Below are 144,179 nucleotides of genomic sequence, written 5' to 3'. Positions count from 1 at the left end.
CTTCGTTTTCGGGGCTCCTGCTTTTAGTTTGCTATTATCTAGAAAGCTGAGAACAGCCCCCCCCCTCCATACCTAATCGCGTGTAAACGACTGGAGAGGACCACAGCCGGTTAGGGTGGCGGAGGCGTGAAATAAATGGACGGGGCGCCCTCTGATCAGACGCTGCCTCACGGGTTGCTCCCTCCTGAATCCGTAAATAGAAACATTTTTTTTAAAAAAGTAGCAGGATTTGGTGCTTTTATAACGTACAGGACACTTTAAAATTGGTAAAGGGCCGTGGCTCAATAGTAGAGCATGTGTTTTGCACGTAAAGGTGCCCAATTCAATTCTCGGCATCTCCAGGTAGAGGTGGGAAAACCTCTCACCTGAAATCCTGGACAGTCGCTGCCCGTCAGTGTCGACAACACTGCCCTAGATGGACCAATGGTCTGACTCGGTACAAAGCAGCTTCCTGTGCTCCCAGACCCTAGTGAGGCTGATCTGAGGACCACTCCGTGAGATGGCTCCATCCTTTCCACAGACGAGAACCCAGGAAGGATACTTACTAGCTTGCAAGTCCCATTGGATTTAGCAGGGCTTGCTTCGAAGGAAGCCAGCGAAGTTCGGGTCGCTCTGCTTGCAAAACCAGGACAGGCCGTTCTTAACGTAAACTCCAGCGAGTGAGTCACGTTGCACGGATTGTGACTTTCTTCCGAGGAAACGGGAAGGGATTTTCCTCCAAGTGAAAGCGCCTACGATCGTGCTGGAAGACATTAACAGAAAGGGGGACTCTAGTTCCCCTTCCCCCCCTTTTTTTTAAACCCACTTTTATTCTCCTACACAAAGATCAGTATTGTTTCGGTGAAGCCCAGCAGGATCCTGTGCTTGTAGTGGCTGTGCGAAGAAGAAATTCTGTGCCTGTAGCAGCTCCCCAGAATGCGCAGGGATATTTATTGTTGTTGTTGTTGTTGTTGTTGTTGTTGTTGTTATTATTATTATTAACTGCTGAATAACCCTCTCCCCCCTCTTCTCCTATACAGCTAGGCAAGGCACCTCTCCTCTGGCACCAGATCATCCACAGTCCTCGGTGAGGTCGACACCTTAGGTCTGCGATCCTATGCAGCCTGACTTGGGCCGCATGCCCTTTGATCGCGGTGGGATTTAACTTCCAAGTCAATATGGACAGGCTTGGGCCCTTCTGCCTGGCTAGGTGTCCGCAAGCCAACGACACCCCCCCCCCCGTCACGAGAACCGGGGCTGGATGTAAACCCCTCTGGTTATTCTGGGAGAAGGGGCTTGCTTTCCCCTAGTGCACAGATGTTTTTTGTATGTCTTCTCAAACTGAAGTGTTGAGAACGGTTGTCAATGCTGCAGAAAGTTTAAATAGCCAGACTGCAGGGAAGGGCTCTTTCCTTTCCTTTTTTTTTTTTTTTACAGCCCCTTTATAGCAGGGCCAATAAAACCACCCGGGAGACAGGCGCAGGCTGGTTCAAGGCGCAAATGCAAAAGCGCCGCGAGGTGCCTTGGCAACTATCTGTGGGCGTTGTGAGCCGGGAGGAGCCGCCCAATCTTCGCTTGAGAGTGTCTCGACACGAAGGGAAACAACCATCTCACGATCCCAAGGATCGAGAAAGGCCCCGCCCGAGCAGGGAAGGTCGGGAAGCCAACAGAAAAGCGACGCCCGCGGTAGTGGCGCTTGTCCCTCCCTTGGAAACAGTCGCGCGAAGGACTAGTTTCTTTCTCCGTTAAAGAACGGGGAAAATAACACCCACGGCTTCTTCTTAGCCACGTGCAAGATTAGGGAAATCATTCCAGGAGGACGACGGGTTTTCCTGGATGCTGGGGTCAGGAGTTAGTCCCATTGAGTTCAATGGGGGCTTACTGCCAAGAGAGCGTGTATACAGCGACCTGCAGCCCAGGAGCCCCGCCTCGACCGAATGGCTCACCCGCAATTGCCAACAGACTGAAGAAAAGAGATCGTCCCGTCGCACTGACTGACGTGACTCTTCCCAGCCAACGGGACGAGACTCCAGCTGGAAATGGGATTGCTAGCCTCCTGCCAGTCAGAAAACACATGTGCTTATTTATTACACAGGATGGGAAGGTAGACGCAGGGGACAGCATTTCATACTTTTCAGTTGGGGGAGAGAGATGTTGAGCTCTCCCCTCTCGGCTAACCAAAACATCCACCTACCCATACACCTAAACTAGCCCAACTACGAGTGAGATTTCGCATATTGCTCTTCCTGGTGTGCTAGATTACTACGTGCAGGGAGCAAGCGATGGTTCTATTCTGGTTTTGTTTGGTTGTTCGGGACAGAGCTTGGAAAAGTTACTTTTTAAAACTACAACTCCCATCAGCCCCAGCCAGCATGGCCATTGGCTGATGGGAGTTGTAGTTCAAAAACGTAACTTTTCCAAGCTCTGGTTCAGGAGGAGCTTTCAAACAGACGATTGCTCCTCTCGCGTTCTGAAGTAATACAGTCCAAAATTCTACATCCCTGTTTTCTGTCATGTGAACCCTTGCAAATAAATCTGCATTGCTTCAAGTGGCTTTGACTTCCATGCAAGAGTGTTGTGGGATCACAGGTGTGTGTGCATATGTATGAGGAAGGGTGGGATATAACAACAACAACAACAATAATTTGAGTTTAGATAAAACAGATCAATGACATGATCCTAGTCAGGTCTCCTCAGAAGTAAGTCCCTTTGGGTATGGGATTTTTTTTTAACTGGGTTGCAGGTTGATCTATCAGTGTAAACCATGTGCCAAGTCCCATCCATTGGAACCAGTAGGACCAGCAATTTCTAATTTAAACTAATACTGATCAGAACAGAAATTTGTGCACAAGACTATAATACTGGATACAAAATATTTTAGTATGGATGGTGAGATACCTTCTCCAGAACTTTTTAAACATTTGTGTGATGTATTGGATGGAACTCTTACATTTGTTTTCCATCAGTGGCGGAGGGAAAGAGCTTGCCTCAGGCTGCAATCCTATACTTACCTGGGAGCAAGTCCCATTGAACTCAGTAGGCTTACTTCTGAGTAGATAGTCTAGACTTGCACTGTCAATTTCTTAAAGACCTTGGAAGATGTAACTGTCCTGAGGCAGTTGATCATCCTCAAAATACTAAGTTCAATTGCAACAATATGGAAAAGAAATATCCCAGGACAATACCCAGACATCAAGGGTATTTGGAAACCTAGCCATGCCATCTAGTGGACCTTGTGGGAAATGGCAAGTCAGCTTTTTTAAAGTGCCCATCATTAGGCCGCATTGCTAACCATTCTCAGATACCCATCACTAGCTTGCATATTCAAATGGCAATAATGTTTCTTAGAATGCACAGTTCCTGTCAGTCACATTTTATTCTTCACTGTTTATAAGGTGTGTGATAGAAGAGTGCAGCCAGATCGTATGAATTAAGCCCCACTGAACTCAATGAGGCTTACTGTGACGTAAGAGCACATACAATTGCAGCGTTAAAGCATGATCCTATGCACTTGGCTTATTTTTGAATAAATAGGCCAGGATCACACTACACAAGCTGAAAACACAGTGGCAATGCAGTATCAAAAAGGTACAAACCCGCTTGGACATATTCACCTGTAATTTGGCAGGCTTTCTCCACTCTGGAGGGGGTACCATGCCTGCTAATTTCATTCACTTCTGTCAAAAGGAGGGGAGGGGAAAAGGATATATATGCTTTTTTGTTTTCCCAATAGTGTTTTCCCAAACTGGCCTGTTTTAGAAAGCAGAGAATCAGAGTTCTAAGTGAATCTTGTGGTCAGTGTACACCCCAAGCCTATACAATATGAGCTGGTGCATGTTTGTACAGCTGGCTGGATGATGCAGCCTCACTTCTAGGCAGTTTAAAATCTGCACATGCATACCAATGAATTAACACAGGCCAATGTGTGATGCCCCCCTTTCCTTCTGGGGAGGTGGAAATCTGACACGGATATTCTTAATTTAAAAATAACAATATACTTGCAATTCTTAAGGCACCCATTGCAATTTAAAGGAACCTCAGGCCCAGGTGCCAGACTCAGCCCTTGAGACCTCTAGGTCCAGTCCTCAGAGCTCTCCCCAGGACACCCCTCTCTGGTCCTGCTCTGTACTCTCCTTTGGTGCTTTTGCCTGCCTGGCATGTCTTTTTGAACTGTGCCAATGCCTCTTGCTCGCCTGGATGAAGGGATGTGTGTAGAAAGTTATTCCATCAGTTCAAGGATTTCTGCTTGTGCAATAAAACTTCCCCCTCTCCTCCCCCTGCACCCTCTAAATCTGTTATAGGGGTTTCCCCATCCCCCTGGAGCAGATTTGGGAAGGGTGATGGGGGGAAGAGAGGGAGGAAGGTCCCGTTGTGCTAGTGGTAATCCTTACGCTGACAGGAAGGGTTAGTTAAGCATCGCCCTCTGTCTTTTGTGTGGCTGGAATGTAACCTACTGTACACAGGTCAGAGTCACATCCATTGCTCTGCCCGTTTCTGACCTCTGGTCATGCCCATTTTTGCCTCTGGCCATGCCCACCACTGGCATGTGGCCCCAGAGGGTTGCCTAGGAGAGAATGTGGTCCTCAGGATGAAAAAAATGCCCCCCCCTGATTTAAAGGATACACACAAAAACAGCAGGGGAGAAAGAAGGGTAGGCCAAGCCCATCTCCAAGCCATGGGGGGGTATGCCATTTGAAGTGGTACAGTCCAGAAAAAGCTTTACCACTTGCTTTTGCCGAACATAATATGGCTCCCAGGAATCATATGCAGCATCCCTAAAGCTGTAAGATGTGAAACCAGCAAACATGTACCACATAATACATACCATACATTGATTGCATTCTTCATCGCAAGATCTCCCTGAGCATTGTGATCAGGAGGACAATAGCCCATCCCCAATACTAAGTTACCATTGTGGCCTAGCATCACCAGCCACAACTATTTTGTGGAGGGTAGTCTGCCTCTTTCATGTATAGATCGACACCACCTCCAATATGACTGCTTTTTTTATATTGTTTATATCCAGAGATAACTGTGTCCCGCTGGCTTTTCCCATTCCACCAGGTTTCCATTATGCTCACTATATTAGTGCTGTCTTCTAAGACCAAGCACTTCAGTTCACCCATCTTGGCTCAGATGCATAAGCACATGGACACTTGTATACAGTGTCTCTCTTCAAGTGTCTTTGGCACTTTTGTTGTGATCTGTGATGCTTTGGCTTCTCTGAATTGCTATCCTGTGGCCTTGCACTTACAGTGCCTAGTTCAATGCCTACCCCATTTAAATTTTCATTCATTTTCTTTGTCTTCATCCCAGGGTGGAACTTCCTCCACTCCTGTTGGCTCCCTGCCCCCCAATCAGTTTAAACACTGGTCTGCTACCTTTTTTATTTTAAGCGCCAATGGTCTGGTTCCATCCCAGTTCAGGTGGAGCCTGTCCCATTTGTACAGGCCCGGCTTGTCCCCAAATGTTTCCCAGTGCAAATCCAAACTCCTCCTGACAACATCATCAGCTCATTAATCCTGCACAGGGATGTAGCTGAGTAGGGTCTCAGGGGGTCTTAGATCCTTTACTTTTTAGGGAACAGGGTCCCAGTAGGGTCCCTATGTTTCCAGCATCCTACTAGCCAATCAGCATGAAATGGAGTGTGTTGGTTACTGAGAAGAGTCTTCTAACATGCTTCTTTCCTGCTGATTACAGCCAATCTGAGTAAAAGGAGGCAAAGCGCTCTCCTCTTCCATGCTTATTGGTTCCTAGGCATTAACAAGGATCTCATTCTCAACCCCACAAGCAGAGAGGGGGCATGGCTGTGATCAACATGAAGGGATCCTGCACTTTAGAATTTGCCACTACACTATGGTTCACGCCTTGAGATTACCAAGCTGCACCTCTTTTGCTGGCCCTGCACATGGAAGCAGTAGCATTCCAGCTGCCTTGGAGGTCCTGACTCTTTTTTTAAAAAGTTGCAAACTAGTGTGGAAATGAAGACAACTTAACTTCAGATTGGGAAAAAAACAAGAAACTGAAAGAAACTGAAATTGACAGATCCTAAATAGTCAGTTTTCCTACCCATGGTACCTCCATCTTGTCTTGATTGAGCTTCAGCTTGTTCACCTTCTCCAACCCCCAAATAGCCCTGCCTTCCATGGGGCAATGAAAATAAATTTTGCAGCAACAAATTAATTTAAAACTGAGGGCATAGGAATAAAATGCACAAAACACTGAAACACCCATACACCATAACTTCATTTAAAAGGCATGGGAAAATACAAAGGCTGATGCTGGAAAGATATTAAGATAGGCTTCAGGCAAGCTTCTCTCGGGAAGACATTCTACAGCTGAGGGGCCACAACTGAAAAGGCCATTTACCTCACTAGGCATTCAGAAAATGTCATATTTAGCAGGTTCTTAAGTTTGAAAAAGATCTAGATGTATGTTAAGTTCATGAAAACTCTGAAAATGAGAACTCTGAGCCACTCTTTATTAAAACACTGCTGAAGTGCCCATCAATTTAACAGGCTCAGTTGGTTTTCTCCACGGTTGCACCTCCCACCATTTCAGTGGAGGGAAAGTAAACTTTATCTACTGCAGTCTTCTCCACCCTTCCTTCATGGCTCAAGGTGGTATACATGCTTCTTCCTCATTTTATCCTGACAACAACCTGATGAGGTAGGCTAGGATGAGAGACAGTCAGTGGTCCAAGATTACCCATGGAGCTTCATGGCAGAGTGGGTCTTCAGACCTAGGTTTCCCCTTCTACTATGACAAATCTAACCACTACACCACACTGGTTCCTGGTGTGTGTTACTGGGAACACAGCTAGCTGTGGGGGAGCAAATCCCATCTCTGCCTCAGGTACTGTGACCTCATTGTCAAAGCTTACACACACACACACACACACACACACACACACATCATCATCATCATCATCACTCAGCATTCAGTGGCCACTAAGCATACCCAATCTTCATTGGGGCATTTTAGGGGGCTCCCCCCCTCAGGATTTTGTTTTTAAAAGATTTATTTGTACTTTCCAGAACATGCTGGAAAAGGTCATTGCTGGCTGACAGGAGCCCTGAACAGCAGCACTCCATCCTGCCACATTGTTTTTGCAGGTCCACTAGGGCAGTGAAAGCCAGTGTGGTGTAGTGGTTAGAGTGTTGGACTACAACCTGGGAGACCAGGGTTCGAATCCCCACACAGCCGTGAAGCTCACTGGGTGATCTTGGGCCAGTCACTGCCTCTCAGCCTCAGAGGGAGGCAATGGTAAACCCCCTCTGAATACTGCTTACCATGAAAACCCTATTCATAGTGTTGTCATAAGATGGAATCGACTTGAAGGCAGTCCATAGTATAGTTGGGCAGCGGAAGGATGTAACAGAATAGATTCTTCCATTTCAGATAGCTGGTGGAGGAGACTATTTTTGAAAATTATGCAATAGTCCTTGTGAGCAGAAAACTGGCAGGGAGTGAGCTGGGTTTATCTCTTTTGTATTAGCTTACAGGGTTAAGTGAAAATAGCACCCTTTCCCCCTGCAACCTAGAATGGTACAGTCCACCACCTGAGGATTCTACCACCTAATCCTGTGGTATGATCAGTTTAAGAGTATTTGGCATAAATCCCATGATGACAAGCCCTTAAGGATGACAGGTTGATATAAGTCAACTATGAAGTATTTTATCGGCTAGTGCGCCCTTCAAGTAGTTATCCATATATGTAGCCAATAGTGTATTTGACAGAGGAAGGGAAAAGAGGATGTTATTTCTTCCAACCAACACAAGATGGCAATATAAGCTTTAAATTCTTGCCCCAGCAAAAATCTGTTAATAGGAAGACACTGATTAAAAAAAACCCCTCAATCTATATAAATAAAAAACAAACCACATTAGAAAATGTCACTGATTGTAGATATAAGAATTATACAGCTTCTCTGATCAGATGAATGTTTATTAGAGCATGTTGCTCGGTTGCTGATAGAAGAGGCAAACCACTGTGATGGCTCGAGATGCATATATGAGATAGTGCCAGAATGCAACCAAGACATCAGAGTGGACCTGAAGGTAGAAATTAAACCCACCTTCTCTCACATGAACCCACCAATTAAGATCTTCTCCAGAAGATCTTAGGCAGATAGCTCTTCCAGCACCACATCCATGTCCCAAGTCAAGACAAGTAGTATTCAAGACTGATCAAACTGTTTAGGGACCTGGGGCAGAAATTCCACAAATGTCTTTCTTTCTCCCTGGTAGTAAAATACAATAACAACACATTAAATAACTAGCAATTTGCTGGCCTTTCATGACACTCAAAATCAGCTACTTGAGACATCCAGTTCACTCTGCCTAATAGTAGGGCCGATCCACTTTCAGAGATTGGGGGATTGACCATAGAGATGGCCTTTTTAAGGGGTTTGCTGAAACTGTGGAATACCCTTCTTAGGTATGTTCATCTGGGGCTTTCTTTCCTTTATCTCAGGGACCAGGCAAAGTCTGTTGTTCTCTTGGGCGTTTAATAATGTTTGACCTGCTGGTCTTGTTTCATTATACTTATATCTTGCATTTGCTCCATGAAGCACAAGACAGCATCCATGGGCCTTCCTCTCATTTTATCTTCACAACAACGCTGTGAAGTTAGACTGAGAGATGGTGACTGGCCCAAGGTCACCCAGATGCCTTCATGGCTAAGTGAGGGTTTGAACCAGGCTCTCCTCATTGGCCAGGGTTGCTAGAGATGATGAGAGTTGTAGTTCAGCAACATCTAGAGAGCCAAAAGCTTCCCTGCTCCGTCCTAATCTAACACTCTAGCCACTACACAATCATACTGTTTCAGTTGCCCACTGTGTGCATGCATGCATATGTGTGTGTGGGGGGGGGATGATGAGTTTGTCTGCTGTTTTATTTGGCTCTTTTATTTTTGTTAATGTTTATATTTTATTGTAAGATGCCTTGAGGCTGTGGAGAAAAGTGGGTTAAAGACAGCTTACATAACTAACTAACTAAATATATAGCATAAAAAAAGTCAGGAAGAAGAGATGTTAACAACAGATTGCCCATAGTAGAGAGAATGTTGAGAGGATCTAATGCGGACAAAACCACCCATATGCGCATGGCTGATGGGGATTCATCTTGGCTTCCTCTGAGTACCTAGAATAACTAAAAGGGGTCAGTAAACCTCCTTGAGGGTAAGAAAAAAGGTGACGTTTGACCTACAGAGAAGAACGAATGAAAAAACCAAATGCACAGGAAAAAGGAGTTAAAAATAAGGGTGGCTGTCTCTGAGGGGAAGAAAGCAATGAAGCATATATTTTAAAAATTCCTAACTCTGAGAGAGTAAATATGGGTAGAAACCACTGCAAACCCAGTGCTCAGTCTGAGACAGGGCTTAAAACAGGCCCTGTTTTTTTTTCTATCGCACCTCAGCCATAGAAGATATATATGAGTGAAGAAACTCCCTTTGAGCATGTACAGAATGCCTTCTCTAGACAGGACTGAGTGCAGGAATGTCAGGTCTGATGGTATGGCCTTAAAGTTTCAGCCCTCTGTGCAAGTTAATATTGTTTGTCACTATGTTTAAACAAGTGTTCAGCATGGCAAGAACACAAAATCCTAATTGGGACTTCAAAAACATGTTCAGTGAATATCAAGGGGAGACCTGATTACTCTTCATGGCCCTGTTCTCAGCCTCTGAAATTCAGTGCAAGGTGTGAATGGCACCTTACATGCAGACAACTATCCACACATAGGGTGACATTCAATATTAGTCAAACTCAGTGTAGACCTATAAAATCAACATCCATTGATTTCAATGGGTCTGCTCCGAGTATGATTTAGTTGGATGTCACACATAAGCTGTTCCATGTTCTTGGGACCTCTTCTGGGTCAGGATCCCTACTAGCACAGGGAGAACCTATGCACATCAAGTTGTAATGTGTATAAAGCCCAATTCACAGCTCCCATCAAAATGCTGAGTTAGTATTTTGGGGCAAAATACTAACCTCCTCCTCCATACATTATGTGAATATGTTTTCAGAGTATGAACTGAGCTTATATATTAGAGTTGAACCCAGCTTGAGAACTTGTTTACAATACCAGAGTCTCCTATGTCAGGTTGAGTCTGGAAGTCAGCTACCATTTTAATTACCCTGACTTAGCATTACTCCAGGGTATTGTGGGAAATTTAAATGGTGGGTGTCAAAACTGCTCAATACAGATCACAGTGTTGCTGCTGCTGCCACAATGGGAGGGGGGAGCCCACCAGGGGCCACTTTGCCAGGGGGTAGGGTGCAAAGTGTAAGACTCAAAACACCAGGAGCTTAAACAACATCAGGAGCTCTGAACAAGCAAATCTCATTTTAGAAATGAAGTAGTGAGAATGAAATTTCTTGCGTTAGCTGTGCTTTGGAGTTTTCCCAGTAGTGAAAATTGTTGTCTTGCATCTCCTGCTTTTGCTATAATTATAGAAGGAAGCATCAGAAAATCCAATTTTGTGGGGTTTAAACTGTTCAAGACTGACTTACACTGTTTGGTTGCTCTGAAAAGTAAATGTCCCCAAAGTTTTACTGAATAAATCCCTTTAATAATAACCTTTTAAAAATGGGAAATCACAGTGTTTGTGCGCCAAAAAAGTAATTTTAAGGCTTATCTTAACACCGTGACATAGTAAATGTGAGATAGAAATCTAATAAATAAATAAAAATAAAATAAATAAAATCCAAAGCTTTTTGTCCCCTTCACTCTTGACCAAGGAATCAAAGCAGAAAGACTGTATTTCAACAAGCAGAGGCTTGGACAAGTCTTCTACTGTGAATTTAATTGCAAAATGTAGGGACAAGCCCTCTTTTAGTGGTGTTTTTAGAAACTGTATACACACATACAAAACCTCTTATTTATGAGCCTATGGTTAAGGCTGTGAGTGACACAGTTTCCACAATTAATGTAATGTGTGCACTGAGGCCCTTTCCTCTGCAACTTGTTCAGGGGAAAAAACATTGCTATGGGGGAACTTTCTTTTACCAGCTAACTACTTGTTACACACAAATGTGTGCAACTGAGATACAGTGCTAGGGTGGCTGTATGTGTCCTGCTTTTCAGAAGACAGTCCTCTCTTTGAAGGGCTGTGAGAAGACAGACATCTGTTTGAAGGAACCCTCTGCTATCCAGTCCAAGTCTGGTTTAAAGATGAAGAACTGTAAGGAGGGAGAGCAGGAGAAGCCCTGAAGTTTCCCATTGACAGTTGACACCTGGGCCCCATTTGCATATACATTTTAAGCAGCATCATACCACTTTAAACAGCCATGGCTTCCCTCAAAGAATCCTGGGAAGGGTGCTGTTAGGAAGCCTCTGTCCCCCTCACAACAGCTGGTATAGCACAGTGGGGAAGAGAGCCTGGCTGGGAGTCCAGAGTCTGTGAGTTCAAATCCCCACTTGTGTCTCCTGGGTGTAAAGGGCCAACTAAAGATCACCCCCACAGTGAGTGGCTCAGGGGTTACATGCCCTGCCACCTGTGCAGCCGTGGGGAAGCTGCATCATCCCAAGGAGCCCAGTTGCCCCCCGGTGGCAGTTACAGACAAGGAAGGGGCTGGCTTGTACAGGTGTGGCAAGCTGAGCAGGCCCTAGGCAGCTGGGGAGGACTAATCTCAGAGGGAGGCAATGGTAAACCCCCTCTGAATACCGCTTACCATGAAAACTCTATCCATTGGGTAGCCATAAGTCAGGATTGACTTGAAGGCTGTCCATTTCCATTTTCCATTCCCCTCACAGAGCTATAGTTCTCAAAGTTCCCTGAGAAGAAGGATGGACTGATAAACTGCTCTGAGAATTGTAGCTCTGTGAGAAGGATAAGGGTCTCCTAACAACTCTCAGCACCCTTAACAAACTACATTTCCCAGGATTATTTGGGGGAAGACATGACTGTTTAAAGTGGTATAATACTGCTTGAAATGTAGAGACCAGATGGCTCCCTGGACAGCAGATTGACCCGGTACACAGGTCATCTGGTTTTCCTCATTAGGGCAAAATGCACTGTATTTCTATTTAATAATAGTAATTCTTTCTAATTTTGTGTCTATACATATAAATTAGCATATGCAATTTTTATGGAAATCTATGCCCATTTTTGGTCACACATTTCACCCTATACACTAGGGGTAACAAGTCATTTTCAGGCCAAGGGCCAAATGTCTTTTTGGGCAAATTCCAGAGACCACATGCTTGCAGTGGACAGGGTCAGAGGCAAAAGTGGGCAAAGCAATAAATGCAGATTTTACCTTTGTACAATATGCTTGGTTACACACACACACACTCCTCTGTCCATGCAACCAAGAAGAGATCTAGGACATTCCAGCCAGGCAAAAACAGTCAAGGAGGGTGCACATCAGGGCTGTTGAAATACGTGGCTCAGAAGAGAATATGATCTGTGGAGAGTCCCAGTGGAGGCTGATGGCTTCGATGAAAGTGGGGCAGTGAATTTGTGCCAGGTTTTAGTCCAAACTTTCAAGGATCTGTCCAAGGTGCTGCAAGCACTTGTCTTGTCAGGCAGCGGAGGCTGGTGGCTCTGATGTCAAAGTTCAGACAAAAACCCAGAGCGGATTCACTGCCCCACTGACATCGGAACCATGAGGCTCCACCAGAAAATCTCAAGGGCCGAACAGAGAGGCCTGGAGGGGCACATAAGACCCCTGGACCTGAGGTTCCACATCTGTGCTATACAATGTCATCAGGTGTAGGGAATTAAGAGTGGAGAAGTGGTATAGGGAAGTGCGTGGACTGCTTACCCATTTTCCTGCCTGCTGTTTTTCTGCTCAAAATCCTCCTCCCCAATGACTTTTCCAAAGGTTCCAAAGATCTCACAGAATCTAGCAGAGGTGAAGGCCTGATTCTAATAGAGGTGAAGGCCTGTGCCCTTGTATCAAATTTGGTAATTCAACTAGGCCCTCATCCTCTTTTTTCTCTATATTTTCTTTAATTCCCATTTGTGCAGTTTCAAGTGTGTCAATGAGGCCATTTCATGTGTACAACAGGAGTGCACATTCAGAGCCTTTTTGGCAAAATGCTTCTTAAATGAAAAATTACAAAGGAAAAGCAGAGCATAAACCTTACTGAGTATAATGTAAAATATTGTTTATACTTTAAAAGATTGCCTCCCTACACATGGGGAGGAACAAAAAGCACACCTTACATCCCTCTCTACTCAGCACACCTGTCCTGCCCCTGATGCTGTTGGCCATTCAGGTGAGAGCATATTATCTGACTGGCATCTCCACACACACAATTCAACCCACAAAGGCTCAAATCATGTGGTTGATTTCTGTGATGAAAATCCAGAAATCAGCTACAGAATGTAACCTTACATGCATTAGGTTCCTTTTTAGAGACTGTATGGATTAGAAAGTTTTGCCCTTGGCTTCCTTTTTAGACTGCTTGCTGGATTGTGTGCTAATGCAGAGAAGCTGAAGTTACTCTGGTGCACTTCCACAACAAGGTCTAGAGGTTGTATTGTCATAACCAATGGAGCTCAAGTTCCTTACGGTGGTGAAAATGCAGGCATCCCACTACTGGATGTCTGAATTGTGTCTGGGGAAGAAGTAGTGAATAGAACAGCTGGGGAATCAAAGTTTATGCACAAATAAGCTCTACAGCAGACATGAGGAATCCGTGGCACTCCACATGTTGTTGAGCTCCAACTTCCATCAACTCTTGCTAGAATGGTCAACATTTGGGACAATGGGAGTTGGAGTCAAGCAACATCTGGAGGGCCATAGATTCCCCCACCCGACCCCTGCTCTGTGAAAAAGATCTGCAGGTGCACAGGCCTCCATAAGGCTTAAGGGACCTTGACCTTTTACTTCTGGGTCAGGCAAACTCTGTACATGCAGTTTTTGATAGGGAAGCAACCCAGCAAATGTAAAAGTTCATTCCGTCTTACCTTGCTTGTGCATCTCCTTTACAGCCACAAAATAAATCTCATAAAGAGAAAAGGCAATAAGCTAGAGCACTCGTGATCATTTTACAGCTTGCCTACTGGTATAAAGGCTAGCGGTTGCTGTTGCAAGCATTTTAATATCCACACATCTTTATATACTATTGTATTTCACGGACTATAATGAACATTAAACTTCTGATGTCTTATTATCATGACAAGAACAGAAAATAGTACCAAACTGAGGCAATCCATTCTTGTGACAGTTTTGCAGCGTGCATGAGGAATAGCAAACATAACCCATTTTCATTACAGTTTGAAGACTGTAATCTCGTTGTCCTCCATGGATGTCATTCCTGGGGCAATCATCACAGAGGTGCGGGATTTTTCTCTCCAAAGGATCGTATTTCATTGTTCTAGAAGTTCTTGAACAGTCCAGTTATCTGTTCCAGCTACTTCCTAAAATGAATGTAAATTATTGCTGCCAAGGCAGTTCAAGAAATGCTTGTCAACAATGAAAAATAGCTATGAATATTTATGAAACATAAATACTTCAAAAACATTAACACCTTTCTTGTAAAAAGTCAGGTTATCCCAGTCTGACGTGCATGCAAATAAGTCTGTTGTAGAAAAACTATAAAGACTTCTTTTTTCTAGAATTGGAAAGTATGTGCACATATATGCACACTCCATGTTCCATTAGATCTGGTGCACATGATTATGCATAAAAGATCCAGTGTGCATAGAAAGTTCTGCAGACTTGGGTCATGCTTCATATGCTATTGCAATTTGTGGGATGTCTTCTGGAAGAAGAGACTTTTATTCGAGACCATAAGCTTTATTAAGACTCTTGGATGCTACAGGATTTAAGATCTCTTTTGAGAAATATCACCAGATGGTAGGGTGAAACATCGATCAAAGAAGCTGAAATGAGTTTAGGAGAGCTGTATTTACACTGCAGTTTCTATAATCATGTCTTCACGGGTAGAAGTCTTCAAGGGAGAAAACCAGGAGGTGAAGCCCACTCAATAATAGCAATGCTCTGCCATCTTATTTATGGACTCGTGCCCACTCATTTCACCAAGCAGGCTTCAGCAGAAATCCTTCCACCAAGCAAGAAGTTGCCTGCACTGTGGCCATAGGAGAATTTACACTTTGCCGAAAACATCCATTTATGGTGTCATGAAAAGGAAAACTGAAGCACGGCTTAGCAGACAAGTGGCAAACCCGTGGACTGTGGACTGATCAAGTCTGTGAAGCACGAAGATGCCCATGCCCTCTGACCCTTCCAGTGGAACAATTCCTAAGAAACTTTGCCTCTCCGTGTTCCTGCAGTGTGATCATGATACATAAACAGAGGCCATCCATTAACAATGAAGCTGATTTTGACTGAGCTTATAGATCTGGGAAGAGAAGATATATGATATGGGGTACAAATAATTTAGGATTTTCCCAGAGAACATATTTATTTATTAAAAAAATTATTATTAAATTTATATCTCGCCCATTCTCCCGGAAGGAGTCAACAACAGCAATCAAAAACACCAAAAACATTCTTAAAACATCTTAAAAACAAAACATTCCTAAAAAAAATCTTTAAAACATCTTTGAAACATCTTTAAAACAAAAAACAACTAAAAATAGTTGCAACACAGACAGAGACTGGGATAAGGTCTCTACTTAAAAGGCTTGTTCAAATCAAATATTTATTTACAGTCATAGACCCATATTTAAGAACAGTACACAATATATATATAAACAGAAGGGAAAATACAGTACGAACAGCAAAAATTAAGTACATGTATGAGAAATGCGTTTCTGCTGAGCCGCATAAACAAACTTGGCAACTTGGAAGGTGATTTCTTTATCAGAACCAGATAGTAGATAAACAATGGAAGCTTCAGGCGACTTATGGGAAGCTTTTAGCAATATATCATTAAGATACTTACAGCGAATCTGAGAATACAAGGGGCAAGATAAAAAGCTGTGCTGAAGGGTTTCAATACCAGCACCACAAGGGCAGACACGCTGCTCATAGGGAACCCCCCTGAACCTCCCTTCCAGAACCGCAGAGTATAAAGAGTTAAACCTAGCTTTAGAGAATGCTAGGCGAAATTTGGGGATTGTAAGCAAATCTAAATAGGAAAGATTTTCCAGGGAGAAAGTTTAATTCCAAATACAATGGGGAACATGTTTTAGAAGCTAGGGAGATTGTAGTTTGATAATCAATATCCTTAATTTGTGAGTGTATTATGGCTAAAGCATCGCTTGGAGAATGAGATAGTAAATATTCCTTCGAAAGACCCATTTGTAATAGTTTCATTTCCAGTTTATGGTTCCATTTAGATGACCAATTATCATTCCAAAATAAAAATAAAAGACCAGATGAAATATTAGTTGATATTTTGACCCAATAATTTACAGTCACCAGCCAAGCTTGGCTTTCCATTGAACTAAACCCACATTCTAATCTAAGCGCCGCCGAGGGCGCACATCTGGGGACACCTATCAAGCGTCGTAAGAAAGAGGAAAGAACTGCTTCAACTGTGTGGTCCATAGAGTGGATCCAAATTGGAACTCCATATAGAATTTGGGGAATGATTTTATTTTTAAATATCTGGATGACCGCAGGAATGAATTGTCCCCCTTTATAGTAAAAATAACGAATCAGACTGTTTAGGGAATTCTTAATTCTCCTTAACATCATTCTTATATGAAAAGACCAATTCACTGAAGAGTGGAAGGTGATGCCAAGATATTTATAGTGGGCTACTTGTTCAATTGGATGTTCATTGACTATCCAAACTGGGGTGATTATTCACTTGGAGAACACTAAAATTTTCGTTTTATCAAAATTTATAATTAGATGGCTCTCTGTACAATAGGACATAAACGCCCTTAGTGTACGTTTTAGGCCAACCTTCGATAATGAGAGAATCACAGCATCATCAGCATAAAGTAACAAAGGACATCTTTCATCCACAATCTTGGGGGTGTGGAAATCATGAGAAAGGCAACGTTTGATAAAGAATGCTTATTGCTTAAACGTCAGCTATTGCATGTTTATTTACAATATCGCCAACAACAACTGGTCCATTTCCCTCCAGTGTACTATTTAATTAAAAGAAGATACAAGGCAACTTTAGCTATTAAAAAGAACCTAGCAGAGAAAGAGGAATGGAATAGTCTCATTCGAGCGTCGAGGAACAAAAATTCAAAAAATTTTGGTCAATAATCTCGAATGTTTTTAGACCTTTACGACCGGTCATTTGTAACATTTCTTCCCATACTTGGGAATGTTACTTTATGACCCTATATAATAACGACTGTTCTAAGGTCACTACTGCATTCCTTCCCCCGGAGCCCTCTTCGCTTATGCCCTGGCTACCCATGAGTCCAATCGAAATTAAGAATTTGATCGCCAGGCTGAAAACAGATAAAGCACCTGGATCAGACAACATTCCGCCTGAACTTCTAAAAAATTTCCCAGACTGGTGGGCCCCGATACTTGCAAATTTTTTTACCAGACTTAACGAATCGGGTCTTTTCCTGTCATCTTGGCGAGAAGCAATAGTCATCCCCATTTTTAAAAAAGGGGATAGAGAGGATCCCTCTAACTACCGTCCCATCAGTCTTTTATCAGTAATCGCCAAACTATATGCGTCTTACTTGAAAGTAAAGCTCCAGAATTGGATGGTTGATCAAAATATTCTTGGTAAGGAACAGGCAGGATTTAGAAAAGGTTCATCTGTTTTAGATCACTGCCTTATTTTACAACATCTTGCGGAAAAGTACAGCAAACAGAAGGGCAATGGTTTATATGCTGCCTTTATTGATTTAAAGGCTGCATTCGACTCGATCCCCCAGGATATTTTGTGGTCTAAACTATCCAAAACTTCTATTGACAAAAGACTTTTATTTTTGATGTACCACCTGCACCAACAGACCTCCCTACGTGTCCGCTGTGGAAAAGAGGGCGGGTTAACCAATTCCATTCCCACGTCCACAGGGGTGAGACAGGGCTGTATACTTGCCCCTCTCCTTTTCAATCTATTTTTAAATGACCTGAACGAACGTTAAAAGGCTTGTTGAAAAAGGAAGGTCTTCAATAGATGCTGAAAAGACAACAGAGATAGCACCTATCTAACATTTATGAGCAGTGAATTCCAAAGGGTAGGTGCCACAACACTAAAGGTCAGCTTCCTATGTTGTGCAGAACGGACTTCCAGATGAGATGGTATCTGCACGAGGAGCTCACCTGCAGAGCGCAGTGATCAACTAGGTATATAAGGGGTAAGATGATCTTTCAGGTACATATGCATAATGTGAAGTTAGAACAATAACAATAATCATTTTGATTTTTCTTTTTAAAGTCACTGTTATAAAGCTATTGCTAATTATCTTATCAATGGGGTTTGATGTGCTAGTATTTTGAGCTATTTCTTCCCTGAGAGCTCAGCATGGTTAAATTAATTGCTATTTAAATAAATGCAATTTTAACACAGTAAACCCATGGGAGTGGAGGATCCATGGTGGAGCTACAACCATGTCCTATGCCTTGTTGGCTCAGAGCAGCCGGGATGAGAGCAGAGAAGGAGCACCCTTTCTCCTCCACTATCCTGTGAATTCCCCCTTCTTTTACCTCTCATTGACACCAACTGGAGAGAAGTTAATTATGCCAGCTCCAGGGCTGGAGTAGTTCTTGGTCCTTTTGGAGGGTGTGTTGTGGGAACAGATGCTGCACCTTAACACACCCCTTCCTCCCTTGGTGGTGGAATACCACCAGCAGATTCCTGCAGACTTATCAAAGGCTCCTCAGCTAGCCTCTGGACTGCGTGTAGCACTACAGCTCAGTTGGTTTTCCAATTTACATTAGATGCTGTTAAAGTCCCATAATGAGAAGCATACCTACATCTGAAATTGGAATAGAGATTTGCAAAAGGAAGTACCAGAAGAGATGTGGAATTTTTTATTCAGAACAGAGTCTACTTTTTCAATAGCAACTATTGAACTTATAAAATAAAGATATAAAATGAATCTAAATGGCTAGAAATAACAGTTTTAAACCAGCAGAAATATAAAGTGCTAAAAAGTTCAGCACAGCATTTTAATTAAAAGAGGGCTATCTACATGTCACTTGAGAGGAAATTCCACAAATATGGGGCCACCACACTTGTTGCTAGTGCTCATCAACTGAATTGATCTTAAAGACTGTCATACAAGCAGGGACCTCTGAGGTGAGTCTAAAGGCCAAGAAGGTTCATGTGGCCCTCTCCTTATCTTTCACTGGCTGGAAAGCACTGCTAATTTTCATATATCTCTTCGATACCTTTTTGTGCCACAGGTGTTTAAACCTTTCCAAGAAGAGCCAATCATTTTTATGATTATTTTGTATTATTCTTATGTTTCATTGCATATTGTGTTGTACACTCCATTTATATTTTGCGTGAGGGGGTAGTCTATAAATATTTATATAAATAAATATCTGCACATATTTTTGCTTGTGATCTCTACCATTTACTTTATGTATTTTTTTGTATTCTAATGTGGTTTTTTTGATGTGATTTTAAATTGTTGTAAGCCACCCTGAGCGGTGCATGGGCACTAGAAGGACAGGATGCAGGTGGTCCTTTAGATGTTCCAAAGGTCCCAGAGATTATGTTCCACAATCTCATCACTTGGCTGCGATGTGCCACATCACGCGTTCAGACATATGAAACATTAATAAATATCAAAGACTTGAAATTGGAAAGGAAGATTATTTATTTATTTGTTTTTTTATTTAAAGGTATTTATTCTATTTGTATCAGTTTAGGAAGTTTTCTTATCCAGGTCAGTGAAATACTAAGTACATTAAAGGTGCAGTTCTAACGTTGGCCTGAGGGGTGGGAAAGCAACAAAGCTCTGCAGAAGCAAGGGCAGTGTTGTTTTGAGGCTTCTTCTATTTCATTTTTGGTCTGTTTAGCCAACTCTCCACTTGGAAAAGTTATTTTTTTTTAACTACAACTCCCATCAGCCCCAGCCAGGATGGCCACTGCTTGCTTCTGATAACACAGAACTCAAGAAAGTGACTACATACATAGAAAGTTCCAAAAAAGCAGATATTTAGCATTGCATGAGGAACCCATAGAGTAAGCACAAGAACAGAAACAAGTGAGGTAGCCACCAGCTGTATTTTATTTATTTATTACATTTATATACCACCCCATAGCCGAAGCTCTCTGGGCGGTTTACAGCAATTAAAAACAATAAAAACAAATATACAAATTTTAAAACACAAAAAACAATTTAAAAACACAACTTAAATTAAAAAAAAACAATTTAAAAACAATTTTCATGGAGAAAGTGTGAATATATATTGAAGGAACCTTCATTACCTTTTTGCCATCATTCATTTTCTTGGCCCATTACCAGTTTCCTTATACTGCTTTCTTACTGTGCTGACTGTAGCCAGAAGTGGTCATGTGTATATTTGGGAATGTTTACTTTGATGTCTGGAAGGTCTATAAAGCTGGTCTTTCTAAGAACCAGCCAAGATCTTGGGTGCCACAAGGCCTTAGATCAGTTGTAGTACTCTGTGAAAGTATGCATGTCAGCAGCACCTCATTTATGTTTGAATGTTACACATACATGTGATGACAAGAATAGAGGCAGGGTAGTGATGCGTCCTACTTCACAGAGGTCAGTCCTCTGTTTGAAGGACTGTCAGAGGACAGTGAAGAGGTCCTCTGTTTGAAGGACTGTATGGTCCTCCAAGGCTGGTTTCAAGATAAAGAACCATAAGATGTCATCCACAATGAAGATGGCTGCCTGTAACACCTGCGCAGCAGCTGTGCGGCTCCTCAGCTTCTTGCTGCTATTGGTGCGCAGAGAAGTGAAGCAAGCCGTAACATTGCAGAGGCAGCAGTGGAGCCAGCGACAGTGCCTCCCCTCCTGGGGTGGTTGTGGTGGGTTCATGGTGAACACCTGAAAGAGCTTGCAGCATCTCCCCAGTAAAGCGGCGGTGGCAGCGGTCCCCGGGCCCAGCAGCCATTTCATCTCATTCAGGACCCATTTGTCTAGGGCTAGCGCCCAGGCGGTGACAGCAGCAGGGTGGGATGAGGAGTCAACCCAGGTGGTCACGGTTGGGGGCTGGTCAGTGTTGGTGCAGAAGATGACTGGGAAAGGCAGTGCATTGGGGTGACTGGAGTGTGACCGTGCACCCCACGCTCTGGATGGAGGAACCGAGACGTATCACCACGGAAGCAGACAGTTCTGGGACCCTGTTTTCCCTAATCACATTAGTGCTGTTGATGGGTGCTAAATCCCCATCATCTGCCTGGTTTATCAGAGCTCAGAGTATTAGCTGCAAATACATTCTTCCTGAGGCCCATGCAAGGAATTCCAGTGTTTCAATCTTTTGCACTTGGGTTCCTTGTGGCCTACTCTGGCTTTTATACTGTGTTTATGTATATGGATATTGTTCATGTATTTTGCTTTGTAAATTAATCTGATATGTTTTTTATTGTACCTTGTGTATTTTATTGTAAACTGCTTTGAGATCTTTCAGATTATAAGTGATCTATAAATGGAAATATAAATAAATAAAAATAATAAAGATGGGCAAGCAGAGGCCTTGGATTTGCCCATTCAGTAGTTAGCACCTGGCAGCAGACTAAGCAGGCACACAAGTTACTTGGTCATAGTCTTCTCCATTGTGTGAGATGTATTCTATTTCTATTTAGATTACAGTAATTATTTTGAAATTTGCAGCTATACATATAAATTAGCAGATGCAAACTGTATGCAAAACTGTGTCTTTTGTTCTTGTTTTTGGTGATATGGATGCTCTTTTGGGGATATAGAAATAGCCACCCTAAACAGAAATGCATCATTTCTCCAAAACCGATTTTAAAATAGTTGGGATACACTGAATTGTTTTGATAGATGTCTGCACTAAATCTAAATTTGTATTCCAAAGATATACAATACAACTCCTAGTACTTAGGACCTCCACATCTGGATGCATGCAAATCATCAGGCCTCAGTGCTTCTGAAACCGACATCCTGAAAAGCCACAGATCAGGGCTTCCCCACTACTTCCACAGACGCACTTGTAATGCACTGGGGACAACTCAACCGACCCTGTGCCATGCTGTGGATGCTTTGCATATGTGCAGTGCTTTCAGAGTAGGTCAGAATTCTCAGGACTGTAGCTTCCATGGCAAAAAGATTCTGAAACCACAACAAGAATTCTGAGCCTCTGCAGACCTTATGGCTTGCATTGGGCTTTCCTCCCCACTCTCTGCTTTCTTCACTAAGGGCTTATCCAAACGGAGTGGGATAATCCACGGTTTCCATATTCGGTTTGCCATCTGATAGTCCTTACTTTGCCTTTTAGTTCGCTCTTTCCCAATTAAAAAACCCACTTTTTTGCACCCGCACCCGCAGCGGTAAGACCCCTACATTCTTTTCGCTTTTTCCAAGCTCCACCTCTAAAACCTCCCCCTATCAACCAATTGGTCAGCAAAAAAATTATGTATGCTCCTTTCCCCCTTTGCAACAAAGCACAATATGGCTGTAAAGGAGTTCTCCCCTGGGAAGGAAAGGCTGCTGGTTGGTTTCACGCCTGCCTTGTTTGTATTCTCCCTTTCCTTCCCAGGAGAATGAAATTGACTAAGCTTTCCAGAGCAGGCTTGAAACCAACCAGAAGCCATTTTCTTGTTTGCATTTGCGATATTACACTTAAACGAATGTATGCTTTTCTGCCTTTATTGATTGGCGATTGCACTTATTTCTCCAAAAAAGCAAGAAACTGTAACCCCCCCTCCTTCTCCCCTTCCTTCCCACAGAGAATGAAATTGACAAAGCTTTCCGGAGCAGGCTTGAAACCGACCAGAAGCCCGTATTTGCGATATTACACTTAAATGAATGTATGCTTTTCTGATTTGAAGCAAAACCCCCAGCAAGTACAATGAAATTGACAAAGCTTTCTGGAGGCAGGCTGAAACCGACCAACCCCCCTTTCTCACTTGCTGTGCATTGCAGATCTCACCCAGAGTGGCCACTCAGTTTGCAGGCTGGCAAAAAATAAAATGCATCTGCACAGTAGTTGCAGACCCTCCCCCCAACACCCCACCATTGCGATGATTGGTTCAGAGCTTGGAAGTAACTCATTATTTTTAACGAGTTACTTTTAATTCGTTACAATTTTAAATAACGAGTGGGTAATTCCATTACATTTGGCAAGTAACAGAACGAATAGTAATTTCCCTACTTTTTTTTTCAATTAATTTTTATTCTAATTTTCAAAACCAAAATAATACAAAAAGAAAACAACACAAATCAATAACTAATACAGTACAAAAAAAATACATATATATAAAAATATTGACTTCCGATTTGTCATAGTTCAGCTATAAATCTATAATATATAACAAACCTATCTCTTAATAGATTATAAAATCACCTTCCTCCAGCGGTTATCTTAGTTGGTTTCAAATCTCATTAACATCATATCATTTTAATATTCCACAAAAAGTCAAAGAGAAGTTTCCAATCCTTGAGATATATATCAATCAATTTTTTTCTAAATAAACATGCCAATTAATCCAGCTCATCAAATCTACTAAATCCAGTAATTTCAAAACACTATAATTCAACTATAAATCTATAATATGTAACAGACCTATCTCTTAATAGATTATAAAATCACCTTCCTCCAACAGTTGTCTTAGTTGGTTTCAAATCTCATTAACATCATATCATTTTAATCTTCCACAAAAAGTCAAAGAGAAGTTTCCAATCCTTGAGATATATGTCAATCAATTTTTTTTCTAAATAAACATGCCAATTAATCCAACTCATCAAATCTACTAAGTCCAGTGATTTTAAATCGCTCTTCTGTCATTATCCATATAGGGTCCATCTTCCATCTTCCATCTTTACGCACCCAAAAATCTTGCTGTCATAGTCATATAATAAAAGTCTGATAGGAATTTCCTCCATCACAGATATTTTCTTGCCATCAAATCCAAACGTATCACTGAAGTATTGTTGCAAAGCCGCATCTCTGTTCCTCTTTTCCACATGATACACTAGTACATCTCTTGAAGGTTTTTCCATTGACACAAGACAGGGATTAATTCTGTTAACTTTCTCCATTTCAAGTTCCATCAGATCCTTCCAGTCCAAGAATTTTTTTTGAACCGATAATATCTTTATCTCCAATCTCTTCAATTCCTTCAGGGACAGCGCTGAATTCCAAACTGTAATATTTGTCTCCAGGATCCATCACAGCCAGGAAATCCAAATCTTTTTTCATGTCCATAATTAAGCCAATCTCCATAGTTTGAACCTTGCCTTTAATTTCTCTTTCATCTTTTTTTTGTTTTCCAGATCTATCTTTATTCTCCTTTCTCATAGAATCCTGAGTTTCTTTCAGCTCCTGTCTCATTTCGTAAAATTCAATTCTCCACGCTTGTCTATTATTTCTCAGTTCTTGTTTTATTGAGTTAATCCCATTCATTATTTTCTGAAACATGTCTAGAGATAAAGTCCCTTCTTGTACATCCATGGTCTTCTTAATTGTCATTCTTAAAGCCAAAGGAACAAAACTCCTTCAATTTTCAATGTCCCAAACAAAGAGCAGCTTATTTCTTTAACCAGTTACAAAGGAGTTAATTTTTCCAACAAACTAACGTCACACGCTAGACAGCCCTTATCTCTTATCTGCCTGAAAGTGTAAGAACAGCTTTAGTTCACAGCGTCGAAATAGCTAGTAGCAGAGAGAATGAGCAGATTCGTCAAAAAAAAAGTAGATCAGAAAAAATAGTCCCAGCCATAGATCAAAAAGATTTCTTATCTCCTCCAATCAGAAATCTCTCACCCGTTGTAATCTTTAGAATGCCATTTTCCATGTCAGCTTTTTGCAATAAAAAAAAAGATAAGCTATTTATATTTTCTTCCCCCCTAGCTCCGCGAACAAAAAAAGGAAAGTCTTACCTCACCTAGGTTATCTCAATTGCTGTCACTTTGACAAATCTCTTTAGCTGTATAGATAAGAAAATGATAAATGTAGACAGGAGGATGTTTGCCTGTTAATCCGTATAAAAAAAAAAACGGGTCACTTATCCAGCTGAGCTAGCATAAAAATCCTCGCTCTGTCTGAGCTGCTGGAAGTCAGACAATTCTGACGAATTCCAGACTCCAACAATCAAAACAAAGCTATGTGGGAAATCTCACGTTTCTTCTTTAACCAGAAGAAATTATTCCCAGTCAGAAAAGAGCCTTCTGACTGAATTTAAACTGGATAAGTTTCATCCAAGACGGGAGCCCGTCTCAGAGGCTGCACAGGCGTAGGGATCCTCCTGGGAAGTCAGTAATTTCCCTACTTTTCAGCTTCAACTTTAACGTTTCCATGTTAGGTTGGACGTTACTTGGGGACGGGAACAAGGGGAAGTCAGCTCCTGGCTGTGATTGGTTAACACAAGACATGTGCCTCACACTGATTGGACCTCTGCGCAGACTGTCTCTTCCCTTGTGATCTGTGTTAGGAGGCACGAGGGAAGAGATGAATAGGCAGGGGGAGCCTGCTAGCGTCTGACTCTGAGAGGAAAAAATGGACGCCGGAGGAAAAAGCCAGGGCAAGGACAACAATGGAGGAGAAGGCTGCAGCAGAATGGCGAAGAGCTGTGGAGGTGAGTGACGATGATTTTTGTGTGTGTGTGCCCCGGTGTGTGTGTTTTCGGCTGGAGTCTCTGGTTTTGGGGGGGGGCTCCAGCTCTCTGGCTACCACCCCTTACTCTCTGGACTCTCCGCTTCAATTAAAAAAAAATTAAGTTTCTAGGTGGTCTAATTCCCAAGATATACACCAAAACGTAAACCCCCCTGCACAACTTTTTTTTAAACAGATCATGCTCTAGCTACAACTCCCATCAGCCCAATCCAGTGGCCATGCTGGCTGGGGCTGATGGGAGTTGTAGTTTAAAGTAACTTTTCAAAGCTCTGGCTGCAACCCCGCCCTTTCATGATTGTGAGTAAAGTGCAGACTTGTGTTTGTGTTGTAAATCTCTCTCCCTCCAACCCTATTTTTAAAGAAATTAGGCAGGGTTTATCACAGTTTTTATTATGTAGGAAACTAATACTCATTTTTAAAAAAATGAAGTTTATTTATTTATTTTTATTATTTTATTTATATCCCACCCTTCCTCCCAGTAGGAGCCCAGGGCAGCAAACAAAAGCACTAAAAACACTTTAAAAATCATAAAAACAGACTTTAAAATATATTAAAACAAAACATCTTTAAAAACATTTTTAAAAGCTTTAAAAACTTTTTTTTAAGAAAAAGTTTAAAAATATATTAATAAGCAATTTCAACACAGACGCAGACTGGGATAAGCTCTCAACTTAAAGGACTTGTTAAAAGAACAAGTTCCTTATCACTTGAGGCTGCAGTTTTCCCTGGTTGAGTAAGCCCCATTGAATACATTGGGACTTGCTTCTGAGTAAACAAACATAGGATTGCACTATAAATATCTTTACAGGTTATATAAATAAACATATTTGATAGTCATGCTTATATAAATATTTTCATAGAATCATAGAATAGTAGAGTTGGAAGGGGCCTATAAGGCCATCAAGTCCAACCCCCTGCTCAATGCAGGAATCCAAATCAAAGCATTCCCGACAGATGGCTGTCCAGCTGCCTCTTGAATGCCTCCAGTGTCGGAGATCCCACTACCTCTCTAGTATTTAGTTCCATTGTTGTATGGCTCTAACAGTTAGGAAGCTTTTCCTGATGTCCAGTCGAAATCTGGCTTCTTGCAACTTGAGCCCATTATTCTGTGTCCTGCACTCTGGGATCATTGAGAAGAGATCCCGGCCCTCCTCTGTGTGGCAACCTTTCAAGTACTTGAAGAGTGCTATCATATCTCCCCTCAGTCTTCTCTTCTCCAGTTTAAATATGCCCAGTTCCTTCAGTCTCTCCTCATAGGGCATTGTTTCCAATCCCCTGATCATCCTTGTTGCCCTCTTTTGAACCTGTTCCAGTTTGTCTGCATCCTTCTTGAAGTGCAGAGACCAGAACTGGACACAGCACTCAAGATGAGGCCTAACCAGTGCTGAATAGAGGGGAACTAATACTTCACATGATTTGGAAACTATACTTCTGTTAATGCAGCCTGATATAGCATTTGCCTTTTTTGCAGCCACATCACACTGTTGGCTCATATTCGGCTTGTGATCAACAACAATTCCAAGATCCTTCTTGCATGTCGTACTGCTGAGCCAAGTATCCCCCATCTTATAACTGTGCATTTGGTTTCTTTTTCCTAAGTGTAGAACTTTTACTTCCACCCAGTTTTGTCATGCTGTGTCCCTATAAGTATCCAATTGCATACTATGGTTGTACAATACTTCCTTTACATTTTAAGTATGCCTTGGGGTAGTCATGGTTCTCCATTGTTTTCATCCTGAGGGGCAGATAGGCTGAGAAATGGTGAGTAGCCCATGGTCACCCACTACACTTTATAGCTTATTTTCATTTTGAAAAAATAATTAAAACAATTTACATGCAGGCAAAATTTATTAAGCGGATTCACACAATATGTGTAAAGCACATCCAACTCGCATTTAAAGCGCATGACTTCCCCTAAAGAATTCTGGGAAGTGTCATGTCCCCCTCACAGTTATAGTTCTCACCACTCTTAACAAACTGCAGTTCCCATGATTCTGTGGTGGGATTCATGTACTTCAAATGGGTGTTGAATGTGCTTTAAAGGAATGGTGTGGATCTGCCCTAGGTATGATGTTCATTCAAGAGTGAATTGAAAAGAACAATTTTAAAAGATACTTCTTACTCTTACTCATTTTTCAGACCTCTTTCTGAAGTAAAGGGTCAAATCTGTAAAAACATTTGGAGCAGCCACATTAAAAGATAAGGGCAGGGTATTCCAGGCAGGGGGTTGCCAACCCTGCTTGGATATGGATGTCTTTGCAGAAGAACCCTAGTCAAGGTTTACCAACAGCACAGTCCAAACTATATCTACTTAGAAGTCAGTCCTGTTGAGTTCTATGGGGCTTAATCCCTTAGTAAGTGTGTTTAGAATTGCAGCCTTCAGGAGCCTCCATCTTTACTCCCCAAAGCTCCCATCTAACATCTCCACAACACTAGGCTCGTTTGTCTCTGCTGTGGCCTTCTGGTGACTGCCCTAGCCTGAAGGCACTTAACCCTTCTTGCTGAAAGCAAGTAGGCTAGATTAAATGTTCCCTACCCAGGCTCATATATATAAAATATAAACGGCATTTTGTCAAAAGTATTTTTGTCTACATTTTATACCTCATCCTTGGTTTTCCAAGCTTGGCATGGAATGCTTCTCATACAGAATTAATTTGAAATGCTGCATATTTATTATCATAATCATCATATTTAAAATAAAAAATATATGTACCGCCTTCAAGTTGATTCCAACTTATGGTGACCCTATGAATAGGGTTTTCATGAGGCTGAGAGGCAGTGACTGGCCCAAGGTCACTCAGTGAGCTTCATGGCTATGTGGGGATTTGAACGCTAGTCTCATTTTGTTCTCTCAACAACCCTGTGAGATAGTAGGTTAGACTGGCCCAGGCAGGGTTATTTAGTGAGCAAAAATGATGCAAATAGGATCTCTTTTAATTGTGCTATCGACCTGCTTACTTCCACTCTGACTGGGGCATCTTGCAGCATGGGGAAGAGATGGGGGCACATCACAGCTGAAGTTCACCCACATAGGAGCATTATCTCTTGTTTATTACAGAGACGCCTGTTGCAGGTTTTGCTGCTGAGAGCAGCAGTCAGTTAGTGCGGCCACTTGAGTCACAGCTTGTTGATCCTGAGGAGGCAAAACTAGAAAGTGAGGTTCAGAAAGGAGGCCCTGTGCATGAGGAGGAGGAGGGCATGAAGCAGTGCCAGTTGCCCACAGCCACATCTGCAGAACAGCAAGTACCATGGTTTGGCTTTGAGAAAGCTTGTACATTTGTGAGCCAGAGTGGGAAAAATGTTGTTGTACGATGCAATTACTGCCTTCCAAGGATCAAAAATCTGAGATCAGCTGTTTCCTCCTCATCCAATGTGAAGAAACATTTTGAGGTAAGCCTTTGTCATGCTGGTCCTCAAAGAGTGTCCATTGTCTATTTATGTTTAAATTGTGAAGTTCCTCTTCCATTTTTTCTTGGATTCATGCTTTGTTCTTCTTCCTGAGAGGGCACACCCTGAGAAGTTGAGAGCAATTGAAGAAGCAATAAAGGCAAGGAGACGTGGCCTTTCTGAACCAATGCATGACACCCCTCCTCCCAAAATGCTGAAGCAGCAGCAGACAACCCTTGAGAGGTGGGGATCTGGCAGGGATCTGCTTCTTCTGGCAGCCTGCGTACACCCTTGCTTCAAACTAGATCGGCTGGAATCGTGTCAGGCCACCACCCATACCAACAGGTAAGAACATTAGGGAAGCCCTTTGGGTGGATTACTCCAAGGGAAATGTTGTCTCAAGGGAGGCATCAGAGGGCTTAAGGTGGTAGGCAGGGGCTGGGCCTTTTCTTCCTGGGGCTCCTCATCACAACCTTGGGTTGCTGCAGGTAATCCTTAAGGGTCTGCTGTGCTGCCCCATGAGTGTGGTGACCTGGTCACCTTTCTACCTTCCATGTCATCATCCACAGGCTCAGGCTGGACCCTGAACCAGGGGACATGACAAGCATCAGGAAATGAAGAGCAGATGATGGTTTCCTAACATATATGTGTTAACATATCCTCTGTCTTTCTTAGATACACAATGGAAGCCTTGTTGAAAGCTGAAATAAAGATGGGTGTACTTAATGAGGACAGTGATCAGTCTTCAGATAAAGACCAGGAAGGAGATGACTTAGAAGATGACTTCTTTAACTTTCTGCCCCAGGGCAAGAAGTCAGCAGTGGACACTGCTGAGGAGGAACTGGTGAGGTACCTGAGGTCTCCCAGCAGGGAAGTGTCATCACTCCATGGCTTTCCACGTGTGCTGCGGTGTTTTTTGCAGCACAACACAGGCATGCCTTCAAGCGCCGCAGTAGAACGCCTGTTCAGTACTGGTGGCAACGTAATGACTGTAAAAAGACATTCCTTGTCTGACATGCTCTTTGAGCATCTTGTTCTTTTGAGACATAACAGAAACATATTATAAAAGCATTTCAAGTGTAAAATTTGATTTCAAGAGTTGGGGTATCTTCATTGCTTGGGGGGATGTGAGATTCTGTTATGCCATTATGTTAATCTTATGGATAAAATTTTTTATTCTACTACCCCCTGTGTGTGTGTTTATTTTTAATATTGTTTTAGGCTTCTTAGATGTGCAGCAGCCAAGGCCAGCACCTTGTAGGAGTTTTTTTAAAAAAGTAACTGAAATGTAATTGTAGTGATTACTTTTGAGAAAAAGTAAAGTAATCAGTTACTTTCAGAGCAATTGTAACTGTAACGGTAATTACTACTTTTTTGGGCCAAGTAATTGTAACTGTAATTTATTACTTTTTAAAAGTAATCTTCCAAGCTCTGGATTGGTTCAATTTTCCTGGGCTTATTCTTGCACATGTGCAAAAGTGCAGATACGTGATTGGCTGGAATGAGAAGGGGCAAGGGGAAATGCCCAAAAACCGCCCATCAGCTGTAAAGTCCACAGTATTGCATCCTAACTCCTGATTCCCAATTTTAAACAGCAAATCGCATTTTTGCCGGTATTGCAAGGAGCGGATTTAACCCGTGAAAATGCGTAACAGCACGAGACGACCGAAAAATAATGAACACACATAGCGGGTGTGTCACACATTTTGCAGTCATCTGGATGAGCCCAAATTCTATAGGAGGAGGCACATGTGGGCCCGGCCTGCACTGTACAGACTGCAAGCCCTACAGAACCCTTTTTGCAATGGAAGCCTAGCCAGGGTTGAGGGACACAAAGGCATATAGAGGAGCTGGACATGTCAGGCTGCAGCATCTTATAAATATACTGCAAATTATCTGATCATGTTGAAAACCAGCATGAGGAGTACCATGCTAAGCAGCAGCATAGGGTAGCAGTCAGAGGATTGCACTAGGATCAGGAAGACCAGGGTTCAAATTTCCTCTTGGCTATGGAGCGCAAAGAGATGAGAGAGGAATCTGGCAAGCTACAATCCTGAAGCAGACTAACCTGATATGATCTGCCTGGGGCAATGTGTGAATCCAATCAGGGGTGCTCCCTGGAATCTATGCATTGCCAGATTCCCATTCTCTTATGGATTCCAATATGAGGTGGTCCCAGGGCTGCTTTTCTGTCCTCTTGGTTGTCTTTTAAAAATAATCATAGCCATCTGCTAGTGGCTAGTCAGTACGCAGGGCTCCTGCCACCAAGCATGCTGAAAACAAAGTACGTCTGGAAGTGACAGGTCTTAATGATGCACTGTTGCTCTCGGGGGGAAAGGTACATTTTATTTATTTTTTTATTCATTTGATTTATATCCCGCCCTTTCTCCCAGTAGGAACCAAGGGTGGCAATTGTAGATAAAATGCATCTAACATAAAAGATATATTAGTATCTTCTGAAACAGTTTTATAACTCCCGTTAGTTATCACTTTTAAAGATTTGACTTATCTGTACTATTTCTTTTATATCTATACCTTTCATATTTCTCCCTCTCTCATAATACTACAACCTGGGGCCATCCAACAAAGTTGATTGTTGGAAGATTCAGGACAGACCAAAAAAAAAACCCTTCTTCACACAGTGCATAGTGAAACTACGGAATTTGTTCCCACAAGATGGAGTGGTGGGCACCAACTTGGATGGCTTTAAAATGGGATTAGACAAATTCATGGAGGATAAGGCTATCAATGGCTACTAGACATGATGACTAGGATGGCTATGTTCTCCCTCCACTGTCAGAGGTATCACAAGCGGAGACAGTGCTGCTGCACCTAGGGTCTACTTGCAGGCTTCCCATAGCCGTCTGGCATACCACTGGCTTGAACAGGATGCTGGACTAGTTGGGTCTTTGGTCTGATCCAGCAGGATTCTTTTTATGTAGTGCGCATTTATTCTAACTTACACATTTTTGTATGCAATTTTGCCCAATGTACACATTCTGATATGCAGTTTTCCCTAATATAATAATAATAATGATAATTAAATTTTAGTTATACCCCGCCTTTCGGCCAAAGGCCCTCAAAGCGGCTTACAAGAAAAATAAACAGGTATAAAAATACAATAAAAATATTATAAAAGCAATAGAATTTACAAAAATTAATTTAAATAACAAATAACATTATCATTATTGGCACCACCAAGAAAGAGGAGGTGGTGTTAGTGGGGGGGCAGTTTCCGAGAGGCAGAAGGGTGATAGGCATTTGTTACAGCGAAGCTGTTTGCTGTTTCATTGTTGTCTTTCTCTCCATGTCCTCAGGCTCGCTTAGCTGCTGCTCCCCGGGCTTCTGCTGGTGGTGGTGGTGATGGTTTATGTTGGGAGGCAGCTGCAGGAGCTCGGGCTCGGGGACCTGGGCCTTGCCTGGAGCAGCGGTAGCTGTTGTTCAGCAGGAGGCTGTGCGCCGGGAGGCCCTCACCAGGCTGTTGTTGGGCAGGAGGCGCCGGGCTGTTGTTGAGCAGGAGGCCCTGTGCCAAGAAGCGGCGGCGAGGACCTGGGCCTTTCCTGGAGCAGGAGGAGGAGAAGGACGTGGCGGTGGTGGTGGCAGCAGCAGCACAGATAGGATTTTTGGTGCAGCATACTCCAAACAGAGAGAATCCATATAGGTCAAAACCAAGTCCAGAAGGAAGATCAGTATCGCCAGGTATTCCACAAAGTACAGCAAGGCAGCATCACTAGTGCCAGGAACAAAGAGCCGGAGACTCTAGAGAACCTAGATAATATAATGCATTTCTGCATGTGACTTTCACTAATATATGCATTTTTGCACACTTATGTTCACTTGCAGAAGAACTGCAACACAAGTGTGAATTTAAAAGGATAGCTGTGTTTCAGTACATGCTTGTGAACAGAAAATTAGACAGAACTAAATTTTCACCCCCTACCTAGCAGTGAAGGAGGCTCCTGTGACAGTTGAATTCCAATCACTTTAATCATATAACATAAAGCCAAAGCAGACAATATATTAGCTATGTGATTGCAGATAATGTGTCTGCTTTTCATTCTAAAAATAAATGTCTTTGGGAAGAGGGGCCATGGTTCGGGGGACAGTGGCTCCTGACTAAAATCACACACCCCTCAAAAGCTGCTATTAATCCCAGAGAAAAGCTGCCATTGGTGCCATTTCTGATTCAGGAGGTCAGATTGCTTATGGCTTTAGAATAAGAGATTTTGATACATTTTGATTACAATCAGTAGTTCACTAGCTCCTTGAAAGTTCTCAACACTGTCAAGATAATCATAGTGCCCACAACCTAGAGAATGCTCCAGTTATTGTGGCAATGACAACTGCCAATCAACATAGACAGAAAACACACATTAAGTGCAGCTACTGAACAGCTCTGCCAGATCAGAAATATATTTATGACCCATCTAGATAGCACAACATTCAATTTCCAACAGTATCAGGTCAGATGCAGTCTTCATAGGAACATAAAAGCTGCCTTATACTGAGTCAGACCATTGGTCCAGCTAGCTCAGTATTGTCTGTTACACTGACTGGCGGCGGCTCTCTAGGATTTCAAACAGGACATTCCGTGTCCTACCTGGAAATGCGGGGGATTGAACCTGGGACCTTCTGAATGCAAGCAGATGCTCTACCCGTGAGCTACGGCCTTTCATCTTTGCTCTCCACAAGTTGGTGGGTGACAGGGGGCAGAGCTTACTTCACTCAGTCTGCTCTCCCTGCTCACATGGGTTTTACATACAAGCAGAACACCTGCATAGGGCTTAAATGTCTCCAAGATAGCTAACAAAGCTAATATTTGTTGACTTAAAGTCGTCTTTTTGTTTTTTATGCTGCTCTCAAACTAGCAAATCTCCCAGAGTGGTTTACATAAAATCAATACAAATAACCACCACAACAAATCATTTGAAGAGTTAAAAGTATTCCATGCACATGCCTGTTTTAAAGAGATGGCACTTGGCCTCGCTGCCTCCTGATTCGTCTCTTTCTCACAAGGGCAGGTCCTTCATTGGCCTCTGTGAGTGAGGAGGAAGGACCCAGCCTAGCTGGTGAAAGGAGCAGTGAGTGGAGATACTGATGATGGATGTTCCCCTTGCTGACAGCTGCTGCTGCTACTACTTCCCTTCCTCCTCACATAAGGAAGATAATTAAAAGAATACATAGTCATATAGAATGCACCAAATTTTCAAAAACACCTCATAAAACTTAAGTAGTAGCAACATTAAGCAGAGCAGTGCAGCAGAAACGGGTGGGGGGATGTTATCTCAGGCAATTCTAAAGAGGGTTGCCTTGGCCTGGTGTCCAACCCCCCCCCCCAAATAACCTGGCTGTTTCAAAAGGCTTTTATGTGATCTCTTTTTGCTCTTTTGTCTTTGCTTTGATGGCTGCATATTAATGGGCATTTTATGTTTGATTGTTTTTGTTATTGCTTTTCTGGCCCCATCTACCACTGGCATGTGGCCCCTGGAAGGTTGCCCAGAAGGGAATGTGGCCCTCAGGCTGAAAAAGGTTCCCTGTACTTGCATAAAAGCTCAAGTAGAATCACAGAGAATGAAGGTTATCGCATAGAATAATGGTGGGAATCCTGTGCCCTTCTAGACTCCAGCATGGCCAATTGTCAGAGATGATGGCCAGTTGTGGACCACCTGATTCCTTATGCTCTGCCTTGATTGCTGAGGTCTTCTGATGGGTCACATTTGATGGTCCCACATGCTCCTGAGGTTTGCTGGCCTTTACTGGGGGCCAAGCCTTTAGCATGGCAGGCCCTGCCCTGTGGAACTCTTTGCCAATAGACATCCAGCAGGAGTCATCCCTTCTCATTTTTAGACATCTTCTAAAAACTGTGTTATTCAGGCAGGCCTTTCAAACCTGAGATTCTTTGCCAATCAGCTTTTTCTGATGTGTTGGACATTTTTCAAATTGTTTTTATTGTTATCCTGTCTTTTAAGGTTATATACTGTATTGTGATATTTTATATGAAAGTGCAGTTTATAATTTTTTTAATTAAATAAAATAAAATAATAAATCAGTAACATTTAAAGGGACACAGATTCCCCATCCCTACTATAGAATAATGTATCACAGAGTCAGGAATTGATCATTCATGTTTAATGCATTCTTTGTAGAGGATAATATGATTTTTCCCAATGTCTTTCTAGATCATAAACATTTGAAGAGAGAAAAAAATATGTGATTAGGTAGCCCATACAAGTCCTGTATCCTGTTTTTACTACCAAAGCCATAAACTTTGCTTGGTGATTCTGTTGCCATAGTCACATTTGCAAGGCAAACTAAAAGCTTGCTTTGTCTGCCTAATGTTTTAAGATTGCTTTGCCATTCTGTAGTGTGTATGTGAGCGACTATTGCCCAACAGAGTTTGTTTAACAAGGTTTCTACATATGGTGCACATCTGAACTTTCTGTTTACAGAGGTTTTACAGTTTAACCTACTTTAAGTCTAGAGACACAGAGTAGCATTGTGTGACAAAGTGCTATCAACCGAAAATGGAAATGAAATGAAAGTCATTTGATGTCTGTCCCATATAGAACATCATTTATTTTGAAAGGTGACACTAAAGATTTAGATCATAACAGGGATATTTTAAAATATACGACCCAAAAATATAATAAACCAGAAGCACAATATAAGTAGCTGGCTGAAGAAACAGAATACATATGTGGAAACATAAGATTTTCAGTGTGCCAGACTTTGCTGCCACTAAAATCTTGTAAGCCTTGCGCTTGATCCAAAGCTCCATAGAGGCCCCAAGGTACACATAGGGCTCCATATAGGATGACAAACAAAGGGGAAATGCACACAAAAAGGAAGACACGGATTTACATAAAATATGCATGTGCTAATTTATATGTATAGATGCAAATTTAGAAATACTATCGATTAAATAGAAATATAATACTTTTCACCATGGTAGGGAGGACTATGACCAGGGGATGTGTATACCTGCTTAGCCTCCTGTCCAGGTGCTAACTGTTGATTGGCAACTTCATGGCTCATGCTATCCTTCTAAACAGTTCTTTGTCACAACAAAGCATCATTCTAGGAGAATTTATGGAGAAATGGCTGTCTCCCCTGCCGCCCACCAAAAATTGCAGTCATTGCCACTTTGAGATAGTGATGTAGTATCATTTAGAAACATGATGGAGAACAGACCATAAGACCATAAGAAGAGACTGCTGGGTCAGGCCAATGGCCCATCTAGTCCAGCATCCTGTTTACACAGTGGCCAAGCAGTTGCCCATGGGAAGCTCATAAGCAGGGCCTGAGCTCAAGAGCATGCTCCCCTCCTGATGTTTCCAGCAACTGGTATTTGGAAGCATACTCCCTTCACCTATGGCCTTATCCTCCATGAATTTGTCTAATCCTCTTTTCAATCCATCCAAGTTGTTGGCCATCGCTGCTTATGGGAGTGAATTCCATAGTTTAACTATGCACTATGTGAAGAAACACTTTCTTTTGTTCGTCCTGAATCTTCCAACATGCAGCTTCACTGGATGTCCACGAGTTCCAGTGTTATGAGAGAGGGAGAAAAACATTTTCTATCCACTTTCTCCATGCCATGCATAATTGTATACACTTCTATCATATTATTTGTTACTTACCTTTTCCCTAAACTGAAAAGCTCCATGCTGCAACCTTTCCCCAAAGGGGAATTGCTCTATCCCCATGATCCTTTTAGTTGCCCATTTTGGTTGGTGTCAAACAGTGAGAAAAGGAAGTGCTCACACCTTGGAATTGTGTCCCTCTGAAATGTAAAAGAGGGAAGGTAGTTTTGCCCCACTATTTCACTACAGGACCTCCTCTTACAAATTTGGGTGAAATTTTCAGTAGTTTGAGAATTCAGACTAGTACTGAATTTATTCTGTCTATTTGCCCGTTTGTCAAATTTATTTGCTAGAAAACCATTGGTTATTACAAAAATATAGAAATACAAACAGTGTTGAGGTACTTTTTAGTATAGATAGTATGCAGAACACTGGAACCCATGTCATACAACTATTATTTTTCAAATTTGTTGGGCTGCTAAGGCAAACATAGAAACCATATATGTGATGTGTTTATCCACATCCATCAGCAAATCACAAATTTCCTTCTGATTACCTACAGGTATTCTGGCATATCTATCATCGAAATATGCTGTGGGCATAGTTTGGCATCTCAAAGCTATAAATGCCGTCCTCATCATGTCAACTGATAATTCAAAAAATGAATCTGGAGCACCATAATCAGATTTCACAGAATAATAAAATATGAAAATTGCATAGTTGTTTATCTATAAGTAATTGGGTGTCCAATTGAGGATTTACTTCCTCAGTCCCGCAGAGTTTCGCAGGATCCTGTCATTAATAAAGCCAGACTCCTTTAATTTAAGTTGTTAATTAAACATCAATTGATTTCTTGTAATGGAAGAGGGGAAGGAGATCCCCAAAACCAATATATTTTTCTGTCTATCAAAGGGGGAAGCATTAATGACTCATTGCTCCTTTTCTGTGCTGCAGTTCCACTGCCTGGCCCCTTTACAGTGGTTGATAGGTCAGAAAGTTATCATTTCCTAATTAGACTTGTTTTTTTATTGCCCAGATAAGACTGAAGGGTCCCTTAATATTATGAAACTATGTTATCCAAGGTTCTGGATGAGTCCGTTGGTCTAATACCAAGAGAGAATGACTGACTTACTTCATGACTACAACTTAGCCAAGCTCAGGGATGGTATCCTATCATCAGATGGGAATGCTCTAGATAATTTTGTTGGCATTTTGAGGGCATCAAAACCATTTCTGTCTGCAGTCTAATCCATTTGAGTTAGCTAAAACACTCTAGGATTAAGTGTTCTCTCTCTAAAAAAAAAAAGATCAGTGCCAGTGGTCAGCCAGGATGGGTGCTAGAGAGGGCCTCATGGGCCCTGTTGTGCCATACCACTCCCCTCCTGGTCCTAGAGCCATTTCAGTGCTGGGTGGGCAGTGCTGCCACTTTTGAATAGGAGCCAAGGCTCAGGTTCAATCTATGATGACAGCCGATCATGTTTAATTACTCAAAATGCACTGCTTCAGCCTCTTGATCTACAAAATCTATAGTCCTGGTCCTACCATGACTGCAGATCTCTAAAATATATAGAACTGTATATAGATCTTATAGGTCTATGGCTCGGGGGGGGCAGGGGAGAGGGTACTCAGCTTCAGCCCAAGGGGAGTGATGGTATTGCCACCCCATACATGGTGGCAAGCAGAGCAGGTGCCCTGTTCTGGTTGGGGGGCTGTTGGGGGGCATAGCTGATGGAGAGGAGGCATTGCCACCCCAATGCATGTGGTGGGCTATTGGTTTTGGGAAACCTATCAGTGGTACTGTGCCAAGGGTCCCCTGAAGTCTGGCATTGTCCCTTTCCCTAGTGCCCAGTGAGACTGTAAACCTGCAAATGAGAGTTCATGTGACTGAGGATTGTATCTAAAGTAGCACTAAATCTCTCCCTCCATTAGTGTAAGGATTTATACTTGCACAGTGGAACCTTGTCTGCCTCTCCTCCCTCCCCGCATATCCCTTAAATCTATTCTGCATTGTCCCCCAACCCTCTGGAACAGATTTAGGGACAGTGCAGGGTGTGCATGAGGGAAGAAAGAGGGAAAGTTCCATTGCACAAGTGTAAATCTTTGCACTAATGGAACAAGGGTATTGGATACCACCCAGAACGTTTACCCTTCCCTCCTCCCTAAAATCCTTTCACATAGAGGAGAGTTCTCAGAAAGATGTCTAGGAAAGAACTTTTCTTCCTAATGCCTAATTTTCTATGTGGTGGCATGTGTGTGTGTCTGCATGTGAGTGTATGAATGACCAGTTCATCATATAATGCATATATGATGAACTGGTCATCCTCTCTCATTCTCTCTCTCTTTCACATACACACACCTACACCTGCAGTCTAGTATATTCCAGTCACAGGTTCACCATTTAAATGTGAATTAAGTCTTTGTCTCAACCAGAAAGTACAAAATTTCCACTTTTCTCCAAGATTCTTCTCTTTGGGTTCTCTGATTTTAATATGATTGTGATCCTATGAATAGAAAGGGACTTGTGTATTTTGTCCATGTACAGTCCCTTGCTCTTTAAGTGCTTCTATAAATATTAAATGAAGATGATGATGCACATAACAGCTTGCCATCTGGAGACAATCAATTTAGGAAGAAATTTTAAGTATCCTCCATCTGGTTGTTTTTGAGTGTGCACCTCCCACAAATGGAAGGCATTATCCAGTCCAGCACTAAAAGAGCATTCCGCCCCCCAAAGAATCTTCTTCCCCATCAACAGGGACCATTTTAAGGGACCACCAGTAGACGTCTCCATTCTCCTACCCATCCCCAATACATTATGAAAAATTAAACATATCATCCAGTCACAAGTCTCATTGATTTCAGTGGAACTTTATTAGTCTAAGCCCCATTCCATTGCTTCAGCAGCATGAGGGTTATTTCTACACCATGGATCCTATGCTTCTCCAGCATTGTACGTGGGAAAGGAAATGTATGCCATGGTTCCCTCCACTGCCAGGACCATATTGGGTTGGATCCAGACTTAAGTTACTGAAACCTAGTTCCCACTGAAGTCAATTCATGACTAACTTGAATGTAAAGCGCCCAGAGAGCTTCGGCTATGGGGCGGTATATAAATGTAATAAATAAATAAATAACTTGTCCCACTAATTATAGCGAGGCCTAAGTGGTCTGCATCAAACCTAATGTTATTTGTACATGTCCGTGACAAATTTTCTGAGCTGGCCTTTGTCTTTTTTAACACTTATAATGCTCATAATAAGGGTGCTTCAAAGCATGCAAAATACCTTTGATACAAATACACATACACAAACATATTATGGTGTCATTTATCTTCTGAGTGAAATCCATTTTAATTTCTGATAATATTCCATTCAAATGCATACTTGTGTGTGTGTGTGTGTGTGTGTGTGTGTGTGTGTGTGTCTATAATTCAGCTTCATAGCTTACACATCCAAACTCACACAACAGAGAATCAACTTTGCCTGCTAAGAAGTGCGGGAATACAGCAATCTTCCTTTTTGTCCGCCTGTATTTTTCAAACTTTCAGAATAAAATTCCTTTTAAAAATAATGTTTTTAAAATAGGTAAGTCCCCCAAAAGGGGCATCTCAGGGGTGTGCCGGGTGGGACAGGGCAGGAAAGGACTTACCCCTATTCCATTCTGCTTGGTCACATGACCTAGCAACACAGTGGAAGTTGCACTGACAAAAAGGGTGATGCAAGTCGAACTCTATTCCCTCTGTCAGGCTTGGGGGCCAGCTCAGCCAGCAGTAGCCCTGCTCTTGAACTGAGTTTGGAATCAGGAAAGTTACACTGACATAATGTACCCTGGCATAAATTACCCTGGCTTCCTATTGTTTGGATTGCTCTGCAAATATGTGGCAAAATGACTACTGGACAAGTTGATTGCCGGCACCCATTGCTATCAATCCCATCCTGACTGCCATCTTGCCATGGGTTACAGAACACAGTGTGAAACTGGCTTCACACACTAGCTCTTTGTTACACACACTAGCTCTGAGAGGGCCAGAGAAAAAAGTCTTGAAGTGTGCTGGTAGCAAAAGAAATGCTGGTGCAGCTAGAGCAAATCTAAGGCAACACAGAAAATGTTGGACATCCTGAATAATCAAATTCAGGCTTAGCTTACTATTAGACAGCGGATTTTTTTTAGGTGAAAATGTTAGGCTGAGAAAGAGAATAATGAATGATATGCAGAAATATAAGGTTTCAGCTCGATAAAATATATACCGCACATTTGTAGGGCAGGCATAAATCGTTGGCTGCATGAATAAATGAAGGAATAAAAAAGAGCTTGCAGAGCTATTCTATTTGGGCTGGCAGATCCAACGGATAAAAACAGTCCTTTTGAAAGCTCAAAAGAAAGAGGAAAGTCAAGTGTCAAGGAAATCAGATATTACTTTTTCCTGATCTCTCGCCAAAAAACCAGTTGAAGAGGCGGACTGTTCTTCCAGTAAAGAGACTCTTCCTGCCAGAACTGTGGAGGTGGCTACTTCACTCCTGGCCAAAATAAGGATGAACTAAGAAAATAACCGTGCTTCCAATCCTAAGACTACTCTAATAGAGTAAGCTCCATTCATCCCAACAAGACATGGCCTGGTGCAATACCTTGAGGATGGATATTTTCTGGGTTTCTGATGGTTTACTTGCAGCCTGTTGGAAATGACTTCACTCAGGAAGATCTGGATTCTGATTTAAGTTCAGAGGAACGTTACGGATCCTTTTGTAAATTTCATTTTCAACTTTACAATTTGCAGTAAAGTAACATTTGATGTTTGCAAGTGCCATGTGAAAGTTGACCTTAAGATACTAGCTCATTTAAGGGGCAGTAGCTGGAACATTTTGTGTTTGTAGTGGCCATCCTTCCCCCATTGATGGGAGTCATGCTAGTCCCACTGAAGGGGAAACTTCAGAGAGAATTTTGTTCACCTGGAGTAACTGTTCCTCAAAACTACCAGAAGCAGACTTATATCCCAGTAACTGTTATACCAAAATAAATAAATGATCCATGGCCAAGATGTTTAGCTTGAACAAATGGTAACATTTATTATTTTTCTTTTGATAGAGATTGACTGTTTTCTCATTTGTCTTGTAACACAAGTAATTGGCTTTCTCCATTTGAAATAAATGATCTCTTGGTGAAAGGCTCTGGTGATATTTATATTAGCTTTGTTACCAGAAAAACTCTATAAATGTGTTCTAGTCCCAAGGTTAAGCACTTTGAGTCCCACTGGTTTCTATAGCAGAGTTAAGCACATGTTTTAATTCTCTCACACTGCCGTCAGTGGGATTGAAACATGCTTCCATCAGGCTGGCTTGCATCATGTTGGAAAGTATTATCTAGCCACAGCAACATATATCTGTATGTATCAACAGAATAAAAGTAAAAACTAACAAGTTTGCATAAGTGGATGACATTAAAAACAACCACCCCCAATTATCAGAAGATCATCACTCCCCTTGAAGGAGCAGGTGCGCAGTTTGGGAGTCCTCCTGGATCCTGCCCTGCTGCTTGAATATCAGGTGGCTGCAGTAGCCAGGAGTGCTTTTGGCCAACTCAAACTGGTCTACCAGCTGCGTCCATTCCTGGAGGCAGTTGACTTGGCCACAGTGACACATGCATTGGTGACATCGAGGCTTGATTACTGTTATGCACTCTATGTGGGGCTGCCTTTGAAAACGGTTTGGAAATTGCAGTTGGTTCAAAATGCAGCAGCCAGAATGTTAACTGGAGCCTGGCGCAGAGAGCATATCACCCCTGTGTTTTATCAACCCCACTGGCTCCCCATTTGTTTCTGGGCCCAATTCAAAGTGCTGGTTCTTTAAAGCCCGAAATGGCCTTGGACGAATGTACCTGAGGGACTGCTTACACCCATATGTACTTGCCCGGGATTTAAGATCATCTGCCTCTGGTCTCCTCTACGTGCCTGGAGTGAAAGACGTTAGACTGACAGGCAAGCAGGAGAGAGCTTTTTCAGCTGTGGCCCCCAAGCTTTGGAACACCCTACCCCCAGAAGCCCGCTCTACATCTTCCCTGATGGTTTTCCGGAGACTTCTGAAAACGATCTTGTTCCGGAGAGCCTTTGGGAGGGACTGAAGGTAGAGTCTGACACTGATTTTATGATTTTATCCCTTCTACGTTAAATTTTACCCTTGTAGTCCCCTTTAGTACCACTCCCTATTTATATGTATATATGTGTGTGCATGTGTGTGTGTGTGTGTGTGTACATTGTATTTTATGTATTTTAATTTATTTTAATGTTTTTGTGATTTTATTGTTTACAATTTTATTATGTACATGTTTGATTTTACTTTTGTAAGCTGCCCTGAGTACCCTATTATAGGGTAGATGGGCGGGATAGAAATATTTTAAATAATAACAATAATAATAATCACCTGACTGAGCACTCAGCTGATCCCGCAAGACCAATCCAGCACTAAAAATGGAAATGGACTGCCTTCAAGTCGATCCTGACTTATGGCTACCCTATGAATAGGGTTATCATGGTAAATGGTATTCAGAGGGGGTTTACTATTGCCTCCCTCTGAAGCTAGTCCTCCCCAGCTGGCTAGGGCCTGCTCAGATTGCCACAGCTGCACAAGCCAGCCCCTTCCTTGTCCGCAACTGCCACCTGGGGGGCAACTGGGCTCCTTGGGACTCTGCAGCTTGCCCACAGCTGCACAGGTGGCAGGGCACGTAACCCCTGAGCCACTCACTGTGGGGGTGATCTTTAGCTGGCCCTTTACACCTAGGAGACACAAGCGGGGATTTAAACTCTCAGACTCTGGACTCCCAGCCAGGCTCTCCTCCCCACTGTGCTATACCAGCTGTAATCCAGCACTAACAAACCCTATAAGAGTGGATTGCCAGAACTTCAGAAGCCCCTTTCAAAGTGCTGCACAAAATAGCAAAAAAGATCACTGGTGTCAGGCGATTGACAGGTAGGTGGCTTTGTCCACCTATCAAACTTGAGATAACAATCTGACCCACTGAGCTAAAGACCTTCAAGGCCCCTGCTATAAATGTAAGCTCTGAGGTGGGGAGCAAAGGGTCGTCAGTCTGGACAAGAAGATCCTGCTCTTATTTCCTTTCCTTATACTGTTGCCTTGACCTCCTGCCTAACTTGGATTATGTTCTCTGTTTCTGAGCCTCTTTGAATTAGACCTTGACTTTTGTATGTCCTGGCATGTGCTTCTCACCTCTGACTCCATCAGATGGAGAGCTGGCTCCCCCTAAACATGGAAACCTGCCTTTTGGGGGCTAACACCTGGCAGACCCTGGCAAACAAGCTTAAATAATTTGAAGCATTCCAACAATTTGTCCTAATTTAGTATAATTTAGACTTGATCCAGTATTGGCTGCAAAGCCACGCATATTTCTTAGAGAGCCAGTACCTTAACATAGTGGGACTTACTTCCAACTAAGGTAAGACTCTGTATATTTATTGTAATGATGACTCCTATCACTGCCACTAGAGGTCAATGTAAGGTCATATTTAGCAATTATTTTAGAAGTGACATCTTAACAATTAAGAAAGTTGTTCCTCTCTCCTTGTCCTTTCCCCATAAACTCCTCGCTCTATAATATTTTTTTTCCTTTTAAGATATTTGTTATGGTTGAACACTGGCACACTTTATGGTATTTTCCTGTGCCAGGTGTGATGTCAGCTGCAAAAGCCAAGTTACCAGGAATCAGATTTTCCTTTGATTTCAACTATATTTTATTCCATAGAGCAGTCTGCTCAGGCCACAAAAAGCAGAATTGAGGAGGCACAGAGAATCCCAATGAAATATATTTCATGAAAAAAATCAGCAACACATTATTCCCTTTTTTATTGGATGCAATAATCTGTTATCTCTTGCTACATGTGTTAAAATTATTTAATGTGTAGGGAAGAAGGACAAATGATTTGTTAGGGATATTCCATTCATCTTACACTGTCTGGTATGAAATTGGGTTATTTTTGAATGTATTTAAAATAACTCAATATTTTACACCAGAATTGTAAAAAACAAAAACAAAACTTCTTTCTGCAGCTTTCAGAACATTAAATCCTTATGAAAACATAGATAAAAGGACCTTTACTGTTGCTTTATTAATATGTTTCTACAAAAACTCAAATTTAAAAGTGATTTTAACTAGGATTCTTGATTAGGATTCCTACTGCAAATTCTACTTCTGAAGTTTTTGGAATGATTATCATTACTCATCTATAATCACAGAGCAAAACACTTTAAAATAGGATTGTGTGATCTGTCTACTTCTTCTGAGTAGCTCCACTATTTTAATTGCCTCAGTCTGTACTCAGACTAGAGTTGATTTTGAGTAGGAATTTTAAAATGCATTCAAATATGACCACATTGTTAGGCCATGGTTTCTGCTGTAATAAAGTCCCTTTGTACCAGTGATAAATCATCGTAGTGGTGTTCACATGTGACATTCAAGTTTACAGTATGTGTACCTGTATTCACAAAATGCTTGTTCACATGTTACACTGAACACAGGAACAAGCTATCTCTACACATGTACAAGCATTTGTGTGAAAGAGTGTACACTTGCTGATTTGTATAGCTTAATTTTTGTGTGCACAGGGACACAGACTGTACAATCTCTGAACATTACATGTGAATAACTTAATGAGTGTGCGGCTCAACTATTTATGTACACACAGTTTGAACACTTATTGAATGTACAATATATGAACACCCTTAAATAGTTCTTTTACATACCTTTGCAAATAATGTGTACTTAGCCTCTTAGACTTGATTTGGCTATACTGAAATGTGTAATATTGCATACAAAGGCAATAGGAAACTGAAATGTAATCCACTTGCTTCTCCTATCCAATAGACTTCAGAGCAAAATTATTTATATTTTAAAGTGGAAAGGCTGGCTAGACTTTTTAAAATGATGTATATATTTAACTTTTCAACATGGTTGGAAATCTACAATCCATAGATCCATATTAATATGATTAGGGGTGTTGTAAACATTCAAACAGAAGTTCTCATATAGATAAGCACCTCTGCTTGAATGTCTGGCATGAGCAGGGCTGTGCTTGGTTTGATCCTGTAAGCTGCAGCCATCTCCCTCTTCCCCTATTCCATGGCCGAGAAGCTTACCTTAAGGCAGGAAAGGTGGCAGCATGCATTCTCAGACCTTGGAGGGCAATCTTTCTCAACTGCAATTCCCAGAATTTCCAGTAGGAAACTGATGAGCTCTTCAACTAAGGAGGAGAACCCAAGAGGTGAAATGATGTGCCACTTTCCCAGTGGAGATGTTGTGGCCGTTGCTTCCTGTAGCTATAGCACATACAAACTAGCCATCATAACAGTCCGTAGATCTGTGGACTGAACTATGTTCTGTTCCAAGGACTAGTTCAGTGGCACAAAAGAGGGGGGCGTTCACATCAAATTGTGGACTGGACCAAAATCCTCTGACATCCTAGGGACAATGTTTTGTGGGAAAAGTGCCTTGTAAACCATGATTCCTTCTTTCCTCTTATCCAGATTATTCAAAACAAGTATATTGTTTTCATGTTATGTGCATATAATGTGCTGTCTGTTCACAGAATAACAGAGTTGGAATAGACCAAAAGCTCATCAGGGGTTATACCCTATCCAAAGGTACATGCATCTATGAATGGTGTGGAAAGAATGAATAAAGGGAAATGATAGTCTCTTTCTCAAAGGCACAAGCATGAAATGAATTGACAGTTGGCTCAGAAGTATTATGGATTAATTGACACAGCATGTGTGGTAGTGGCAACAGCCTAGATGACTTTAAAAAATAGGACTAAATGTTTATGAAAGATCTATCAACCACTAAGACAGCAAAAATAAAAATAAAATAGAGCCTCTGATTTCATTCAACACACCTCTGCTTACTATAGAGATGGAGAACCTCTGGTTCTCCAGATGTTGTCAGACTCCAGGCCCCATCATCCCTGATCATTGACTATGCTGGTTGAGGCTTTTGGGAGTTGGACTCTAGATGTTATTGGAGCAATAGTATGTGGAGAGCCACAGGTTCCCCATACCTTATTCACCATATGCTGAGGAGAAACTACAAGGTAAGTCTATCTCTATCATACCTAACTTTTATGTACACCGCCCAGAGAGCCTTCGGGCTTAGGGCGGTATATAAATTAAATAAAATAAATAAAATAAATAAATAAACTTGAGAGTTTTCTGGGAGGATCTGAATCATCACTGTTGGAGACAAAGGGTTGTAGCAAACTAAATTGTACTTACAGTAGACCCATTTAAATTAATGAACCTAAGTTAGCCATGCTCATTAATTTGAATGGGTAGGGCTAGCATTTCAGTAGGACTAGCATTGACTACAACCCAGCATTCTGTACTACCCAACCTGATGCCTTCCAGAATTTGCTGGACTACATCTCACATCCCTGACCATTGGCCAGTCTGGCTGGGAATGGTGAAAGTTGCAGAAAACAAAAATCTGGACAGCATCAGGTTAGGAAAGTCTGCTGTACTAGATATATCAACATGGCAGTTCTTGTGTCATTCTCAGAGGTCCACTATACAACATCCTATGCAGTGTCAAACAAAATGTGCTGGAAGAGAGGAAGGACACACCCTCAAAGTGCACACAAAGCAAATATCCCCAGGTGACTCTGTACCAAATCATCAAGGACAATCCTGAAAGAAATACCAGTAATAAAATATTACATAAACTACAGCAACAATAACACTATATACAGAGTTGAGGCTGATCCTTTAGGGCAAGTGTGCCACTATTATCAGCTGCCCCACCATGCTCAGCCTGGCCTCAGACAGTCCCCACCGGCCGATCGCCTTACATATCGTCATTCTAGGGAGTGGCCCTTTCTGTCAGTTTCCTCCTCTACCACCTCCTTAGTTCAGTGTTGCCTTTGTAAAACTCAGCAGGGAGGATGGTGGAGACAAACACATAATTAATTGGCTCGGCCTGTCATGGGCTCTGCTTCCTCCTACAGTAGGGCTCTCTGACTTCTGCCACCCGTCCTAATGGACACCAGCCACCACTGATCATACGTTAAGATCAAAACCACAGTTTGACACAAGAGCAGCAACATAAGGTCAAAAGTGGATAGAATTGAGGACGAAAGATCCCATGGCAACAGTGGACAGTCTCTATACAGGCCAGAGCACAAGAGACCAAACAATTCTTAGTTAACAGTAGGACCTCCCAGTTTGTATATTTATTTATTTATTATTTGATTTAGATCCAGCCCTTCCTCCCAGTAGGAGCCCAGTTAAGATAAACAAAGCACTGCAGAATTCACATAAAGTGCAAGTTGTCCAACACTGAGTTAGCATGTATTTATTATTGTTGTTATTTACGAGGTAATGATACCAGGCTTTCAGAGCATTCAATCAGAGAGCATTCTCTCTGTGACAACAAAAATAAGCATTTGGGAATATTAACATCAGAATTCCCAACTGTTGACCCTAGTTAAATGGCATATAGGGCAACTGCACTGGGCACTGTATGTTTTGGAGTGAGTCTTGAATACTGACACTGAGGTTTTCTCCTGTGATGAGATTGAGCGACTATATTCTGAGCTAGCTAAATGGTTTTTGCACCTCTCCAGGTTAAACCCTCAAAAAGAACGTAGTGCAAACCTCTTGCTTTGAAGCTATGAGGCCTTCTGTAACAGCGAATGAATCAGTACTAAAGAGGAATGATCGATGCCCCCATTCCTCTGGTGTATAGAAAAGGACACAACATGCTGCCGCAGCTGATACTTGAGAGCTTGGAAAAGTTACTTTTTTGAATTACAACTCCCATCAGCCCCAGCCAGCATGGCCACTGGATTGGGCTGATGGGAGTTGTAGTTCAAAAAAGTAACTTTTCCAAGCTCTGCCCCTTATGAACTTCGTGTGGCAAGCTATTCTGACAAAGAATACCTCCCACCACAGAAACTGAATTAACAACATAAGAACATAAGAAGAGCCTGCTGGATCAGGCCAGTGGCCCATCTAGTCCAGCATCCTGTTCTCACAGTGGCCAACCAGGTGCCTGGGGGAAGCCTGCAAGCAGGACCTGAGTGCAAGAACACTCTCCCCTCCTGAGGCTTCCAGCAACTGGTTTTCAGAAGCATGCTGCCTCTGACTAGGGTGGCAGAGCACAGCCATCACGGCTAGTAGCCATTGATAGCCCTGTCCTCCATGAATTTAATCTTCTTTTAAAGCCATCCAAGCTGGTGGCCATTACTGCATCTTGTGGGAGCAAATTCCATAGTTTAACTATGCGCTGAGTAAAGAAGTACTTCCTTTTGTCTGTCCTGAATCTTCCAACATTCAGCTTCTTTGAATGTCCACGAGTTCTAGTATTATGAGAGAGGGAGAAGAACTTTTCGCTATCCACTTTCTCAATGCCATGCATAATTTTATACACTTCTATCATGTCTCCTCTGACCCGCCTTTTCTCTAAACTGAAAAGCCCCAAATGCTGCAACCTTTCCTCGTAAGGGAGTCGCTCCATCCCCTTGATCATTCTGGTTGCCCTCTTCTGAACCTTTTCCAACTCTATAATATCCTTTCTGAGATGAGGCGACCAGAACTGTACACAGTATTCCAAATGCGGCCGCACCATAGATTTATACAATGGCATTATATCGGCTGTTTTATTTTCAATACCTTTCCTAATTATCGCTAGCATGGAATTTGCCTTTTTCACAGCTGCCGCACACTGGGTCGACATTTTCATCGTGCTGTCCACTACAACCCCGAGGTCTCTCTCCTGGTCGGTCACCGCCAGTTCAGACCCCATGAGCGTATATGTGAAATTCAGATTTTTTGCTCCAATATGCATAATTTTACACTTGTTTATATTGAATTGCATTTGCCATTTTTCCGCCCATTCACTCAGTTTGGAGAGGTCTTTTTGGAGCTCTTCGCAATCCCTTTTTGTTTTAACAACCCTGAACAATTTAGTGTCGTCAGCAAACTTGGCCATTTCACTGCTCACTCCTAATTCTAGGTCATTAATGAACAAGTTGAAAAGTACAGGTCCCAATACCGATCCTTGAGGGACTCCACTTTCTACAGCCCTCCATTGAGAGAACTGTCCGTTTATTCCTACTCTCTGCTTTCTGCTTCTTAACCAATTCCTTATCCACAAGAGGACCTCTCCTCTTATTCCATGACTGCTAAGCTTCCTCAGAAGTCTTTGGTGAGGTACCTTGTCAAACGCTTTTTGAAAGTCTAAGTACACTATGTCCACTGGATCACCTCTATCTATATGCTTGTTGACACTCTCCAAGAATTCTAATAGGTTACTGAGACAGGACTTTCCCTTGCAGAAGCCATGCTGGCTCTGCTTCAGCAAGGCTTGTTCTTCTATGTGCTTAGTTAATCTAGCTTTAATAATACTTTCTACCAGTTTTCCAGGGACAGAAGTTAAGCTAACTGGCCTGTAATTTCCGGGATCCCCTCTGGATCCCTTTTTGAAGATTGGCGTTACATTTGCCACTTTCCAGTCCTCAGGCACAGAGGAGGACCCTAGGGACAAGTTACATATTTTAGTTAGCAGATCAGCAATTTCACATTTGAGTTCTTTGAGAACTCTCGGGTGGATGCCATCCGGGCCCGGTGATTTGTCAGTTTTTATATTAAGCATCTTTGTCTGAATGTTCAGATGCTCTCTCCTGCACTGAGAAAAATAAGATCCTCCCCACCACATAGAAGCTGTATTAAGCATCTTTGTCTGAATGTTCAGATGCTCTCTCCTATACTGACAAAAATAACATCCCCATCCCACTCCATACTTCTCTTCAGTGGGATCTTTTCAGGTTTGGACCACTTTGGATTTCAAACAAATGTCAACTTATAAGAATTATAGATGGAAGCATTTCTTTTTCAAACTACTATTAATCAGCATTTTTGGGGGGAGGGATAAGACAAGCGGTTGACAAAATAGATGTGCAAGTAGCTTAGTCCGGAAGTTTTCAAAGTTTGCTGTCTAAGAAACACTTTTTATACCAGCTCTTTTGCTGAGGACTTCTGTGCATTGCCAAGGATTCATTGCCGAGTGAAGTCATGGAGTTCAGAGAGAAAAGTTCTGATAACGCTTTGCTGAGCAAAGTGAACAAAACCAGTGTATAATAAATTAATAATAAATTAATAATAAAAACAGTGTATAATTTGAGGATAAAGAAACAGAGATTTTGTCTTTCAGTTCAGGCCTTGCAGGGAGACATATCACCAAATATACAGAGGAAAATTCTAAGAAATATGACTGTGCATTGCAGGGGAAGATTAGCCAGGAGACAATTTGTTCATCTGTGTGCACAATGCAGGGATGTACGAAGCAGAGTCCCCCAAGGATCTGTGTTGGGATCTGTATTTTTTTACTTGTTCATTAAGTAAATAAATCAATAAATAATAGAGTGGCCTTCACAATAAAACAACATAACTAACAACTACAAAATTAATTAAAACATAATTAAAACACTACAAAAATTAAAAATAATTCCAGCTGCTAAACAAGCCACCCAAGTACTAAACACCTAGGAGAACACATATGTTTTTAGATTTCACGTGAATGATGGCAACATGGAGGACCACTGTAGTTCACTAGGGATATTTTTTGCCCTCTCCCTTATAACACTAGAGCCCAATATCATCCAGTGAAGCTGAACATTGGATTCAAGATGGCAAAAAGATGTGAGACACTCTGGCTTTTCATACAGACCTAACTTTATGGTAGACATTGCCCCTTAAGTGTAACCAACTGCTTTCTTCTCATCTCAGCCTAGAAAATACCATATTCAACTGCCTCCAAAATGACCAAGGGACTGGAAAAACTCTCCTGCAAAGAAATGTTATCAAGTCTGGAGCATTTTAGTTTAGAAAAAAAGGCAAGTAAGAGAGGTATATAAAATGATATATGTTATGGAGAAAATGTACAGGGAACAGTTTCTCTGTGTGTGTCATGATACTAGAATTTAGGAACATCCAATGAAGCTAGAGAGTGGAAGATTCAAAAGAAATTGATGTACTTCTTCACACAGCACATAGTTAAACTGTGGAATTTGATACCACAAGATGTAAAAATGGGCATCATATTGGATAGTTTTAAAAGGAGCTTAGACAAATTCCTGGAGGATAAACTTATTGAAGGCTGCTAACCATGTTTTTTAAAAAACTTTTTTTTAAAAAAAAAAAGAAATTTTTAAAGCTTTTTAAAACTGTTTCGTTTTAATATATTTTAAAGTCTGGTTTTATGATATTTTAAAGTGTTTTTAGTGTTTTTGTTTGCTGCCCTGGGCTCCTACTGGGAGGAAGGGCAGGTTCTAGATCAAATAAATAAATAAATAATGTTGGCTATCTACTACCTCCCATGTCAGAAGCAAAATGGGGAAAGTGGTGCTGTGGATATGTTTTGCTTCCACATGCTTCTCACTGACCACAGTTAGAACAGGATTAGATGCTAGATTAGAATGTGCCTTTGGTTATATCCAGCAGGGGACTTCTTATGATCTTATGTTGATGGCCAATGGTCAATTATGATGGCAGCTGTAGTTTAGCAACACCTGGAGGGCCTATTTTGACTTTCACTGCCCTAATCCTAGGCACGTATAAGCAGAAATATTTTTCATTGATCTTGGTTGAATTTGTCTCCAAGTTAGCATTCTTGGGATCACAGCCTTTTGATAGCAAGTAATTAATCTGTCTTGCTCCAGAGAGCAGACAGTCCAACAACATTGCATAATCATTCTAGCGTGCTCATAAACACAAGACAGACACTGTCATGGTAAATATAGCAGATTGCACATCAGATTTATGTTTTCATGCCTAATTTGAAAAGAACAAAGTAAAACAAATAAAGATTGCTTGATGAATTTAAACTTTCTTTGGAAATGGATGACAACCTATTGCAATGTTTATTTTCAGTAATTAGAATTTGCTTATGGTATAGCTCAGTTGCAGGCAACATGATCTAACTGGGTGAAAGGCTGCGATAAAATAGAACTGATAGAGCGAAAATATATTATTTTCCGTAGCATAAAGACTCCATCACAGAAAGCATAGCTCACAACAAAGCAAGGATAAAACAGCTTCAGGCAGTTTTCAATTCAATATATTATGAGAGTGCTCCTTCAGCAATTAGGGTGTAATTCTCAGCCTGGCTAGGAACAAGGTTCATATTCCATAGATCCAAATCAGGAGGCATCACATCAACATTGGAAAAGTAAGACACTCCCACCTTAAGACAGGGTGGCTTTGCTGTATCCTCCTACCTGGAAGAGACTCACCGAAGGAATCTCTCTCAGGTAAGGGGCAGGCAGTCATATGGGCTGAGGAGCCTAATAGCAGGAGGCAGGCCAGCCCTGTATTTTAAGGCTGTGCCACCTCCCAAACCCCTCTTTCAGCTTCCTCCTTCCCTCCCTGTACAACATGGGATTGGCTGGTCACCTTTTCTGGAGCTAAGTAGGATTGGGGGGGGGACTGATTGTACTTTTTCACTTACTTCACACTGTAAGGTATCAATACTGCGATTCTATTGATCTGGGCTGACTGGCATCCAGTGCTGACAGGTAAGGGAATTAAGCAGGGGTGTGGTCATCCAGGGTCTCAGGAGGGCTTAGACCCCTTACTTTTTTGGAAGCAGGGTCCCAGCAGGGTTCCTGCATCTCCGGAGTCCTATGAGCCAATCATCATAAAAGAGGTGTGTGTTAGCCACTGAAAAGAATCTTCTAACATGCTTCCTTGTCCTTGTCCTTTCCTGCTGATTGGAGTCAGTCAGAGTGAAAGCAGGTGAGTCAGCCACTGAGAATACTCTTTTCAGTAGCTAACTCTCTCCCCTTTTATGCTTATTGGCTTCTAGGGATGTCTGTTGTTGTGGGAGAAAGCATTAACAAGGATCCCATTCTCAAGGATCCCATTTCTCGCCAAAAAAAAAAAAAAGGTGGTGGTGGAGACGGCTGTGACTTTCACGAAGAGACACTGCACTTCTGAATTTGCCACTACACTACTGGAATGAAGGCCACATTTCACAGCCCTCTGAGGCATTTTGGGGTAAAAGGGAGCTCTTGAGTCATCACACACCACCCAAGGCTTGGGTGTTACTCTGAGGTGCCCTTGGTGCCTGGTGTGTGCAGCTGGGTAAATGATGGACAGCAAGGCCCATATGTACATGTCAGGCTCAAATACCCAGGGTTCACTTTGCAGGGAAGGAGATGCTTCTCCCAGCCCTTGTTTGGGAAACCCAACAGCGTGGTATTTACATGCCCAGGGTGTAGAAGGATGCACACCTCATTGATAGTCATCTAGTTTAACCTGCCCACACTATTTTGATTGGCTTATTGCATTTTCCAACTGTTGTATTTAAATAAATATAACATTTCCCCGCACATATGTTTTGTATTGAGTCTTCTTCCAAGGGGGTGTATGAGCAATGCATAGGTGAACTATTCCTTTATTCTTTTGGTCTTGCAGACTGGGTCTAGCCCTATACCCCTCCGCCACCCCCTCCAAGATTCACTTCTTTTTTACTGTGGAGACTTCCAGTTAAGTATGATCCTCAAATTTAGAGAATCCTCTAACTTTGCACCTGGGCCCAACAGGTAGTTCTTAAGCAACAACACCTGATTATTCAGAAATGGATTTGATGCACCAGCTGTGAGTTCTTTGGACTCAGGGTTCTGGGGTCATTCCAACCAATCCCCCCCCTTTGAAAATTGTATGCATATACAATGTAAAACCGTTCAATTGCAATTCATATTCATTTCAACATTTCAGAGCAATTCCAATAAAATCTGTGACTACCCTGTATTTTGTTATGGAAGAATATCGTGGACGAAGACATTTTCAGTTTGATGTCTGTTTGTCTTCCTTTGACATGGAAACAATTAATAGGCATTAATGGAAACAATTAATGGTTAATGGCTTTCTGTAAACAAGCAGATCACTCCTGCTTTCCTTCTCCCCTACTGTGAGCTGGAGCAAGAAGCCATGATCCTTGGCTTGGTGTTGTAACCTAAACAGGGATCATGGCTTGCGACACTCTAATAAACCATGATCAGGAAGTCATGAACAAACATTATTTATAATAGATGTAGGGTTGAATCCAACTAAGCCATACTCAGAGTTGAGTTATTGAAATCAATGAATGTGACTAGCTTTAGTCCATTGATTTCAGTGGGTCTACACCGAGTATGATTTAGATGGATACAACACATAGGAAACAAAGGCATGAAGCACTGATGTTATAAGATGGGGGATAATTGGCTCAGCAATACTACATGCGAGAAAGATCTTGGAATTGTTGCTGATCACAAGCTGAATATGAGCCAACAGTGCAATCTAGCTGCAAAAAAGGCAAATGCTATTTTAGACTGCATTAACAGAAGTACAGTTTCCAAATCATGTGAAGTACTAGTTCCTTTCTATTTGGCACTGATTAGGTCTCATCTTGAGTACTACATCCAGTTCTGGACACTGCACTTTAAGAAGGATGCAGACAAATTGGAACAGGTTCACAGGAGGGCAACAAGGATGATCAAGGGATTGAAAAAAATGCCCTATGAGGAGAGACTGAAAGAAATGGGCATATTTAGCCTTGACAAGGGAAGACTGAGGGGAGATAGGGTAGCACTTTTCAAGTACTTGAAAAGTTGTCACACAGAGGAGGGCCAAGATGTCTTCTCAATTGTTCCAGAGTGCAGAACACGGAATAATGGGCTCTAGTTATAGGAAGCCAGATTTTGAATGAACATCAGGAAAAACTTCCTGCTCATACTGCTCTGACAATGGAACCAATTACCTAAGGAGATGGTGAGCTCTCCAACACTGGAGACATTCAAGAGGCAGCTGGACCTGTCAGGTATGCTCTGACTTGGATTCCTGCATTAAGGAGGGGATTGGACTTGATGGCCTTATAGACCCCTTCCAACTCTACTATTCTATGGTTCTATGATTCTGTGTCTACTTACAAAGGGCAGTTCCCCCAAACACTTAGCAGTTAAACCAGCAATCATCAGTGATACCAACAGGTTAGGACTTTGTGGCAGCAGTCCAGGGCCCCACTCAGCAGAATAATCAGGATGGTGCCCAGATGCAGCAAAATGCATTTTGAAATTAGTAAAGTAATACACATTGTCATCTAAAGGGGGGGACTGTAAGACCATTAAAGTTTAAAACTAGCTAACTGTACCACTGACAATGACATTTTCACTTTGCCATCCCTTCCCACAGGAGCACCACCCAATGAGGCCTACAGCATCAAGGTGTTAAATCATTCATCCGGTTGGAGGTGCAGACCTTAATTCAAAGAGCTAATTATGCTGATGGCAAAAAGAAAGTTTGCCGTTTGCATTGTATGTCTTGGGTTTAACTTTCAAGTTAGCCACAGCTTTGTGAAAAGTAAACAGGCTCCGGCTGTTAAGGAAGAGAATTACAGCCTATGCAGAGGACATTAAAAGTTGTTATCAAATCTCCCCAAGTAGATGGGGAGGCTGATGACATGCTTGTCTCTGGCTAGTTTTCCCTTCTTCATTCCAATCTTGCTGCAGATCTCCTGCAGCTTCTCTGCTTGCAATTCTCATTTGACCTTTTTGTTGCAAAGTTATTGTCGATGCTTTAAATAGTTCTTCATGAGATCTCAGTGGGCATTTCAATCTAAAATTCAGGACGAGTTCTTCTTATAAATCCATGAATCAGCATATACAAGCTGACCTGCAGCTTAGTGTTCATTTCAGCCCCAAATGTCTATTGTCTCTCACAGCAGGAAAAGAAGAACACAGCACATGGAAGGAAAACAGTTCATTAAAACTGCTGTGAAGCAAGCATGAAATGTGGGATTCTTACACCTGGATGTCCTTGCCATCTTCTCCAGCTTTTCAGTTCACATTAATGCTGGAAAAATGAGGTGTCTTCTTTTCAAGTCCTTCCATCCCTCACAAATAATGTGATATATTTTAAATCTTCCGCACAATTGCTTCTAAATCCCTGCTGTTTTTGTTAAATATTAACATATCTTCCCCACCCCACCCTTTTTGAGAACAGGTTATTCTGTACTGCAAATATCTTTATGCCACAAATACATTGCAAAACCTACAAAATGCCTATTAGTACTATACTGATGGCTGATGCCTACAATCCAAGGCAAATGTATTTGTTTTAAGATAAATGTCCATGAAGTTTTTCCTCTAACTTTGAATGTAAATGAAAGTAATGCTACATGTAAAACACTACATTTCCATGAGTGGAAAATATGTCATCTGTTTCATTATTCTTCAGGCTGATGGTATTAGCAACCGTATTGTGACTGTGCTGTGAATAAATTGCCATAGTTTACATGTAATAACCGCATGGCAGTAATTGATTCCTTACGGTGCATAATTCCTGAAGTCAGATCTTGAGAAGTGCATATTTGCTAGTACGAAGGGGAATCACATCATACAATAATCACATGTTTATATTTTCGTACAGAACTAAGCGCTGATCCACATGCCAAGAGTGAACATATCTAAAAAAAGTATATTTTAAATTGGTCCTTGCTTTGAGCCAATTAACATGCAGAAATAGCATGTCTACATTCTACAACATTATACAGACCAAAATAGGGACTTGCTAGTAACACCCTAATACTTATTCCAAGAAGTAGTCCCAGAGACCCTCAACCCCACTTTGGCCTTCTGCATTTACTCTGCTGTGGCCTGCCTTCATCCAATTGAAAACTAGAGATGTTTGTTCTTTTGTTACGGATACACTAAAAAAATAATGTGCTACAATTAGAGTGACCATGTAGGAATTTAAGAAGCTGCTTTACACCAAGTCAGGCCATTAGTCTATCAAGCTCAGTATTGTCTACACTGACTGGCGGCAGCTCTCCAGGATTTCAGACTGGCTTCTCTCCCAGCCCTACTGGGAGGTGCTGGGGATTGAACCTAGATTCTTCTGCATGCTCTACTACTGACCCATGGCCCTTCCCCATATGTCCTACTTTACAGAGGACTGTCCTCTGTTTGAAGGGCTGTCTGGTCTAAGTCTGGTTTAAAGATAAAGAACTATAGGATGGGAGAGCAGAGCAGGGCTCTTGAAGTGGCTCCTCAGCACTCAGCACCAAGTCAGCAGACTGAGTAGGCACACAGGTCACCGCACTGTAGTCTTCCCCATAATGGTGAGATGAATTATAGTTCTAATTAAATTATACCTGGTCTACAAACTTTATGCGAACCTGTGTCCTCTTTTTTGTCAACGTGTAAGCGACCACCAGGGGAGTAGTCATCTGGGGTTGCGTGGGGTCATAGACTCCTTACTTTTTGGGAACAGGGTCCTAGAAGGGTCTCTATGTCTCAAGTATCCTACAGACCAATCAGCATGAAATGGGAGTGTGTTAGCCACTAAGAAGAGTTTTATGAAACTATTATTATATTCTCCTTGCTGAACTTCAAAAAGACATCCTCATCCTGCATTCATCACTCAACAGAATTCTAAATAAAGTAAGAGACTACAAGCTTGTTTTATTGTATAATCTTAGAAAGCTGTGTAATCTTAGAAGGAGGTGTGGTGTGATTATCATCAAGGGACCCTCCAGTTCTGAATTTACCCAGGGCCAGATTAAGCTGAGGAGGGCCCCTAGGCTGATTGGTGTTTGGAGGCCCCTTCTCCCTACCTTTTTGCTTTTTTTCACGCAGGTTTACCATCAATCAAGATGGTGGCCGAGGTTTCCCTAAGGGGCTGAAGCCTCTGCCGCCATCTTGGTTGATGGCAGCAATGAATGAATGAATTGTTTATTTTGGTTATAGACCAGCAGAAACAGCACAAAACAATTTGCATATAATTGATGTTTACAGAATAAAAACTGAATCATCAGTAAGTTAAAAAGGAGTTTAAAAATCTTTAACTAAAACCTTCCGGCAAGCAATAGTGGCTGCGCAAAATTTCGCTGCCAGTTCTGGAACCTCATGACATTTCTCCTCGAGTAAACTGCGAGTGTGTAGTGTGTCTAAGGCTCTCAGCGTTTTGGTCAAACAAGGGGCAATAAAGAGATCACGAAGATCAGAATACAGCGGGCACTGGAGTAAAACATGCTCAATAGTTTCCACTGCGTCATCCTCACAGAGGCACACCCAATCAAGATAAGGGATTTTCTTATACCTTTCTTCCAGAAGCGCTGAAGGAAATACGTTGAAACGCGCCAGTGTGAATGATCTCCTATACTTAATAAAGCTCAGTTTAGTTAAATAATACGCAGGCACTAAAGATCTCACACTAAGCCAGTAGGATGAGTATGAAGCCACACAGCTCAGATTATTTTGTAACTCGATGTCACAAATACGTTGGCATATGGCTTCCTTGTCCTTGTAATAGCCCAGGCCTATCACTGCTGGCTGCGATAGGCCTATCAAATGCAATTTTTTAATTACAGCGATTTCTCAGCATGATTGGAAAGTGTTGATCAAAATTAGTGGGGCAAGCCCTAGGGGAGCAAATAACAATTTCAGCCACAGAAGTGCCCCTAGCTCCAGGTGTAGCATCATGTTAGGGACACACTTAGGAACACCGAGAATACTTCTGGAGAATTTGGATTGAATATTCTCAAATACAGAATAATTACCCTGTATACAAAGCTGGGCGCCGTACAGCAATTGGGGAAGAACCTTAGCATTAAATACCTGTAGGACCGAGGGATGTACAGCCCACCATTAGAAAAGAAAAAGGTAAGTACTGCATTCGCACTTCTAATTGCATTCTCAGCCATGGCAGCAATGCGTGCATGTAGCATGCATGCATGCCATCAACCAAGATGGCGGCAGAGGCTTCAGCCCCTTAGAGAAACCTTGGCCGCCATCTTGATTGATGGCAAACCGCAAAAAACAGCGGAGAAAAAGGTAAGTGAAGCGGGGGGGGTGGCGGGTGGTTTGGAAGCTCTTATCCCGCGATATTTTTTTTCGCTTATGCAGGGGCCCCCAAGAGCTCCGGGCCCCTAGGCTTCAGCCTACTAAGCCTAATAGATAATCCGGCCCTGAATTTACCACTACAATACTGGTGATCACTGGACATATGGTTTGGATGATACCTGTGTGTGATGAAGTACGGGACTGAGTCCAATAGCACATCTTACCTGCATGCCCACCTAACATACCTGCTCTGCCTCCAACACTGCTGACTGTTCATTTGGAAGCATAATGTACATTTGGGGCCTATGCAGGTACAATGCAATATGCATAGATTCAAATTGTGCCATCTGTTCCCAAAACGAACTGCATGATTTTGAGCCTATTTGCTCAAATTTCAAGCCGGCCAGACTTAAAAGTAGGTGCTACTGTAACAAACACCACATTTTGTAGTTTTCTAAGCGAAGGGCTCTGAAATTCCATAGCCTTGAATAGAAAAGATTTGCCATGCAAATTTTATTAATAGTCATTATGTAGGTCTCTTGTTGTTTTTATTTGTAAATTGACCCTTTTGCTTTGAGCTGCTCACTCCAGTTTTATAGAGCTCATAATACCTTTCAATTTCATGAGGAAAATGTTAATATAATGAATTTTAAAAATGTTTGACAATACAAAAGTACATTACAGAAATGCATGGAGTTTTTGAGTATTCGAAGAGGGGCCATGGCTTGTGGTGACGTCACATATCCCATATTCATTTGTGGTAAAGAGGTACTGCAAGTATTTATTTTGTATTTATTCAACAACATTTATATACTGCTTATTTGAACTCTTCAGTGGTTTACAGAAAACAATCCAAAATATTCATTAAAAATATTGATAAAACCAAACATTAAAACCAGTTACAGAAAACATTTAAAATATAAGATAAAATCAGTCATTGATGATGCTTCCTAAAATCATGTGTTACAATTGCATGCTAAAATGACGTGTAAATTTCCCCCCAAAACTTGCAAAGACTGTTTGTTCCATGGTAAAAGTAGGACATCAAAAAATGTGATTATATTATAGGGATGCACAAGCATTTTGCTGCTTGCTCTAAAAGGGCTTGAACCTTTGCAAGTGTTCAAATCAAAAAGCTCCCAAAGCAACCTCTACCATTCCACCAAGTCTTATCTTGTCCCAAAACTCAATAACTTACCTTGAGGCAGGGCAGAAGAAGGCAGAGGTGACCAGTGCTTCACAGGTCTTGCCCAAGCATCTTTTGCCAGTCCCAGAATCCCTGGTGAGAAATTGTAGTATGCATGTAATTTCTGTTAGGAAGAAGGCCCTTTGAGCCCTTCAGAGGGGCATGCTTCCCAGCAGAAATGACTACAGCTGCAAGCCTTCCCCTGGAGTAAGCCCCATTGCATTCAGTAGGACTTATGTCTGAGCAGACATAGTTAGGATTGCACTGAATCATAGAATCAAAGAACAAAAGAGTTGAAAAGGGCCTATAAGGCCATCAAGCCCAACCCTCTTCTAAGTGCAGGAATCCAGCTTAAAATATATCCAACCAGGTGGCTGTCCAGCTGCCTCTTGAAGGTCTCCAGTGTTGGAGAGCCCACTGTCTAGGTAATTGGTTCTATTGTTGCACTGCTCTAACAGGAGGTTTTTTCTCAAGCTCAGCTGAAATCTGGCTTCCTGTAACTTGAACCCTTTATTCCATGTCCTGCACTCAGATGATTGGGAAGAGATCCTGACTGTCCTCTGGGTGATTTAGCCTTCTCAAGGCTAAATATGCCCATTTCTTTCAGTCTCTCCTCACAGGGCTTTTTTTTCAGTCCCCTGATCATCCCTGTTGCCCTCCTGTGAGCCTGTTCTAGTTTGTCTGCATCCTTCTTAGTGTGGTGTCCAGAACTTCCCCTAGGTAAGTTACTAGGCACTGGGGCAGGGAGAGGTGGCATTCACAGGTTCCAGGTGAGCGTGCGGCAATATTCAGATACTCTTTGAGCCATGATCTTACTCTCACAATGCTTTCAGCTCTCTTAAAAATACTGTTGTCTGCCTTCTACCTGTGATGACTAAAGAGTTCAAAACAAAAGTGATATCCTACAAATTAATTCAAGCTTCCCAAAGTGTTTTGGTAGAGAATAATAATAAAAAGGACTAGCCATATTGTTTAAACCGAATGGCATAAATCACATGGGATGTGCTTATCAAAACAGGGCTCTCTGTGTTCAGCAGTCTTAACTAAGAGCTGTTTATTATTCTGATAAGTCAATACATTGTGGAAATTCCAGAAGGACATTTTGTTACATGAAAGGACACAGACTGAAAATATATTCAGCTTCAGCCTTCATATTAGCCGACCTTTTGTTTTCATATCTTATACCAGCAGGGAAGTGAAAATCCCATTTTCCCAGATAGCACAAGCTGGCTGAGAGAAATCATTTTCTTCATTTCATTTAATTTCTTGTGCAGGATGGGCTAAGAATATAGCCTGAAGGCACCCCAGGGTTCCTTATACCAAGATGCCAAAGCACTAAATTTCCTAAAGAGGAAGTTGAAAGTTAAAAGGGGTGCTCTCCCCACCCATAAATCGTGAAATGTTAAACACTGATTCATGTTACTCTGAGCTTCCTCCTCATTGCTGCAATTCATACAACATAAAAGGGTATAGTGACATTGCAGACGACAGGAGATTTTCTTACTGACTTACTTATTTACTTACAATATTTATATGCCACCCAATAATGAAGGTTATCTGGTGATTAACATTGAAAAATTAAAACCATTGCTTAGAAATTCTGAATATGAAGGAGTACGTACATATCTGAAATAAGTGAAATTAAAACAAAATATAACATTACATGACACTGAAAACAGAATAAAACCAGCAACAGCATAAAACCAAAATGAAATCAGCACCAATGGAAAATATCAGTACAAAGGATCTAAAAACTGCTTTAAAAAAACTCATTTGGGGATGGCACCTGGAGAAGAGCTTCAGGAGATGAAGGTTCAAGTAGATATATATGGGAGAACATGATCCTGCAGGTAACCTGGCCCCAAGCCATTTAGGGTTTTAAAAGTTAATACCAATAATTTGAATTGGGCCTGAAAAATGGAGTGCAAGCCAGTGCAGATGGCAAAGTACTAGCATAATGGATATTTCATCCTGTCTCCGTTAACAATCTTGCTGCTCTGGTTTGGACAGCTGAAGTTTCTATACCATTTGCAAAAGTAGTCCCACTTATAATGCACTTAGGGTTGTCAGATTCATGGCCTGAGACTGATCCTGTATGTTTAGGAGAAGAGAAAGTCAGCCAAGTGCAGGTGTTCTTGCAATGCTGTAATGGGAAAAACCACAAGGTGGAATTCTCCCTTCCCCCTGCACAACTTTTAAAGGTACAGAAGACCTCTTGGTTGCCAGGCCAGGCCTCCAAGAGGTCTTCTGTATAGTTAAAAGCTGTGCAGGGAGAAGGGAGAATTCCACCTTATGGTTTTTCCCATTACAGAGTTGCAAGAACACCTGCACTTGGCTGACTTTCTCTTCTCCTAAAGATACAGGATCAGTCTCAGGCCATGGACCTGGCAACCCTAAATGCACTGCAGTAATCTAAACAGCAGGTTATCAAAGTGTTGATAAGTCTGGAGCAAGTCTGTCCAGACTGAGCCACAGTTTATCAACATAAGCTTTGGGAACCTTCAGGTTGAACGGCAGATGATTAAATTGTATTCCTAACCCCACATACCTGGGAGTAAGCCCATTAAATACAATAGGACTTACTTCTGAGTAGACACAGTTAAGACTGCCATATTAATCATCATAATATTTTAAAGGGTGCTCCAAGCCACTGAGGCCACCAGCGCTTCTAGAGACAACTCTGGATCAAAGAGCATCCCCAAACTATGAATCTGATCCTTTAGCAGGAGTTAAACTCCATCCAGAACAAGTTTAACACCACTCAGCCGGGCAGACAAACCACCTATGAAGAGTGCCTCCATCTTATCTAGATAAAGCCTCAATTTATTGGCCCTCATTCAGTCTATTACCATAGTCAGGCAGATTTAGAACATCCATTGCCTTACCTGGATTTTATGAGGAGAGACAGAGCTGGATGTCATCTGTATATTTGTAAATCCACATCTCCAGATAACTTCTCTCATCTTGTGTACATGTTAAACAATGTAGGGATAAAGCAGAGCCTTGTGGAATCCCACTGTATTACTGCTAAAGGTTACAGTAATAATCCCCTAGCACTATCTTCTAGAATACGCCATCCATGTAGTACACTACAATACAGTACTTCCAATGCCCAAACAGCCTATCCAGAAAGATAGCATGGTCAATGATACGCTGCTGAGTGCTGAAAGCCAAAGAGACATTCAAGAGGGTCACATACACCCTGTTCTCCTGTCAACAAGGTTGACTGAGGTAGTTTCCATTCCAAAGCCAAGTATGAACTCAATGGAAATGGATCTAGAAAATCAGTTTAATTCAGGAATGACTAGAGTTGGCTAATAACCATTCAGCTGAGCATCTTGCCCAGGAAGGGGATGTTAGCAAGCAGCCCAGAGTTACTTATGGGTCCAAATTAGGTTTATTCAAGAGTGGCCTCATTACTGTCTCTTTTAAAGAAAGTGGTGCCACTTCCTCTCTCAACCTCCTGCACCCAGCTGGTCATTCCCTCCCTATTAGAAATAATAAATCAAGATTGTCAGAGGACAAACACAACAATGGACAAATATGTCCATAGACCCCTAGATCAGATATACAGAAAGCACAAGGTATGACTCATATAAGAGTCCATCCAAGATTTTTAAAGGCTTCCAAAATGTATTTATTTATTATTTGATTTATATCCTGCCCTTCCTCCCAGTAGGAACCAAGGGCAGCAAACAAAAGCACTAAAAACACTTTTAAACATCATAAAAACAGACTTTAAAATATATTAAAACAAAACATCTTTAAAAACATCTTTTAAGAAAGCTTTAAAAACACCTTTAAAAAAAAAGGTTTAAACCATATTAAAAAGCAATTCCAACACAGACACAGACTGGGATAAGGTCTCAACTTAAAAGGTTTGTTGAAAGAGGAAGTTCTTCAGTAGGCACCAAAGAGATAACAGAGATGGCGCCTGTCTAATATTTAAGGGGTGGGAATTCCAAAGGGTAGGTGCCACTACACTAAAGGTCTGCTTCCTATATTGTGTGGAATGGACCTCCTGATAAGATGGCATGTGCAGGAGGCCCTCACCTGCAGAGCGCATTGATCGACAGGATATATAAGGGATAAGATGGTCTTTCAGGTATCCTGGTCCCAAGCTGTACAGGGCTTTGTACTCCAAAACTAGAACCATGAACTTAGCCCAGTAGTTAAGAGGTAGCCAGTGCAATTCTTTCAGCACCAGGGTAACATGATGGCGATATCCTACCCCAGTGAGCAATCTCGCCGCCGCATTTTCCACCAGCTTCAGCTTCCGGGCCAACCTCAAGGGTAGTCCCACATAGAGCACATTATAGTAATCCAGCCTGGAGATTAGTAATGCATGGACAACAGTGGTCAGGCTATCCCGGTCCAGAAACAGATACAGTTGTCTTACCAGCCAAAGCTGGTAAAAGGCACTCCTTGCCACTGAGGTCACCTGGTCCTCTAGCGACAAAGACGGATCCAGGAGCACCCCCAGACTACGAACCTGCTCTCTCAGAGGGAGCACAGTCCCATCCAAAGCAGACAACTGAACTCAGGAACCACCAATCCACAGCGTCTCTGTCTTGCTAGGATTCATACTCAGGTTATTGGCCCTTATGCAGCACACTACTAAGTCCAGGCAGCCTGCCCTGGGCCCTGGCACATGCATGCACACCCCACCTACCTACCTACCGACCTACCAGGTGGGTGGAGGAGCGGGAGGTCGATCAGGTGAGCGAGCGAGTGAGCGAGTGGGCAGGAGGGTGGGATGGTGGCAAGTAAGCGAGTGGTGGTGTGTGAGTGAGAGAATGAGTGGGGTGAAGGATGGCAGGTGGGGGAGCAAGCTAGGGGAGGGATGGCAAGCGAGGGGGCAGGACGGCAGGTGAGTGAGCGAGCGGAGGAGAGGGTGAACAAGCGAGCAGGCGGGGGAGGGTGAGTGGGCTGTGGGAGGGCGAGCGAGCAAGCCAGCAGGGGCAGAGAGAGAGAGAGGGAGTGCGTGGGCGGGCAGCTCGCTCCCTGCAATCCATGGCAGGGAGCCTGCCATGGAAGGGGAGTGCTACTCCCTCACCATAACAAAGGGCCCTTCAGGGAGCCCTGTGCACCATGGGGCCCTTGGCCAGGGCCACACCTTGCCGCCCTTTGGAGCTGGCCCTGCAGGCAGCGGCCCAGGGCTTGTACGGCCTCTCCTGTTTCAGATGATACAGAGATATAGAGCTGGGTATCGTCAGTGTTCTGCTGACACCTCACCCCAAATCTCCTGAAGACTGCTCCCAAGGGCTTCATATAGATGTTAAATAGTATGGGGGACAAGATGGTACCTTTGGCACCCCACCCCACAACTGCTAGAGGTCCAAAAGACAATCACCCAATGCTATTCTCTGAAAACGACCCTGGAGATAGGATTGGAACCCCTGTAAAACAGTGCCTCCAATACCCATCTCACCAAGTCAGCCCAGAAGGATACCATGGTCAATGGTATCAAAAGCCGCTGAGAGATCAAGTAAGAGTAACAGGGTCACACTCCTCTTGTCCTTCTGCTAGTAAAGGTCATCCATCAGGACAACCAGGGCTGATTCAGTCCCATAACCAGGCATGAATCCAGACTGGGATGGGTGAAGATAGTCTGTTTCATCCAAGAGCACTTGCAATTGCTGCACTACAATCGTCTCAATCACCCTTCCTAAGAAGGAGGTATTTGCGACTGGGCTGTAGTTGTCAAAAACCAATGGGTCCATGGTGGGACTTTTCAGGAGAGGTTGGATCACTGCCTCTGTCAGGGCAGCTGGAACCACTCCCGCCAGCAGCGATGCATTGACCGCATCCTGTGTCCACTTGGTCAAACCCCCTTGGCAAGCTTTAATAAGCCAAGAAAGGCAAGGGTCGAGAGGACATGTTGCTGGAGCATCATCGCAAAAATTATTATTATTATTATTATTACTCTTTCTTTTTACCCCGCCCTTTTTCCAAAACTGGAACTCGGCGGCTTACAAATAAAATCTTGTCTACGTCATCAGGCCGCATCAACTGAAACTGTTTCCAAGAAGTTGCAGCAGATGTTGCACTGGACACCTCACTGGGGACCACAGTAGATGTGGATGGGGCATCAGGATTGCAACAGAGGCAAGCAATTTTACCCTCAAAGTGCCTTACAAACAATTCATAGTGGGCCTCTGAAGGGTCTAAAACTCCATTTCCTGGAGTTGATGTCAACAGACCCCTGACAACACGGAAAAGCTCCACTGGATGGCTACTTGAGGATGCGATGGAGGCAAAGAAGTGGGCCTTCTTTGCTGCCCTCACCACCACACAGTAGGCATGGCTATGTTTTACTTGCGCCTGATCAGCTTCACAGCACATATTTTGCCACTCACACTGTAGCCATCATCCAGCCTGTTTCATGCCCTTAGCTCACTGGTGTACCAAGGTGCAAACAGGGCTCCACAATGCCAGAGAGGGTGCTTGGGGGCAACCATATCAAGAGCCCGACACGCCTCGCTGTTCCACAGTGTGACAAGGGCTTCAGCAGGGTCACCTGCTCTATCTTCTGGGAACTCCCCCAGGGCATTCAGGAATCCTGTGGATTCCATTAGTCTCTGGGGGCGGATCCAGGGCCAACTTATCCATTAGGCACAGTAGGCACAGTGCCTAGGGCCCACAATACTTTTAGTGGCCCACGAAAAATGTTTTAATTTCTTTTAAAATCAGAAGAAAAAAAATGAACTTTTAGGGTCGAAGAAAATCTTTTAATTTTTTTCTCACAACAGAAAAAAATGAAAATTTTAGGGCCCATGAAAATCAATTAAATTTAGCCTAAAACAGAAAAAAAATGTTGAAGTATTTAAAGTTATATCAAAAATAATTTTTAATATTGATATTATTATGGAGGAAGGGGCCCACAAAGGCAAAAGTGCCTAGAGCCCACGAAAGTCAATCAAATACTTTATTGCTTCTAGCCGTTGGCCATCGCAAAACACATTTAAAAACACACAGTAAAATTTGTACAATAAAATGCAATATAATCTGTCTTGGGAAATCATGGCTGCTCGGCTTTGTTTGTATTGTCTTTCACTATTTGGGCTCTTAGTCTCTTCGCTGCCATGGCAAAGTTTGTAACCGCAATGGTCACCTCCTTAAAATTGTCGGCTAATAGGTCAGTAAGTATAAATTCCTGTGCTAGTCCCTCTCTAGGTTTTAGGAAGGGATCTAAAAATTTATGTCTTGGGGAATTGTAGAGAGAACAGTAGAGCATGTAATGGGGGAGGTCCTCAATCATATTATTCCCGCATATACGGAAACGTTGGTTTCTTGGCACTCCCTTATACCTTCCCTCTAAAATTGCTGAGGGCGTTGTCTGAAACCTTATTTCTGTAAATGCTCTGTGTTTCTGTGGACAGGAAAGGGTTGAAAAATAAGCGGTAGGAGTGTGGTTTATTTTGAAGAGCGGGAACCAGGTTGAAAACTGGGAACTCAACAATCGGAGTCTATCTTGAGACTCATCAAAATTGAGTACCCAGTTGTTCAGCTCTTTTGGTGTGAATAATTTAAGATCATAAGGTGCTAGATTGTAATGCTCAATTAAGAGTTTCGTAGATTGCGCCACCCCGCTTTTTGGATTTGTTCCTGCCAGCAACCTTTGACTAGTGCGGAATCGTCCAATAATAGTATTTCCCTCCAGAATCTTAATGCTGCCAAGTCGATTTTTGCAGTTAATGAGTGGATTCCCACTTCCGTCCTTACATGTGCTGAAGGGGAACTGCGTGGGAGGCCCAGGATCTGTTTCAAAAAGGAGTTTTGTAAAGGCTCTACCGTGCGTTTGAGGGCATGTCCCCACAATTCTGCTCCATATAGTAATTTGGGAATTACTGCAGTTCTATATATTTTTAGGAGGGGAAGAATTAATTGGCCTCCTCTCATATAATAGAACCTTTTTAGTTGGACAAGTGTTTTAGCACTGGTTAGTTTGATGGCTTCCTCTTGCGCTTTCCAAGTGAGTGTATTTGTAAAAACTATGCCGAGATACTTGAAGGACTTCACTTGTTCAAGTCTGTGTCCATTTAAAATCCAAGTGTTTTTTGTCCTCCTGTATCTACCGCAAACCATGATTTTTGATTTAGCCTGATTTACTTGGAGGTGGTGGGTTTCACAATATTCTTCCAAACCGAGGAGTAGTCTTTTTATACCTATTTTGTTCATGGACATTAAAACCAGGTCATCCGCATATAATAGTACTGAAATTTTTTGGGAGCCTACAGCGGGTGGAAAGAACTTGGGTGCGGACAGTGCAGGAATTATGTCATTTATAAAAAAATTAAAAAGGAATGGCGCTAATATGCACCCTTGTTTCACCCCTTTCATTATAGGGATGTCACAGGATAAGGCGCCATTCCTTCCTAAGCGAATTCTTGCCACATTGGATTGGTGTAGAGATTTTATGAGCCACACCAATCTCTTGTCTGCATTTGAACGGTCCAGCTTTTGCCACAGAATCGCCCTATCCACCGAATCAAACGCTGCCGCAAAATCTATGAAGGCAATATAGAGCGATACATTCCGCCCTTTTACGGCCTTGTTTATTAGGTGTTGTAGAATAAATGCTTGTTCCTTTGTGGATCTTCCCTTTCTAAATCCGGCTTGTTCCTGGTGAATAATTGAAGTTCCTGGTGAACTTTGCATCCCATTCAGCTAGTTTGTTAAGCAGGAAGCGACCATAGAGTTTTGCCGCTATGTCGAGCAGGCTAATTGGCCTATAATTTTGGGGGTCAGCTGGATCCCCTTTTTAAAAAATAGGTACAATTATGCTGGTACGCCAGCCTTTCGGGAACTCGCCTATGGTGTTAATGTGTGTGAATAAGGCCACAAGTAAAGGACCCCACCATGACATTTCGGCCAAAAAGATCTCCGGTGACATCATGTCTTCTCCCGGAGCTTTATTTTTGCGTAGCATCAGAATCAGGTCTCCAATCTCGGAGCTTGAGACTGGGGGCCAGTCAGGCAAGTCTGTCGGTCTTTCGAGGTAGTGTGGAAGAGATAATGGGATCGAGCCAAAAATAATTCTAAAATGAGACACCCACGTTTCGGGTAAAATTGGGGGAATTGGGACGTTTTCCCACTGGTAATTGTCCCATTGGACAAGTTTCCAAAAAAGTGCATCCTTACCTTGGAGATGGGCCTGCTGTATCTCGCGCCAATTGTTTACGAAAATTTTTTGTTTTTTATCCTTTAGTAGTTTTTTGTAGGCTCTCTTCATTGAGAGTAAACGATGGGTTGCCTCCTTAGAATAATTTCTTTTTAGCTTTTTGATTTGGGTAGCTAACTCCCTCTTCTTCATTTTGCACTCCCGGTCAAACCAGGAATTACTCCTCCCCGACGGCCTTTTGGTGGTGACAGTGGAAACCTGGGCTTCCAGAGAGGCAATCACCTTTTCATATGAGCCCACGATGTCCCTCATTGCCGATGTGGCCTGATTTCATAAATCTAAAAGAGGGGGAGATTCTAATATTTGTTTTACTGAGGATTTGGTACCCCCTGACCATTTAATTCTTCTAGGCCTTACTAGCCTGTCCAAAAATGGTTTGAAAGTGATTGGGCGTATAAATGGGGAAGGATCGTGTAGAGTTAGGCAGAGCGGTAGATGGTCGCTGTCCGCTCTGCTTATTGTCCTCAACTCTTTGACTAAGGGCATTAAAGAAGAGGATCCCAAAAAGTAGTCTACAACACTTACGCCTCTATTTGAGATGAAAGTGTAGAAGCCGTAAGAAGAGTCTAAGTATGTTCCATTTATGCAATTGAGCTGGTGATTAATCAAGAATCGGAACAAGTATTTTCCGTTTTGATTTATAACCTTATCCCTTGATTCTCTAGGGAGAATTGTATAGTCATCAGAGGATACCCCCACTAGGTCCCCTACTAGAGGAAAATTTTGCCCTAGTCTTGCATTTAAATTGCCGCAGATTAACAACAAGTGCAACGGGTAAATGCAAGCCAGTTTCTCCAGATAGTTCCCAAATAGCCTCCATCTCTCTGCTCTGGTCTGGGGGTGCGACAGGGAAAAGTAAACATTCAGACATGTTATATAACAATCATGCGAAAATGCAATTATTAGAGCCAGACAAAAGTCCGGTGGCTGTTCACTCGGCACTGTTACCCGGACGTCCAATGACGTGGCTATTGAGGTTGCAATACCCCCACAGCCTCTCCCTCTCCTTGCTGGCTTAGTGGCCGGGCTAACCCAGGTTTTATAGCCTTGCAGGGAAAGGACCTCCTGCGTTGTTAGCCAGGTCTCTTGGAAACAGAGTATGTCGAACGATTGGATGAACTTTGTAAAATCTGCATCCCTGGCCTTGCTGTTCCATCCTGAGATATTCCAAGATAAACAGGTTAAATCCGGGTATGTGGTAGAAGATTGAGTCTCACACGGTAAGGAAGTATGGTCTGCCGCCCAAGCTTCGTGGTGCTGTCATGTGTGTAATTCATGATAGTGTCAGTTCTTCCTAGTAGGTGATGGTAAAGATTCTATGCAGTCTGGGATAATAGTGCAAACATTTGAGAAGCGAGGCCTCAACACCGCTGTCATGTACTCTTGTACCGGGGATAGTTTCTCTGGGAATCCTAATTCCTCTGGGGCCAAATGGCATGAGGGTCTGGGATAACAGTTTTGCTTTAGGGCCTTGCCTAGAATCGGCCATGAGATCATTTCCTCTTAGGTTCGTCTGGCAATTGAGAGATTGTGGCTGAAGATCTACAATCTGAGAAACCTCCGTATTCTGATTGTATGAAGATCGAAAAGAGGAGGTCTTTAAAGACTGGGCATCTCGTTCCAGAGATGGCAATGTCTGCAGCGAAGATGGATTATCCAGTATCATAACCTGTAATACTGCTGTTAGTTTGTTTAAATTTACTATTATTGACCTTTGTTCGTTCTCTGGAAGCTCTTCGAATGTTTTAATCAGCTGTATTTCTTCTGGTAGAAAGTTTCCTCTTAGGTGGGGAGTTACACAGGGGAGGGCCGCATCCACTCCTCGCGGCGTGTCCGTTTTCCTCGGGGGGAGCGTCCTATCACTTTTGGTGATATATGATGACTTTGAAGGCGAATGAAGATTTATTGTTGGCCCTATTTTAGGGCTTAGTAAGGGTTGTATAGCTGCTGCATTAATAAAATGTCTCGTAACCCCTATTCCCCGATCTCCCAGGGCCACTCTATTTGCCATAATGGAGCTGACAAGGTTGGTATTTGTAAAATGAACTATGGATCTTAGTGGGCCAAATCATGAAGGAAGCACGTCGATGTTTTTAATTTGCTCCATCTGTGTGTGTCTTTGCAGGCAGCTGTCCAGCAGTTGCTTTAGATGTCTTTTCCGCGACTGGGTGATTTGATTGGCGTTTGTCCACGGAAAATTTATTAAGAACACCAAATCAGTGCTCAAAATCAAGTTCCAATGAGGACTTGATGATCTTCTTTCCTTTTGATTTTTCTCGATATGAACTGTCTCTCGGTCCGTGGTAGTCAGTTGATGTTTATGAATAGTCAGCTTGGTTTCTGAAAGCAGCGTTGCTGCGGACTTCTTGAGTGGTGAAATAATTATATCTTGGTCTGGAATAATGTTTCTAGATGAAGACAGAGAATTTTTCCTGGCTTTCTTTGCGGAGCTAGGGGCCGATAATTGACCTTCCTGTCTGGTTGTGGTTGTATGCTCCAGTAATTTAAATAAAGATTTAAAGTCCATTTTCTTATATTTGGGGAATTTTTGATTTTTTATATTTTTTGATTTTTTTTGTTTTTAGTGCTATCTTCTTCTTCCCCTTCTTTAGTTTAGGCTTTAGGGTTGATCTTCCTTTACTATGCATCTGCTCTGCTTTAGAATCCAAGTCTGCTGTAACGCTGTTCCTTTGAGTAAAGATTCTCAAGCCCTTGACAAGTGTTGTTAGAAGGGAATTGCATTGAGAAATGTAAGATTTAATCGAGTCCATTTCTTGCATAATAAAAAGCACCCCTCCTGTTACAAAGGAAGTATTATTTATTTATTGTTAAAACTTACAGTCATAGACCCGCAATACAGAAAGAAAATCCAAAATAAAACAACACTTTTAATACAATTATGATTTTTGAGTCTGTCTGTTCCTGACCGATTGAGCTATGAAAATAAACTTTGCAACTTGCTCTGTTATGAGTTTATCTTTATCTAACAAAAGGTGCCGAGCTATCCATTTTGAGGATCTTTCAGAAAAGTTTATAATAAGTGGAACGATAAGTTTAATCCTGGCGTCACTATATAGTTCACATTCAAGGAGTACATGTTCAACAGTTTCTGGGAGATTAGAATTACATATACAAAGACGAGACTCTATAGGAATGCCTTTAAAACGGCCCGTTAAATAGAGGGAAGGTAAACAATTGAACCTTGCTCAGGAGAACAGAAATCTATAATGAGGGAACGTTAGTTCTTCCAAATATGAGGCTTGGGATGGAAAACGAAAAGTTAAATCCAGGAAAAGAGGGGAAGAAGAAGTTTTGGCCTTTGATAATGAATATTGTCGATCTAAGTCTGCTATTCTTTGGGTAATAATAGAATTGGCTTTCATAAAATCCCATGAGGACAATAGATCGTGCGACAGGCCTAGGCGGTTTAGCTTTTCATTAAAAATTTTGGACCAAGAGCATTTGAAAGGATCTTTCCATATTAGATTTAGGTATCCCAGGGAGGGACAAAAATAAGCCATTTTGGTCCAAAATTTGAATGCTTGCAACCAGGCTGTACATTCTACCGAATTTATACCCGCTTCAAGACGGAGGCCAGCTGGAGAGGCACATCTAGGCAGACCAAATATAGCCCGCAAGTACCCTGAAAGAACCGCTTCAATTTTCCCATTAAAGTTTGTTATCCAGATTGGAGTGCCGTACAAAAGTTGAGGTAATATTTTGAGTTTGAAAATTTTCATAGCAGCAGGAATATATCGCCCTCCGTTTGTATAAAAAAATCTGATAGAGGCTTTAGAGGTGTTATGTGCTGCATTAATTGCGGACTGAATGTGAGTTGACCAGCAAAGAGAAGAACAAAATATTACTCCTAAATATTTAAATTTTTTAACCTGGTCAATCGTTTGGCCTTTTATTAACCAACGTTTCTTTAAGTGTCTATTTGGAAAGACCATTATTTTTGACTTATTATAATTGATAGAGAGAGAATTTTCATTACAATAGGTCATGAAGATATTAATAAGTCGCTTGAGTCTAATTTCCGAAAAGGACATTAGGACCGTGTCATCCGCATAGAGCAGTAGGGGACAACTCACTTCTGCTATTTTGGGTGAGTGAAGATTTTTGGCAGTGCATTTAGAGCTCAGATCGTTGAGGAAGAGGTTGAAAAGAGCAGGGGCTAGGACACAGCCTTGACGGACTCCAATATTTGTTGGTATGGGGTTTGTCAAGCTTTCACTTGACCCAGATCACACCCTAAGAGAGGTACCATGATAGAGTCGGCTAATTAAGAATAGAAGGCACTTGTCAATTGTGGTTTTATTTAATTTAGCCCATAGTAGATCTCTTGGAATGGAATCAAAAGCTGTTTTGAGGTCCATGAAAGCGACAAAAAGACCTCTCTTAAAGCCGCTAGAATATTTTTCGGCTAGGTATCTTAAAACTAAACAGTGATTGTTAGTAGATCTGTTTTTGCAAAAACCTGCCTGTTCCTGTCCCAAAATTTCTTCTTGCTCTAACCAAGATTGTAGTCTATTATTTAGAAGGCTTGCGTAGGTCTTGCCCACTATAGAAAGAAGACTAATGGGCCTATAGTTTGTTGGATCTGTTCTGTCACCTTTTTTATGAATCAGAATAATGGTTGCCTCAAGCCAGGATGTAGGGATAATTCCCGTCAAGTTTATCTTGGTAAAAAGAGATGTAAGAAGAGGCACCCACCATTGAATGTTAGATTTTATCATTTCTGATATAATCTCATCAGTCCCTGGGGCTTTACCACTTTTGAGCTTTCTAATCAAAAGAACAACCTCCGCTTGTTCAATCGGGGGCCAAACAGGTAACGTGTTAAGGTTGAACAGCGGCGAGGACCTATGTGAATTTCCGCTGGTTGTTGCAAAATGAATGGAAAAATGTTGTTTCCAAATCTCTGAGGAAATAGGGCATTTTAGGGGAGTTGTGGATCCCAGGGCATTATTTATTTATTTATTTATTTATTTTATTTGTTTCATTTTTAAACCACCCATAGCGAGTGGCTCTCTGGGCGGTGTACAAAAGATTAAAATACAGAATATCACAATAAAATCAACCTACCAACAGTAAACATAAACAGCAAACAAAAAAAGATTTAAAATTATAACATTAAACGCTTAAAATGCCTGGGAGCATAGCCAGGTCTTAACCTGGTGCCGAAAAGATAGAAGCGTCGGCACCAGGCGTACTTCTTCAGGGAGGCTGTTCCACAGTTCGGGGGCCACTACAGAAAAGGCCCTAGATCGAGTAACTGTCCTCCGGGCTTCCTGATGGGTTGGTACCCGGAGGAGGGCCTTAGATGCTGAGTGAAGTGACCGGGTCGGTTCATAGCGGGAGAGGCGTTCCACAAGATACTGTGGTTCCACGCCGTGTAAGGCTTTATAGGTCAAAACCAGCACCTTGAATCTGGCTCGGAAACAAATGGGTAGCCAGTGCAAACGGGCCAGAACAGGTGTTATATGCGCTGACCGGCTGGTCCTCGTCAGCAGTCTGGCTGCTGTGTTTTGCACTAGTTGAAGCTTCCGAACTGTCTTCAAGGGCAGCCCTACGTAGAGCGCATTACAGTAATCCAACCTAGAAGTTACCAGAGCATGAACAACTGAGGCGAGGTCATCCCTGTCCAGATAGGGGCGTAGCTGGGCTACCAACTGAAGGTGGTAGAACGCATTCCTTGCCACCGAGGCCACTTGCGCCTCAAGAGACAAGGAAGGATTGAAAAGAACCCCAAGACTACGAACCTGTTCCTTCAAGGGGAGTGTAACCCCATCTAAAACAGGGTAAACATCCACCATCTGGGCAGGGAAGGCATTCACCAACAGTGTCTCAGTCTTGTCTGGATTGAGTCTCAGTTTATTAGCTCTCATCCAGTCCATTATCGCGGTCAGGCAGTGATTCAGCACATCCACAGACTCACCCGTAGAAGATGAAAAGGAGAAATAGAGCTGCGTGTCATCAGCGTACTGGTGGCAACGCACTCCAAAACTCCTGATGACCGCACCCAGAGGCTGCATGTAGATGTTAAAAAGCATGGGGGACAAAACCGACCCCTGAAGGACTCCACAATGGAGAGTCCAAGGTGTCGAGCAATGTTCCCCAAGTACTACCTTCTGGCGACGATCCGCCAAGTAGGAGCGGAACCACTGCCAAGCAGTGCCTCCAACTCCCAACTCCGCGAGTCTCCCCAGAAGGATACCATGGTCGATGGTATCAAACGCCGCTGAGAGATCAAGGAGAATCAACAGAGTCACACTCCCTCTGTCCCTCTCCCGACAGAGGTCATCATACCAAGACCAAGGCTGTTTCAGTGCCAAAACCAGGCCTAAAACCGGATTGAAACGGATCCAGATAATCGGTCTCATCCAAGAGCACCTGGAGTTGACCGGCGACCACCCGCTCCAGAACCTTGCCCAAAAAGGGGACATTCGCCACTGGTCTATAATTGTTCAAGTTATCTGGGTCTAAGGAAGGTTTCTTTAAAAGAGGTCTCACTACTGCCTCCTTGAGACTACTAGGGACTACTCCCTCACTCCAGGAGGCATTTATCACTTCCTTGGCCCAGCCGGTGGTAGTAGTCCTGCTAGCCTTCACTAGCCAAGATGGACAAGGATCTAGAGCAGACGTGGTCACCCGCACCAATCCAAGCACCTTGTCCACTTCCTCAAGCTGCACCAACTGAAACTCATCCAATAATGAAAGACAAGACCGTGTTCTGGACACTTCATTAGTAACTATTGCCCAAAAGAGTTTGGAATCATTGATTTGAGAGGCCTTTATCAGGGACTTCCAATTTTCCTGCAACGCTACAGTTTTCTTGTAAGCTATTAGTTTTTTGTAATCTTTTTTAGCTGTATAAAAATCAGGAGGAAGAAATCTTGCCCCAGATTTCCTATAATTGTTATAAGATTTTCTTAATTTCTGCTTTAGATCATTACATTCCTTGTCAAACCATTTAGGATATGCCAATTTTTCTGAACGGCAGGGACGGAAGGGTGGTTTTAGGAATTTCACTAGGTCAGAAGTTAATGCAAAGTATTCCAATATAGACTCCGTGGTTGAGTTTGATTCGATTATGCATGTCCTGTACTTAAGGGCCTTTTGAGAAGTTAAGAAATTTTTCAATTTAAGAGAAGTATGTTCATTCCAATGAACCCTCCTGCATTGGATAGCAGTTTTGGTCATATCATATGCAGATTTTAGATGGAGGTGGGAAATTTTACAGTTGGGCAAATTGAATAGTAGAGGGAGGTGATCACTTTCCAATCTATCTCCAACTAAAAAGTTGGAGATATGTGGGAACAAAAGAGGGGATAGTAAAATATAATCGACCACACTGCAACCTCTTCCTGAAATATAGGTATACTCTGGAGAAAAATTGATTTCTTTATGCCCGTTGACAATTATCAAGTTTAGACGAGATACCAATTGGGTTAAGCATATACCTGCGAAATTTATTGTTTGATCTTTAGAACTACGGTTATACTGTGGGATTTCATTTTCAGTGTTCTGATCAGCCCAAAAGGGAGATGCAGCCAATGTGTCATTATTTGGGCCTATTCTGGCATTTAGATCTCCTGATATAATAAATTGAGCTTTTGGATATTTGAGTTCTAAATTCATTATATAATTTTCCAACTGTTGCCAAGCTGATAGGACCTTAGTCTTTGTAGGAAGCGGTGGAATATAGACATTAACTATTAAAATCGGTGAAAAATTTAGGTCTAATAAAGCTGCAATAGCTATGTTATCACAAGGAGGTAGATTTTCAATTTTGGCTCCAAGAGCTGTGGATATTAAAATTGCTAGGCCAGCCTTTGGTCTGCCTTTGCTTTTTGCTGATTTTGCAAAAAGTTCTAAAGTTTGAAAGCCATGTAAGTAAATATTTTTAACAGCCCAAGTTTCTTGTAGGCAAATTATATCACAAGACCATAAAAATTCAGAACATCCAGGAGAAATTAGCGTGGAAGCCCAACCTGCAACATTCCAGGATACAAATTTAACCAAGTGAGAATTTAAAGTCCGGGTTCCTTTTCCTTTTTTTAGAGTGCGTCGTGTCCTTGTAGTTCCTTGATTCCTTATTTTAGCATGGCTGGGATGTTGTCAGATCGATGTGTTGGAGTCATGAACTATTATATCAAAAGAGGATGATGGTCTACATACATTTGAGTAACCTTGAGGTAGGGCAGTAGAAGAATAAGCCTCAGACGCTAAAAGTTAGACATTTGGTGGAGAGCCCATTTCAAAAGGTTCTAAATATCTGGAGCCTGGCCGTTTTACCCTCAGGTTATTTAAAAGAGATTGTAACTTATTGATAACCTCAGTTTGTTCGCTGTCTGTGAATAAATGGAAGTTGTTTAATAGTTCTTCTTCTCCTTCACATGAGAAATCAAAAAAGGATTTCCGGTTTTCCATGATTTCCTCATTTCCGTCCAGGTCAGCAGTTTGTTTTTCTACATTAGTAGGAGAAGTTGTAGGAGAAGAGGAGTTTAGCACGTCCCAAGTAATAAAATCAGAACTGGTGGAGACTGAATTTTCCGAGCTTTGTTCTTCCTGTGACTGATGAAGGATATGGATTATTTTATTCTTCCTTTGGGTTGTGCCTAATGCAAGTAAAGAAATTTCGGCCTGTCTCGATTTTGCAAGATGGGTCTGAGCATCGTTAGATATTGGAGCTGCAGAGTTTGGTAAAATATTCCCTCCATCCAGGAGAGGTTTTTCTGACTGTTTTGTAGGAGAAATCTGGGATGAAAGAGATCTTTTTTTAAACAGAGGTAGCGGTTTTGCTATATTTATAAAGTGTCTCTGGACATCTATTCCATAGTCTTTAAGAAGGGATCTGAATTTCATTATCCGGGTTGGTACAGCAGGGGATTTAAAAGTGGGTAAAACAGACATGTTTGACGACGAGTTGTAAAGAGACTCCACCTTCAGGATATCATCAGGCCACAAGACTCTTAAGCCCAGCGATTGGAGAGTGTGACATATCCCCAATTTTCTCGCAGCGACGTTTTCTCTGATTCTGGGGTAGGGAAGATTAAGTAGTGCTATTTTGTTTTGGACATATTATAAAAGCCAATTTCCTATAACATTTTTCCTCGGGGAGATTTGTCGAGGTTCAGTCCTTTACTGTTAACCTCTCTCTGATTTGAGTTTGCAGGCCGCTCAGTCAACAGGGAGGGGTTTGTAATATCAGGCAATGTTTCATTGTAGGTCGTGGGAAGTAGGTTTATATCCGAGGGGCTTGGTGTCGTTATCTCTGGGGCTGGAGGAGTTTTTGCTGGGGTTTTTGTTGAATGATGACTTTCTAATAAATTAAAAAGTCTATGAAAGTTCATCTTTCTAGTTTTTTGGAGCCTATGATTTTTTTTGTTTCTTTGTTTTTTAACATTGTTTCCAATATATCTTTTTTTCCGTTTTTTTTTTCCAGAGAGATTTCCGATTTGGATGGTGGGATAGTACTATTCAAAGTCGATTTTAATTTAATTATTTCTTGTGATAGGCATTTCAATATATCATTTGCAACTCTGTAATGGGAAAAACCACAAGGTGGAATTCTCCCTTCTCCCTGCACAGCTTTTAACTATACAGAAGACCTCTTGGAGGCCTGGCCTGGCAACCAAGAGATCTTCTGTACCTTTAAAAGTTGTGCAGGGGGAAGGGAGAATTCCACCTTGTGGTTTTTCCCATTACAGCATTGCAAGAACACCTGCACTTGGCTGACTTTCTCTTCTCCTAAAGTCCACTTATAATGCACTTAGGGTTGCCAGATTCATGGCCTGAGACTGATCCTGTATCTTTAGGTGGTAGACAGATTAAGATGATCCGCCCAGTCCAACTCCCTGCTCAATGCAGGAATCCAAGTTAAAGTATATTTATATTTATCCAAGTTAAAGTATAAACCTTGCAGCATTTGTTGTTAAAAGGCAAACTAGGATCCCTCTTGTCTTAACAAGGGTGTTCAGACTACCTCCAAGCTCTCCTTATAATCCTCATCTTGTAGGAGAATAGAGTTGCCTAGATATGCATTTTGTAAGTAGAAAGAAAGTTATCAAGGTTAAATTCAATCCAAAAGGTTTTCATCAGCTTTCCTGCTTATTTTCCGTCTAGTCTGTCAGCATTATGCTGGTAATAAACATTGCCTTAGTCTCATTTCCAGGTAATGTAGACATTTCAACAAACTTTGGTCTTGAATGTCTGCCTTGTTTCTTACACACACACACACACACACACACGGTTCCTTGCCATTTAATTATTTCGTTATAATTTATTGGCTCAGTCACACATCTACGAGAGGCCTGTGTATTTTAAAATTCAAACTGTGAAGTGGTCATGAGGGAGTTAATGACTGATTATAATAATTTTATGAAGAGTGGGAAATGACTGATTACATTGTAGGTAAGCTGTAGAAAGTTAAAGCACAATGAAAGAACTGTATTAAGACTGCAATTAGGAAGGATATTAAAGTGAAAGAGAGGCCTTTTTCTTACAGCAGAACTTTCTCTTTCTCTCTGTTTCGTTGGCCACTTCCAGACTATCATGATATTCGAGGAGTGAGTCAAGCACAGACTGGAGAATGTAGATTCCTGACATGAACCCACCAGTACACTATGCTCAACATCAAAGGCCTTCCTCCAGGTGCCTACTCCGAGGGAAGCTCGGAGGATGGCAACAAGGGAGAGGGCCTTCTCAGTGGTGGTCCCCAAATTATGGAATGATTTCCCCGATGAGGTGCGCCTGGTGCCATCACTGTTATCTTTTCAGCACCAGGTCAAGACTTTCCTCTTCCCCCAGGCATTTTAGCATGCATTTTTAAATTGCTTTTAAAAAATGTGTTTTTAAATGTGTATATTTGTTTTTAATGTTTTTAATTGTTGTAAACTGCCCAGAGAGCTTCAGCTATGTGGCGATATACAAATGCAATAAAATAAATAAATAAATAAATAGATTTGTGCTATTAAAGCAGGTTAAAGCGCTCTGTCACCCTAGTGCACCAAATCTACTTTAAAACAGAAACTGATTTTTTTGCAGTTAGAAAAGTGACAGGGAAATGTGTGGAAAAACAAATGATAAATGGGAATTGTATTTACAAGCAAATCAGGATGAATGTATGATGAATGCTCATTGCTGCATAAAGTCCCTGCAAACAAATCAGAACAAATGTTCAATAAAGACTGAATATAATCTAACCTCTGTGCAAGCAAAATCAGGATAAATGCTCAACAGGCTGTCTGGAGAAGCTTCTCCCCCTTCTTTGTATTCCATTGAATATTAATTGAATGTAGGAAGGCGGTATTTAAATTTCCCAAAATGTCCCACAGTGACACCAGAGGAGGCAGTGTGGAAAATGTAAATAGTGACTGCAAATAAATGGCGCTTCTGCCAGGCATACTCAAGGTGGCTCACTAGAGAGCACTTTGCCAGGGTCTCCATCAAACCTGGAACCAGACTTGGCTCTAATGCAGGTATGCTGATCTACATGCAGAATTGTGGATCCTTTGTGTTTCCATGTTGTGATCAAAAGTATCATGTTCTCAGGCCCCAATCCAGAGTCCAATTCAGAGCAGAACTTGGCGGAGACTGGGGAACTGACATCCCCCACTCCCTAGGACCCTCTAGGCCAGAAGATGTGACCTTGCCTAATTCCTCTGGCCCAGAGAACATTCCTCTTAGGCAGTCCTTACCATATCCATGCTGTAAATCAGCCTAGCCAACATACTGCTAAGGTAACATCTCACTCTGAGAGAGTTCCAGCCACACATGGTCTAAAGGAGCTCTCTTGGGTCCTGCCCAGCAGCGCCTCACATCAGACTACCTTAACCTGGACTTACTGACTCCCCCTACCTGATCCCAGGCTCACCATTCAAAACACGAGAGTGGTCTTGGGAACCCAACCCAAGGGAAGCTGGAATAAAATAAAAAGTGTGCTGCACAGCTGGCTCTCTTGCGAGATCCTTGCATGTGGTCCCCTTATTGCATCAGAGGTATGGGCCAGAAAAGGGCTTGCAGAGAATATTTTTCAGTTTGCATGGTGAGTCACTGCCTATGACCAGCTGTTGGAGAGAGCAAATTTTAAAGCTTTCTTCAGCCAATTTTGTACCTGAAGCAAAAAGTCAAAGTGATGCTGTCATGTTCTGAAATGAAGCTTGTTTAAAGAATGGCACAGAGATGAGCAAATAATAAGAGTCAGGAAAATGGCACCTACTTTAGAATTATTATTATCAATTAGACTTGTTAGTTGTCACACTGAGATCTCCAAGTGATTTACAGCATCTTTTAAAACATAAACATAAATACATTATATTAACATATGTATACAAAAACACATAAAAGTCATAAAAATGTATAAAGCAACCTCCCTCCCCACAGGACTTTTTGGCAGCAAAAACATTATCATCCTAGTTCATCAAAAGTCTGGGCAGAAATGTAAATTCTTACACAGCACCAAAAAGATGTCAGTAGCCAGGTGGACCTCACTGGAGATTCATTTGTTTATTTTATTTTATTTATTATTAAATTTATATCCCGCTCTTCCTCCCAAAGCGAGCCCGCGACAGCAAACAAGTGATAAAACTCTATTTTTTATTTTTAAAAAATCTTAAGAACAAAATACTTTTAAAAGCATCTTAAAAACAACACATCTTAAAAAACAACTTTAAAATGTTCCACAGATAGGGAGCCAAAAATGAAAAGGCCCTGTCCCTTGTCATCTTCATCTGAGCCTCCTTCAAAGAAGGGACCTACAGAAAGGCCTCAGATCAAGATCTAAAAATCTAGATAGGTTCATATCAGGAGAGGGCATTCCAGAAGATATGGGTGTCCTGAGCCATAAAGAGCTTTATAATTCAAAACCAGCACTGTAGACATGACACAACTGGTGATATATGATCTGTTCACATGAAACCTGTCAACAGTTGGGCAACTGTATTCTGCACTAACTGAAACCATTTTCAAAGGCAGCCCCATGTAAAGTGTATTGCAATAGTCCAGTCTTGAGGTTACCAGAGCATAGATTACTTGCAGCCAAGTTATCCCTGTCCAGAGCCTAACCTGAAGGAAGACACTTCGCACCATTTAGGCCACCTGCGCTTCAAATGACAGCAATGGGTCCTGGAGAATCTAATGTTCAAACCATGAACATGCTCCTTCAAAAAGAATGTGACCTCATCTGGAGCAGGCCACACTAAACAGGTCATAGGAACCATCCTTTAACAGCATCTCAGTCTTGTCTGGATTAAGTTTCAGTTTATTGGCCCTCATCCAGTCCATTGTCACAGCCAAGCACTGATTGAGCCTGGGATTCTCTCTCATTCATTTATTACCTATTAATTCACAATTGTTGATACATACAACTAAATATTTGAGTACTGGCATTCCAGTAGTATTTACCCTGCAAATAATGCTTAGCCCTCAATTCATGACTTGTGGCAGATGTGACTGGTCTAGATGCATCGAGTTAGGATGACGGAAAAGAAAAAATGTCCAAGAAACTGTGTTGCAACACCTTCAGGGAAAGTCCTTCCTTCGCCATTCCTACCCCATTTGGCCTGCTGTAGGTCCAGCATCCATCATTCCCAAAAGGTCAAATGACCCAGAAAGCAATAGATATTTTCTGCTGCGCTGAGGCCAGCATTTAGAAATATGCTTTAATACAAGTACAACTGAGGTCCAATACCTTGAAAAAGAATGTTTCTCTTTCCATTCAAATGGGTTTTCAACATTTGTTAAATCACTCTAATTTTCAGTACCAAGTTTCAGAAATGTTAAGCCAATCTGTATTTGTGTATGTTCCATACCATGGAATGTCATGTTCACAGCACTAAGAAAAACAATACACACACACACACTCAAAAGAAAGGAAAGCAGGAAATATCAAAGTTAAACTTGTAGGCATGCAGCAATCTGCACACTTTTAAACTGGTCTTTCTTAAGCACACTTGAGATGTAAAACAACAGATTGTATAATTTTCTGTATAAACCTCAGTTACATATATGTCCTGTCCTGAACTACACTATCCCAGTGGTTGCCATCCATCTTTTCCCCATGGGCCATTTGAAAATTGGTGACTTCTTGGTGGACCACTTAATGATTTTTTTTGCCTATTGTAACAATTGCAATGTGCTGTGCTAGTTGCTGTATGATTTTAATTGTATCTTTATTGCTTCTTTAATTTTTTTTATATATTGCATTTTATTGTATTACAATTTCAATTCCATGGAATATTTAATGTGATGGATGTGCCGTCACCTGTCTTCAACAACAAATCCACACATACACCCTATGAACCACCTGAATACAGCTCATGGACCACTGATGATCCACAGACAATAGTTTGGGTATCCCTGTTCTACCATATATTTCAAGCCAGTCCAACTCCAAACAGGCTAATCTAATTGGAACTTTGTTTAGAGCAGGACCTCAGCCCCAGAGGCCAAAAGCGGCTGACCATGCTTCCCTTTCTAGTTCTTGGGACTTTCCCTGAGCCACACATGTTCACCTGGTACACCTCTTCTCCCTGTGGCATACTGCACACCAGCCCTGTTCTGCACCCTCCTGGGGTGCTTTTGCCTGGCTGGAATACGGTAATGCCTCTTGAAAGAAAAAAGATATGTGTATGTGAGTGTAGCAACCTCTGACTTTTGCATAGCTGGAATATCGCCTGCTGTACAAAAGGAAGAGTCACTTCCACTGCCTCTGGCTCTGCCCCAAACTAGCATGCCCCCCCCCAAAGTCTTCCTACAAGGGCATGCAACCCTCTGGCTGAAAAAAGTTCCCCACCCTGGGTTAGACTCTAATCTGACCCAAGAGCCCCTGAAGGCAGTAAAACTAGGAATGGATAAATCTGTCCATTTCCTTTTTGAAGCTTCTCATTTTTCCAATCTTCAGTTCACCCCATTTCTGCATCACTTTGTGATTTCTTTTTAAGTCCACATGTGTAGATATTTGTGTGTGCATTTCTCTTAATATATGCATTTTTGTATATTCCGTTTTGCCTAATATACACATTTTGCAAACATTTTTCCTAATATATAGTAGGTATGTATGCTATCTTCACTAATATATGCATTTCTTTGCACATCTTTCCCTCATATATGCATTTTTGTGTGCATTTTTTGGCTGGAGAACTGGATCACAAAATTCAAAGAAATGCAACTTTCATAGGATGGTTAAATTTTAGTTCATGAACTGGTTGAGGAAGATGAAATTAGGCAGATTTGAGCAAACAAATTTCTCCCCCTATCCCTACTAAAATGTAATGCAGTCTTCCTTCCTGCAATGAGCATTCAGAAGATAAATAAGAGATCATACTGCAAACAAAGGAGAGATAAAGGGATTACAGAGATTATTTCTTATAGAAGGATGTGATGTTCCATGTTTCTCTGTAAATACTTGTGGATGTATCCCTGTTGAACAGATCCCTGTTGAAATTTGTCATAATCTGTTGAAATTAATTAAAAATCAGCCATGTTCACAGAGCACCTTTAATCCTATTACTGACCTTGCCCCATACTCTGACCTTCATCTTCTGCAGTTTAAAGTTAAAAAATGCATGGCTGATTTTTAAGGAATTTAAGAAATTTAACACTGGAGTCAATGATAAGCACAGGCATGCTCTGTAAGAACCAGCTGTCAGTGTTCTAAAAGCCAGACTCACAGCTGTTTAGCTTGCCTAATCAGGTAGCCACACCCATGCCAGACATTTATTCCACTTTAAATAGTCATGGCTTCCCCCAAAGAACCATGGGAGGTGTAGTTTGCAAAGGGTGTTTGGAATTATTAGGAGACTCTTCTTCCCCTGACAGAGCTCCGGTGGCCAGAGTGGTTTAACAGTGGGGCCCTCCTCTGGGGATTGTACCTCTGTGAGGGGAATAGGGCGTCTCCTAGGAACTCTCAGCACGCTTCACAAACTACACTTCCCAGGATTCTTTGGGGGAAGCCATGACTAAAGTGAAATAAAAGTCTGGTGTGGACGTGGCCAGGGACAGCTTTGGTTTAAATTTGGGTGGGAGACTACATGTGCCTGCTGTAAAATAAATAGGTGGGGGAAACCCTGAAAAAGAATGATACTGTTCGCAGTGTTTTCCTTTTGGAAAGGAAAGGGGCTTCCCCTGTGCCCAGTGCCCACCCACCCAATCTCCTCCCCTCCCTCCCCCTTCCTCCATACCCACACCCTTCCTCCCCTTCTCTCACCCTTCCCCTCCCCCAGGTCAGTTTCACCTATCCTAAGCATGATTGTAAATGATTGTACAGGTGTAAATCCCACTGAATTAAAAAAGCATGCAAATGATCAAACCTGTCCTCCCCTCCTCTTCTCTCCTATTCCCTCCCTCTTGCCCCTTCTCTCTTCCTTCCTTTGCCCTTCCTTTTAGTTTAAAAGCACACCTGATTCTTGGCCAGCTATTACAGCAATTAAAGGAGGCAATGGTGGCAGTGAAATACCTGAGAAAGTAATGGTAGCAGGTTACAGAAGAACATCCCAGGGCTGTTACCTTTGAGAGCAATAAAGATACAGGGGGGGGGTTGAGGCTTGACTGCAGAACCTGAATAATTATAACAAGGGCTGAGGGAAATAGGCAGCATCCCAAATAGCAGCTTTGTTACAAGGAGAGGTGGAGGAAAGGTAAACATCACATCTCCCCCTACTAAAGGTGGAGTATTGGCAGGGTGGGGATGTGAGACAGAGATCTCCTATGAATCTAGTTTCTAATCTATGAATGGGCAAATCTGTCTGGTTTCTCTTTCTCATTTTTCCAATCCTAAATTCAGTTCTTCACATTTCCACATCAGTTTGTGTTTTTTTTATATATATATAAAAAGTTCCCATGAAAATTCAGTAGTGTTTTATTTGAATTTCTTCTATATACATGACTGAATTTTGCCTGATGTACATATTTTTGCAAAGCAATTTTCTGTAATACAATGCATTGTTTTATGTTATTTTCATTAATATATGCCTTTTTAACGAGCAATTTACTGCAAGATATGCATTTTTGTACACATTACTTGATTGGAGAACTAGATTGCAAAATTCAGGAAAGTGTGAATTTCTAAGGATGGCTGTCTCTCAGTGCTGGTATTGCATTACAAAGTGGAAATTAGGTAAATCTGCCTTTAAATGCAAACTGAATTAAATTTCTCCCCCATCTCTAGTCTAATCATTTGTATGAAACATACATCTGCTTTTTTGTGAGGGTTTTGTTTTGAGGAGCTTTTGTTCCTGGAATGTTCAAGTGGCTTTAGCTAAACTTCTCTTTTGGCAAGTGTGGGGTGGTGTAGTACACTTAACTGCCTTTGTGGTGGACAGCACTTACAGGTCCTACAAAGGCATTTTCATCTGACCAATTCCACATGCTAACCATGCTCAGGACATACAAACTCATTATGGCCCCAGTTCTTTTTGAAGTAAGCCAATGAATGCAGACATGTGAGAAAGTTCTCAGAATTGGTTCTTAAACCGCCCCCCCCCCCGCCAGATAATCTCATAAGCAAAACACCAGAGCCCTATGCAGGTGTTGTTTTCTTGTGTAAAACCTGCACATAAGCATGGACAATGGGGGCTACAGTGTTAAGCTCTGTCCACCCTCATTACTGTCGTCATTGCCCTGTAACTTGTGGAGTGAAAAGGCCTGAAGTGGGAAGACCTTTGGACTTATGGAGGCTTCCCAAGCAATTTAGAAGTCCAGTTGTGCAGGGTTCTAATTTGTACAGGGAGCCTTCATGAGTACAGAAGGCTTCTACCTTTGTCCTCCATGAGTTGGAGGGGGGGAAGGCGGAGCTTAGCATGCTTCAGGCCACTCACTAACTCATGTGTAAGTTTTACATATTAGTAGAATGCCTGCACAAGGCTTAGATTCATTCAAATGCAGTTCACAGATGAGTTCCTGGGAAAGTGATATGGAGGATAACCAATTATTTTTCATAGGGCCTTCTATATCTATCAAAAAGGGATTCCATGAGCGTTGAGTGCATCTCAGCATGGTGCTAGAAGTGGCCATGATCAACCCCTCATTAGATTCCTACATCTTTATAATGACGTCATATTTATTATTATTAGTGGGGCTCTAATTAATATTTATGAGATCTAATTTCTGTCTTCAAAACTAGTGACTAGTGGTGTACTTTCTTCCCTAAAATTATGCAGTTAGTTAGTTGGTTAAAAACAGCTTTTTTTAAAAAAAACTGTTCTGCACCCAAGGCTGCGTTAACATCTTTAGTTGCATTTCTCATGATATCTCCCTTATGAATTAGTCACATCGACAATCCCACTCAATCTGGAAGTGAGCAAGACGATTTCCCAGTGCTATGTTTTCTATCAGGATCTCCTCTATGGCAGTGAATTTTGGATTGGTACAACTGGCTGTGGGATCCCAGACAGGGCTATCACAGTATAGAGCTATTGTCACCCTCTAGGTAACTCCCTGAGGAATTCTTGTAAATGTTTGCATCATTTTCCTGCAGAGAGCTCAGCACCACTTGGGCGAACCTCTCTGCAAATACTGGAATGAGCTTCCTTGGACTTGGGCCTACATATGTCATGCCTCTAGCATATGTTAACAAGTTTCAGAAGTTTTAATTATAAATTAAAGATTCCTTGCACTAGGCTTAAGATAATGCTGGATCAGACTATGCATGGCTTGTACCTCTTTTTAAAAATCCAGCATATTTCTAAATGTAACTTATAAATTTAGTCTGACACAACTTGAAATCTTATTTTCATGATCTATACTATTCTAGGAAAAGGCACTCTCTTTAGGCCTATAAACATAAAGATGTCCCGTTTTGGTCCCAAGGAAGATCACACAGGACATGACAAGGCAGCAAGACAGGACAGTTATCCCAGCACCAAGGAGAAGCTCTGAGCAAGCAATTTGCTCTGACAAGGGCTGGGGATTAACTGATGTTTTTGAGCCCTTTGTCTCCAGCCCCTCTCTCCAATGCTCTTCCATTTTTGTTAGAGAACTGCAGACTCTTGAAGGGCCAACCTTCTGACCAGAAGATGAACAATTCTCCTTTGCTCTGTAGCTTTCCACCTGATGCACCCCTTGCGCAATTGGACTGGTGATGGGATGCACTTGCTGGAGGCACATCCTGGCTCAAATTCTATTGGTCCCTATTGCAGGATCTGGTTCAGTGGGCTCCCGTGTGGCAGCCTCTGGTTCAGCAGGCTTCTGATAACCAGTATAAGGCTCAAAACCAAACATCTGGTCCATCTCCACAGCCAGAGGCCCTGTGGCATCTGATTCCTGGTACTCTTGGGACTCTGGAGTCATGACAAAAGTAAAAGTTACAAAGCAATGTATAGCAATGAATTCCATCACTCATGTGGGGCACCAGCTGCCACCGCTTTCAGCAGGATCATAAAAAAACCAACACAATAAAACTACCTTTCTTATATAGGTTGCCATGAGAATGAGCAAACATTTCATCTGTTTCTGTTTTAACTGCCTTTTTCCTCTCCAAAATGAAATCACACTTGGGAGACATCTTAGGTTGACATAATGGCCAATGGAACACTGTTCTTTTTCCTATTTTGAGTTTACATTGGCTGTTGTTTGTTCACCTTCTCTGTTAACAATTTATTGACACTCCCCAGTGCAGATTATTGCAATACTAACTATACACTGCCTTTTCTACTGAGATTTCTCAGAGAAGTCCATTGATTCTTGTATTTCATCTCCATTTTAAATCTTAGGCTAGACAGAAAAGGGGGAAAAAACTTCCAAAAGAATTTGGGATCTGATCCTTATCTTGAGCAATGAGAGCATGTTATGTCTCCATACTTTATGTGCATTAATATCCAGTCAAAGAGCTCATGGAGACATACAAGGCTCTTCTCCCCCATCCCATGTATCCTCACAGCAACCCTGTGAGGTAGGGTAGGCTAAGAGAGAATTGGTCCAAGGTCACTCATTGAACTTTATGAGTGAGTAGGAATCTGAATCTGAGTCTCTCCAGTTTAATCCAACATTCTACATAAAGGATAGCCAACATGTGCACTCCTGCTGTTGCTGGACTACAACTCCCATCAGTCTCAGCCCACATGGTCAGGGAGTTGTAGTCCCATTGTGCTGCTGCTCAAAGACATTTTGATTGCTGACACAAAATCATTGCAGAGCTCAACTGGCTCCTTGGTTCACCGAGGAGCTAAGAGTGATGAAGCAAGAAAGGAGACAGCTGGAGGGCAAATGGAGGCAAACTCCCGACGGCTGTAATTATGCACTTGTGAAGGCCTCTACCAAACGTTATGTGAGGGCGGTGAGGGCGGCGAAGAAGCAATACTTTGCTGCCTCCATTCAGTCATCTTGTAACCGCCCAGCAGAACTTTATAAAGTTGTCCGGGGACTTTTACACTCTGGTCCTCCGGATGCAATATTACCATCAACGGCCCGCTGTAATGAGTTTGCGAGGCACTTCCAAGATAAGATCATAAACATCCGTCGGGACCTTGACTCCAATATTGTAACAGTTGAACCTAATGAGGTGTCCAGAACACAGTCTTGTCCTGTTCTACTGGATGAGTTTCAGTTGGTACAGCTCGAGGATGTGGACAAGGTGCTTGGACAGGTGCGGGCGACCACTTCTGCTCTGGACCCTTGCCCCTTGTGGCTAATAAAAGCTAGCAGAAATGGAACAGCCGGCTGGGCCAAGGAGGTGATTAACGCCTCCTTACGAGAGGGAGTGGTCCCACTTTGCCTGAAACAGGCGGTAGTGAGACCGCTCCTAAAAAAGCCCTCCTTGGACCCTGATAATTTTAACAACTATAGGCCGGTAGCAAATGTTCCATTTCTGGGCAAGGTTCTAGAGCGCGTGGTCGCTCACCAACTCCAGGCCCTCTTGGATGAAACTGATTATCTGGATCCATTTCAATCGGGCTTTGGGCCGGGGTTTGGTACAGAAACAGCCTTGGTCGCCCTGTATGATGACCTCTGTCGGGAGAAAGACAGAGGGAGTGTAACTCTGTTGGTTCTCCTTGATCTCTCGGCGGCTTTTGATACCATCGACCATGGTATCCTTCTGGGGCGACTCGCGGATTTGGGAGTTGGAGGCACTGCTTGGCAGTGGCTGTGCTCCTATCTTGAGAATTGTCTCCAGAAGGTGATGCTTGGGGAACATTACTCGAGTCCCTGGATGCTCCAATATGGGGTCCCGCAGGGCTCAGTTCTGTCCCCCATGCTTTTTAATATCTATATGAAGCCGCTGGGTGAGGTCATCAGGAGTTTTGGAGTGCGTTTCCATCAGTATGCTGATGATACGCAGCTCTATTTCTCTTTTTCATCTTCTTCAGGTGAGGCTGTTGCTGTACTGAACCGCTGCCTGGCCGCGATAATGGACTGGATGAGAGCTAACAAACTGAAACTCAATCCTGACAAGACTGAGATGCTGTTGGTTGGGGGGCCCTCTGCCCAGATGGATGATGTCAGACCTACCCTAGATGGGGTTACACTCCCCCTAAAGGAACAGGTCCGTAGTTTGGAGATCTTATTAGATCCGCTCCTGTCACTCGAGGCCCAGGTAGCCTCGGTGGCACGAAATGCGTTCTACCAGCTTCGGCTGGTGGCCCAACTACGACCCTATCTGGACAGGGAGAACCTGGCCTCAGTTATTCACGCTCTAGTAACCTCTAGATTGGATTACTGTAATGCTCTCTACATAGGGTTACCTTTGAAAACGATTTGGAAACTTCAGCTAGTGCAGAATGCCGCGGCCAGAGTTCTTACTGGGATGAAGAAATTCGACCATATAACACCTATTCTGGCCCAACTGCACTGGCTTCCAATATGTTTCTGGGCCAGATTCAAAGTGTTGGTTCTTACCTATAAAGCCCTTAACGGCACTGGACCGCAATATCTGATGGAACGCCTCTCTCGCTATGTACCTACCCGTTCACTCCGCTCGACGTCCAAGGCCCTTCTCCGGGTCCCAACTCATAGAGAGGCCCGGAGAACAGTAACTAGATCTAGGGCCTTTTCGGTGGTGGCCTCCGAATTGTGGAATGCCCTCCCAGATGAGATACGCCTGGCACCTTCTCTGTCATCTTTTCGGCGCCAGGTAAAAACCCACCTCTTCGCCCAGGCATTTTAAGCCTATTTTAATTTAATTTAATTTTATTTTCTTTTTATTTCTGTTTTAATATGTTTATAATTGTATGGCGCAATACTCACCTGCTTGTATTTTAAATATTGTGATTTTATCTTGTTGTACACCGCCCTGGGAGCTGTTAGCTATAGGGCGGTTTAGAAATGTAACTAACTAAATAAATAATAATAAATAATAAAATTATGATGTGTACAAATTCTTGATTTTACATCTCAGTCTTAGCCCCATTTAATGCTTGGGAAATTAAAACCATTCTAGTTGTTGCTGATACTGCCTTTCCCAGAAACTTACACCAGACTTTTGATGTACTGAATGCAACACTATACAACCCATTACTCATAACTGTATAATCCCAGAGGGAACCTTTGAAGCTATCTAGTCCAACTCCCTGCTCAATGCAGGAAGTCAGGCATCCCTAGCAAATCGCTGTGCAGCCTCTGCTTGAAGACCTTCTGTGAGGGAGAGCTCCTTCCCCAATTGGTTTCATTGCCAAACTGCATGCAAGGCAGATGCTCTACCACTGAGGTACAGCCCTTCCCCAGCTTTTTTACATTAGGCATTAGAATGTTCTGATGCACTCTGCTCAATACCCACAGAAGCCATCCACTCGCTGCACAATCTCAGATCACACAAGCAGCAGAATATGCACCACTGTATTCTGCAACATGCACAGGATTCCTAGGTGCATCCGGACCTTAGCTCACCCAGCTAGCGTGGCAGCAGCAAGAGAACTGACAGTAGTGAGGGCAACAAAAGCCTCCTGTTGTCTTGAGTCCTGCAGAAGGTAAAGGGAGAAAAGGGAGAGCTCATCCATTTGCTGATGGTGGCACATCGGTACACCGACTAACATACCACTATATTTATTTCATTTCTATTTATTTCTTAAACTTATATACCGCCCGACTAGCAATAGCTCTCTGGGTGGTTAACATAAAATACAATAAAATTACAGAATCTGATACAACAAGCATATAAAAACTACACAATCTAAAACCAAGTTACAAACATTTAACTAAGATTAAAATGCCTCAGAGAAGAGAAAGGTTTTAACTTGGCGCCGAAAAGATGATAGTGTCGGCGCCAAGCGTACCTCCTCGGGGAGACTGTTCCACAATTCGGGGGCTGCCACTGAGAAGGCCCTAGATCTTGTCACCATCCTCCGGGCCTCCCTATGCGTCGGGACCTGGAGGAGGGCCTTCATAGTAGACCGTAGTGTACGAGCCGGTTCGTATCGGGAGAGGCGTTCCGACAGATATCGTGGTCCCGCACTGTATAAGGCTTTATAGGTTAACACCAACACTTTGAATCTGGCCCGGAAGCGTATTGGAAGCCAGTGCAGGCGAGCCAGCACAGGTGTTATATGCTCAGACCGCTTAGTTCTTGTTAGCAGTCTGGCCGCTGCATTTTGCACTAGCTGTAGCTTCCAAACCATCTTCAAAGGTAGCCCTACGTAAAGCGCATTGCAGTAGTCCAAACGCGAGGTTACCAGAGCATGTACTACTGATGTAAGGTCCTCCTTACTCAGGTAGGGACGTAGCTGGGCTACCAACCGAAGTTGGTAGAATGCATTCCGTGCCACCAAGGCTACATGAGCCTCAAGTGAGAGGGAAGAGTCTAAAACGACTCCCAGACTACGAACCTGTTCCTTTAGGGGGAGTGTAACCCCATCCAGGACAGGGTATATATCCACCATCTGATCGGAGAAACCATCCACCAATAGCATCTCAGTCTTATCAGGATTGAGTCTCAGCTTGTTAGTTCTCATCCAGTCCATTGTCGCAGCCAGGCAACGGTTCAGCACATCGACCGCCTCACCTGAAGAAGATGAAAAGGAGAAGTAGAGCTCCGCAGAAGGTTGCAACTCAGTTCTAATTGTTACTTAGATTTTTTTAACTTCATATGAAGATGTCCATATGTTGGAGGTGTAGAGGTGTCCACCACAGGCTTGGCTGTCTTGATCTTCCCAGTACAAGCAGTTCAACGAGAAGCGCAGCAATGATGACAATCAAGAGAAGACAGGAGCAAACAGCAATAATAGCTCTCACTCCCTGGGCAGGTGGAACAAATGCTGTGTGTAAGAACCAAAGTAGCAGCCACAGCTGCTCTCTTTCCTCTCAGTGAGGATGTGGCTATGTGGCTTGTCATAATGATGGCCATTTCCTTAAGCAACTCTGCTCAGAAGTTAGACCTGTTGAATTCAGTGGGGCTCACTCCTAGGTAAGTGGAGTTAGGATTGCAGCCTCAAAGTTCTAATTTTTCTAATTAAAAGTTATGTGATATCTTTCAGAAAATTTGCCGTTCTTATGGAACTCTCTGCATTAGACAGAGGTGCCCTGATCCAGCAAGTGAGATGTGCCTGTTATCAGGCTTTCACCTGTGGATTCTCTTACTGGTGCACAACGGTGTGCACAAAATCATGTTGCATTTATGGATCCTTTGGTTTAATTCTGCCGTTTAGCCACCAGGGTTATGTGTGTGATATTTTGGGCATTGATTTGGACTACATATTTTACATGTGTGTTTCTACCCATGATATAAAGCAAGCACTACATGTACAAAGAAATGAAACACTTTCAGAATGACAAGAGCATGGCCTAACCAGCAATGAGTCTTTTGGCAAGATTTGCCTTTGAAGGATTAATATCCTGAGCCTCAAAAATACCATGTTGGTGCAATTCCTATTTGCTCTCTAGTGCAAAGAGTTTGAAAGAGAAACAGTTCTGCTAGCACAATGTGGAACAGCAATTATAACACAGATACAGAAGCATATGCTGTGAAAAATCAAGGGACCTCTATCCTCATGAGGGAAGTCCTTTCATTCCCACATAGTGGACTCTTCCTCTTCTCCATTATTTTATTTCTTACACCTTGTAGAAGTCTCTTTCCCCACCTCCCCCACACACTTTGCAGAGCTTAAGAGACCATACAATATTTCCTGAGCCACAATGAATCTCCAGGGACTTCCCATCCTAGACAAGCCTTTTCTTTATTTGGACTCCATCAAGCAGGAAGGAACTATGGAGGCTTTCCCCCATACCATCTATCTACTATCTCCACGTTTGGGACTGATGGGAACTCAGGGATAGGAAAATCGATGGTTAAATGGATTTATGAATATGATCCTCCATAGAGTACATGTCTTTCAAAGGATCTACTGTGCATCAATTGTCACAGCTTGTTTTGCAGCACCTGATGCTCCTGGTAGGTTTAAGTATAAGAGCACTTCAGGTCAAACACATATTCCAGCCTGCACTTCACTTCCCAGCCCAATGAAAGGGCTTAAATCCTTCCTGGTTCAGCCAGTTCTGACAGCAAGCACTTCATCAAAGGAAGCAACCAATTGTGGGGTAAGTGAAATAATTATGTGAGAGCATTACATAACTAGAACTAAATTAAATGTGGGAGGAGAGGGTCACAGACCATAAAATAAAAGGTTTCCTACTGCTACCTAAAAAGGAAAACCTAGTAAAGGATTCTTGAGCTCCACAGAATTCAGCTTTCATAGGATCAAATGCAATGTGAATTTTTGATATTACAAGAAACACTTGTTTCAACTGTGTTTTGGGATCCTTCTATGATCCTTTTTTCCCAACACTTCATAGCAAGCTACAATAGAAATGTATAATTGTGATATAAAGACAGTTTGCCCTTTGCCTTAAGAGGTTGGACTATACAGATCAAACAAATGGCTGTACCAAACTATACCTGAATGTATTTGGGCTATGAATATTAGAGCATTATGATAATGACCAAAGTATGGCCTCTGATGGACCTTAGGATGCAAAGTAAAATTATTCTGACAGTTGCACCGCATAGAAGCCTGGTCATAGCCTGGCTTATTTTGAACACACATCTCTTCACACATTTGAACCTATTTTCCATGTTTGGGGAGCAAGCCTTTCAGGAACAATGGGCTTCTGGGGAATGTAGCCTGGTGTTAGGAGAACCTCTTCCCTCTGTGGCCCATCTCTTATCCTGTCAGAGGGCAGAGTGTTGTAAGTCCAATTGAGCAGTTCCCCAAAACAGTATGACTGTCAAATTTCCAAGTTTACAGTGTAAGTTAGAATCTTTGGTCTGGATAATGGCACATTCCCATAAGGTTCCTTGGAAAGGAAAATGATGCTTTGGGAATTTACCCTGAAAGGTGTTTTTATTAAAAACATCATAATAGATAAGATCACAGTCAAGTTACTGAAGCCCATTCTAGAAGAAAGGAAGAAATAGCAGTGAAGTGACAGCAAGTCTGGATGGGAGTCAAAGGGGCTTCTCCAGACAACTTGTTTAGTAAGTATTCATCCTGATGGGTTTGTGCAAAGCTTATACAGAGGTTAGATTATATCCAGTCTTTACTGAACATTCATTCTGATCAGTTTGTGGGGAGGTTGTACAACAATGAGCATTCATCCTTATTTGCTTGTGTGGTGTTTGCACATCTTCCCATTTATCATTCATATATCCCACATTTTTCAGTGCATTTCCCCATTTCTTTCCTAACTGCAAAAAGTCCTTCAAGAAAAATGTGTTTATTAGGAGAAATTTGCACTAAAATGCTGATGAATTGTCAAAGTGTATTTTTATTTTAAAAAATCACAATTTGCTGCAGAAATGTGAAATTAAGGTTGGGAAAATGAAAAAGGGAGAGAACCGAAACTGACGGATCTTTCCATCCCTATCTCAGGTAACTATGTATAGGATTGGAGCCATAGTCTATGGGACCAAAAACAGTTTATAGTGATGTAAAACTGGACCCTGGGCTCCTTCAGGAGGAAGGGTATGATATACATTCTAATAATAATAATAATAATAATAATAATAATAATAATAATAATAATAATAATAATAATAATAATAATAATGGTGATGATGATGATGATGTCTGCTGAAAGGGGTTTTCTGGAGCAATGCAAAGAACAAAGATGCCAGGGCCAATAGACATTGCATGGGTGTATTTAGAACTTGGTGAAAGGTCATAAAGGTGCTCTTGTTCCGCTTTTACGGCGGTTTTTGGGCATCGTGTTCCATTCTATTCAATGAGTTCCACTTTTTGGCGGTTTTTGCTTTTCAGCGGAGGTCCGGAACCCGCCATATGAGTGGGGCCCTACTGTATTCCCAAGAGTTCCATAGCCCAAGTCTCTTAGGGGTTGGGGTGCTCTCTTTTCCATTTCAACCGAGGGTGGGAGATGGTCAAGCCAGGCCAGTATCCTTGTCCGTGGTTTCTATAAAAAAAGACAAGATGGAAGCCTAGAGACCAAAGGGACACATTCTGACAACAAGCCAATGGATGCTGCTACTTCACAGGGGCCCAGACATGGCCCAGAATTCTGAAAGAGGACAAGTGTCCTCCTTTGCCTGCACTGGAAGCTATTGTTCAGTCTTGCTGCATCACTGCTGAGCAGTACTGCTTGGGATTGGGCCATAAATTAAGAGAGAGTTTGCTGCACATGCATAAGAAAAGAAGTCAAATCATGCTGAAACCCTTGAGCTATTATGACTTTGTCACACTAGCCATACTATTTCAAAACAATTTGGTACATGTGACTTGATCATGGTTACACTGGCCTTGTTAAAGGTAAGTGAAACAGATAAATGCAATACAAAGATAGAACCACATGCTGTCTTTCTTTTCTAAGGAGAAGGCTGAGTTTGCAGTACTTCAAGAACCAGGAAATAAAAGCACCTGGTTATAATTTACCACAATTTTCTTTGGCTAGGTGAAACTGCTAGTCTTGTGATCTTTTATTGCTCTTGAATTCTTTCATTAACTCTTTCAAACTTCTTTTTTATTATTGCATTTGTTATAACCTGCAGCGACATGGCTAATATAGAACCTAGGAACTACATTTATCGTACAGGGGCACAGATCTGGTAATTGTCTCAAAACAATGTCATAACATTCCAAATCAATGTGTTAGGGGATTTATGGTTCAGTTCAGTTTATTTATCTCATGATTTTTGCCTTTTTTAAAATTTGGAATGAAAACTGTTCTCTGAAGGAGTAATACTACCTGTCTGTTCTATAATTGCCTTGATTAAGCAATCACAGCCTTTAATTGCCTTAAAGTTCACCATAAGGGTAGTGTAATCCTATGCATATTCCCACTATGCCCAATGGGGATTACGTGCATAAGATTACAAGAATCCGTTTCAAAATTTGTCTGCTTAACACATCTATTAAACACATCATTGATTTATCCTGCAATCTTGAGGACCCTTAACTAGGGAGCAAGTTCCACTGAACTCAGTTGAACGTCTGAATAAATATGCTTAGACTCATCAGTGGTGCATGAGGGGGAGCTGAGTGCAGCAATGTCCTACTGGTGGTGGTGCTGTGCTCCACAGGATAGAGATGAGTTCCCCCACCCTCACTGCTGCCATGCTTTGCTTCACTCCTGTCTAGGGTTGCCAGGTTCAGGGCCTGAGACTGATCCTGTATCTTTAGGAGAAGAGAAAGTTAGCCAATTGCAGGTGGAATTCTCCTTTCCCCCTGCACAACTTTTAAAGATACAGAAGACCTCTTTGTTGCCTGGCCAGGCCTCCAAGAGGCCTTCTGTATCTTTAAAAGTTGTGCAGGGGAAAGGGAGAATTCCACCTTGTGGTTTTTCCCATTACAGTGTTGCAAGAACACCTGTACTTGGCTGACTTTCTCTTCTCCTAAAGATACAGGATCAGTCTCAGGCCCTGAGCCTGGCAACCCTAAATATATAGTGCAGATGTATTGCACCCAGGAAACTCAGCCTGCACTCTCCATCTTAGAGCTGAGTCTAGAAATTGACTTCATGCCTGGAACATCTTGCCTAATGGTTGTACTTTTTAATTTTTCCTCATCCCACCACCACCTGCTATAACATCTTGACTGATGAAGAGTTCTGGAGAATTTGAAATCTTGCTACACATTTGTGACCTTTTTGGAGAACAGCCAGTGTTCACAGTTGAGAACAGCCCTGCCAGAGCCTTGCATATCTGTTGACTATAAGCCTGGATTATTTCTTAGTGCTGATGTGACTTCTGACTTCTCTACTCTAATCATGCCCAGGGATCAACCTGGCTGTTTGATAATTCCCAGGTGGTAGAGTGGCCTTTGACTCCTCACCTCTGACCTTTACTGTGGAATAGTACACAGACTTGCACTATATAGCCATTGCCCTGTCTTCTTTTAACAAAGACACTTTTAAGAAATGTTCTAAGGTTACTGGGGCAGCTAAAACAAATTCACCCTCTTTAGGACAGCATTTTTCAAGATCTCTATATACACAAATTGTGATGTGATGATATCTGTCATTTCAATATGTGCAATTTAATATTAATGAATGCATACAATTTAGCATAGCTGGATGGCCTGTTTTGCCCAGTATTTCATTTCCATTGAAGATGGGTTGAATGCTAATAAACGAAGCACATGGAAGCAGAAGTCTATAAGAGCTGTACTTCGTTGCCTGAGGGCTTCTTTTAACTTTTGAGAAGCACATGATTCAAAAATATCCAAGTATGAGGATTTATGGAATGATCCAATGAACTCAAATAGGAAGTCTCTGGCGGAGGCTTACTGGTGTATTGAAATTTTATGTTTATTTACAAATATGTCATTTAGCACAAGTAGAGGCCCATCATTAAACCACCCCAACAAGCACTGAAAGTTCACTGTACCTACAGGTCTGCTAAGGTGGCAGCTAGCACTTCAAGGAGCTGCTATGTTTTTTCAGAATACAAACTCGGCTCTCTGACTCTCTTCTATGGCTGTTCCCAACAATTGTCAGTCTTACTTTTTGTTTGCTGCTTACATACATCAAGCTGGGAGTCAGAGCAGAAGAGGTATTCCCCTTTCCAGAACTATCTCAGGCCATTTCCTCAGCCAACTATTGACAGCAATCAATAAACTAATCTCCCTAACAAAAGAGAATCTTCGAAGCTAAACAGAGAAGACCTAAACATAGCTTCAAAATGACTCAGGAAGTCCCTTCTCCAGACAATGTCAAAGGGAATTCTGGTTCATTTTGAAACTATGTTGTGGTCTTCTTTTGTGCTTGCGTGATTCTTTATTGTTCTCTAGACTCAAATAATGGATAAGGGACTGCCAGTTTCACTTTGGATTTCCTGGCTGTTTTCCAGCTTCTTTTGGTAGAGAAGTGATTGTTGCCCAGACAAAATAATTGATAAATTCAGGATTTTAGTATAGCTGTGACTAAGCAGTAGCATGTTCACCCAAAAACAAAAGGTAGTAGCAAAGAGTTCATCCTCTGAACACAGGTTTAATCTCGTGCAAAAAAATTGTTTTCTGATTATGTGAACTAGGGGGTGTGAGAATCTCTACTTCACTCCACATGTAGCCTGAATTTCTCCTCTTTGTCCAGTTCCACATAGAAAAGCAAGATCTTTCCTCTGTGTTTGGAGGTGTGTGGGGTTTTTTTGCACAGTCCATTATATGTTGCTGTTGTGCTATTCCACACTTTCATTTATTGCTAAACAATCCCATAGACTTTTAGAGTTACCAAAAAACTATATAGTAATAAGCACACATTAAGGCACCTGTACCAACCCAATGAAAGGGAAGATGTCCATAGCAAAGTGTTCTCTCCTCTGCCTCTGCTAAATTTAGATATCTTCATCATACATTCATTATAGATGGAACGAAACATCCAATTAAGTTGATAGTCTGGCATATTCAATTTTGTTTGAATGGGCCTTTGCGTAACTAAAGAGTTGGCCACGTATAGGTGATTTTTTTGTCATAGTAGTTAATGGTCCTATATTTCATTTGGAAGCAGTAACTTATACTACATCATTACATTATGAATAAATTTTTCCCTTTTTTGTGGAACCAAAAACCACTCATTAATTTGCCATGAAAACTGATGGAGCATGAAAGACTGGGAAGGGAGGTTCTGGGGCAGACTTTGGACTGTTGCAGTACCCCAAATTCATGCAGATTTGTAGCATTTCTTTGATATCCCTAAGATGATTTTTTAAAATTACCCTGCTAATGCAAATGCCAATAAAATCCATCATTAGTATATTCACATTGCTGGGGTGTATTTTGGTGGATAAAACCCTACATAACAGCCCAGGGTTCTTATCCTAAAACAGGGTGGGGATCTGAAAGAGATTAGTGTATGACAAATCCTGCCCCTGAGGGTGGTCTGGAAGCTGCAACTGTACCAAATGCAGTGGTGTGACTGCTCACTGGGGCAGGATATCACCAACATGTTTTCCTGCTGCTGAAATAATTGCACAGACTGCCAATTAGCTACTGGGCTAAGCTCAGATGCTGGTTTTGGTGTAAAACAGCTTGGCACTAGGATACCTGAAATATCTCATCTTGAGAAATTATACAGCCATGAGTGTGGCTGTATACTATAGCTAGTGTGGATTTTTCACATTCCACAATGTTAAATTGAAAATACTCCCCATGCCATTCAGATGCTTCCCATAAGCTCATTTGAAACAAAACCTTACAAAACTTATAGTCTTGAACTTGGAAATGCTTGCTTAACAACTCTCTCAATTTTCATGGTGATAAACAAAACAGTTAGAAAGAATCGAGAGTTCAATGTCTAAAGAGAGAGGAAAAAAACCGAGAGCCCTTTTGGACTTTTTTATCTGAGTTCTCATAATCTGTTGAAATTCATTAAAAATCAGCCATGTTCACAGAGTACCTGTAATCCTATTACCGACCTTGCCCCATACTCTGAACTTCATCTTCTGCAGTTTAAAAGTTAAAAAATACCTGGCTGATGTTTAATTAATTTAATAAATGTTGCATTGAACTGAATGATAATATCAAGCATGCTCAGTAAGAACCAACTGTCAGTCTTCTAAAAGCCAGACTTACAGCTGTTTGGCTTGGCTAATCAGGGGGCCACAGCCATGCCAGGTATTGATTCTACTTTAAACAGTCCTGGCGTCCCCCAAAGATTCCTGGAAAGTGTAGTTAGGGAAAGGTGCAGGGAGTTGCTAGGAGACTTCTATTCCCTTGACAGAGTTCCAGTGGCTGGAGTGGTTTAACCGTCAGCCCCTGTTCTGGGGATTGTCACTCTTTGAGGGGAATAGGGTGTCTCCTGCAAAACTCAGCACCCTTCACACTTTACACTTCCCAGAATTCTTTGGGGGAAGCCATGACTGCCTAAAGTGAAATAAAGGTCTGGTGTGGATGTGGCCAGGGACAGCTTTGGTTTAAATTTGGGTGGGAGACTACGTGTGCCTGTTGTAGAATAAAAAGGTGGGGGAAATCCTGAAAAAGAATGATACTGTTCACAATGTTTTCCTTCTGGAAAGGAAAGGGGCTTCCCCTCTGCCCAGTGCCTTCCCACCCAATCTCCTCCCCTCCCCCTCTCCCACCCCCACTCCCAGATCAGTGTTGGACTGCAACCTGGGAGACCAGGGTTCAAATCCCCACACCGCCATGAAGCTCACTGGGTGACCTTGGGCCAATCACTGCCTCTCAGCCTCAGAGGAAGGCAATGGTAAAACCACTCTGAATACCATTTACCATGAAAATCCTATTCATAGGGTTGCCATAAGTTGGGATCGACTAGAAGGCAGTCCGTTTCTATTTTCAAACATGATTGTACAGAAATAAATCTCACTGAACTCAAAAAGTATGCAACTGATCAAACCCACCCTCCCTTCTGTCACCACTCACCATATGCTCAAAAGCACGTTACCAAATTCTTCCAAGCTACACAGGAAGTGGATTGGACTGTGAAAGACCAACCCAAATTGTATTTGCATTTTAACAAATTTGCAGGGCAGTCCAATATCTCAGAGAGGAGGTCAGGTCTCCTTCTCCCCTGGTGCATTCACTATAGCTGCCCAATTTCCCTGCTTTTTAAAGTTTGATAGAAATATCTGTGGGCTATAGGTACGTTCTTAAACTGCAAGGTTTTTTGACTATTAGTGAATATCATCTCAGTCAGTCACTGCACTCTGCAGGTGAAGGCCTCCTGCAGATATCATTGCATCCAGAGGTCCGTTCCGCACAACAAAGGAATTGGGCCTTTAGTGTTGTGGCACCGACCCTTTGAAATCCTTTCCCTTAAATATTAGACAGGTGTTACCTCTGTTGTTTTTTTGGTTCCGATAGAAGACTTTCTTCTTTTAACAAGCCTTTTGAGTAGATACCTTTATCCCAGTCTGCATCTGTATTGGAATGGTTTTAAACCTTTTTTTTTAAGTGATTTGTTTTTAAGGATCTTTTAAAAAGATGCTTTGTTTTTAAGTTTTTTTTAAAAAGATGCTTCGTTTTTAAGATTTTGTTGTTGCTTTTGCAGCCCTGGGCTCCTTTTGGGAGGAAGGGTGAGATATAAATGTAATAATACAATAAATTAATAAAGGCTCAAATCCTTTTTGCTGTAGTTATTATTTAGCATAAATAAATAGCAATAACTAATACTCTTCAAGTATACTGCTTGCTTTTTAACAATTTAATCTTCAATTTATCCAAGCATAGGCATCTGAATCTTCATTGCTGTAAACCTTAAATCTCTTGACAGCCCATCCCATGCCAGCCATCTGAAATGCCCTGTCTTGCGCTGAATGTCAATTCAGAAGGAGAATATAAGAGCCGTTGGCTTATAATGGAAAGAGAACTAGTGCAAGGAAATAGATACCTCTTGTAGAGCAAAAGTATCATTTTAAAGCTAATATCAAACATCTAACTTGAAAGCAATCCTATTGTATATTATAAATAAGTTTTAATAAATAACATATTTGTTTGGGTTTTAAATTTAAGTCTTCTGGTCTGTCCGTTCCCATGCCTAAACTCAGCTGCCGTATGTGTGTTGATATCTGAATATCTGAATTGGAATTCAATGGAGGCAGCAGAAATTAATAGGAAGGTACCTTCATTGTATAAGGTTCTACCTGTGGAAATAACGGCAGAACAATAAAACCAGGAGCCCACCACATAGGAACATCAAAAGCTGCCCTATGCTGAGTCACTCCACTGGTCTTTCTTGCTTAGTATTGTCTAGTACTGAGTGGCAGCAGATTGCTGGGGTTTCAGGCAGGGTTCCCTCCCAGTCCCAGCACTACTTGGAAGTGCTAGGGATTGAACTTGGGACCTTCTGCATACAAGGCAGATGCTCTACCACTAAGCTATGGCCCTTCCCAGTGCTTTTTTAGTAAAACAAATTGAGGTGTTGGTACTCACATCTTGCTAAAAGTACTGTGGGTGCCAGAACAAAAATGGCTGCCAAGGGGAGCCAAAGAAGAGGTGCCGATACTTTGTACCAGTGACAACTGTTATGCACACAGAAAAGCCCTGACCCTTCCAAACTGGACATTCTCTGTAAAAACCGAGTGACCAAAGACTGTCAGTTCCAGACAAAACTCTCAAGTGTCGAAGCAACCTACTATTCTGTTCTTGAATCAGCATCAAGTGCCAGTTCAACACTTCAGGCTGTGAAATTGCACTGGCACATAGTCATTCTGCTCTGTCCTAAACACATATTTGCCAAATAGCTACTCAGATGATGGACAACTAGAGCTTTTAATCATTGCTTCGATCTGCTAGTTGGGAATTTCCTTTTTCAGGAAAGAAAATGGGTCAAGCTATTACAATGTGAGTCGCTACCAATATTATTTCTTGAAAGTCAAATGTTATACTGTTAATACTGTGATATGTTATACTGTTAATTTTAAGAGGTTCCAGTTATCACTGAATCCATAGCAAAATAAAATAAAATCCCCCCAAAATGCTAATTGTAGCTAACTCCCAAAAACCTTATTTATGAACTTAAAGTGCAGGTGTTTGTTTGTTTTTAAAAGCCTGGGTGTAAAAGTAACCTAATAACTATTACAACTGTATATGAAGTTATACTTTTTAATAACATTTTCATGTTATAATAAGAACAAAAAGAAACTTGAATTGTGCACTATTCAAAAAAGTCAGATGCTAACATCTTCTTAAACTTAAACTTAAAACCATTGGACATGATCTAGATTCATTTAAATGACTAGATTAAATTATAATATTTTCATTGTACACGTGCATTAATTATGTCCTAAATGCACTTGTGCCACAAATTGTCATTTGGAACAGAAGCTGCTTACCTTTTGCTAAGGCACTCAATGAAACACAAGAAAACGTTTTCCTGTGTTTATTAGATCTCTTTTTCAGATATCACCTCCAAAGCAAATCTGGTGCTAATGTGCTTTAGCTGTGGCTTAACTGAAGCCCAGTTGCATGAATGAAAATACTTTGAGAGAGCCTAAATGGGGCAAAATATCCATTCAGTTTCATGATTTGACATATATTACATAAAAATGATGAAGTAAGGGCTCAAATTTTAATTCAGTTGAAAACTCTTAAACGCAAACTTAACTCTTTCCCTCTCAGCTATTTTTACAAGATAACAGAACAAAAATGATACTAGTCGCTACTACTCAGCTGTGATGCACATGATGGAAACTGAGGCTTTAATGTGTGTAGTCCATATGTGGTGTGGGTGGCTGACAGAGATATACTGTTCAGCATCTGAGGTCCTTCTTTGTGTGCCACCTCTGAAGGAAGTGCGGAAGGTGGTGACACAGGAATGGACCTTCTCAGTGGTGCCCCCACACTTATGGAATGCTCTCCTCAGGAAGGCACACCTGGTGCCATCATCTGTCTTTAGGCACCAGGCAAAACATTCCTCTTCTCCCAGGCATTCTGCTATTAATTTTTGGAGGGTTGTTCCGCTGTTATCCATGTATTGTTTTTTTATTTTTTAGTTGTGTTAGTTTTATATTGGTTTTAATCTTTTTATTGTACGTTGCTTTGGGCTTATTTTTATGAAGAAAAGTGCCTGAAAATTTAATAATAAAAATAAATAAATAAATAGTGTCAATAACAATCTGAAGCTTTGAAACTAGAGCTTTTGGGGCTTTTGTGCTACATAAAGATTATGGAAAACCTAACTTTTAGCAGTAACCTCTGACACATACACTGTTAAAGTTCCATAATTAAAAGCCAGTCAAGAGAATATACTGGCCATAGGGATTTGCTATGTCAAGGTTTGCATGTCATTTACTACAACTCATTATGTGACTTAGGGCTATCGCTGTAAGGTTCCTTGTCCCCATCAGTGAATGCCACTGATATATAATGTGAATAGGGAAATGAGAAGTCCCTGCCTCTCCTGACGTTTCTATGAGGTCTCCTTGGAAAACTCTGACAGTTGCTTCTTTCATCACAATGAAAAGGTCAAGACGGAGAAAGAGCTTTTCATCTGTCCTGCAAATTCATTCTAGGGTGGGCATTACTAGGCAATGCTTTAATTATCTTGGTTGCAGATCTGACTTTCAAATACTCACTTCTATAATTGAAAATAGATTTTATTGCAGTGAGCCTGGAACAATCACTTACAGTTGTTTCTCCCAGTGTGACCTTAACTATCCTGGATTTCCTTGGCTCTTTTTTCTGTAGAAAGAAGTTCCAATTCTTGACTTGTCCTGTATCCTTCCTGGATGGGGGCCTCTCAGACTGTAAGGGAAAATTACCCTAGGCAAACTGAGAGGCTCAGTTCTCTATCCAAAGTTTCAGTGTTTCCTTTACTTTATTCCTTCTTGGTTTTTTCCTGAATTAGTTATCATCCTAATTCAATATCATGAATTCAAGCATATTCCCTGGTCTAGATGTCCCTTATCTAAGGGACACTTGTCTAGAGACTCCAACCAGCAGATGGCTCCGTGTTCTAACATAATGCTTTGGTAATGAAGCTGTGTGGTGAGGCAGAAATCCAACAGATAGCTACAGAAATTGTTTCATTTTCCCATAGGGTGGCCACATGGAAAAGAGAACAGAGCTCCTGTACCTTTAACAGATAGAAAAGGAATTTCAGCAGGTGTAGCTTGTTATGAAGGCACCTGCTGAAATGCCATCTTCTGTTAAACACGTACATTTTTAGGACCCACTCTTTTTTGTGATGTGATATTTTTTAAAAAATAAATTTTATTAAGTTTTAAAAGTAATTACAACAAAAACAACCTACAATTGAGGTATGGAAACAATTCAGTCTGACAAACGCAATACACAAAAATTCTATGGGAAGATTCCATTTGCAGTTTATACACTAGGGGGAGGACAAACACAAATACATTCACTAATAGGCAAAAAAACGCTTGCGGTTTAAGAACATACTCATAGTGAACAGATATTTCTATCAAACTTTTAAAAGCAGGGAGATTGGGCAGCCATAGTGAATGCACCAGGGAAGCAGGAGACCTGACCTCCTCTCTGAGATACTGGACTGCCCTACAAATGTGTAAAAATGCAAACACAATTTAGGTTGGTCTTTCACAGTCCAATCCCCTTCCTTTGTAGCTTGGAAGAATTTGATAACATGTGACTCTGAAAATTTGTGGGGGAAGTCGGGGAGATTAGCTACCAAATGCCTGAGCTCACTGAGCTCACTGATTTTGTTTTAAAGGAAAGGCCTTCCTTTTACCTTTTAAAAAATCTTCCTGCACAGATTTCTTTAAAAGTAAAAAAGACTTCACTGAAAAAAAGAAAAAAAGAGCAAACAGCAGCAAGCACGTGGTAGGCAGAATCCCTGTTTTCTACACGCACACACACACACACAGAGGGTGCCTGGTTGAGAACATAATGGGTGCTTTCAGGAAGCATGAGCAGTGAGAAAGCTGTAACCAGAGATATGATTTGTAGAATGAAAGGACACTCACCAGCACCCCTTGGCCACCTTGAAAATAAGCTAAGTGTAACAAGCCAGTGTGGTGTAGTGATTAAGGTTTTGGACTACAACCTGGGAGATGAGGGTTTGAATCCCCACATAGCCATGAAGCTCACTGGGTGACCCTGGGCCAGTCACTGCCTCTCAGCCTCAAAGAGAGGCAATGGTAAACTCCCTCTGAATTCTGCTTACCATGAAAACCCTATTCATAGGGTCGCCATAAGTCGGGATTGACTTGAAGGCAGTCCATTTCAACAGAAAACCCTGCAGGCCTAACCATGAGAATTTCACCAAAATTTTATCGTCCCTTGGATCGTTTTGAAATGTAATTTTTTCCTTCATTAATTGATGGCAAATGGTTTAAAAAATGCAGGAGAAATTTATAACAGCTATTTATAAAATTTATCAAAACTGCTTTGTCAGGCCTGCCTAAAATACAGTAAATAAACACAATCAATAAAACATGTTGTATGGATTTGGCACATACACAACATTGTAAATAAGATATTCTTATCCCTAAAATTGACTGCAATCCTATATGTAGTTAATGGGGAGTATGTCCTGCTGACATCAATGGGACTTTTTCTGAGTAATCATTGGTAAGGTTGGGTTGTAACTGCAAGTAGAGACTGTTGATTATTTTGCTCACTCAGCTACTCCTTCTGCCTATGTACATACTATCAATGGAGCATGTAGTGTTGTCACTAAGTATTTCTTTTGCATCTTTTCTTTGTATGTGCACAGTGGGTACCTTACTGGACCCCCTTTCCTGTTATATAACCTGCTGAACCTTAAGGTCTTCAGAGGAGGCCTGCTGCTGACTGTAGCAGCACCAGCAGACTGCTTTCAAGCAATTTCTCAGAAATGGGTCTTCTCTGTGATAGATATCACCGGCTCTTTGGAATGCCCTCCCTCTTGCACTAAAGAAGGCACCAGATGAGATGAGCTTCATGTATTCTGACAGCCTTTCCTTGACTCTTAACACGTTTTTATAGTGTGCCACTATGTTTTTGCTTTTCTAGGATTTTATTATATTACATGGTATTGTTGTATTTTAGTTTCACTGATATATATATATCAAACTGCTGTGGTATAAAGTGGTATATAAATATATGAAATAATATATTAGTGAGGAAGGGTGGGATAGAAATTCATTAAATAATTAAATAAAACTCACAGCTGGCAACTTTGTGTCTATAAAGGAAGCCATCTGTTTGAACAAAAGACTGTTCGATGTGTATGGCTGCTGTCTCTGTGGAAGTGAATGGTCAGCCCCTTGTGTGCTGGAGTGCTCCATGTTCATATCACAGTTCCTGAGTCCACATCTATAGGCAACATTGCGAGCTTACAAATGATTCTTAAGCACCACTACAGTAAGATTCTTTAGGGGAAGCCATGACTGACTGCTGTGAGGTGCGTATATGTAAAGCAACTAGTCTCAAGTACCATGCAACGTGAAGAGAAGTCTGAATTGAAGTATGTATCTAGGTGGGACCATTATAATGAAAGGTTCTTACAGGCATAGGAAGCTCCTAAATAGAAAGTTTTCCCCTTCTAATGTGACCTCTGGCACCATTTGTTACCTGCAATGTGGATTTAGAGTTAAGAGTTTGATCTTTTTTTCTGCTTGAGAGGTCACTGGTTTAATAATGGCTGGATGTGTTTTCAAAAGTTGCTGCTCCATGTAAATCCATGTAAATCTGCTTCTTGCATTTTATAGAAGTGGTGTCCTATTGCTGCATCATAGTACTCTGTCCTCCTTTAACAAGACTATTTGCTTATATTTAACCCTCCTGACAGTATTTTGTTCACTCAAACAACTGAAAAATGGCTTGTCTTCTGCAGCACAGCTTTCTTTTGTACGATTTTTGCTTTTGCTGCCATATCTCTATCAAACCGTGACCCCCAGATAATATGAAACTGTATTATATTCTGGAGTCCTTTACTCATCCTCCTGACTCAAAAGTTTCCTTAAAGTATTCACTAAAATTGTCATTTCTAGGGCGGGGGGGGGAGGAGATCCTGAATGCCTATCCTGAGAAGTCTCCAACCCTTGCAATCTCTTCCACAATGGAAAGGATAATGGTCTCCCTTAAAATAATTGTTTCCTTATGTATCTGTAATTTGGAATGATGTTGTCTGTAGATGACTTAGCATCTCTCTCATTTAAGAGCAGCTTTCATTTGTTCCCTGTACTTTGCTGTTTGTTACCAATAAAACTCATCCTTCAAGGGTTATGGCCCAATTCATGATGCTGAGAGGAAGCTGTATTCAAAATGCCCATAAAACAGTGCCCTTGAAAGCTGCAGTGACGGACTTCCGGGAAGGGTGACTTCGCTTGTGCCTGCTTTTGAGACGGGCTCCTGCCGCAGAAGAAGCTTATTCAGATATAAATCAGTCAGAACATTTTTTTTTTGACTGATGAAATTTCTCCCGGGCAGGGAGAAACGTAGAGATCAACCTCAAAAGCCTGTTTTTGTTGGGAGGACTGGATTTCATTAATTTATGGGAAAAGGTCCAGCCAGCAATGCCGGACGGACTTCCGAACAAGCTCTATCTGATTAATGCGATACGTTTATCTTTTCTTCAAAGAGAAAACGGACTAACAGGCAAGCACCCTTCTTTCTATTATTTTTTTTACTTGGTTTAAATTGTTGCAGCAAAAAGAGATTTGTCAAATGAATCAGCTTTAAAGAACTTCTGGGTGAGCTATAACTCTTCTCTGTTATTCATGAAATTAACAGCTTATCTCTGTTTCTATTGCAAAAAGCTGTCCTGGAAGTGCATTCTAAAGATATAAACAGAAGAGGGATTTCTATTCCGAGGAACATTATATTGTCTGGGACTATTCTCTTTTTGGTCTATTTTATTTTGACGAATCTGCTTCTTCACAACGCCACTAACTGTTTTGATGCTGGGAACTAAATTTGTTTTGTATTCTTGAACATAGAGAGATAAGGCAGGCTGCTCTGTTTATACTGTGATGTCATCAAGCCTGGAATATAAACCCAATTGTTGCTGAAATAAGAAGTGGTTCTTCTTTATTTTTGTTTTGTTTTGTTTTCATGGTTTTAAAAATGGCAATCAAGAAAGTGGCTGAGAATCTGGAAGTAATTATGTTTCAGAAAATAATGGATGAGATTGAGATAACGAAACAAACCCTGCGACAGGGCAGTAAGGAGCTGAAAATGGAACTGAGCAAAATGACGCAGGAGCTTAAAGAAATAGGGGATCCTGTGAGAGAGGAGAATGAGATCAGAGATGAGAAAAGAAAAAATAAAGGGAAGATACAAGCCCTGGAGATTGGAACAAATGTGGAATTGGAAAAAGTTCTGGAGTTTATGGATATTAGAAATAAAATCTACTGTTTGGAATTTAACGTTATCTCTGAAGAAATTAATGAAGATATTAGAGATAAAGTTATCAATGGCTTGGATAATCTTCTGGACTGGAATGATGTGATGGAGCTTGATATAGAGAAAATCTATGGAATTAACTGCAGCCATGTGACAATGGAAAAACTCTCAAGAGATGAGCCAGTGCATTCTGTAAAAAAGAAGAACACAGATATGACTTTACAACAATATTTCAGCAACTTATTCAGAATGGATGGCAAGAAAATATTTGGGATAGAGGAAATTCCCATCAGACTCTTATTATATGACTATGGCTATGACAGCAAGATTATTATGGAATACTGATAATAGAAGATTGGACACTGAAATTACTGGACTTAACAGGACTATTGAAGATGGAAGATGGAATTAATATGGATAATGGAATAATGGCTATTGAAATTATTGGACCTAACAGATTTTGATGAGATGGATTAATCGATATGTTTATTTGGACTATGGTTATGACAATAAGATTATTATTATTATTAACAAGATGGATTAATCGACATGTTTATTTGGAGAAAAATTGATAGATATATTTCTTAAAGAATTGAAACCTCTCTTTGACTTTTTGTGGAAAGAATAAAGTAATGTTTATGAGATTTGATGATGAATTAAGATAACTACTGGAGGAAAGTGATTTTATAATATAATTTAAGAGACAGGATTGTTATATATTGTAGACCTATAACTGATTTGATCTGTGACAAATGGGAAGTCAACATTTTATTTTTTTGTTTAATCATTTTTGTTTTGTTTTGTTTTTTGTCTTTGAATGTTTTATGATTTTGTTTTGTATGTTTTATGAAAATTTGAATAAAAATTATTGTAAAAAAAAAAAAAAGAAAGCTGCAGTGACCTTTTTTTTTTCTTGGGCAGAGGCTTTTTCATGGCTCACCATGGCTTTTGTCACTTCTTACTTCCTTTCCGCATGTGCCAAAGACTCCCAGTTAAGTGAGAGTTTTAGGAAAGCTGGCAGGGAACACATACTGACACCAGTGCTGTAGTGGAGCAGGAAATGGGAAGGAGGGGGGGAAGCACATCTCAGGGACTTTTTTCAGGAAAGCAGTGATGACTGCATCTGCCAGAGTCAGCCATTTGTTGCTCTGACAAGTGAAAGGGGTGATCAGAAGGATTCTAAGTTCTCTTATTATTTGTGACATGTTAGCATAGATAAAGGCGGAGAATGAGGAAAATACCTGAGCAGAGGCTAGATACTAGATCAGAGCTTGGAAAAGTTACTTTTTTGAACTACAACTCCCATGGTGGCTGGGGCTGATGGGAATTGTAACTTTTCCAAGTAACTTGTCCCAGCTCTGCTTTGGATTCATGGGGTTCTGCCATAATCCATGCTGTCTGGCAGCTGTGACCAAAACTGAGGCAGAAGCTGCAGAGTCCTTAGCTAAGAAGCCAGATCAGGCTTCTGGCTTTGAGGCTGAAGCTGGTAGGCAATAGCTCCCTAGACCATATCCCAAAGCATCAAGATCCACATAGATCAGAGATTAGAGATTAGAGAAATGAAAGGGAAATTTAATCCAAGAGTAGGGATGTTGAATAATCAACAGGGGAACACACTGACTGACCGAGAGGAAATAAAACGAAGATGGAAGCAATACACTGAACTCTGTAAAAGAGATGCCAGGATGACAGATTCATTCACAGAGGGACCTTATGATGAAGAACCAGAAATTTTAGAATGCGAGGTGAAAGCTGCTTTTAAAATACTTGGAAGAAACAAATTACCAGGAATAGATGGCATACCAAGAGTTGCTACAAGCTACTGAGACTGAAAATGTCCAAAGTTTGCCAAACATCTTTCAAGAAATATGGAAAACTAAATGGCCTACAGACTGGAAGCATTCCATATACATGCCAATTCCAAAGAAAGGGGATTCCAGGGAATGCAGTAATTATTGAACTATTGTCTTAATATCCCATGCAAGTAAAGTAATGCTCAAGATTTTACAACAAAGGCTCTTACCATATATGGTGTGAGAAATGCCAGATGTCCAATATGGAGAATATGGAGAAACCGATTGGTTCCCCATCGGAAAGGGTTTCCCCATTGGAAAGGGTTTGAGACAGGGGTGTATTTTGTTTATTTAATTTATAGGCAGAACATATCATACAGAAAGCAGGACTGGACCAAAATGAAGGAGGTGTGAAAACTGGAGGGAGAAATGTCAGTGATTTAGGATATGCAGACGATACCATACTACTAGCAGAAACCAGTAATGATTTGAAATGAATGCTGATGAAAGTTAAAGAGGAAAGCACAAAAGCAAGACTACAGCTGAATGTCAAAAAGACTAAAGTAATGATAACAGAAGATTTATGTAACTTTACAGTTGACAATGAGGACATTGAACTTGTCAAGGATTATCAATACCTTGGCACAGTCATTAACCAAAATGGAGACAATAGTCAAGAAATCAGAAGAAGGCTAGGACTGGGGAGGGCAGCTATGAGAGAACTAGAAAAGATCCTCAAATGCAAAGATGTATCACTGAACACTAAAGTCAGGATCATTCAGAGCATGGTATTCCCGATCTCTGTGTATGGGTGTGAAAGTTGGACAGTGAAAAAAGCGGATAAGAGAAAAATCCACTCATTTGAAATGTGGTGTTGGAGGAGAGCTTTGCGCATACCATGGACTGTGAAAAAGACAAATAATTGGGTGTTAGAACAAATTAGATGAGAACTGTCACTAGAAGCTAAAATGATGAAACTGAGGTTATCATACTTTGGATGCATCATGAGAAGACATGATTCATTAGAAAAGATAATAATGCTGGGAAAAACAGAAGGGAGCAGAAAAAGAGGAAGGCCAAACAAGAGATGGATTGATTCCATAAAGGAAGCCACAGACCTGAACTTACAAGATCTGAACAGGGTGGTTATAAGAGATGCTCTTGGAAGTCGCTGATTCATAGGGTCGTCATAAGTCATAGTCGACTTGAAGGCAAATAACAACAATCGTGTGATGGTAATCACGTGGAGGGGACCTCTAATGAAGGCTACATCTAGGAGCAGGAATCTGTTCTAATAATGAGGAAACCATAAATTTATGGTGAAAAGCTGGGCCCTCCTCATGTCCATCTTACCTCTTAGAACTGCCTTATGATGACTCCACCGTGGTTTTAGCCCAAGTCCAGGCCCATCCTACAGGGATGGTGCTAAGGGGTAAGAAAAAATACCTTAGCCTGCTCTTGAGACTTTAATATTTATATTTATCTATTCCTAATAGGAATATGAGCTACAGAAATCTTTTTATGAGATGGAGTGAAACATGGCCATCTATTAATTGCTTCAGAATAAACTGCCATTAAAGACACAGACAGAGGAAGGAGCCAACAGTTATAGAAGGTCTAGGGTGCATGGCCTCAAGCTATGGTATGGGCAGAAATGCTTATTGTCCCCTCTATTACTTAAGGACTTAATTTGTTTTTGAAAAATGAATTAATATAGCCTTATAAATTAATTTAAACATTAATTTAACAGGAAAGTTTTCCTCTTAAGGAACTTTTCTGGGTTATTCATACTAAAATTACTAGAGTGCACTATATGCAAGACTTGGCTACTGAAATGTCAACTGAAATAGCGAATTATTTTAAAAACTCATATTTCAGACATTTCCTTTCTCATTAATTTTTTTTAAAAATTACCAAAGCAAAGCACCAATATTGAATGGGTTAATAAAAATGAAAATAGTACCTTTTATTACAAAACATCGAGCTTTGTTACTCAAGATAATTTCCAGGTTAGCTTTACTGAAAGTACATTTTTCCAAAGAAAATATTTTTACTCTAACAGTTCTTTAGTAGTTGGCAAAAATGCCCATGCTTATGTTTCTTTCAGATAGAGTAACTGTGTTCAGGTTACATGAATTAGCCGTTTTTTTGCTTGTACTGAACATTTTCTAGAAATTAGGGGTACTAGAATACATAATGCCTGTAGATGAGTTCTGACAGTGATGGAACATCACAATAAAGTATGATATTAGTGTCTGTTCACAAAATGACTTGGGTTACCCAAGACTCTGACTGGGAAGATTGACAGTGTAGAATAGAGCATATACTGGGGACGCCTTACTAAGATTTTTGTTTCTGAAGGGCAAACCTGTCATAGAAACAAATCACATGACCAGTTCCCTAAGCCCTGGTCAGAGTCATGAGCCTAAGGAAGACTAAACCACAAAGCCCTGCTCCTTGAGTTATTGTATCTTTGGAAAGGTGATATAGATCTGGGCTCAGGTGACATGAAAGACTTCTTGTCTTGTTCCACCTCTGTCCCCTCTGGAACCGATCCTGCCTTTTCCTGTTCATATATAACTCCCCTTTCTCCCCTTTCTTGTAAGCAGACTTTGTCCATACAACAAAGGACCACCAGGGGTAAGTCTGTGGACTTTTCCTCTTCTTCTCATTCCTCTTCCTATCATGTCTGCAGTGGTGGCTGGTGGCTCCATGTCAGTGGAACAGTAGAATGTGCTCTGGGTTTTAGTTCAGACTTTCAAGGAGCTGTCCAAACTAATTCAGCACCTTGGACAGATCCTTGAAAGTTCTGACTAAAACCTGGAGCAGATTCCACTGCCCCACTGACATGGAGCCACCAGCTGCCACTCTATGTTTCCTTTCATACTGCACACTCATTTCCCTGGCCTCTTCAGTTCCTGCTTTCTTGATCCTCCATCCATCCTTGCCTGACATATCCAGAACATTGTCTCTTTGAACTGAAATAAGCCTGCCTTTCCAACCAATACTTTTGTTCTATCCTTCAGTTGGATGCCTCTAGAATCATCTGCAGGGACTCATACAGTCAGTTCAGTCCGTGAATGCCAAACTACACTTTATATGAAAGATCCAGGATTGCATCTCCCAACATTTTCTTTAACCCTAAAAAGCAGATGGGGTGAACTGGACTGGGCCAATAAGCTCCGGGAAGAGGGGCTTTCCCTAATGGGCTTGTCAAACTTGATTTGAGCATGTGCTTATTTTGAGATCCTTTTGTAAGCTGTTTTGAGAGGCTCTTCAGGCTATAAAGTGGGATACAAATATTTGCCCCCAAAGCTGCTGCTAGCTGAAAGTGTATAGTACTAGTCTCAGCACCCTCCTAATAGTAGGTATAGGGTACAGGATTTTGATTTTAAAAAATGATGTGGGGCAAAGGGTTAAAAAGCCCTCCTGCAATCCTCCATCCACATTGGCTGTTATTTATTCTTCGAGACTCTTTTTAGTTCAGGAGATTAATGCCTGGGTCTCCTGTGTAGTGTGTTTAAGTTTGCCATGCTACTTCTAGAAGATGAGAGGAGTAGCAGCTTTAAGGGGGAGGTCACAAATGTATTTTGTTTCTATGCAATCATTCTAACTGCATAAGAACAAAATGCATTTATGACCTCCCCCTTAATGATCCCAATGATTTCATTATTTCAGACATAATGGGTGGTAGTCTTGTTGCATGGGGTAACTGTATCACTGCTCACCCATCTTTTTAAAATGTTCACTGATGTAACCTCTAGTGCATACTATGGGGAAGCCTCATCCATTAAAGAGATGTGTTTTAAGCCAGCCCCCACCCCACCCCCAAGCAAATGTTTCTGGCCCACCAAGGCCCCACCAATTTTGGCAAAAATGGCAAAAAGGAAAAAAAAAACTATTGATGGTGCAGGGGTGAGCAGGAAGCTTTAAATCAGTGCCCTCATGGAATGTAAATCACCTCCTTCCTAGTGATCAGATTACTAATCTGCTGAGTGGAGCAGGACCAATAAACCCCTCCTCAGATGAGGAGATCAGTTGTACAGATCAGCTGAGGAGGGGCTATGTGCCTGTGTGGACTATGTTCAATAGGTGTGTTTGTCGTGTGTGATGTTTGTGTGTATGACAGTGATTATGCATGTGGGAGATTGGGGTGCTCATACCTACCACTGGTATGAGCACCCTAGAAGGCTGGTCAAGAGTGATTGTGGTCCTTGGACCAAAGGAAAAAAAGATTAGCTTCCTGTGTTCTCAAGGCAAAGCCTGAAGACTGGTTGCCAAGGATGAAACTGGCAAGGGGCTTGTCCCTACATTTGTCTTGAGATCAGTCAGTTTCAGATGTCCCACTTTTTGCATTCTGGGGTCAGGATCGCAACATAGCTTAGCACATGGAAAGGAGGGGCATTTCTGTTTATGATCATGAGTGATGTTATTGCCTTATCCAGTAGGTCAGCCTTCAGACTGAGCTGGTGGGAGTTGCATTTTAAAACATCTGGAGGGCACCAAGTTGGTGAAGGCTGCAATAGGGGCTCATATGCTTTCCCACCTGTGTAAATCTTCACAGCAATAATACATTTGAATTGAGTAGTGGAAAATGTGGTAACCCTAGAAACAAGCACTTATTTGAGGGAAGATATCTAGATTCCATGCAACAGGTCAGCAACCATGATATATTTAAGTGCTTGAAACTGATCTGGAAAAACCTTGTGTTTTCTTCTGTCTATTAAGTCTATGTAATACCTAGAGAAGCATTACAAATTATTTAATTCTGATGTAATGTATTTTACTTTGCCTATGAAGGAGGTGTGAAAATTGGAGTGAGAAATATCAATAATTTAAGATATGCAGACAATACCATACTGCTAGAAGAAACCAGTAATGATCTGAAAAGAATGCTGATGAAAGTTTAAGAGGAAAGTACAAAAGCAGGACTACAGCTGAATGTCAAGGCGACTAAAGTAATGACAACAGAAGATTTATGTAACGTCAACGTTAATAATGAGGACATTGAACTAGTCAATACCTTGGCACAGTCATTAACCAAACGAAAGACAATAGTCAAGAAATTAGAAGAAGGCTAGGACTGGGGAGGGCAGCCATGAGAGAACTAGAAAAGGTCCTCAAATGCAAAGATGTATCACTGAACACTAAAATCAGGATCATTCAGACCATGGTATTCACGATCTCTATGAATGGATGTGAAAGTTGGACAGTGAAAAAAGTGGATAAGAAAAGAATCAACTCATTTGAAATGTGGTGTTGGAGAAGGTGTTTTGCAGATACCATGTGTCATGGCCCCTTCGGAGGACTCATCGGACGAGGATGACTCGGGAGTAACAGCAGCAGACCCAGAAGGAGAAAAGGAAGAAACTCCTGAGAGCCCAGCTCCTTCTCCCTCTCAGCTGCAGAGCACCCCAGACACAGCTGAAGCCCTTCAGCCAGATGTAGACAGTGAACAGGATACTCCCCCTCACCTGCAGAACGTAGACAACAGAAGGTCAGGCAGAAGAGGGGCAGGCCTGTCCACTTAAGGCCAAAACACTGATGGCTCACACCTGCTGACAAACCTGCTCCTTAAAAGACAAACCTTGGCTTCAGCTTGTTGCTGACTACAGTGTCAGGCGTGGCTTCGTGTGTTTCCAGATTCCCTGAACCTGATCTCGGACTGACCCCTTAGCAATTGAACCTGGACCTCTACTGACCTCGCTTCTGGACTTCTGGCTTGGCACGTAAGCTTGGAAAGGGCCTTGCCCTTATCACGCTTCATCCTTGTTAGCCTGGCAGATTTACGACCAAGCTGCCAGCCAAGAACTTTCCCGCCCTGGTAAATACCCAGGAATTTCCAGCCCTGCCTGCACTGCTGTCTCAGTGCAGAGCTGACACCATGGCCCGCTAAAAAGACAAATAATTGGGTGTTAGAACAAATTAAACCAGAACTATCACTAGAAGTTAAAATAATGAAACAGGTTATCATACGTTGACATAGTGAGAAGACATGATTCACTAGAAAAGATAATAACGCTAGGAAAAGGAGAAGGGAGTAGAAAAAGAGGAAGACCAAACAAGAGATGGATTGATTCCATCAAGGAAGCCACACACCTGAACTTACAAGATCTGAACAGGGTGGTTTACAACAGATGCTATTGGAGGTTGCTGATTCATAGGGTTGCTATAAGTCGTAATCGACTTGAAGGCACATAACACACACAACCATATCTTAGAATTCCAGAATTTTGAAGAGGGTAAAGTTGTTTAACAAGAGCTCTGAATTCTTCATATTTTGGCGAGGAGGAAATTCCCCTCCCCCCTTAGTCTAAATAAAGATTGTCAGTAAGCCATTTGTCATAAAAACCAACAACAAAGAATTCTATAAATACATTCAAAGCAGGAGACCATCTAGGGAGACAATTGGACCCTTGGATGATAAGGGAGTCAAAGGTGTACTAAAGAACGATAAGGAGATTGCAGAGAAGCTAAATGAATTCTTTGCATCTGTCTTCACAGTGGAAGATATAGGGCAGATCCCTGAACCTGAACTAACATTTGCAGGAAGGGATTCTGAGGAACTAAGACAAATAGTGGTAACGAGAGAGGAAGTTCTAAGCTTAATGGACAATATAAAAACTGACAAATCACCGGGCCCGGATGGCATCCACCCGAGAGTTCTCAAGAACTCAAAGGTGAAATTGCTGATCTGCTAACTAAAATATGTAACTTGTCCCTCGGGTCCTCCTCCGTGCCTGAGGACTGGAAAGTGGCAAATGTAACGCCAATCTTCAAAAAGGGATCCAGAGGGGATCCTGGAAATTACAGGCCAGTTAGCTTAACTTCTGTCCCTGGAAAACTGGTAGAAAGTATTATTAAAGCTAGATTAACCAAGCACATAGAAGAACAAGCCTTGCTGAAGCAGAGCCAGCATGGCTTCTGCAAGGGAAAGTCCTGTCTCAGTAACCTATTAGAATTCTTTGAGAGTGTCAACAAGCATATAGATAGAGGTGATCCAGTGGACATAGTGTACTTAGACTTTCAAAAAGCGTTTGACAAGATACCTCACCAAAGGCTTCTGAGGAAGCTTAGCAGTCATGGAATAAGAGGAGAGGTCCTCTTGTGGATAAGGAATTGGTTAAGAAGCAGAAAGCAGAGAGTAGGAATAAACGGACAGTTCTCCCAATGGAGGGCTGTAGAAAGTGGAGTCCCTCAAGGATCGGTATTGGGACCTGTACTTTTCAACTTGTTCATTAATGACCTAGAATTAGGAGTGAGCAGTGAAGTGGCCAAGTTTGCTGACGACACTAAATTGTTCAGGGTTGTTAAAACAAAAAGGGATTGCGAAGAGCTCCAAAAAGTTCTCTCCAAACTGAGTGAATGGGCGGAAAAATGGCAAATGCAATTCAGTATAAACAAGTGTAAAATTATGCATATTGGAGCAAAAAATCTGAATTTCACATATACGCTCATGGGGTCTGAACTGGCGGTGACCGACCAGGAGAGAGACCTTGGGGTTGTGGTGGACAGCACAATGAAAATGTCGACCCAGTGTGCAGCAGCTGTGAAAAAGGCAAATTCCATGCTAGCAATAATTAGGAAAGGTATTGAAAATAAAACAGCCGATATCATCATGCCGTTGTATAAATCTATGGTGCGGCCGCATTTGGAATACTGTGTACAGTTCTGGTCGTCTCATCTCAGAAAGGATATTATAGAGTTGGAAAAGGTTCAGAAGAGGGCAACCAGAATGATCAAGGGGATGGAGCGACTCCCTTACGAGGAAAGGTTGCAGCATTTGGGGCTTTTTAGTTTAGAGAAAAGGCGGGTCAGAGGAGACATGATAGAAGTGTATAAAATTATGCATGGCATTGAGAAAGTGGATAGAGAAAAGTTCTTCTCCCTCTCTCATAATACTAGAACTCGTGGACATTCAAAGAAGCTGAATGTTGGAAGATTCAGGACAGACAAAAGGAAGTACTTCTTTACTCAGCGCATAGTTAAACTATGGAATTTGCTCCCACAAGATGCAGTAATGGCCACCAGCTTGGATGGCTTTAAAAGAAGATTAGACAAATTCATGGAGGACAGGGCTATCAATGGCTACTAGCCAGGATGGCTGTGCTCTGCCACCCTAGTCAGAGGCAGCATGCTTCTGAAAACCAGTTGCCAGAAGCCTCAGGAGGGGAGAGTGTTCTTGCACTCGGGTCCTGCTTGCAGGCTTCCCCCAGGCACCTGGTTGGCCACTGTGAGAACAGGATGCTGGACTAGATGGGCCACTGGCCTGATCCAGCAGGCTCTTCTTATGTTCTTATGTTATGTTCTTATTCTGCTTTGATAAAGTTTTTCTCTACTGTGGGACTGATCATCTTAAGATCTTATTGTGTCAGGTCTGAAGCCCAGAGTAGGTCATAAACTTGCTTCAAGGATGTCAGGTGGGATTTAGAGTTTGAGCCACCACTCAACACTGGCCATATTAGGGAAGTCACACCAATCAGGTCAGAAAAAGGCCGGTGTTACTACTTCATCTGTATAAAACAGGTATGGGGAATCTGTGGTCTTCCAGATGTAGTTGGTCTACAGCTTCTGTTGCCCCTGAACCATGGTCAACCTGGCTGAGGTTGATGAGAGTCAGAGTCCAACAACACCTGGAGAGCCACAGGTTTTTCATCACTGCTGTAAAAGTGTTCAGATTAGTCTTGATCCAAGCAATTAAGACCTCTGCACTTCGTGATTACAGACTTTTGCGGCCAAGGGTTGAAATAAGACACAGATACAGCAACCTAGGTTGAACAAGGGCCACTTTATTAACTATAACAAACCCCTTACACTATCCTGCAGAGGGGAACCCAAGTGCGTGAACTATCTATAAGCAGGCATTTGCACTACAGCTCTTGGGCTGCTGCCATTCTGCTTACCACTTACCCCTGCCACACCATGTAGGTGAGCAGAGGGGCCTTCCCACATTACCACCCCCCAGGGCCTTACAACTCCAGATGGATGAGGTAAGTTGGCCCCAAAAGCAGCCCATATCCTGCACTTGGACCATAAAGCCCTGACAGACAGGCCTCCGGAGCCACCAATCACCTCCAAAGTTGCCTAAGGTGGCCACCTAGCTGTCCTTACCTACTTCCCTTACCGCACCTTACCGCACAAGTGACCAGACATCTTAAACCAACTCAAGGAATTAACTTAGTCTCATAGAATTAGCCAAATTAGCTGAAACAACCTATTAACCACGACACCCCCAACCCAATTCCCTACCCCCACCATAGTGTAGAGTAGGCAAAATACCTGCCCGCCAATGACGGTGGGCAGGATAAAAATTCCTACTCAGCCCCAAAGCAACCCAGAACACACCACAGCAATGGGAGGGCGGGGTGGGCATTGCACGCCAAGGGGAGTACTGAGGGGGGCAGTGTGGGCTTAAATAAGTCCAGACGCTCCACTCCCCCATGCAGCATGACACACTCGCCCTTTCTGTGTGATGTGCAGCACTGCCCTCACTGGTGATGGTGGCCAGGGCTTCAAGTCCTGGCCACAAATGTGCCCCGCCCACCCAGGCTACACTCAGGCGAGCAGAGTGGGATGACTCTTCTTTTTTCTTTATTGCTTGTTCCTACTCTGACTTTACTGGGTCTTACACACAGGAACATTTGAGAAGCAGATCAGTTTCTACATCACATAAGTATTTTATTTATTTATTAAATTAATATCCCACTCTTTCTCCCAAAGGAGTCCTTTAACATCCTACCTGGTATGATGGAAAATGTGGACACAATCTAGATTCTAACCCAAACCAAGCACATTTATGTTCCATTGCTTTCAATAAGAATCACTATGCATACAGCTCTAGAATCCTGAATATGTTTTTTTATAAATGGATAAATAAATAAGCTTGTGAAGCAGCATTGTTTTTACATGTACAGGGTCCAGTCTGAAAGGCAATTTGCATGCTTCTATACACAGATGACACGTGGTGAAAATCCAGACAAGAATTTCTAAAATAAACTACTTAATTAAAGCTTAGATTAAAATAGTGTACAGGAAAAGAAGGGACCATACCAGGAATCCTTGAAAAGTGGTCTGAACCAATCAGGAAATGGAAATAGTAGGAGACCATTTTGGAAAGGAAAACTGTTTCAAAAGGAATAAGAAATGTCATCCAAAAAGCCAATTTTTTAAAATAACAAACGTATGAGAAATATTTCTTTTTTTTATCATTAATTTTTATTCAAAGTTTCAAAAAACAAAACAGAACAAAACAAAACAAAACAAAACAAAACAAAAACAAATTAATAACTAATACAATAAAATAAAATGTTGACTTCCGATTTGTCGCAGATCAGTTATAGATCTATAATATATAACAAACCTGTCTCTTAATATATTACAAAATCACTTTCCTCCAGTAGTTATCTTAATTAATCATCAAATCTCATTAACATTACTTTATTCTTTCCGCAAAAAGTCAAAGAGAGGCTTCCACTCCTTGAGAAATATATCCATCGATTTTTCTCCAAATAAACATGTCAATTAATCCATCTCATCAAGTCTGCTAGGTCCAGTAGTTTCAATAGCCATTCTCAGTGTTAATTCCATCTTCCATCTCCATCCTTGCACCCATAATAATCTTGCTGTCATAGTCATAGTAGTCATATAATAAAAGTGTCATAGGAATTTCTTTCATCACAAATATTTCCTTGCCATCAATTCCGAATGTACCACTGAAATGTTGTTGTAAAGCTGCATCTCTGCTCCTCCTTTCCACAGAATGCACCATCACATCTCCCGAGAGTTTTTCCATTGTCACACATCTGGAATTAATTCTGTAAACTTTCTCCATTTCAAGTTCCATCAAATCCTTCCAATCCAGGAATTTTTTTGAACCGTTGATATCTTTATCTCTAATCTCTTCACCAATTCCTTCAAGGACAGCGCTGAATTCCAAACAGTGATATTTGTCTCCAGGATCCATCACAGCCATAAAATCCAAATCTTTTTCCAAGTCCATATTTGATATATCTATTCCAATCTCCAGGGCTTGAACCTTTCCTTTAATTTTTCTTTCATCTTCTTTTATTTGTCCAGCCGTATCTTTGGTCTCATCCACCTCCCCTCTCACAGAATCCTGAATTTCTATCAGCTCCAGTCTCATTTTGCCAAATTCACTTTTCATCTCGTCTGCTCTGTCTCAGCTCCTGTCTCACCAGCTTAATCTCATTCATTATTTTCTGAAACATATCTAAATAGAGAACCCCTTCCTGTACATCCAGAGTCTCAGCCACCTTCTTGATTGTCATTCTTAACTATTCCCAAGCAAAGAACAGTTTATTTCTTTTTCCAGTCACAAAGGAGTTAATCCTCCAAGCCTGCTGACATCACCCTCTAGACAGCACAAACCGCCTTATCTCTTATGTGTCCAAAAGTGCAAAACAAATTTAGTTCACAGCATCCAAAAAATTAATGGCATAAAAAGTAAGCAGATTCGTCAAAAAAAAAAAAAGTAGACCAGAAAAAATAGTCTCAAATGTCATAAAATCAGATTTCCTCTTTAGATTAGTTGCCCCTCATCCGTTTATATCTTTAAAATGCTCAATTCCATGCCAGCTTTTTGCAATAAAAAACAAAGATAGGCTATTTCGATTTTCTTCCTCCTTAATTCCGTGTATATGAGAGAAAGTTATAACTCACCCAGGGATTCTTTGTTGCCGACCCTTTAACAAATCTCTTTTACTGTAACGATAACAAAATGATAAGAGTAGATAGAAGAATGCTTGCCTGTTAGAATACGTTTTTCTTTAAAGAAAAAAAAGTCTTGCTTAATCAGTTTGAGCTTGCTTGAAATTCCTAGCTCCGTCCGACGTTGCTGGCAGGTCCTTTGTTCCTAATGAATTCAAGTCCCCCAACAAACACAACGAAGCTTGTGGATAATCTCTTCGTTTCTCCCTTGCCTGGGAGAAAGTTTTTACCAGTCAAAAAAAACCTTTTGGCTGGTTTTAAAACTGAAAAAGCTTCCTCTGAGACGAGAGCTCGCCTCAGAGGCAGGCACAAGCTCAGCAATCCTTCCCGGAAGTCATATGAGCAATATTTCAAAAATAAATTTGTGAATACATGTATCTAGGATGAAAATGCATTGTCCAGCTATGGAATAGATTTAAGTATCTAGTTTCTGAATCATAGGTAATTCCTTGAACTGGAACTTATGATCTGGAAAAACTCCAAAACGTGATTACCACCCACCAGAAATTTTAAGAGAACTTGCTGACATGTGGTATCCAGTCTTTTTTTTTTAATGGTATTTAATAATATTATCCTCAGTGGTATTTCCCCCACCAAAATTAGAAAGAGAATGTACTTGTCCTATTGTTCGAAAAAGGAAACATAATGGATCTACCCGAATAGACCTCAATGACACTTACATGCATTCCTAGGTAGGAATAACACACATATAAGGTGCAAACAGGAAAACTACCCTTTTAAAATTAATTAAATAAGTAGACATCCAGAAATCTGTACTGGAAGGCTCCTCAATGTTGGAGCAGGCATTCTGAACGCATTTTCCGAGTATCGAAAAAGGAATAATCTGTCATGAGATGATTCCTTTTTAGAGATTTGGAAGGGCTCTTATCTTCCTCTTTTTAAATGTACACCAATGGAAAAGCAGTTTTTCCTGGATTCTCATAGAGCTTCAAGAGGTAACTACTCAGTAAAAAAAAAAAAATCTCTTTCCCCAGAAGCACAATCAGTTCTACTGTGATAGGGCTTTGTATAGTTCAATGCAACTGCAACTGGTACTCATGACATCACTGGTGATGGAACACTGTCAAGTCCTCTTCCCCCCTCCCAAAATGTCTGCTGTTTTTGAATGTATATCGCTTATAAATTGTCAGCCCTACACACTATAGGGGACTGAATGCAGGCAAATTAGGTCCTGAAGGAGGACCAGCTTATACAGATTCAAGATGGCGACCGAGAAGGACGTACAGCTTGGAGCTCCGCATATCGCCCTATAATGACTTGCCTTTATGTTGCTGTCACAGTGGCTTGTCGCTGCCATCTGTCGTTGCAGCCTGTTGTCGCTGTGTCTAGGCTAGGCTGGCCGTCTCTCCCGATGTTGCGGCTTGCCCGAGCCTGGCCGTCGTTGCGGCCTCAGCCGCCGTGGCGCTGTGGCTTTGGATTTTGGCTGCTGCTGCTGCTGTCGACTGGGACGCGGCCATTGCTGCAGCCGGTTCCCGTGGCGTTGCGGGACGGGTCGGGCCGCTGCTACTTGCCCGGGACGTGGACGCTCCTGTTGCCGCTGCCGGGGCGTCCTGGAGTGCGAGACTGTTGTTGTTGCCACTGCCGTCTGGACGGGCGTTGTCGTTTGCTTGGATGTGGATGCTGTCATTGTCATCATCGTCGCACCCGCTGTTGTCATCTGTCGTCATCTGCTGTTGCCCGGATGCGGGCGTCGCCATTGTCGCGACCATCACTGATGCTATTTGGGCGTGGATCGACAAGGCCTGGTCGCTGCTGCTGTTTCCTCTCGAGGTTTGCGCCACTGTCGCTGCTGTCATCTGCTGCTGTTCGGGTGTGGGCACCACCGCCGTCGCCTTTGCTGCTTGGGTGTGGATCGGCGGGGTCCGGCTGCTGCTGTGGTTCCCTCTTGGGGTGTGCACCGCTGTCGCTGTTGCTCCGGCTTTTGGTTGCTATTATCATCCCGTTCGAGACAGGTTGCTACTGCCAACGTTTTTGAATGCGGGCGTTGCTGCTGCTGCTATTGCTACAATTCCCGGCTGTTTCCATTATCCTGGCCTTATTACCATCTTGACCAAGCCGGCCACTGTTGTCCCACCTGCCTGAGTGTTGAATGCTTTAACATCTGCTGCTATTGTTTTAATTGTGACTGTGTTTAGTGTGAATGAGTTTGAGTTTTTATATGAATGTATTAGTCTGAATTTTTGTGTGGTTAATTTGTGGGTTGTGTTTAGTGTGAATGAGATTGAGTGAGTATATGAGTACATGAGCGCGAATTTATGTGTATTTTATCATGTGCCTGGGAGAGAGGGCTTTGCTCCGACCGGGGGGACTTTCGGGGGCCCCAATCAACGTAGTGACGGGTAATGGGAGGTATGGTGTTGTGAGAAGAACATGCCAGATAAGGGGAACTCGTCCCAGACAAGTCGTGTCTGTACCTTGTTCCGGTCCTTCTCACATCCGCAGGACTGTTGGTTGTCCCATCAGCCAGCTCTCGGATCTCCAGGTGCTGCTTTTAAATGCCAGGTCGGTACATAATAAGATCTCCCTCGTCCACGACTTAATTGTCGATGAGGATGCCGACCTGGCATGCATAACCGAGACCTGGGTGGGAGATCAGGGAGGAGTTACTCTTTCCCAGCTTTGCCCACCTGGGTATACGGTTCAGCATTGTGGTAGATCCGAGGGCCAGGGAGGTGGGGTGGCTGTGGCCTATAAGAGCTCTCTCTCGCTCATCAAGCACCCTGTCCAGGTGACGACTGGCTTGGAATGCCTCCACCTTGTAGTGGGTCAAGGAGACAGATTGGGAATTATGTTGGTGTACCGTCCACCCTGCTGCCCAATAGCTTCCCTAACTGAGCTGTCAGAGGTAGTCTCGGAGGTACTGTTGAAGTCCCCCAGACTATTAGTACTGGGAGACTTCAACATCCATGCCGAGGCTGCTTTATCTGGGGCGGCTCAGGACTTCATGGCCTCCATGGCAACCATGGGGCTGTCTCAATTTGCCACTGGCCCAACGCATGTGTCGGGGCACACTCTTGATTTGATCTTTGCCACTGGACATGGAGATGGTGATCTGGAGGTGGGGAGTTTTTTATCGACCCCATTGTCATGGACAGATCACCGCTTGCTGAAGTTTAGGCTTACAGCCACCCTTTCCCTCCGCAAGGGTGGAGGACCTATTAAGTTGGTCCGACCTCGGAGACTAATGGATCCTCTGGGTTTCCAAAGGGCTCTGGGGGATTTTCCGGCTGATAAGACAGGTGCTCCTGTCGAAGCCCTGGTCGAACTGTGGAATACGGAAATGACCCGGGCCGTGGACACGATCGCTCCTGCGCGCCCTATCCCATGCAGAGCTCATGCAGCCCTGTGGTATACCCCGGAGCTGAGAGCAATGAAGCAAGAGAGGAGAGGGCTTGAGTGCAGATGGAGGCGTACTCCTGACGGATGCAATTATGCCTTGGTAAGTGCCTCCACTAAGTTGTATACTGAAGCGGTGAGGGCAGCAAAAAAGCGATACTTCGCTGCCACCATTAAATCATCTCTCAACCGCCCAGCGGAGCTCTTTAAAATTGTCTGAGGGCTTTTACATTCTAGTCCTCAGGATATTATAGAACCTTCAGAAACCCGCTGTAACGAGTTCGCTGGGCACTTCCAAGATAAAATCTCATGCATCCGCCGGGACTTAGACTCCAGTATTATGGCAGTTAAACCTAATGAGGTATCCGGAGCACGGTCTTGTCCTCATTTATTGGATGAGTTTCAGTTGGTACAGCTTGAGGACATTGACAAGGTGCTTGGACTGGTGCGTGCAACCACCTCTGTACTGGATCCTTGCCCCTCTTGGCTAGTGAAAGCTGGCAGGTTGGAACAGCAGGCTGGGCCAGGGAAGTGATAAATGCCTCCTTGAGAGATGGAGTGGTCCCTAGTTGCTTAAAAGAGGCAGCAGTGAGACCACTCCTGAAGAAACCTTCCCTGGACCCAGATAATTTGAACAACTATAGACCGGTAGCGAATGTTCCATTCCTGGGCAAGGTCTTAGAACGGGTGGTCGCCAGCCAGCTCCAGGTGCTCTTGGATGAAACCGATTATCTAGATCCGTTTCAATCCGGTTTTAGACCCGGTTTTGGCACTGAAACAGCCTTGGTCGCCCTGTACAATGACCTATGTCGGGAGAGGGACAGAGGGAGTGTTACTCTGTTGATTCTCCTTGATCTCTCAGCTGCTTTTGATACCATCGACCATAGTATCCTTCTGGGGAGACTCACGGAGTTGGGAGTTGGAGGTACTGCTTGGCAGTGGCTCCGCTCCTACTTGGTGGACCGTCTTCAGAGGGTAGGGCTTGGGGAGCATTGCTCGACACCCTGGACTCTCCATTGTGGAGTCCCGCAGGGATCGGTCCTGTCCCCTATGCTTTTTAACATCTACATGAAGCCGCTGGGTGCGGTCATCAGGAGCTTTGGAGTGCGTTGTCACCAGTATGCTGATGACACGCAACTCTATTTCTCCTTTTCATCTTCTTCAGGTGAGGCTGTTAATGTGCTGAACTGTTGCCTGGCCGCGATAATGGACTGGATGAGAGCTAATAAACTGAGGCTCAATCCTGACAAGACTGAGACGCTGTTGGTGAGCGCCTTCTCTGACCAGATGGTGGATGTTCACCCTGTTCTGGATGGGGTTACATTCCCCCTGAAGGAACAGGTTCGTAGCTTGGGGGTTCTTTTCGATCCATTCCTGTCTCTCGAGGCACAGGTGGCCTCGGTGGCACGGAATGCGTTCTACAACCTTCAGTTGGTAGCCCAGCTACGTCCCTATCTGGAAATCGACGACCTCGCTTCAGTTGTGCATGCTCTGGTAACCTCTAGATTGGATTACTGCAATGCGCTCTACGTGGGGCTGCCTTTGAAGACAGTTCGGAAACTACAGCTAGTGCAAAACGCAGCAGCTAGACTGTTGACGAGGACTAGGCGGTCCGCACATATAACACCTGTTCTGGCTCGTTTGCACTGGCTACCTGTCTGTTTCTGGGCCAAATTCAAAGTGCTAGTTTTGACTTATAAAGCCTTACACGGCGCGGGACCACAATACCTAGCGGAACGCCTCTCCCGATATGAACCTACCTGTTCACTACGTTCAACATCTAAGGCCCTCCTCCGAGTTCCGACTCACAGAGAAGCTCGGAGGGTCGTAACAAGATCTAGGGCCTTTTCGGTGGTTGCTCCCGAATTATGGAACAGTCTCCCCAATGAGGTGCACCTGGCGCCTACACTTTTATCTTTTCGGCACCAGGTTAAAACCTTTTTATTCTCCCAGGCATTTTAATTCTATCTTTTAGCTTTTAATGTATATCAGGTTGTTTAATTGTTTAATATGTATGCTTTTACTGTTTTTGTGATTCTATTGTATTTTATCCTATGTTGTGCACCGCCCTGAGAGCCTTCGGGCTGTGGGCGGTATAAAAATCGAATAAAATAAATAAATAAATGCCCTTACCTTTGCTGAACAGAGCCATTGAATTCTTACCAGACTAACAAACATATCACCATTTTATACATGATACTAATTTTAAAAAACGAGCTGAAGGAAAGGTACAACATTTTAACCGTGCTTCCTATTTAATAGTTTCCAATCAATCAATTTCTGCTGAAACATTCATTCAGAATCTCTAGCCAATGAGTCCACACACAAGTAAAGTAGGATACTTTTTTGGCATTCCTTGATTAGCAGGGTGATATTTGCACAGGAAGGTGTTCATTCTCTTTAAATTAGTAACAAGTAGTACAATGGACAGATGTTTTGCAAATCAATGCTGATTGGAAGTCTGGGCAAGTTTGCATCCCAGGGGGCTACTATTCGGTTTGTAACCAAGATTCCACAAGATATCTGAATTTCATCCAATGAAATGCACTGAACCAAATCGGGAAATTAATATTTTAAAGAAATGCTGAGTTTACTATGTGAAACAGTAATTGATGGCAAAGAAAATAAATGTTTATGTGTGGCATCAAAATGATCAAACAAGGAAAGGTTATTTCTCTCCCCCTTTATGTATGTGGTTAGAAATTAGTGTTTCAAAGATTTAATAACCCAAAATGCATTTTTCCTACTATATAAATACATTTGTATCTCTGGAATATGGAGCATTATGTGACCTTAAAATAACGTTTTAATCACCCAGTTAATGCTTTGTGTTGCATGATCAGAAAGGACTGGATGTGTGGGGTTTAAATGACCTGAATATCAGGAAAGCCAGCTATCATATGTTGTAAAATATGCACAACCAGCTTTGAAGAAAACTTTATGAGTGTTATAACATCAGTAAAAAACCAAAAAACCCACAGTTTGGGTTGAAATGCTTCCTTCTGAAATTGCAGTGTAAGCAATCTTTTTTATTGGAGTAACAGAGCAATCCAAAGTGGGGAAATCCACCAAAGGACAGATATGCTGACGATCCACCTGCACAAGCTCCACTGCATCCAAACCCCTTTTGGTGATGGGGGAGGAGCCATTGCAAGGAAAATAAAAGCAATTGCAACAAAAAAAGCATAGACATATCCATTATATTCATAGCAATCCTGCTCAGAATTGCCAATGTGGACACAGCTTTGCCAATCTGTGTACAACTTCCAGCATGTATGTCCACACCACCCACCAAGCACATTGCCAACCAGGCAGCCAACATGGGCCACGCATGCTCACTGGCATCATCATAAGACTAAGACACAGCCAACTTTTTAAATTTTCTTTATAATAAGGATGGGACTGGGAATGATTGGGAAGGGCGTGTATATATAAGAAAGGCTGAATAGGGTACTGATGGATAAACGAAAGAGAAGCTGAACAAATGCCACCAAACTCTTTCTAATGTTCAGAAAACTGACAAAAGAATGAACACTTCACCATCCCTCCACACAAGCACTGTGATTAAGAATGTTGAATGAGATTCTAGCCCTGGATTGGAAGCTAGAGCTGTCAATGAGCAAAGTCCAGCTCCCTTCTTCCCCATCCTACTCTCCCCACCCTGGCGATCTCCTCATATGGCATAGTTTACTTGTTTTGCAGCACTTTGGAGAAAGGCTGTCTGGCTTGTGTTTTGAGCTCCAGATTGCTCTGCATCTCTCCAAATCAATGCAGATTGGTCTGACCCACTTTGGACCAATGTTGAGCTGCCTTTACCCACTTCAGACTAGGTCCCAATAGGCCTGATTCCATTCAGGATTCATCTGAAGCAGTTGCACAGGCTTAATTTTAAAAAATCATTAATACAAAAGTACAACCTAAAACAAATAAAACAGTAGTACAAAAATATGTAGAAGGCTATAAAAAAATCAGGGGATTCTAGCTGGGGTGTGCCTTGTGTCTGTGTCTGCGTTTGGAAGCAGCCTGATCTATTTCAGATCTGCTGTGTGTTCTTCCAATTAAATTAGTTATAGGAATCCAAATCTGATCTGTTAAATATAGCACTCTTTTTAGCCCCTATTGACTATAATCAGGAATATAAACATAGCTATAACTTTGCTTTTCACATAAGTGGCTTAAATTTGCAGGCAGAGGAACACCTCCAGAGTGGATTAAACCTGCCAGGCTTCAGGCATATCCACCCAGGGATTTTCATGCATTGAACCTTTAAATACTTTTTTTAAAGTCTCTATAATTTTGATTTTCTGGCAGAACTGGATGCAAAATTTCAGAAATATAAATATAGCAGTTCTCCATCAAGGACAGACTTAACCATTTTGGGGTGGGAAAATAGAAATCACATTGCCTTTCCTAGTAGTTTTTTAGAGCAATCAGTTTGAAAACTGTGGGTATGAGGGAGGTACTCCTAGGTAAGAAGCCTGTCAAGGTTCTTACAAATAGGTTCATTGGCTATCCTGTCATTTTACCTTTGTTGTTAAAAAAAACCCTGGAAAAAGTCGAGAATCTAAATAAGGAATCTAAATATAGCTATAACTTTCCTTTTTACATATGTAAATTGAATTTTAAAAAGTCCCTTTCTAGTACCCTATGTGAAGAAACAAGAGAAATAATTATGATTTTTAACAGTTCGTTAGGAAAAAGAACAATTTTGAAAAAAGCAGGCCACCTCAAAAGTCTAATGCCACTGCTTACACCGTGTTCTAACAGTTAAAACTCAGAGGAAAATGATGGCCAAGTGAATAACAACTCTGCGTGTTTACTTCAGCATCTCTCACCCAAATCATTGTGATTGGCGTGCACTGGCAAAATACTTAACTCTGATTAAGTATTAGACCTGTCCAACAAAACAAAAGTTTTCCCCACCTCCCACCACAGGAGTGAAAGTTCTTTAAAGGAATCATATAGGCAATTAAAGAAACACCAAAATGCTCATTAACAGCTATTCGTAGGACGAGGGTGAAAAGCATAAAGCAAAGCAAAAGCCGATATCTTACAGGTCCCTTTAGTTGCTAGAGAATCCCCCCCCCTCTCTCTCTGTTGGTCTCTCTGTCTCTCTGTTTAGCAATGAACTAAACTCCTGATAGTCAGAAACGCACTCTCCTCCAGATCTCCTTTCCTCAAGGTGTGCGGTGGAATTTTAGAGAGCAAGGGGCACTATCGATCTTTATATACTTTTGAGCCATGTTGACAAAAGCTTATATGTCATTGACCTTAACAATGCCTTTGTAGTCATGCCAGGTTAAAGGATCAATTGCCTGGCAAGCAACCAAAGGAGATAATGATGACATCATTTGGCTACTATCACAGGGTTCCCAGACAAGTGAGGGGTTAGCAGTCTGCCTTTATCCACTATCACTGTGGAACTCTGGCAAAGCTTACTTCCAGTGACCTTATGACCTGAAGCCCCAAGCCCCTCACATTCCATTCTAGCAGGCAATAATGATAGCTGGGTGTTCTTGTGCTAATCACGTGCACTGGGTAGTGGCTTTGATGTTGGCAAGCAGCCAACATAGACTTCTTTTAAACACAGCCTCGTTATGACATTTTGTGACATAATGCATTCCTACAGAGAATTGACTTCTTACAGGACACAGCCTACAATAATTCCAATATTTGCAATGATACCGCTATGGTCTGAAGGCACATGAGGCCAGGACCCTGCTGTCAGGTCTGGTCAGTGCCTGGATGGGAGACTGCCTGGGAACCATATGTAAGCCGCCTTGGGTTTCTATGATGAAAAGAAAGGCTGGGTATAAATGTAATAAATAAATAATAATAAATAAATAAATAATGTAAAAACATATACATACTATTAAGCCGATTCAAATCTCTGCATAGGCCTCAGATGGAGCATTAAAGGGGCAATTGCTAGATATTACCTTTCTCCTTGAAATCACAATATTCTTGTGCATATTTTCCAACACACAACCTCCCCCCCCCTCAAGCTGTGGTCATTTCCCCGGTCAGTGGGTTTCATTTTTCAGAAAATGAGGGGAAAGGTTGAGCATTGTTGTATCCAGGTTGGGACTCAGGAACCAGACCAGTTGGTGAAAGCAAATCAGTTTTTATTAAAGTAATATCCAGACAAAGACTACGCCGTCTCATGAAGTTTCACTACAAAACATAACCTGCGACTAGGAAGAGAGTTGACAGAACAAGGAACCACTATTCCCCCTGTCCCTTAAGAAGGGGGCAATCGAGTGCGAATTCTCTCACTCCGCCTCAAAGTGCTCACATCCACACCCCTCCTCTCCCCCTTTCTTTGCTGCCTCTTTTGCTGTCTCCTTGTACATGGTGAAGGGGGTGCCACTGCCCCCTCCCCTTCTGAGGACTCTGATTCCGGTATGGGGGAAAGCGGGGGGGGCAAGGCCTAAATCATCTAGCTGCTTCTCCTTGCTTTTCCCTGGATCAGGAGGAAGTTGGATTCCCCCTTGCCCTCCCTCCTTCCCCAACTGCTCTAAGCTCGAAGGGGGAGGAGGCGTGGGAAGCTCACGGGAAGGATGTGTGTCTGTTGGACATTCTTCGCTGCCAGACAGTTCTATCTCTGAGATTCCCTCCCCCTCCTCTGTGTCTTCTTCACACGGCTGTGGCCAAATGACCCCCTCCCTCTCCTCATCTTCTGAAACGTCAGGGCCCCAATCCTGCATCCTGACAAGCATTTAACTTTTTTAAAAAAACTGAGGTAAGTTTGGAGACTCCCTGTTTTACCATGACACACCTTGTTATCAGCGAGATCTGACTGAGGAACTTGAGAGGCTGCCTCAAACCATCCCAATTTGCTTCATTATTCAGGGTACACATAGAGCCAATGCATGTCCCCAGCAAATGGTACACTGTATTTTCTTTTCCTTTGCCCCATATATCTGAAGAATATACTTAAATGATTACAAGTGAATTTCCTGTTAGAGTTGTGAACTGCATCTACGTCCTAGACATGACTAATTCTGGAAACTCCAAAACATCTTATTGTATGGACAAATTAAGCGATAAAAGCTAAATACATCAAAATTCAATATTTAATGAGCCAAACAACTAATGTTACACCAAGCCTGGTAGACCAGTTTGCCAATCCACATGATGAGCCAATCATAACAAGCAAAAACTAACCTTATACCGATATGCCAAGATATACAGCTGAAGCTGTTACAAGGTTTCTATTCAATATTTTATATGACTCCTCACTGTCCTCTTTGCCCATATATAAATAAACCTTTTCTCCCAAACCTGAGGTACATTACATTCAAGCTATTGAATTGGGCAGGTACCTTCTCAGCTTTGGGAAGCAACATCTTGTGTTCCATCGACTTGTTAAAACTGTGCCAGTGCCATCTGAGGCGTAAGAGTTGGTAATGTTTTTTCCCCACCTATGTTTTATTAAACTGCAGATCTACTCTTGAAAGTACGTGAGGAGTGCCACTGTAAAATTCCATATTTACTCACCACTTCTTATTTGCATTTATTACACTAGCCTTATAATGAAGCTCAAGGAATTGCTGTACTAAGCTCTACACTAACATATTGTTAGGCGTTAGGAGGAGAACAGGCCAGGTAAGGGGAACTCGTCCCAGACAAATTGTGTCTGTGCCTTGTTCCGGTTCTCCTCATATCCACAGGATTGTTGGTTGTCCTATCAGCCAGCTCTCGGATCTCCAAGTGCTGCTTTTGAATGCCAGGTCGGTACATAACAAAACCTCACTTGTCCATGATTTAATGCCGACCTGGCATGTATAACCGAGACCTGGGTGGCTGATCAGGGAGGAGTTGCTCTTTCCCAGCTTTGCCCACCCGGGTATTTGGTTCAGCACTGTGGTAGATCTGAGGGCCGGGGAGGGGGGGTCGCTGTGGTCTATAGGAGTTCTTTTCCTCTCACCAAGCACCCTGTCCAGACAGCAACTGGTTTGGAATGTCTCCACCTTGTGTTGGGCCAGGGAGACAGACTAGGAATACTGTTGGTGTACCGTCCACCTTGCTGCCCAACAGCTTCCTTAGCTGAGCTGACAGAGATAGTCTCGGAGGTCCTTTTGAGGTCCCCTAGACTTTTGGTACAGGGGGATTTCAACGTCCATGCCGAGGCTGTCTTATCTGGTGCAGCTCAGGACTTCATTGCCTCCATGACAACAATGGGGCTGTCTCAATTTTCTACTGGCCCAACACATGTGTCGGGACACACTCTCGATTTGATCTTCGCCACTGGACATGGAGATGGTGATCTGATGGTGGGGTATTTTTCATCTACCCCATTGTCATGGACAGATCACCGCTTGCTGAGATTTAGACTTACAGCGGCTCTTTCCCTCTGCAAAGGTGGAGGATCTATTAAGTTGATCCGCTCCCAGAGCCGGATGGATCCTGTAGGTTTTCAGAGGGCTCTGGGAGATTTTCCGGCTGATAGGACTGGTGCTTCTGTCGAGGCCCTGGTCGCACTGTGGAATACAGAAATGACCCGGGCTATTCACACGATCGCTCCCGTGCGCCCCCTTCGCTGTAGAGCTCATACAGCTCCGTGGTATACCCCGGAGCTGAGAGCGATGAAACATGAGAGGAGGAGGCTGGAGTGCAGATGGAGGAAAACTCCCAGTGGATACAATCATGCCTTGGTAAGTGCCACCAATAAGTTGTATACAAAAGTGGTAAGGACAGCAAAGAAGCTCTATTTTGCTGCCTCTATTAGATCATCTTTAAGCCGCCCAGCGGAGCTTTTTAAAGTCGTACAAGGGCTCTTACACTCTGGCCCCCACGATACTATGGAAACATCTGAGACCCGCTGTAATGAAATTGCTGGACACTTTCAAGATAAGATTGCATGTATCCGCAGGGATCTTGACTGTTATGTTGTGACAGATGAATCCATTGAAGTGTCCGGAGCACGGCCTTGTCTTTCTTTATTGGATGAGTTTCAGTTGGTGCAGCTCGAGGAAGTGGACAAGGTGCTTGGAATGGTTCGGGCGACCACGTCTGTTCTGGATCCTTGCCCATCTTGGCTAGTGAAAGCTGGCAGGGCTGGAACCACTGGTTGGGCCAAGGAGGTGGTTAATGCCTCCTTGAGGGAGGGAGTGGTCCCTGGTAGCCTCAAGGAGGCAGTAGTGAGACCTCTTTTAAAGAAACCCTCCTTGGACCCAGATAATTTAAACAACTATAGACCGGTGGCGAATGTCCCTTTTCTGGGCAAGGTTTTGGAGCAGGTGGTTGCCAGCCAACTCCAGGTGCTCTTGGATGAAACTGATTATCTAGATCCGTTTCAATCCGGTTTCAGGCCCGGTTTTGGCACCGAAACAGCCTTGGTCGCCCTGTATGATGACCTGTGTCGGGAGAGGGACAGGGGGAGTGTGACTCTGTTGATTCTCCTTGATCTCTCAGCGGCGTTTGATACCATCGACCATGGTATCCTTCTGAGGAGACTCGCGGAGTTGGGTGTCGGGGGCACTGCTTGGCAGTGGTTCCGCTCCTACTTCGCGGATCGTCACCAGAAGGTAGTGCTTGGGGAACATCACTCGACACCATTGCGGAGTCGCTCAGGGGTCGGTTTTGTCCCCCATGCTTTTCAACATCTACATGCAGCCGCTGGGTGCAGTCATCAGGAGTTTTGGAGTGCGTTGCCATCAGTATGCTGATGACACGCAGCTCTATTTCTCCTTTTCATCTTCTTCAGGTGAGTCTGTTGATGTGCTGAACCGTTGCCTGACCGCGATAATGGACTGGATGAGAGCTAATAAACTGAGACTCAATCCAGACAAGACCGAGACATTGTTGGTGAATATCTTCCCTGCTCAGATGGTGGATGTTAACCCTGTTCTGGATGGGGTTACACTCCCCCTGAAGGAACAGGTACGTAGTTTGGGGGTTCTTCTCGACTCTTCCCTGTCTCTCGAGGCCGAAGTGGCCTCGGTGGCACGGAATGCGTTTTACCATCTTCGTCTGGTAGCCCAACTACGCCCCTATCTGGACAGGGATGACCTCGCCTCCGTTGTTCACGCTCTGGTAACTTCAAGATTGGATTACTGTAATGCGCTCTACGTAGGGCTGCCCCTGAAGACAATTCGGAAGCTTCAGCTGGTGCAGAACGCAGCTGCCAGACTATTGACAAGGACCAGTCGGTCTTCGCATATAACACCTGTCTTGGCGCGCCTGCACTGGCTTCCTATTTGCTTCCGGGCGAGATTCAAGGTGCTGGTTCTTACCTATAAAGCCTTACATGGCGTGGGACCTCAATACCTTGTGGAACGCCTCTCTCGATACGAACCTACCCGTTCACTTCGTTCAGAATCTAATGCCCTCCTCCAGGTACCAACCCATCGGGAAGCCCGGAGGGTGGTTACTAGATCTAGGGACTTTTCTGTGGTGGCCCCTGAGTTGTGGAACAGCCTCCCCGAAGAGGTACGCCTGGTGCCTACACTTTTATCTTTTCGGCGCCAGGTAAAGACCTTTTTATGCTCCCAGGCATTTTAATTTTCTTAACCATTTTAATCTTTTAATCCGTATTTTTAATTTTTGTCGTATTGTGTTTTTGTAGTGTTTTTTGTTGTTTGTTTGTATATGTTTTTATGATTTTTATTATGATATATTGTATTTTATCTTGTTTGTTCACTGCCCTGAGAGCTATTCTGCTAAGGGCGGTATATAAATTGAAATAATAAATAAATAAAATAAATATTGTAACTGAAATTTTGTTCAGAGAAATTGAAATAGGGCACCTAATGCTTTGAAGGATAGGTCTATGGACACATATGCAGAAAGGCAGGAAGATAAATACTGAAATAAATAAATGAATAATGTTGACATGTTGATTGATTAATTGAATGATTGATTGATTAAAGTATTTTAAAATATCTTTCTACTCTCAAACTGTCTCATTTCAGTGTTATTTTTTCCGAGCTCTCTTCCAGGGAAACCAAACTGTCCAATGGTCTGCACTGCAACCATCTTTTATGTACTTTTATGGGGTTTCCAGACAGGGGGTTAGTATTGTAAATGGGTTGTTGAGATATCACAGATGGCATGTTGACAACAAAACTATTTTGATGCAAATGATGCCATGTGGATACTGCAAAAAACTAGCATGCATGAAGAGCACCACTCCCACAATAAACACCCATCTGGAAAAACCCTGTTTATTTGAGTGTGGATTATGTTGGCTCACCGCTGTTCACCAAATTGTGCCATTAAGTTACCAGGCTCCACTGCTACTCCTTCCCACTTATGCAGAAGAATGTTTCTTCTTCTTCTTCTTCTTCTTCTTCTTCTTCTTCTTCTTCTTCTTCTTCTTCTTCTTCTATGGAGAGAGTTCCAAGGATCACACAGAGAGGACTGGAGGTCCATATTCAGCTCCTAGGCCTGAGGTTCCCTATCCTTGCAGCAGTCCATTCTCCAAGAAACCAAGATGTATGTAATTGTGGTTGGATCAATACTCACTATGCTACCATGATAATAATCATACATACATATATTACAGGGGAGTTGCAAGTATGACTATGATAAAATAAAGTGCTCTGAGCAATTCCAGTCACCTATATGAAAATAATAATAATTCCCTTCCATGGTGAACTCACATGGTGAATGGCACCAGAATTGTCATAACAAAAAACAGGAAGAGACAATAGGGAAGTATCAGTATGCTTGGGGGAACCTAGAGGTTTTGAGAAGTAAAATAATGTTTGTTTGTTTTTAAAGTAAGGGGTCAAAAGCAGAGCTTGGAAAAGTTACTTTTTTTGAACTACAACTCCCATCAGCCCCAGCAAGCATGGCCACTGGATTGGGCTGATGGGAGTTGTAGTTCAAAAAAGTAACTTTTCCAAGCTCTGGAAAAGATCAACAACCTCCAACCCCCAAGTGTGGGAAGTGCTCAATAGTCACCATATGCAGCAAGACAGTTTGAAAAAAATGGAACATGGGTAAGGAATGGAATGGAATGCCCTACTTGGAGAGAATGGTTTCTGGAACCCTGAACTAGAGCACTCCCTTGAGAGGGGAGGATTCACAGCAGCAAATTATTATTTATTATTAATGTTAAGATGATGGTGATGATGATTAAAATGATCATGATTCTGCATTAAGTCCCTTTCAAGTGACACAAGGAAGTAAGCACAGTTTCACTAATGAATGAAATATTATCTATTATTGTAAAACAGATTTCCACACTGAAAAATCAGAAATATGATTTCTTATACTTTCATAAGAAGCCAAAATACCAAAAAAGAAAGTATATAATAAAATACTATACAACTTACTTTATGTGGTGTTATAACAACAGCCATTCTGGCAAACCACTCAGTTCTTGACTTTTATGAAAAAGAAAAAGTATATAAAGATGGATAGTGAATGTGAAAACAAACTGAAAGAAAAATATATCACAATGTGTGTGTGTGTGTGTGTGTGTGTGTGTGTGTGTGTGTGTGTGTGTGTGAGAGAGAGAGAGAGAGAGAGAGAGAGAGAGAGAGAGAGAGAGAGATGTATTTTACTAAACCACAATTATAAAGAACTTCTCCCCAAGAAAACTGGAAAAAAGTAATAAATCCACTTCCAAATTTTACATCAGCATAAGGATTCATTTAACAAGGTACATTCTGGAGAGAATTACCATAGCAGTGCGTGCACTTGGATGAGTGCATATAATTCAGAGCCTATTTGAACTCAACGGGACTTACTTCTGGGTGGACGTGTATAGGATTGTGCTATAAGTATAATAAGAGTCAGCAGCAGACTTTACATCAAGCTATAGTTGGGGAGAAATTCTAAAGCCTATATACAATATGCTGGAGTCTGTTATTATTAATTAAATGCCTCCTGATCACATGAATTCACATTTGCAGTACACTGTAGCCTTATCTGTATGAAGGTGTCAGGCAGGAAGCCTGCTTCACCTTTGTGGTGATGGCTTTCCTTGTGGTGGCTCTGCTGATTTTTTCCAGGATTCTACATTATGCAGGGAGCCTCTGCAAGTACAAAAGGTTCCTCAATTTGGACCTTTCCCCTCATACTCATGGAGGGCTGTAAACTGGATAGAGGCGATGCACAGAAGTGGACAAAGCTCGGCACTACTGACCCACACACTCCCTTACATGTGCCTTTACGCGTGAGAGATCTGAACACTGAATAGGTCTTCTGTTAGCCCATTGTGGCTAGGTTTGCCAGGTGTCTAGTTTTTGCCCAGAGACTCTGGATTTTTGGGGTGCTCTCTGGGTCTCCGGGTGAGTCACCTTAATCTCCGGACTTTCAGCTTTCATTTTAAAAAAAGTTTCTAGGTGGTCTGGTTCCCAATATATACACCAAAATGTTAGCTGCCGCCCCCTCCGCAACTTCAGTTAAATGAGCTCATAGCTGGCTGCTCTAATCCCATCCTTTCAGGTTTGTAGCCAATGCGTGAAGTCAGGGTTGTGATTGACAAGGCAGTAATAGAGACCTTTCCAAGTCAGAAAATTTGTTTTTTCCTGCTTTTCTGAAAATTTCATAAAATGAGTAAGTATTCAGCTTTCAGTCTTTTTCTCTCTTGTGTGCAGGAATCAAGTTTAAATTTTCCTGGGCTGTTGAAGAGGGCACTGTTTTGAAAACCTTCCCAATATGAAGCTTTAATCCAGTACTTGCTTTTCTGGTGGTAAAGCTGCAATGCTAATCCCACATACCAGGAGTAAATCCCATTTAATTCAATAGGACTTACTTTTGAGTAGACATGGTTAGGATTGTACTGTAAATTGATGGAACCTTTGAGTGAATATAGCAAAGAATTGTGTTTGTGTTGCAAATCTTTCTCTCCCCTTCCAATCTTATTTTTAAAGCAATTAGGCAGAGTTTACTTAGGTATCACTGGTTTTATTATGTAGGAAACTAATAGTGATTTTATTTTTGTTGTCTCACCAATTTTTAAAAAATGTTCTGTAATGACCAACTGGTTTTGACAATAAGCTATTATATGGGGTGTATGTATTTTTACATCTCCTGTGTGTATATATATATGGAGTCTTTCCAACAACCCTGTGAGGTACAGTTGCAGACTAGAAACCAAGGCAGCTCACAATAAGAAATAAATCTCTTTAAAATCCGGTGACCATAAAAACAAGTATATACAGTTGCAAAATAGCTTTTCAGTGTGCCCTTCTTCCTTGAGATGTTCATGGTTCCCCTCTGTTGATTTCATCCTGAGGGGCAGATTAGGCTGAGAGATGGTGAGTAGCCCATGGTCACCCAGTAAACGTTATAGCTGATTTCCATTTTTAAAAATTAATTAAAAATTAATTAAATAATTTAATTAAATAATTAAAATGATTTACATGCAGGCAAAGTTTATTAAGTAGATTCACACAATATGTTTAAAGCAGATCCAACTTGCATTTAAAGCACATGACTTCCCCTAAAGAATCCTGGGAAGTGTAATTTCCCCCTCACAGTTATAGTTCCCACCACCCTTAACAAAATACAGTTCCCATGATTCTGTGGTGTGATTCATGTGCTTCAAATATATTTTGAATGTGCTTTAAATGAATGGTGTGGATCTGCACTAGGTATGATGTGCATTCATTAGTGAATTGAAAGCAACAATTTTAAAAGATATTTTTTAAAAAACAGGGGAAGGGTTGTAGCTCAGTGGTAGGGCGTATGCTTGGCATGCAGAGGTCCAAAATTCAATTTCTGGAAAAGCCTATTGCCTGGAATCCTGGAGAGCCAATGCTAGTCCATGTCATCAGTACTCAGCTAGATGGCATCAAATGGCCTGAGCAGTATAAGGCATATTCCTTTGTTCCTAAAAATGGAAAGAGACCCAAGGGCCATAGTGACTCTAAAAGTTATTTATATATTTTAATTACAACATTTGTATATCACTTTATTGTAAAAAATCTCAAAACAGTTTACAGAAAGAATTAAAACAAAAACATTATTGGCAAAAACAGTTAAAGACAGGTATTTAAAAATATTCAAAATACCAAAACCAACAATGAGTTAAAATAGATAAAAATATAATAGCTTCTACATGCCTTGGTAGGCTTGCCTAAACAAAAATGTTTCAGCAGGTGCCAAAAACAGTACAATGAAGGCACCTGCTAATGTCAGTAGGTAGGGAGTTCCAAGGTGCTGCCCACTAAAGGACTGATTTCTTACAAGAGCAGAACAATTACTATGTGGCACCTGTAACATGGAATGCACATCTTGAACTTGGCCTGGTAGCAAATCAGCAACCAGTACAGATTTCAGAGCAGAAGTATTATGTGCTGATAGGGTCTCACTCACGTCAGCAATCGTTACACAGCATTCTGCACTAACTGCAGCCCCTGGGTCAGCTTGTGCTGCATGGGGAGTTCTGTGGCCTTGGCTAACCGGATGCCAGGATATTTTTAGTTTTGGTTTTTGGTTAGGAGTCCTGACTGGTTGTGGGATGCTGAGTGTTCTGCCTTACTCATAGGAATTTTGTTGTGGTTGGTATGATAATTGCATTTAGGAAATCATCACTGTCTTTTCTTTTTCTATTTGCATTTCATTTGCCTTTATCCTCACTCCCTTTCATCCATAGAAGCAACAACAGTGGTTCCATGCGCTCTGCTCAACCCTCTTAAACCCACTGATGATCCATCTTCTTGTTTGTTCTTGGCCAATAGTTATAAAAGAGAATTCACACACTGGGCAGTGTGGCTGCAATTGTTGTTGTTCCCAAGCTGCTGCCTATGAAAGTAGACCAAACCATTTTTCTTTTCTCTGTGTGAATTATTATTCACCGGAATTTGGTTGGCTGTCTAAGTGAGTTTATAGCAGCCCACAGGGGAGACAGAATAGAGTAGAGAACCTTCTTACTTTTATTTATTTTTTATTTATTATTTCAATTTATATACCGCCCTTAGCAGAATAGCTCTCAGGGCGGTGAACAAACAAGATAAAATACAATATATCATAATAAAAATCATAAAAACATATACAAACAACAAAAAACACTACAAAAACACAATGCGACAAAAATTAAAAATACGGATTAAAAGATTAAGATGGTTAAGAAAATTAAAATGCCTGGGAGCATAAAAAGGTCTTTACCTGGCGCTGAAAAGATAAAAGTGTAGGCGCCAGGCGTACCTCTTCAGGAAGGCTGTTCCACAACTCAGGTGCCACCACAGAAAAGGCCCTAGATCTAGTAACCACCCTCCGGGCTTCCCGATGGGTTGGTACCTGGAGGAGGGCCTTAGATTCTGAACGAAGTGAACGGGTAGGTTTGTATCGAGAGAGGCGTTCCACAAGGTATTGAGGTCCCACGCCGTGTAAGGCTTTATAGGTAAGAACCAGCCCCTTGAATCTCGCCCG

The sequence above is a fragment of the Rhineura floridana genome, chromosome 1, assembly GCF_030035675.1.
Source record: "Rhineura floridana isolate rRhiFlo1 chromosome 1, rRhiFlo1.hap2, whole genome shotgun sequence".
Classification (NCBI taxonomy): domain Eukaryota; kingdom Metazoa; phylum Chordata; class Lepidosauria; order Squamata; family Rhineuridae; genus Rhineura; species Rhineura floridana.
The sequence above is the reverse complement of the archived record's forward strand: the minus strand, read 5'-3'. Positions refer to the sequence as shown.